The 144,179-nt window shown below is 37.4% G+C and overlaps 8 protein-coding genes and 1 long non-coding RNA gene across 13 annotated transcripts; 3 read left to right on the top strand and 6 right to left on the bottom strand.

The window, feature by feature from the left end:
- The first annotated feature begins 17,075 nt into the window (after positions 1-17,075).
- LOC113359339 lies at positions 17,076-18,437 on the top strand. Its single transcript, XM_026602991.1, has one exon. The coding sequence runs from the start codon at positions 17,076-17,078 to the stop codon at positions 18,435-18,437; it is 1,362 nt and encodes a 453-aa protein (XP_026458776.1).
- Positions 18,438-30,470: 12,033 nt separating this feature from the next.
- On the bottom strand, positions 30,471-31,746 carry LOC113361175. Its single transcript, XR_003364993.1, has 3 exons — positions 31,440-31,746; positions 31,210-31,361; positions 30,471-31,095 (listed from the first exon to the last, which is right to left on the bottom strand). It is a non-coding gene; the product is annotated as an uncharacterized LOC113361175 (long non-coding RNA).
- A 16,877-nt stretch (positions 31,747-48,623) lies between these two features.
- On the top strand, positions 48,624-50,128 carry LOC113361174 (peroxidase 9-like). The gene is made up of 3 exons (XM_026604509.1): positions 48,624-49,085; positions 49,189-49,380; positions 49,529-50,128. Exons 1-3 carry the CDS (start codon positions 48,999-49,001, stop codon positions 50,102-50,104), a joined length of 855 nt encoding a protein of 284 aa, XP_026460294.1. The 5' UTR covers positions 48,624-48,998; the 3' UTR covers positions 50,105-50,128.
- Positions 50,129-51,648: 1,520 nt separating this feature from the next.
- LOC113359338 (cyclin-dependent-like kinase 5) lies at positions 51,649-52,456 on the top strand. Its single transcript, XM_026602990.1, has 4 exons — positions 51,649-51,830; positions 51,939-51,966; positions 52,067-52,221; positions 52,402-52,456. Exons 1-4 carry the CDS (start codon positions 51,649-51,651, stop codon positions 52,454-52,456), a joined length of 420 nt encoding a protein of 139 aa, XP_026458775.1.
- A 2,578-nt stretch (positions 52,457-55,034) lies between these two features.
- On the bottom strand, positions 55,035-61,693 carry LOC113355958 (UPF0057 membrane protein At4g30660-like). Of its 5 annotated transcripts, none has more exons than XR_003362683.1 (5): positions 61,501-61,693; positions 59,665-61,406; positions 56,114-59,579; positions 55,679-55,806; positions 55,035-55,549 (listed from the first exon to the last, which is right to left on the bottom strand). XR_003362683.1 is itself a non-coding variant. In XM_026598946.1 (2 exons), exons 1-2 carry the CDS (start codon positions 61,588-61,590, stop codon positions 61,275-61,277), a joined length of 222 nt encoding a protein of 73 aa, XP_026454731.1. In that variant the 5' UTR covers positions 61,591-61,673; the 3' UTR covers positions 61,080-61,274. The 5 variants fall into 5 exon arrangements, 1 of the variants encoding a protein (XP_026454731.1); XR_003362682.1 differs by having other exon boundaries at positions 55,035-55,806; positions 56,114-56,321; positions 59,437-59,579; positions 61,501-61,662; XR_003362680.1 differs by having other exon boundaries at positions 55,035-55,806; positions 61,501-61,692.
- Positions 61,694-85,597: 23,904 nt separating this feature from the next.
- LOC113361172 (UPF0057 membrane protein At4g30660-like) lies at positions 85,598-86,142 on the bottom strand. The gene is made up of 2 exons (XM_026604508.1): positions 85,974-86,142; positions 85,598-85,881 (listed from the first exon to the last, which is right to left on the bottom strand). The coding sequence occupies exons 1-2, from the start codon at positions 86,055-86,057 to the stop codon at positions 85,747-85,749; spliced, it is 219 nt and encodes a 72-aa protein (XP_026460293.1). The 5' UTR covers positions 86,058-86,142; the 3' UTR covers positions 85,598-85,746.
- Positions 86,143-87,092: 950 nt separating this feature from the next.
- On the bottom strand, positions 87,093-95,896 carry LOC113355957 (SNARE-interacting protein KEULE-like). Its single transcript, XM_026598945.1, has 21 exons — positions 95,585-95,896; positions 95,344-95,402; positions 94,510-94,591; positions 93,926-94,004; positions 93,763-93,813; positions 93,591-93,687; positions 93,398-93,430; positions 92,665-92,793; positions 92,289-92,477; positions 92,123-92,206; positions 91,922-92,020; positions 91,772-91,842; positions 91,305-91,401; positions 90,720-90,845; positions 90,528-90,623; positions 89,233-89,352; positions 89,034-89,114; positions 88,695-88,909; positions 88,189-88,279; positions 88,027-88,116; positions 87,093-87,505 (listed from the first exon to the last, which is right to left on the bottom strand). The coding sequence occupies exons 1-21, from the start codon at positions 95,661-95,663 to the stop codon at positions 87,455-87,457; spliced, it is 2,019 nt and encodes a 672-aa protein (XP_026454730.1). The 5' UTR covers positions 95,664-95,896; the 3' UTR covers positions 87,093-87,454.
- A 1,415-nt stretch (positions 95,897-97,311) lies between these two features.
- On the bottom strand, positions 97,312-99,627 carry LOC113355955 (palmitoyl-acyl carrier protein thioesterase, chloroplastic-like). Its single transcript, XM_026598944.1, has 6 exons — positions 98,931-99,627; positions 98,696-98,829; positions 98,488-98,604; positions 98,192-98,381; positions 98,038-98,106; positions 97,312-97,905 (listed from the first exon to the last, which is right to left on the bottom strand). Exons 1-6 carry the CDS (start codon positions 99,426-99,428, stop codon positions 97,642-97,644), a joined length of 1,272 nt encoding a protein of 423 aa, XP_026454729.1. The 5' UTR covers positions 99,429-99,627; the 3' UTR covers positions 97,312-97,641.
- Positions 99,628-101,976: 2,349 nt separating this feature from the next.
- On the bottom strand, positions 101,977-103,540 carry LOC113359337 (palmitoyl-acyl carrier protein thioesterase, chloroplastic-like). The gene is made up of 6 exons (XM_026602989.1): positions 103,244-103,540; positions 103,002-103,135; positions 102,757-102,873; positions 102,515-102,677; positions 102,297-102,365; positions 101,977-102,180 (listed from the first exon to the last, which is right to left on the bottom strand). Exons 1-6 carry the CDS (start codon positions 103,538-103,540, stop codon positions 101,977-101,979), a joined length of 984 nt encoding a protein of 327 aa, XP_026458774.1.
- Between the last annotated feature and the right edge of the window lie 40,639 nt (positions 103,541-144,179).

Raw genomic sequence — 144,179 nt, 5'->3', positions numbered from 1 at the left:
ACCTTTTGTTTTGGAAGCCAGCGTCGTGCATAACTTTGGGATGTGTTAGGCGCGGCCAGGCTAGGCATGGTTTAGGCGTGGCCAAAACTAGGGTTTTAGCATAGTTTGGGCGCGACCAAAATTAGGCTTTTGGCGTTGGGCCAAAGGTTACCATGTGTCGGCTGGCGACATTGGACGGCTAAGATCTGCATCTCAGATGGAACGGTGGTCGTTGATTAGCGCAACCCTTCGTTTTGGCATCCAGCGTCGTACATGGCTTTGGCATGTGTTAGGCGCGTCCAGGCTAGACATGGTTTAAGCGCGGCCACAACTAGGATTTTGGCACAGTTTTGGCGCAGCATAAATTAGTGTTTTGGCGTTGGGCCAAAGGTTACCATGCGTCGTCTGGCGACCTTGGACGGCTAAGATCTGCATCTCAGATGAAAGGGTGGTCGTTGAGCGTTGCAACCCTTCATTTTGGCAACCGTGAAGGAAAGGCCGGCATGGTATGGTTGGCATGCCTTGGCGCGGAGACGTGGTTGGCATGGTTTGCCATTGGCACGGTGACGCGGCTGGCATGATTGGCATGCCTTCGCGCGGAGACGTGGCTGACATGGTTTGCCATTGGCACGGTGGTGCGGCTGGCATGGTTGGCATGCCTTGGCGCGGAGACGTGGCTGGCATGGTTTTCCATTGGCACGATGGTGCGGCTGGCATGGTTAGAATGCCTTGGCGCGGAGATGTGGCTGGCACGGTGACGCGGCTGGCATGGTTGGCATGCTTAGGCGCGGAGACGTGGCTGGCCTGGTTTGTCATTGGCACGGTGGTGCGTCTAGCATGGTTGGCATGCCTTGGCGCGGAGATGTGGCTGGCACGTGACGCGGCTGGCATGGTTGGCATGCCTTGGCGTGGAGACGTAGCTGGCATGGTTTTTCATTGGCACAGTGGTGAGGCTGGCATGGTTGGCATGCCTTGGCGCGGAGCCGTGGCTGGCATGGTTGGCATGCCTTGGCGCAGAGACGTGGCTGGCATGGTTGGCATTCCTTGGCGCGGAGACGTGGCTGGCATGGTTTGCATGCCTTGGCGCGGAGATTTAGCTGACATGGTTTTTCATTGGCACGGTGGTGCGGATGACATGGTTGGCATGCCTTGGCGCGGAGATTTGGCTGGCATGGTTTGCCATTGGCACGGTGTTGCGGATGGCATGGTTGGCACGTCTTGGCGCGGAGATGTGGCTGGCACGTCATGCCATTGGCACATGTGGTGTGGCTGGCATGGTTGGCATGCCTTGGCTTGGAGACGTGGCTGGCATGGTTAGCCATTGGCACGGTAGCATGAGAATTAGGATTTGGTATAGATGATGTCGGTCGATGCTAAGGGTTCTGCCTTGGAACATGACACATGTATAAAAAAAAGGTACCCTGGTAATTCTTACGTAGGCATGCTGATTGATTCAATAAATGCGTTAATGGTCATAGTGACGTCATGTCAGATGTACGGTTTTACGATTTTAACCCTAAGCTAAAAATCACCATAAACATTAAGTCCCATGCTTAGCTCGGAACAGGAGCATTGTTGCGAGGTAAGCATAAGATGGTGACAGGCGAGGATAAAATCGAGATGACAAGTCTTGAAAAGATGGTCAAAAAGACCCGGCTAACCTTTTTTGAGAGCTAAGGAGAGTTTGTGATTCTCGTGTTGGCGACTTTTGCTGATAGCTAGGTCGCGAAGCGGTAGAGATAGTAGCTGGTTGAGATGCATACTATCGGCTTAGATTGGTCACGCGTCATCTTGGCTAGGCTAGGGAATGCGGAGGTGCTGGCTTAGCGAGTTGTTGGCGTTGGTGCGGCTTGAGCGGAGCCGTTGGTCGGCTTGGAATGGGAGCCGCAGACATTGGTCGGCTTGGAATGGGAGCCACAGGAGTTGCGCGGCTTGGAGTGGAGCTAGCTTGAGTTCCTTGAAAGGATGACTACTGGCTTCAGTTACGTGGCAGGATGAAGACCGACTTCGAGAAGATAACAACTTGCTTCAGTTCCGTGGGATGGTGACCACTTGCTTCGGGAAGATAACAACTTGCTTTAGTTCCGCGGGAAGGTGACGACTGGATTCGGGAAGATAACAACTTGCTTCAGTTCCGTGGGAAGGTGACGACTTTGTCTAAATTAGGGTTTGACATGGAGAAACCCTAATTAGCGCCCTTTGATAGAATCGTTGTAGAATTCTCGTACGAACTTGGATTTTGACGGCCCGCCCCTCCATTTTATCGGAAAAAATTTCCTATCTCCCTACGCGGGAATATTTATGTTTTGAGCTCGTCTAGGAGGTGAAAATATCCCGACAGTGAAACTCAAGAAGAATTCAGGAGAGATGTTGCGGGCCCAAGGTAGCATAGTCGTGCCGAGTCATCTATTCCCGTTCATGGAGCAAGAAGGAATCTTTATTTTGTTCAAACTCTAGAAACTCCTTCCGTATGAAAAGAGGTATTGACATTCTTCTATTTTCTGTTGCTCGTCCGGATCCGTGCTTTCGTCTGCAGTATCTCTCCAGTGGATTCCAAAATTTACCAAACTCCATTGCATTCTTGGGATGGATGGATGTGGTTGCGTTGTCGGCCCATCCTTGATTTTAGGTTGTTCAGTGCCTGGACCTTCTGATCGCGATGAAAGTATGCTGTGGATGCTTGTATGGTCGAAATATTCTGGAGCCACTAGATGAAATAGATGAGTTGGGAGACGTTTTGTTACTGACGTGCTGCTATCAAGTCTTCAAGGACTTTGTTCCAAGAGACATCCTTCGAACCATCTTCTGAATCTTGGACTATCGTATGTAATGGGATGCTGTGAGCAGTCCCCAGTTATATTTCTGTTAGATCCGATGGCACGGACGAACATGTGAATATATCTCTGTGGCGTGCTTTTGGAGTCTTCGATGCACATGTACGGCTTCGTGTTGAGAAATTCATGCGTCTCGTAAAACTTCGACAGTGTTGATGTAGGAATCAGAAGTAACCTGGTTGAGGGGGTGGGGGGTGGGGGTGAAAGCGCCCCGTGCTAGTAGTCCCCATGTGTAGCCTACTTTCATTGCATCGCCTTGAATCCACGTCCATGGGATTTGATATAAGCTTACTGTACTCTTCTGGATGCGACGTTGGGATGCTCGGAATATCACATGGGTGAAATACTCTGGATAGTAAAGTTGTAAAAATGAGAGAGTTATTTTGTTTATCGTGGCTCCCTCTGCTTCTTCGGGAAAATGTTTCAGCCACATCTCTGGGGTTATCTCATGAATATTTGATGGTCATCGGGATGGACTGCGATGAGAAGTCCCCAGTCGCACTTTTCTTTAGTTTCTGAAGTTGTTTTTCTAAGAAGGCTTGGGATCCACCGCGGCCTCGCAAAGTGTTGTAGGCGTCTTCTAGACAGAGAGGTGATGATATTCTTACGCTGCACCCTTGAAGAGTAAATGACCTCGTTGTGACTATGACCTTTTGGTTGACCGTGTCTTCTAAGCTTTGACAGTGAAGGGATTCCGTGTAGATCCTCAGTCCCCAAATGTGGTTTACATGTTTCCATCTTTGTAGTGATCGTGCTTTGGTGAAGCTCTCGCTGGTATCAACAAACGAGCGGCACCGGTTCTTGGCAGCAGATGTGATCAGAAGAGACTACATTGTCATGGGAACAAAGTAGGCTGGATGCGTAAGCGAGCAAACTGTCCATGACCACGAGATTTGGCGGGAAGGAGGTGTTGAAGCGGCTTCGGTTCTTGGAGAGCACGTTGAAACTTATAGAGCAAATACTCTAAAGCTTCGTCTTCGGATCCTGGAGCATCTTATGGAGAAAACGCTGAAGCGGAACGGCTGCTGGAGCGAACGTTAAAGCGGAGCAGCTACTGAAGCGAACGTTAAAGCGGAGCAGCTACTGAAGCGAACGTTGAAGCAGAGTCGTTGCTGGAGGAGGTTGAAGCTGAGAGGCTGCGTCAATCAGTGTGCTGTAAAACTAGACATCCTTCAAGCGAACAGTAATTAGGAGTCCCCAATTTCATCTATCAATCGTGCTTTCCAAGAGAGGTTGGGGTTTGGGAACGACCTCTTGGCTGGAAACAGCTGCTTTCTTGATGCAGTGCGGTTGAGGGGTGCAAATATATCTTGACGTTGTTCCTTTGGGAAATATAGAATCTCACATAAATGTTTCATCATAGATTACACGATTTTGCGGGCGAAGTCCCCAGAAATCATGCATCTCCTGACAGGAAAAGAGTCTTTGTGAACTCAGGGGGGTTGCTGATTTTCTTTGGTTCGATTTTGGAGAAGTCGTTCCTGATCTTTACGTGTGATGAAATTAGATTGTTGATTCCCTTCTACTGGGCGTTCAAGAGCAATGCTGGAAGGATGCAAGATGCTGGCGCTGGGAAGATACAAGCTGTTAGCGTTGGAAAGATGCAAGTTGTTAGCGCTGGAAGGATGCAAGATGCTGGCGCTGGAAAGATGCAAGATGTTAGGGATGAATCGGCTTGGAATGGGAGCTGGCTTGGCGTGGACGCTGGATTGGCATGGATGCTGGCTCGGGTTTGATATGGCGCGGACTGTTGGCTTGGCACGGCGTTAGCTTGGCACGACACTGGCTTGGAGTGGCGCGGGCTTGTTCTTGCGGTCCCAGTTGCCTCTTTCCATACGTAGCCCAAATAGGAAATCATTTCCTTATTCAAATTCCAAAAGTGTTGTGCGTATGAAAGGGTTGGCTCTACTTTTTATCTCATATCTTTGTTCTCACGTCCTGATGTTAGCGGTAGCGCAGTAGTGATAAAGTGGGCAAGCATATTCCATCTATGTACTCCATCTTTTCTCTTTCAATTTGTTTTCTTGTTTTCTTGTTTTGGTGCAAACCCTATCCATAGGTATGCCTTTCATAAACTTGTAGAAATACTTCATCATAAACAATTCCTCTTCGAATATCACCGTAGTAACGTCGGCTACCTCATGAATAGTGAGGGGTAATCATTATTATGCAAAGTAGGCACGTACAGGTAGGTGACTGTTTTTTTTTTGAAAGGCAAACAAAGCGCCTGGTTTATGGTTTGATTTGAATTGATAGATAACCATTATCTATGAGGGTTTTGGATTATTCTTTTGGAGTGAATTGTTTTAGAAAGATGTTGTCTTGGTTACTATTGCAAGTGACGCAAACATCCCAGGAAAACCATGGAACCGCGAGCGTTGCGTGTCGGTGGAGAGCATGGGATGAAACATAACATGGCTATCGGTTTTATCATTCCCGTGAAAACTTCAAGTAGTAAACCATGTATTTTGTGTAGGAAAGACTTACTCGTTTTTTTTTTTTTTGGATCTCTTGACGAAAAATGAACCTTCCGGGTGTAAGTCCGAGTTTTGTGGGAAGCACCGCCGTGATTGTGGAAAGTCCCCAGTCGTCCATGAGTCACCTGATAACCGAGTCGTCGATCTCTGGGAGGATCGTTTGCTTCTACCATCTTGGAAGTCTCCAGTCACCTCTCGGCGTGCCATAACTGGCAACCGAGTCGCCTGGTATTGAAAGTCCCCAGTCACCTCTTGTCGTGTCGTGACTGGTAACTGAGTCGCCGATCCCTGAGCGGATCGTTTTCTTTTACCACTTTGATGTCTAGGTTGAAGTATGAGATTGGGAGTTGGAAATCGATATTGTAACCGAGAGATTAATCTCCCAATGTGGTCGCCAATTGTTTGAGGGTGAAAACGGTTTCTTCTAATTTCGGTAGTTTCGCGTGAGTGGGTGAGAAACGAGTCTAAATCCTAAACAATATACTGCAAGGGAGTACTTTAGATTCGAGAGATCAATCTGTACAAATCCGGCCTAAACCAAGAAATGACAGTTCCAGACTTTCTTCGGTCACAAAGAGGAGGAGAAGGGTTGGTTTTGGGGAGGGAAGCGAAGAGAGTGTTGAGACCAGAATAGTTGGTTATGGAAGAGTAGTTGTTTGACTTGTATCAGAAAGCGTAAGCTAACAGATGGGAAAGATAACAAATGTTTTCTGAGTGTTGTATGCTCCTGACCAAAACTTGTTGTTCGGTGGAAATAGGTAAGACCTATTTATCCAAGTCGAAGTGAAACGTACTATGGTCTCGTAAGAAATGGAAAACGGATGAGTAAATGGGAGGAGGTGGTAACCGGTAACGCCTGGAGTTGATGTTCCATAATGAAGGAAAGTGTTTCACCATTACTCCCCGTATTTACTAACCTCCTCATCCTTATGACACTGTCTTGTAACAGGCGTACTGTACACCGCACGCTTTAAATCTCCAAACCAATACCCAATGAGCATCCCCCAGTTTGTGTTTATGTCTCGAGTGTTTTTTTGGAAAACACGTAGCATGTTGATGTTGTTTGGAAAGTTGAGCTTGGGAGACTTGTCGGCTCGGTGGTGACCTTCGACGGTCGAGATTTTGCATCTTGAGTATATGGATAGGCGTTGATTATTGCAAAACTTCGTTTGGTAGCAAGCGACATGAAAGCGTGGCCGGCATGGCCAAGCTAGGATTTTGGCATAGTTTAGGCGCGGCCAAAAATTAGGGTTTTGGCATTGTTTGGGGGCGGCCAAAAATCAGGGCTTGGCGTCGGGCCAAAGGTTTCCATGCGTTAGCTGGAGATTTTGGACGGCTAAGATCTGTATCTTAGATGGAAGGGTGGTCGTTGATTATCGCAACCCCTCGTTTTGGCAGCCAGCGTCGTTCATGGATTTGGCATGTGTTAGGCGAGGCCAGGCTAGGCATGGTTTAGGCGCGGCCAAAACTAGGTTTTGGCATAGTTTGGGCGCGGCCAAAACTAGGGTTTTGGCATAGTTCGGGCGCGGCCAAAACTAGGGTTTTGGCGTTGGGCCAAAGATTACCATGCGTCGGCTGGCGATCTTGGACGGCTAAGATCTGCATCTCAGATGGAAGGGTGGTCGTTGATTATCACAACCTTTTGTTTTGGCATCCAGCGTCGTGCATGGATTTGGCATGTTTTAGGCGCGACCAAGCTAGGCGTGGTTTAGGCGCGGCCAAAACTAGGGTTTTGGCATAGTTTGGGCGCGACCAAAATTAGCGTTTTGGCGTTGGGCCAAAGGTTACCATGCGTCGGCTGGCGACCTTGGACGGCTAAGATCCGCATCTCAGATGGAAGGGTGGCCATTGATTATCGCAACCCTTCGTTTTGGCAGCCAGCGTCGTGCATGGCTTTGGCATGTGTTAGGCGCGGCCAAAACTAGGGTTTTGGCATAGTTTTGGCGCGACCAAAATTAGGGTTTTGGCGTTGGGCTAAAGGTTACCATGCGTCGGCAAACGACCTTGGACGACTAAGATCTGCATCTCAGATGGAAGGGTGGTCGTTGATTATCGCAACCCTTCGTTTTGGCAGCCAGCGTCGTGCATGGCTTTGGTATGTGTTAGGCGTGGCCAGGCTAGGCATGGTTTAGGCGCGACCAAAACTGGGGTTTTGGCACAGTTTGGGCGCTGCCAAAATTAGGGTTTTGACGTTGGGCCAAAGATTACAATGCATCGGCTGGCGACCTTGGACGACTAAGATCTGCATCTCAGATGGAAGGGTGGTCGTTGATCGTTGTAGCCCTTCGTTTTGGCCACCGTGAAGGAAAGGCCGGCATGTCATGGTTTGCCATTGGCACGGCGGTGCGGCTGACATGGTTGGCATGCCTTGGCGCGGAGACGTGGCTGGCATGGTTTGCCATTGGCACGGTGACGCGGCTATCATGGTTGGCATGCCTTGGCACGGAGACGTGGCTGGCATGGTTTGTCATTGGCACGGTGGTGCGGCTGGCATGGTTGGTATGCCTTGGCGCGGAGACGTGGCTGGCATGGTTTTCCATTGGCACGGTGACGCGGTTGTCATGGTTGGCATGCCTTGGCACGGAGACGTGGCTGGCATGGTTTGTCATTGGCACGGTGGTGCGGCTGGCATGGTTGGCATGCCTTGGCGCGGAGACGTGGCTGGCATGGTTTTCCATTGACACGGTGGTTCGGCTGGCATGGTTGGCATGCCTTGGCGTGGAGATATGGCTGGCACGGTGACGCGGCTGGCATGCCTTGGCGCGGAGACGTGGATGGCATGGTTTGCCATTGGCACGGTGGTGCAACTGGCATGGTTGGCATGCCTTGGCGCGGAGATGTGGTTGACACGGTGACGCGGATGGCATGGTTGGCATGCCTTGGCGCGGAGACGTGGATGGCATGGTTTGCCATTGGCACGGTGGTGCATCTGGCATGGTTGGCATGCCTTGGCGCGGAGACGTGGCTGGCATGGTTTGCCATTGGCATGGTAGCATGAGAATTAGGGTTTGGTATAAATGATGTCGGTCAATGATAAGGGTTCTGCCGTGGAACATGACACATGTATAAAAAAAAAAGGTACCCTGGTAGTTCTTACGTAGGCATGCTGATTGATTAAATAAATGCGCTAATGGTCATAGTGACATCATGTCAGATGTATTGTTTTACGATTTTAACTCTAAGCTAAAAACCCCCATCAGTACTTGGTAACGAAGCATTCAATATTCACCTTTAGATGAAAACCCCGATTCAACCAAGCTAATATCTTTCAACCGTTAGATCTAAATTAGCTTGTTACACACAAATGAAATGTACCCTCATTTATGTTTATGTAACCGTACCCAAACGTGTACACCATGTTGGCTCACAAATAGTTAACCGAAGTTAGCCATATGATTACTCTCATATCAACCTTTTTCATCTTAACCATAACTAGTTCAAATGACTCAAATGAAACTAGTTAAAGAGCCGTTCAATTGTTATATTCTCATAGAAGTATACAAGAACACAATTGAAGCAAAATCGATTTGATTCACTTGAATCAATACATGAACATTATAGCCACGGTTTGCAAAGATTGCATTCCTTAATTTATAAATGTTTAGGTTCATGTACAAAACCGATTTTAGAAAGTAACCAACTCAAGTATGCAAACAGGTACGCATACTTAAGTAGCCGACCGAGTTTGGTTATGCCAGCACGCGTACGGGTGTGCATACCAATCCACACTTCCAAACTCCAGCAGAAATTCACGGACATGAGACTTCCGCCAGTATGCATACGGGTACACATACTTGCCCAGACATCCAACAACCGCTAGTACGCATACGAGTATGCATACTTCAGGTTCCCGGTTTTGGACTTACACACAAATGTGATAACAAACTATGTTTATATCCAAACATGGTTACATGATTCTAAGCTCTTTATTTCAATCACTGAAACTTTCTTAGAGGATGATAATAGCCGTTTTCACACACTATTAACATCAAAGAAATTTTCAAGATATTGAAATAATCATTAACGAAACATTCCAAGACTACACCAAATGATTGTATCACATAAACCATGTAAGATATTACTCGGCAATTTTCACATGATATAAGATGAACTTGGTCGAAGCGAAAGCTTTCCAACACATATTTCAAGAAATATGTAAGCGAGATAAACTTAGCTCGAAATCTCAAATGTGTATATAGAAAACTATATCATAATACGACTTATGTCTCAATATAGGAGATAGAGTAGAAATACACTTTCCAAATGATAGAGTAGAAATATACTTATCATAATACGACCTATAGCGTCCTCATCTTTGCCACATGGAGCTTTCTGACGTGTGAGTTTGTAGACGCGGAATGTTGGGCGAATACAAACCCACACGTTAGAAAGCTCCATGTGGCAGAGATGAGGATGCTAAGGTGGGCATGTGGTCATACAAGACATGATAAAATCAGGAATGATTTTGCCCTTGGTAAGCTTGGGGTAGCACGAATGAAGGACATACTTTCACAACACCGGTTACGTTGGTTCGGGCATCTTCAACTAAGACCACCTGATGCACTAGTTCGTTTAGGACGCATCACACAGATAGAAGGTAGGATACAACATAAAGGACGACCAAAACTGACCTGGGATGAACTGATTAAACTGGATTTGAAGAACCGAGGCTTGGAGAGATAGTTGGTGCTTCACAGAACTGCTTGGAAAACAACGATCCATGTGAAAGAGGTACGTACACGAGGTACATGAGCTGTCCCTATTACTTTTGATTCTCTCTTTTTAGTAGGATTGTCTAAACAGGGAGCGTAGGACTGTCCAAAGGTAACATTATCCAACTGTGTTGAACGTTAAGGACGACGTTATCGATGCATCTGGCGTCTTGCCTTTCGGGGTGGATTAAGGTATGCCTGGATTTCTCCTTTGACTAGGGTCACACTCTTTCGGGGCTACACCTTCAGCATGCGAACATGTAAAACTATCCTTTGGTAGGTCAGAAAGTGTCCCTTGCCCTGCCTTCTGGACATGGATGAAGTGGGCATGCTGCTTTAACGGTCGCGAATTCGTAAAACCAACTAGAGCGGTGTGATCGCTCCCTGTCCATCACACACGACACGAAATGTGTTAACGATTACTCTTACCATTGGGTAAGTTGCGTCTAGGCCTGCAGGCAGCCGGTGTAAAAACTTCGCCAGCATCTCTGGAGATAAGACCGTTACGCGGTTTATATCCGTCCGACCTGGTACTTGCTACTGGAAAAGGGTTTTGGTTTTGGTTTTGGTTAGATGAGTTTCTGTCTCCATATACCTTTTGTCGATGAAGTTCCACAAGCTCCCCTTAGTAGTTCTTCGTCTTCAAATGATGAACGTCGTGAAGTCTAAGATAAACTACACAATCTATATCCTAGTTCGAGATTTCTATAAATAGGCTAGAAATCAAGACTTAAGATACAAGCATCCCCTTTAATTCCACATCCAAACACCCCACAACGATATAGAAATTAAGCACAAGTTCATTTAAGAACTATCCCCTATTTGATGTCATTACGAATAGAACAACATGAGTGACCTTTCTTTATGAAAAAGAATGATTTTTTCATACATTAAAAAATCACATGGATTTGTGTCCTGAAAATCAACTTAAAATAATCTCAATGGAAATTACGAAAAGAAAGATAGTTTTAACCGGTATGACTCAACATAAGAAAATCTTATGGAGTGTGTAACGCAGTAATAACACAAAAGTGTGATCACAAGTTGATCAATACTGCGATGATATTATCAAAGAGTTTGCTTTATTTTCAGTTTATAAAAAACATAAGACATTTAACTTCGGAGCATATATGAAATATCAGCTCAATTCACGAAAATCCCAAAGGCACATCTATTTCATAAGACTTCTGCAATAATCAAACCAATAATGATTACATACTGCAAGTTCATCTTCCAAAAACTCTAGAATTTAAATAAATAAATCTAAAAACATGCAAGATGAAGAAATAGCTTGTATAATCACAAATTTTGCTATACCAAACCCTAGTTATCCTTCAAAAGTAAGAATAAATTCTCACAAGAAGTTTTCTAGAAAAATAGAAAATAAACCATATTTTTCCAGACTCTTCATCCGTATTGAGACCCTTGAATTTGTCATCAACTGTATCCACGAGCTCTTCAGAGAAAATATCCTTATTGAGAAGTTCACGAACATGAGATTTCATGAGAACTAGGTCAACATAAACCTTTTTCAACTAGTTTTCAACATGTCTAAACCTTTTAGCATTTCAATAAGTTCTGGTTTTGCTTCCTCAAATTGATTAAGAAAATTATAAACTACACCAGAAGAGATCATCTCTTCCCGTTCAACATCTTAATGATCATATGCAAAATACCAACTCACATCAGAAGGTTATTTAGGTGAATCAACAACTTCGTCATCCACCAAAGTTCTCTTGTTTCCTCTTGTTTCAATACCATCACAATTAAGAGCTTTCTTCATGCTTTCGAGGATTCATGATATAGGAGAAATGCTTGGGTGCGCAACCTTAGATGAGAATTCAATCAAAAATTTAAGGTATATAAAGGAGTTTGTAAAGAGGTATTCTCTGGGATGGCTGTCGGTTCGTGACCTATCTAGTCATTAGGGTTTAGTCACAAACTTTCGAGGGTAATTAAAAAACAATTTCCAAAGAGCAGATAACAATTTCTCAATACTGCAATTTTCTTTATTTTCTAAGACAAATATTATTCTTTCAATATCAATGCACTCTTAGCTCAATAAACGTGAGTTTAGAGAACACGAGAATTGTTATTCATGTAAAGATTTTTATCAGAGAATGTTTTAAATTTTTGGAGCTTGGCTCAACAAGATTTTTTTAACTTCGAGTATGATTGAAATTATCATAGAGAATATGAAAAGGTTGCAATATGAAAAATATTGTAGCTCATCACATCTAACTACTACATGAGATAAATCATTCATCTGTTACACAGTAATCCTTATCTAGCAGGATTTTTATGGATAAGGTTCCAAAACTTGTGCTAGTTTGCACAAGGGTGAGACATATGCTCACGAGAGGAATTATACTGCAGTTTAATGTTTTTACCTCTTTCACTTGCTAAGAAAATCATTTTGGAACGAGAAAAATATATCACAGAATTTTCTTTCATCATAATAAGAGACACGATTAGAATCCTTACCTGAGATTGCTTGCCTCAAAGAGAATAACAGTTTATCAATGAGACCCTTATATCCTGTAATGATCAAATTCATGTTATCTTGTTGAATCGTTTTATCATCTTACTCAGGAGGCATCTGAGTATCCTTACGAACCCATATCTATGAAGGTTTCCCTGTGTTCTTCTTGACTCGGTTTTGCATACTACCTTTTTGACTTGTTCGAATATTCGTGGACCATGAAATACTGACAATCCTAGAAGCAGATATGCTTGAATGTGATTTATCCCCAAGAGGTTTTGACATCCGAGCATCAGTCACTCCTTTCAGAATTAAATCTAAGGTTCTTGAAGGAGACCAAACTGATAGTTTTCCAACCTCGACTTACACTTTCTTTGAACATGTTCTTTAGTATTGCAGTAATAACACACACTTTTTAAGTTTCATTGAAACCAGAATATGTAGTTTTATCATACTCGTCTTGTAAAGAACTTTTTCTCCTTGGAGATACAGTTTTTTCTTCGTCAGAGAATTATAACTGATCCCTACTATCAATGTAATAGGACTTTGTACTGTGAAAATTTCCATTGACTCATCCACGAACAACCGAATAGTCTTTTTACAACATGACCTAGAGACTCATGCGGGTTTATGATTGCTAGAAATATGTAACATTCTAATTTCATGTTTTTTTTCTTCATGTTGGCACTTAAATATTTTTATAGTTCTAATACCAAAATAAATTTCATTATAGGTTGTGATTGGATTTTAATAAACAGAGATTTAAATGGATGTTTAAAGTAGATTATCGGGATATTTAATGGTATTGGTTACTTTTTCCTTCTCAAGATAGTCAGCTCATTTACAATCCTCTGTAATGAACTAGGTATGTGTTGGTTTAGTTTATATGGTCGACTATTTTCAAGAATAAATGATGTTTTTTGGGTATATACTCAAATAAATAAAGGGGAAGGATCCGTTGACATGGTTATGACATAATGCTGACATTTTAGAGTCATTTTCTCTACCAAACCCAACTGACAATGAATTTGTAGCTAATTTTTTAATGACATGTTCTTCTTAGAAGTATCTACACTCCCACCAAAAATGAGAGCACTCCGAGATGTATAAGACCACCGTCACCATTTTGAATAGGAAAATTTATTGTTTAGTCATAAGCCCATAAGGTTATTTATAGTAGGGTCCAACCGGATTTTACCTTATCCTAGGGTCCAAAGTTCTTTGAAAACATGGAAATGACTAATATACCCTACTGTTTAAATACGTGTGAAATAACATACTTCTACCAAATGGGGATTTTATTTATATGGAGGTCCAAATTTAATTAAAAGATACAAAGGACCAAAAATTTGAGTACATATCTGCTACATTGTTTACAAATTTAAGTACATATATGCCACACTGCTTACAAATTTGAGTACATATGTGCTACACTGCTTACAAATCTGAGTACATATCTGCTATACTACTTACAAATCTGAGTATATATTTGTTGCACTGCTACGTATAGAGTATGTATCCGTTGGACATATTGAACCTGTAAATGTGACCAGAATATAACAATATTAAAATACAACGACAAAACTAGCATCTATTTCAGTATTTCACATACGTACTCATGGATCAAACTAAAATAAAGTGGCAAAACTATGAATAAAACAGAATCAAAAAAAGTTTTTATCAGTACGATATTTACGTACTGCGAATTCATAAACTAAAAACTCAATTGCATGTCAAGAAGTGATGAATCTATGAATATAACTGAATCAAAGCACATACTTTAGTAGTTCACATACGAACTCATGGATCAAACAAAAATTTTTTTGGCAAAACTCTGAATAAAACAGAATCAAAAGAAGTTTCAACCAGTACGACATATTTGTACTGCGAAATTCATGAACTAAAACTCAACTGCATATCAAGAAGAAGTGATGAATCCATAAAATCTAACCGAATCAAAGAACATATTTCAGTATTCCATATATGTACTCCTGGATCAAACCAAAAAAATAAGAGAAAACCTATAGATTCATAGTAAATACAAAAAGAAAACAGTACGTCATATATGTACTGATGGTTAATACACAAAATAAAACTGAAAAAAATAACCAAAAACCATAAAAATATCAGATCTACTAATGAAATAAACATAAAACATGATTTTTTATTCAGATCTGAACTTGTTTCATCAAAATCCATCAGTATATCATATACGTACCGATGATTAATATACAAAAGCAACTCAAAAGCATATCAAAAACAACCAAAATGAAACTAAAATCAGCTGCATGTGCAAACCAAGTAATGAATCTATAGAAAAACAGAATCAAAACACTTTTTTTCTTCAGTATTCCATATATATACTTCTAGAAAGAAGAAAAATATCCAAAACTATGAAAATAACAAAATTAAAGCATAACTTTTCAATACATCAAATATATAATGCTGATTCATAATCTAAATTTCAGCTGCATGTGAAAAACAAGTAACGAATCTATGAAAAAATAGAACCGAAACACTTTTATTTGAGTATTCCATATATGTACTTCTGGATCAAACAAGAAAAATCTCTAAAACTATAAAAAACAACAAAAATAGAGCAGTATATTTCAGTATACCAAATATGTACTGTTGATTCATAGTCTAAAAATTAGCTGCATGTGAAGAACAAGAGACGCATCATGAGATCGAACTACCAAAACCGCAAAAAGAAATAATTGAAAATATCATGAAATCGATCGATTTTTCATGATTCGGTTGAGAAACAAAATAAAAACAAAGAAGAACTAGAGAAAAGATTACATAACGTACCCGTAAAATCACGAAACATCTTCACAAACCCCAGGTCTAAATTTCATAAGCGGCAGCAGCATAGAAGAGGAGAGGGAGAGAGAGAGAGGGAGAGAGAAAACAGAATTGAGAAAAAAAGAAAATTGAGAAAAGCTGGCTTTTATTTCTGTTATATATAGTGAAGGCTATTTTGGAAAATTTTAAAATGCACGTAATAGGTTACACACGTGTGCAGGACCTGGGCTTAAAAATTTGGGTCCGTTTTTCTCTTTTCCTTTAATTATGGACCTCCAGTTACTGGGTTTTAGTGGATGGACGTGCCACTAACTAAGAACACTATAATAATACCTATAGGTAATTCCTATTTTTGAGTATCAACCGTTGAAATTAAAATTTGTGGATGGTGAAGTTTCTTATTGCGAAATACTCTCATTTTTTGTGGGAATGTACAGTTTTATACGAGGAACATGAAAACAAAAATCTTAACTTCAAATTCGTTGTCGATTTGAGTTTCGGTAGAAAAAATGACGCTAAATAAATATTATAAAAAAGCTAAATACAGTATTAAATTTGTTAACAGCAAGGGATAGATGATAGTAGAGGCTACTTATATAAAAAACTAATCACAAATAGTTCCTTTTCCACTGCTATCTAGTGAGAGAGACTTGTATTCTGAAAGCTAGTAAGAGAGACTTGTAACCATCCCAACGATTTAGTGAATTACTTTTTTTTTTGATCGATAATTTAGTGAATTACTTCTTCCATGAACGTAAATTTAAATACCGGACTACCTAAAATCTCTTGTGCGTGACATTTACTCCCTCCGTCCCACTCCTAAGTGACCTATTTGAAATTTGCACAATTTTTAAGGCAAATAGGAGAGAGAGAGATTTCTAATTGTATTTTACATATTTATCCTTAAAAAATATTCTAATACCCCTTCCCTCCAATCTCCAACTTTTCAATCACAACATCAAATTTCGTACAGAAAACAGAAACCCACCATATCCGTTTGGTCGGGTTTTCGTTCTCATTCGTTTGAGTTTGAAAAATTCTAAAAATCACTTTGATCAATTTAGTTTTTACAAAATCAAAAGTATACTGAACTTTCAAAAACAAGGTTCCAAAATCAAATTGAGATCTCTCTTCACTCAGGAGATTCAATCTGAGATCTCTCTTCACTCATAAACTTCAGGTGATTCATATGTATGCATGTACTCCATCTGAAAAATCAACAAGAAAAGTTCATCAAATCTCCACCTGGAGTAAATTTCAAATCTGAAAAATATCAAATCAAATTCTCAAAGCAGGAGTACTGTACAACAGGAAATCAATTTGAGATTCAAAATAAACAGAACTTCTAAGGTAAATCTCTAAATCTTTACCTCACTTTGAAATCATCTTATCCAATAGTTATAGAAACTGCAAGTGTATTAGAACTATTATGACAATCGATTACAGACTACAGTACATTGATTACATTGTAACCATGGAGCCAAGCCAATTGTTGTGGATTTTAGACTAAAAGCAACTGTCATGTGTGATTGCTCAGATATTTATTGTGGTTACTTTGAGAGATAATCCTAAAGGTTTAAATCAACTACATTATCGTTTAATCTTCAACTGTAAGCAGCTTCCGAAGTTTTCGAGAGATAATCCTAAAGGTTTAGACCAACTACACCCTTATTTTACATCAAAGATTTTTATGGTCAAACATCAGACTACTTGTCCAAGGTTGCATTCATAAACTAATGACCTCTAACTGAACTAATTGGCAATACCTTTTGAATTAATTAAGGTGATGGTGATAATCAAGGAGCTGGAGGAAATAGAGTTCATTACGAACAACGAAGAACTGGAGGAGTACATGATGAACAACGAGGAGATGGATGAGATTGATTTCATCACAAACAACGAAGAAATGGAGGAGTACCTGATGAACAACGAAGAGCTGGAGGAGATGGAGTTCAGTATGAACAACGAAGAGATGGAGGAGATGGATTTAAACCCTTGTTTTCCAGAAACAATCACACATGTAGGAGAATCAGATGTTCCAACCAGAAATAAAAAGAATCTCACAAATGAACAACGTCTAGATATTTTCCATTTCTTATTGAAGGAGAGTAAGAAGGGACGACCGCAAAAACGCTCAGTCCCAATGGCAGCGCAACTATTTTCAACATCAGAATCTACAGTAAAACGTATATGGAAACGAGGAAAAGATTGTGAAGCAAAGAAATTACCTTTTGACGTGTCTTCACGAAATCCAACCAGAGTTCGTCCTAAACCCAAGAAGGTTGATTTCAGCAAGATAATGGAAATACCATTGCGAAGACGCACCACCATAAGATCCATTGCCGAAGCTTTGAACATGCCCAAGTCAACTGTCCATAGATACGTCAAGAAAGGAGCGATTAAAAAACACACGAACGCAATAAAACCAGCCTTCACAGTGGACACGAAGAAAGCACGGTTAGAATTCTGTTTGGGAATGCTTGATCTTATCCCTTACAAGGATAATATGATGACCAAGCCCATGTATGATGTTATACACATAGATGAGAAGTGGTTTTTTATGACAAAAGCAACAGAGAATTACTACCTTCATCCGGAAGAAACCGAACCATATCGTACATGCCAAAGTAAAATATTCATTAAAAAGGTAATGTTTTTGGCAGCAGTAGCTCGTCCTAGATTTGATGAGTTCGGAAATGAAGTTTTTAATGGAAAGATAGGTATATTTCCTTTTGTAACAAAGGAGGCAGCAAAACGAACGAGCAAAAATCGTCCGGCTGGAACACTTGAAGATAAACCAATTGAATCTGTGAACAAAGACATTACAAGAGCTTGTTTGATTAACAAATTGTTACCAGCCATTCGGGAAAAGTGGCCAAACTACAATGGGGAAACTATATACATCCAACAAGATAATGCAAAACCACATGTTAAAGTGGATGATGAAGAATTTTTAAAAGAAGCGGCAAAAGAAGGTTTTGATATTAGATTGAGATTCCAACCTTCACAAAGTCCCGACATGAACGTTCTCGATCTTGGGTTTTTCAGGTCTATACAATCATTACAGCACAAAGAGGCGCCCACTACTGTTGGCGAACTTTTATCGGCTGTGGATAAACATTTAATGAATTATGGGCACAAACTCTGAATGATGTATTCCTCTCGTTGCAACTATGCATGGTAGAGGTTCTAAAGCTTCGTGGAGGAAACAATTATAAATTGCAGCATATAGGGAAAAAGAAACTTGCACGCATTGGTGAACTTCCTACTCAAATCGAAGTGGATAAGAATTTGGTGAAGGATGCAACTAATTACCTTTCATGTTTAAGACATTTCTGCAAGGATGAGAGTATTGCTGGCGAAATACATGGCAACAATATCATTATGTAGTTTCTGCAACAAGCCTTCCAGCTGCTAGCATACATTGTGTTGGAGACTTGGAGTAGAATGGTTCAGTCAAATTTTTCATGTGGAATTATCAAAACAGAAAAGAAAAACAAACATGCATACTGTATTATTCAGATTTTTGGACATACCAGGAACCCGGCATCTGTAACATATGTAGCCTTCTCATGGTACCCTGAAATTTCCTTGACCTATCAAACAAACTTAAATGCGAAAAAAAAAAACACTTCGTAATGCCAAATGCCATATACAGGCGATTGCTACTAGGGAGGGTGCTAACGGGTTTATTACCTGCTCCACGCGCGGGAGAGAAAGTATCACATAGTGCACGAACCGTAAATGCATTAATCAAGACTCCTTTCATCACATTCCTCCAATTCAGAAGGTGCAGAAATCCTGACAAAAGTGTTGTCCCTCTTTTGAGCAATATTTTCAGCAACTGGGTTTAAGCCACGAAGCGGATGAACAACTTTAGTGCCAGCATTACTTAACCAACACACAGATGCAACTAGTTAGAGTACACAAATTGTATTTACAGTATAAAGACACACATATAGTAGCATGTTCAACTCACAATCCCATATAAACACACAAATTGTATTTACAGTATATACCAAACCAACATTCTGGTAGTATTGGTTTCCTCCCTTTCCAGTAACTTTAGAGCTACATTAAGACAAGTCATGGAATCAGTAAGAATACAAATAAGTATCAAAGACAAACATAACCAAAATACAGAGTAAAAGATTTTAGTTCTTCTCACCATTGAGAAAACTTGAAGTTGCTTCAAATAAGCCTTCTCTGTATCTATAGATCAAAAAATAAAAACCCAATTAAAACCATTAGTGGATACGGACAATCTACAAACTTAAGAATCAATAGCTTCAATCAGGAAACAAATGAAAACCCAATTAAAATCATTAGTGAATACAGAGGATATATAAACTTAAAAATCAAGAGCTTCAATTAGGAATCAGTTGAAGTAAACCGGAAACCAATTCAGGAAAAACAATACTTAAATCAAAACTATTACAAAAAAAATCAAGAGCTTAAATTTACCCTAAAAAAATTACATTTCTGAGATTGAAGATGACGAGACGGATGAGCCAAATAATTATCCAAAAGGGTAGTCACCCAATCACTAATCCAGAGATAGGGTTTGCTATATCATGGATTTCTTTCAAGCAGCAACAGCAACAACCTCTGTGAAGTAAAACCAACAAGACTATTCAGATCTGATATCAACTAAGAGAAGATGAAATAAATTCAGAAAAAGAGCAGAAGAAAATTTAGCTTCACCTCAATTAGGGAAGAGGTTTCATGGTGGAGATTTTCTTCCTAGTCAGTGAAGAGAAAATACAGTACAAGTTTTTCTTCGGAGAGAGTATTTCATAAAAGAGAAAATACAAATCGTATTTACAGAATAAAGACACACAGATGCAACTAGTTAGAAACAACATTGGATGTCAAAAATGTTACCTCATCAAGATGAATCTGAGTCACCTTGCTGCTGCATCTATTAGAAAATCTAAATACCCTTTTTCACCTTTCTTTTCCATCACTCTGTTAAACCATTTCTTCTCCATCTTTCTCTGCATAATCTTCGATTTCTATTGTATCCAGATTCGTAATCCAGATAGTTTTCTCTTTTCTTCTTCTTTTTAAACTTCGATTATATCGACCCTTTTCGAATCAAATAAAGGTTCACAAAATCATCAGACCACCAAACAAAAAGGGAAAAAAAAAACAACAAAAACCCAAGATCGTAAAAGACGCACCTTTGGAGTTAAGATCATTCCTTTGAGCTTGTAATCGATTTAGGTAACTAGTTTGCTGTTTTGGTCATAGTATCTCTTCAAACCTTCACCAAAAATGCAGATATATCAGATTCAGCTTCAACTTTGGAAGATCTATTCATAAAATCAGAAACCCACACAGAATAGGTTGAGTAATCTTTTTATCAGATTCAAATAAAACTGAAGATGAGAAGATGAAGATGAGAAGATGAAGATGAGAAAGGTGATGGCGGTCATCGTGGTAGAAAAAAGATTTTGTTTCATGGTGACGGTGGTGGTGGAGATACAACCGATGAAATGGAGAGTGAGAGTAAGGAGAAATGGAGACCGAGAGAGAGACGCGTGGAAAAATGCGTGAGATTTTGTGAGAAGGTTATTTTTGGAAATTTGTCCCATTTATTTGCAATAGGTCACTTAACAGTGGGACAAAATTAAAAATCAAATAGGTCACTTAGGAATGGGACGGAGGGAGTATTATCTATAACTCCATCCACTTGATGAAGAATCATCGTGAGCCATATGGAGCCAAAACAGGCTTTTGGCCATAGCAGATAGCAATGAACCACCAGGTCCACCACATTCTTATCCCATTTATTCATTTTTTTCCTCACTCTTAAACCTTTCTTCTTCTTCTTCTATCTTAAATCTCTTTGAATTTCGAAATGCATTGACGTTTTTCAGATATTACGTGTGGCCGCTGACTGCCGAGAATGCGATAACGATTATACACTAACGGTGCCCTTCTAGCTAAATATAAAATGCTAGAAACGGGTGATGTTAACTGTTAAGTGCGGTTAGGCTGGCGACTGAAACTGTGTCGTGGAACATAGTGATGTTGCCAAGGAAGAAGACTGTTACACTTGCATAAGTTTACCCTTTGATACCTACTAGCAAGGTAAAGGTTTTGCCCATGATTTGGGAGTTGGAACTGGAAGCGGAATTGTGGCAAATGAGACTATTACTCGTAGGTTTTTGTTTCTTCTTCTTCGAGAAATAACAAATGAATCGAATTTCTTCAAAATTTTGTGCGTGCAGAGGATCACTCTTTAGAACAAATCCATCTACAAGATGGTCATCAAAAACCATATCTTCTTCCTCATTAATCTCGAAAAATCCATCCTATTCAAACCTAATAATCTCATCATATCGCAAGTTATACGATGAGTTGGTGGAAGAGCTTATTTGTGATGTTCATTGTGAAGTGTTCGTTGCTCTGGACAACATAGAATCACGTAAAGTACCTCCTCGTGATGCTGCCAAGATCCCGGCGGAAACATTTAATGGCTTAATGAAAATTTTGGGTCTTGACGATGTGAGCCCTTATCCGACTCACCTATTCAAATTTGCATCAGAGATATTTCGTTTGAGAGAGAACGTTTTTTTTTACTTCAAAGGGCAAATTTTATTAAAAATAGTTCAAGTCACTAAAGTATTGACAAGAAACAAGAGAAGGGATCAGTGAAAAACTGCCTCCCAGTTATAAATAAGAGTTGAAAGAGAAAGATTATGGAAAATATCTGTGTTTAAAGCCCAAGTAAAACACAAACACTTAACTGTAATAACCAGTTGCTTAGTATTTCTAGAATGGTTGTTGTACATCCTATTGTTGCGCTCTTTCCATAAAGTCCACCAGATTGCAAAGGGCAGCATGCCCCAGAATTGCTTTATCCTATTAGAATTCTTCTTCACTCCCCACTCCCATAGATTCATTTTCACATTACCAGAAAGTATCCAATTAACTCCAAAACTTCTAATGAAATAAGACCAGATTGCAGTTGCAGTTTTGCAGTGGAGAAAAAGATGCTCAATTGTTTATATGTGTTGATCACACATTAAACAATAATCATTCTGAACTAGACCAGCCCTCAAAAGAGTATCAAGTGTTGGAGCCCTGTTATAGCAAAGAGTCCACACAAAAAAGGAAACTTTCAATGGCACTTTTGAGTTCCATAATTGCTTATCAGGAAATCTCAACAGACCTCCATCCTCTGGTGCTGAATAAGCAGAAGCCACTGAAAAAGTATCACCATATCTCCAGGATCTAATATCATCATCCACATTTACTGGTGGCTCACCAATTAATTGTAAAAGATTAGCTACATCTAAAATTTCCTGCTCATTTAAATTTCTTGAAAACTTGAAATCCCAAGAACCATCTGCAGTAACCAAATCCTTCACCATAACTAGTTTAGCTTTTGAGATTTTAAACAAATTAGGAAATAGATTCCTAAGAGACCTATCACCCAGCCACAAATCTTCCCAGAACTGAATTGAGATACCATTCTTTACTGAGATAAGTGAACCAATTCTAACAAAATCTCTAGCTTTGAGAATACATGCCCAAAGACTATGACACATAGCCTTATTAGAATGATTAGGAAACAAAGCCTCTACATCTCCTCCAAATTTTTGATTAATAATCCTCCTCCACAGAGCTATTTTTTCAGAGCCATACCTCCATATCCATTTGGCATGTAAATCTTTATTAATAAGCTGAAACTTTTTAATTCCCACACCTCCTCTACATTTAGGTAGATTTACCTTTATCCAGGAAACTCAACTCTTCTTCTTCACAGAGTTATTTGATCCCCATAAAAATATTTTCATGATTTTCAATCCAGAGATCAATTCAAAAGCCTACAGAATATGCTTTAAATTTTGAACTTGAGAAACATCGTCTTTCAAGAAAACCACAAGATCATCAGCAAATTGTAAGTGACTTATTGTAATACCCTGTTGAGAAACCTTGAATCCAGTGATTAAGCCATCAGTAGCAGCTTTTTTGAACATGAGAGAAAGTATTTCGGCTACAAGGATAAACAAGAAAGGAGAAATTGGATCTCCTTGTCTGATCCCTTTTTGACTTCTAAATAAATTTGTTGCTTCTCCCTTCAATAAAACTGCAAATCTAGGGGTGGAAATGCACCATTTTATCCAACTTCTCCACTTCATCCCAAAACCAAATCTTGCAAGAGTAATATCAATACAATTCCAATTGAGGTTGTCAAAAGCTTTTTCAAAATCAACCTTACACAAAAGACCAATTTCCTGCAATCTCAATTTAGAATCAATAAGCTCAGAAGCTATTAGAATTCCATCTTAAATTTGTCTACCATGCATAAAAGCTCCCTGCAAGTCAGAAATTATAGAAGGAAGAACCAATTTCATTCTCTCTGCAAGTAGTTTAGATATGATCTTGTAAACACTGCCAATTAAACTTATTGGCCTGAAATTATGAAGTGAGACAACACCCTTACACTTTGGAATCAAAGTAATGTTGGTGCAATTTATCCTCCAATCCAACACACTAGTATTTTCAAATTCTTTTACCACTTTCATCAAATTAACTTTAATCACCTCCCAAGCACATTTGTAAAATTCCATAGTGAACCCATCTGGCCCAAGGCTTTTATTATTCCCAAAATGATCCACCACCTTCTTAACTTCATCTTCTGAAAAAGGAATATCCAAATGCATACTTTCTACCTCAGAAATATTTGGCACATCAAGGTTATCAAAACCAGGCCAATATTTATGAATTTCAGTGAATAAAGAAGAGTAAAAAGTCTTAGTTTCATCAACAATTTTCTTTTTATCAAAACAAAGAGCTCCATCAATCTTCAAACAATTTATACTATTATGCTTGTACTTGAAATTAGCTATCTGATGTAAGTAAGCAGAATTCTTTTCCCCATCTTTAGCCCATTTCTCCTTAGCTCTTTGAGCAATTCTTCTAGCTAAATTTAGAGAAAGAGAAGCATGTTATAATTTTGCTTGTTCTCTTTCAACTATCTCCTCATCAGACAAAACAACTACTTCTTCCCAGTTATCAATTACATCAATAACAAGCTCTAAGTTGTCAATTTGAGATTGAAAATTACCAAAAGTGTCTCTTTGCCAATTCTTTATAAAGAATTTTAGACCCTGTAATTTCTTGGCAAAAACGAAACTTGGTTTCCCAAAAAAAGACAAATTATCCCATCAAACTTTTAAAATTTTGAGAAAATCTGGATGAAGAAGAATAAAGTTTTCTAATCTGAAGGGAGATTTTGGCTTGTCTTCAAAATTGCAGTACAAAATAATATGAGCATGATCTGATATAGGCCTTTGTAGCCTGACTTGCATAGGAGAATGACAGTGATTTAAGAAATTAGGACACAAAAGAAATCTGTCTAACCTGATCAAAATTGGGGGTTGTTGATAATTTGTCCAGGTGAATCTTACACCAGCCATAGGAAGATCAACTAAAGAGAATTTGTTAACAAAAGCTTTGAAAGAGTTCCTACTCCACCTTGGATATTTTTCTCATCTGGATGCAAGATAGCATTAAAATCACCACCAATTAGCCATGGCTCATCAAACAACAATCTAATATCCTTAAGCTCCTGCCAAAATTGCCTATAATGTCCCGAGTCTGAAGCTCCATAAACTGAAGTGAAAACCCAAGAAAAATCATCGGTCACATTTTTAAATTTAATTGAAACTGAGAAGGCTCCACTTAGATAATCTTCTAGTACCAAAACCCCTTCCTTCCACATGACCATAATACCACCAGAAACCCCTTCTGAGGCTAGAAAAATGTAGCTACACCTGTTACTTCCCCATAAGGATCTGATTAAAGCATCATCAACAATTTCAGTTTTTGATTCTTGAATGGTGCAAATTGTAGGATTATTCTTTGCAATTAATTGCATTAATTTTTGGGTCTTGACCCAAACCCCTAATGTTCCAGCTTAGGATTTTGTGATCCATTAAGCACTAACAATGTCCCGAGAAGCAATAGGATTAAAAACTCCATCCAATTCCATATTTTCCAAGTTCTGGTTGCAATTGACCGCCTCTATCATTTCATCTTTGTCAATTACTGTCGCAGCTTCAACTCCTTGTTCAGCCGTATCATACTGACCTAACCCATCATCATCTTCTTCCAAAGGAATCTCCATGTCAATTGAGATATTAGCATCTCTATTTACTAGCTCTTCATCTCACTTGCCTTCGGATGTTGGATTGAGATACCCAAATATTTATTAAAATCCATCTGTTTCTCAAAAGCTGTATCATTTTCACATTCTTTCTGTTTCTCACTATTAAGAATGAAAGTCTGTGAATCAACAACACTTTTGTTTAATGGTTTTAGAACTTGATGGACGAGATTAAAAGATTCCACTTGGTTTAACGGCTGTGATAAAATTGAATCTTGCATTTGAATTCTTAACGGCTCTATACTAGGACCGATAGATGATGAGGAATTCAAATTTGAAAATGACGGTGTAGAAATCAACGGTTCAGAAGAAATTGGATCATGGGCAGGAGTTCCACCCTTATCCGGTGTAGAGAAAGCGTTGCTTATGCGAAGGTACGTCATTTTCTGATAACTTCCATTTATTTTTGATATTACATACAATATTGGGCCGGAAGAGTTACTTGATCGTAAGAGTCCTTTTCTATGTAGCATTATGAGAAAACTCCGGTATCTTGGCATCAGTATGAGGACGCGTGTTATGAAGCTCATATGAAGGAGGTGTGGAAGCATGAATTAGAAGATGAGGGATGCAGTTCTGAATCTCTGCAGCCAGTTGCTCTGGATCAGATTGGATGATGATGCTTCTGCAGTTGTTGCTGAAAATCTGGCAGACAATACCAATCAGGTTAATTAGTACTGTTAGTCCACTATTGTTTCTTTCACTTCCTGTGCATCTTCTGTTTCGTGCGCCATAAGCGTTAATCAGGTTAATTAATTAGTCTATGTTGTAAAAGGCGAGCTAGGGCGCACTAGTCGTAGACAAAAAAGCGCTCTAGGCGCTAAACTGTGAACAATTATTTTTTCTTTTTCCTGGGCGCTAGGCGAGGCGATGAGTTTGGCGCCTCGTCTCACCTAGCGCCTTTTACAACATAGCTTATTCATACAACTAAGTCCCCCTTTTTTTAGTGCATTGTCTTAATCCGTGTTGCAAAATTACTGTAATTTCTCTTATCTACCTTTGTGTTTCTGTGTTTTCTTGCCATATCTATTTTGTGGTTCACCTTAGGCATGTATACTCATAATCATCCAAACAGTATATGTAGATCACAACTTTCTTTTCTTCCCCCTCTAGACTTGAACGACAGCTTTCTCCGACCTTTGATGACGTTTACGCGACTGGTTTTAGTCTTCCAAAGACAGTATTCTGGATTAGAGAACACATTGTCTGTCCTCTATTTCCTCGACTTAGATGTGCTTCCTCCCCACAGCCATTTTCTGTTTAGCAATTGAAAGTACACAGTCACATGTAGATAGAGCCAAAGCAGGCTCTTTGCCAACTAGAGTTGCACAATGGGGCACATGTACAAATCAGCTGACTGACATAGTCCAGGCGATTGTTATCTCATGAGTAGAACATAGGCTCATATTTTGCAAGAAATAGCACGGCTTTCGATGCGTATAGCATACCTTCCCTTTCCACATAGATTCATAGAATTAGAACTGTTAGACGTCATAGGCAGCAACATGGGATTTGATTTGATTTTAAGAAGCATTTATCTCCATTTCCAGAACTGCCATCAAATCCGGACCAGTGTGAGCATATTCATTTGAAAGGGAAGCATTCTTCATTGTACCTCAATGGTCAGATCTTTACCAACAATTGAAAACACTTCCCATACGACTTATGTCGTCAGTATAAGCTTCTCTTTCCTCAATTTGTTGGTCCCTGACGCCATACTTGGCATGAGCACAGGTTTTGTGATAGGTTGTGCTTGAGTAGCACATGTCCATTCCAAGTTTTCTTAATAAATCTTCTGCCAGTGATTTCCTCCTGGTGTTCCAGAAACCTCAAATTGCAGAAGTTCTATTATAACGATTTTCTTTTATCAATTTACATTCACGTCGAAGCCTTAAGAGATTCGGATTCCTCAGTTTTCTTTCGAATTACAAGGAAATTGTTGTTTTTTTTTTTAATCGAATAAAGTGCAATTCTGGGGTTGTTTCTGGTGGGATCATGATCAATGGTGTTGCAATTGTTACACATTGATCATGCGCCAGCTTGGTGCCGTAGTGAAGACCATAAAGACACTTATTGGAATTTCCACTGACATGACTATTTTTTGAAGCAAATGAAATGAGGGTTTTCTTGCATGTGAAATTGTGAACAGCTCGACATAATTCTGATCCACTTTTCTTTTTTTTTTTGGTCGGTACTAATAAGAGAATTTTAGTGTTATATTTTCAGTTTTGCAAGCTGTGATATGGATAGGTTTCGGTTTCCTCTCTTATATCGCAGCATTGGCGTTTTTCAGATGTTACATGGGGCTGACTGCTGAGAATGAGAAACATTAGACACTAATAGGCACCTTTTATCTTACTATAATAAAAAAAAGGTCGACTTTCGACCGTCGCCCATTTTGGTGAAGCTTTCTGTGGTATTACCCATATACCCTCAAAGGTCAATTACATATTTATACAACAGTTCTATAGAAAGGATATTTCGGTAAGATGCATACACCGAGGTTCTGATATCGAACTCCCGTAAACGCAAATTCCATTACCCTTTTTCTATTCACTCACTCTTCTTCGATTTTTCTCGGAACATAAACCAAACCAGCGGATGGCGAATTTTCGTTTCCTTACTGTTCTTCGTTTCCTCTCCAATATCTGAATCTGTGTTTTGATTTTCAATCTATTATGAACAAAAACGGCGCACAACAAAGACTTAGGGTTTCTGATGTTTAATTTTCAATTTTTCCTCTCTCACAATTAGGGATTTTTGATTCATCCATATATAAAAAATGGTGGATTCCGATGAAGAAGATGACTCCAACAAACTTGGGCGAACTCTCTCAAGTAAGTATCAGCATTCATTATGGTTTCTCTTTCATTTTCGGTCGTTTTTTTTTTTTGCCAATTTCCAAAATTAAGGATAATATGCGTTTTCTTCCATGGATAATCTCCTCATAAGTTCTAACACCCATTTAAGAAAGGTTAGAGACCGGAATTACAAAACCTGGAATTTCAGTGGCACACCATCTTTGGCAGTAGTCACTTTCACATCAAGTTTGTGAATCTATTGTATGTTAGTAAGCAACGAATCAATTATAAAGTGTTTTAGTTTATATCTAAAGCTGAAATACCCTTGATTAGTTTGTTAGGAGTAACCCCAAGTTTGTGAATCTCACCACTTCATAATTGTCAGGTCCTTTCAAGTTTGTGAATCTGAGTTACAATTGCTAGAATAATTTTTTTAAGGAATTTGAGTTATGATGTTTGAAGCAGTACTCCACGGTGTTTTCTAGGATACTGGTCGTTAGAAATGCAGACATACAGCAATGAAGTTGAACTAAAAAAAAATGCTAGACTGTAAGATGGGTAACGTGGGAATGATGATTCATAAATTTGATTAAAAATTCATTAGAGGCACAATACTTGGACACCACATAAAATTTGTGTCTCAGAAATAGAGGAAGTAGCACTGAACAGCTTCAATACTTGATGGTTTAAGGAATCTCATTTTTCCTTATTAACATTTTTTTTCTTCCTCGGGTTTAAGAAAGAAATGCAACCATTTTTGGCCTTTTTAAAATAACTGAAGGTATGGTCTCGGAGTAATAGTATGCCGCAGATTAAATTTGATTTATTCCCGTCTTGATTACATATAGGTAGATACTACATAGGCTCAAATTTGATTTATTTATCCACTAAATCTAGGTCCATCAGAAGCCTGTTCTGTATTCATTTTCTTACGGAAAAGCCAGGATTACATAAAACAGAAACTTAGTCTTCTTTCTGGAATTGACACCTTAAGATACTACCCCTCCAAAATGATACCTTCATTCGCATAAGAAAAGAAACAACACAAAGTGACAATCTTTTAACAGAAACTGAACATAGAATTAGACTTAATTACCCACTATGAGGAGTTGGGAATTCTCTATTTGGATTTCTGCAATTAATTTGGTTTTAAATTTGCTTTTTCATTATGGGAGTCATTTACTTATCAAGATCATATTCATAGATTGATTGATCTTGATCAGTATTATTTGAATTGTTTTGTTGGTGGTATTGAATGGTGCAGAACGTCATATTTTCACTAATTAGCTACTGCTTGGTTCTAACACTGTTCTGCGCATTTTCCCTGTTAAATGTTTGCATAATCCTAATCAGCTGAAAACATTTTCTTGCTATAGGAGTTTACTGTCTCGGTGCATCTAATTATAACTTTGCTTGATGATTTTTTCCTTATGCAGCAAACAAACAATCTACTGGCAAAGCACTATTACTATTTCACAAGAATATGAGCTGGCTTAACTGAAATGAACATGGAAGATTCAAAATACATCAACATGGTTACAGTGTCACTAAGTCAACTACATCACTTGGCCAAATATCATAGCTAGAGAAACATGAATACAATAAAGATGTGGATCGGCACAAATGAGTAAAGTAAGAAACCTCAAATCAAAACAACTGCTTCCAAGTTAAAATACTTCAAGTTGCAAATTTAATTAAATCATTTTCTACGAACTCGGCACATTTCTTGGCAGCAGACTACACTAACGTCATGAATCTAGAAATCTTGAATTTAACATAACAACTGGACATGTATTCATTGCAAGATTAAGTAAGCAAACAGTTCCTCCTACTTCGATTTTGATAGAGAATTATTGCATATTTTTCAAGATTGCAAGATTAATTTTTTCCGCCTTGGTGTTTTAGTTTGTTACTCCTTATATTTTGTAACGTAAAAACAATTCGGCAGGTGCATCGCACGTGCGTATTTACTAGTTGGAAATGGGTGGTGTGTTTGTTCCCTGGCAAGGTCAGGACTCCTCATGGAATCAGTTGCGTGTTTCCTGACCAAAAAGCAAATGACTTGGGGTTTTATGAATTTTACTAGTTCCACAACTATTACTACAAATACTTGCACATCAAATTTTCTCTTCTAAAGCAGCCCAAGGCAACAAAGGGCAATATACGCTATCAAAAATGTTACTCCAAAATAACAAGACCTTGAACATATCCAACTGCTTATATTCATATTAGCATCCGAGAACACAAGAAGTTTTGAAGAGTTAAATAGAGACTGGGAAAACCGAATTAGACCAACTACATAATAGATCAGCAGCATAAGTAAAACTGTAAACACCAATTTAGAGCAACTAGTTTAAATCAGAGAACCAAATCCAACATTCTTCGACTTACCAAGCATATATGCTCTTCTTTTAACAGATCTTACTAGTGGCCAGGTGCAAGCGGTGGCGGAATACCTCGAATTGGACTTGACAACGGATTTGGCTCGCGATAACTGCTTTCTATCTTCCTTAACAGACTTCTTTCCTTCTAGTTTAGCAGGCTTCTCGGCAACTCCAGCGATTTCAGTAGTAGTCACAGATGAACAACAGCATATGCAAGTGATGACAAAATTAGACTGCTTGACAACGGGTTTGGCCTTTCCTTGTTTTTTAACAGACTTGTTGACATCTGCAGCGATCTGACGAGTAATCTCGATTATGATCTCGCAAGTATCATTCACAATATATCCCTTGCTTGAGTCGTGAAGTTGACTAAGAGGCAAAAACTTCAAATAACCCCATCCTCTGTCTACAGCGGTTGATACAAATTGTTGTCCCCCGCTGCAAAACCAACATATCAAAGATCAAGACTGCTGGTAGAAAAATCATACAATACTAGAACAAACAAAGCATTTTTCTCAAGAAAAAAGCATCAGATAGAGGATTAATTATTACCAACTGTCTTTGTGTTTGCGGGATTTGTTTGGCTAGTAATTGCAAACTTGTACTATACATTCACCGGAAAATTGGCAGAGTCCTCACAGCAAAGATACAATGATAAGTGATCAAACACTTGCCCGCTTCCCATGGGATAAATCTTTACCTTCCTGTTGAAAAGAGATAGCAAGAGATGATGAGTAGGTGAGGGACAACAAGAATATAGAAACAAATTGAACTAATAGTACCATTTAGCACCGGAAGCACTGAAAACATCAGACTCATGTTTGTTGTTCAAGTACAACTGAGAAAAGTTGTCGATCTTCCAAACGTATCTGACTGAAGAAGCCATTGATTGCTGCTAGCTTTCAGTAAACTATCTTGAACAATTGACCAAGGGAGCCAAATGAGATAAAAATTCCAAAGTTTTATAGACGCATCATGCATATAATAGTGGGTGATAGCTGGCACTGCCCTACCTCCTCCTTATTGTAGTAATACTACAAGGCCAAGAAAACTCCTCCTTAAGGATAATATCGCAGCTAGTGTAAGCAAAATTTGGCAAATGAAAAGAAGAGTGCAGAGACATTAAAGAGGTAAAAACAAAATTGATTCTTAAAAAAGGCTACCTAGCTAATACAAGTGGGTTATTAGGGATATGCTAGTTTTGATGTGGGGGGTAAATATAGATGCATGGTTGAATTTGGTGATAGTAACTTCAAACTGAATGCCATATAAGACACTAAGTAAAATAATGGAGTTTACAGGTATATAAAAATGGAACACTTCAGTAGACAGGAAACTTCCTAATGTCTACAAATGGAGTTTTTATTATGACTTTCAAAAGAGAAAAACACCATGACTCTATGAGGTAAGCCAGACTATGATAAAAATGTGAAAACAAAAGAAATGTTCACACCTATCGAGTTAGCTTTCACCAACTATTGTTTTTTCATTTAGCGGACTATTAAATGAATTTAGTGCTGAAGCGATTATCAAATTTCATTTAAATGTGCATGGTTAAAGTCATGCAATAAATACAAAGCAAGTACTACAAATTTCAGTAACTATATGTATATATACTTTGTTCTGATATACTAGCATTCATGCTAACAATCTCTGCTCAGTATCATGTATGTAAATTTTTACTCATAGAGTTTGGTTGATTCTTTTCTACACTTAGCATGTACATGTCGCCACTAATGATACACTAGAAAAGAAGACCATGACAAGATGTCAAAACAGAAACAGATAACACTATCGAGATTTTCATTTTCGCCACAAATTCTTTCTTAGAGATTTCATCTGGACTAAGTACCTCTCTTTTCAATGAATTTTCTCTTGACCAATCAAAAAAAAAAAGAAAGGCAATGCACTAACACATCGAAATAGAAGACAGGTAATTAGTCCGGATGTCTTTGCCACCACATAGCTAACTGTTAAACTCGGCGGCTAACCTTATTTTTTTTTTCTTTTTAGGTACTGGCATAAATAAAAAGTTGGTCCAATTCAAATACATAATTTTGGCAACCCCTTGAAGATTTACTCTAACAATGCTATTAGATTACTATAGAAAAGCCACAACCTGTTTCTCTGCATACGATTTCTCCAGCCAGGTTCCTGATTAAATTTCGATATCATAAGAAAGATAGTATATATTTCGATGCAGCAGATTTCTATTTAGATAATTTCCAGTGCACCCAGCCTAGACAACATTTATTTGATGCAATTAGCAATGTTAAACGAGCTAAGTAATCAAGTATTTTTAACAGAAAACTATGTCAGGTTGACCTCTAAACGAAAAACATTCCCCATAACTTCACCTAATGTGATAACTACAACTTCAAGGTTCTCCCTGTACTAAAAGTTCAAATTGTGACTGCAGAGCAAACTGGTGATGATTTTACCTACCCGTTCTCTTTCGATAGACCTGCTAATGACAAATTGGAAAGTACGCCAGCTAGGTATTTCTGCAGTTAAAGAGAACAAGAGAAACAAATAAGTTAATAAACAATTTATACGAGTAAAACTAGTAAAAGGGGAAGTTGCACCTTCAGCTCTGAATCTTCCAATGGTACAGAGCCTTTAAAGTTCCATAGTGTGAGTGGAGAAACTTAAGTGGTTTCGGAACCGAAGTCATTGAACTAGTCGTGGTACGAATTTCCTGCCTTACAACACAAAAGAAAAAGTACAATTGAGCTTCAAGTTGCACAATTAGACATGATAGTTCGGAATCGGACTTCAACATCTTTTTTAGCAGAACAAAAGGATCATCTAATATTTAGTCACTTTAAAAAGTGCACAAGTAGCAGAAAACACTTAAGAAATGCAGTTGTACATCGGAATGATCAGAGTATTATTAGATATGGCTAAGCACTAGAGCCATTTAAATCTACCAATAGAATGCTGATTATGTTGGGGTATTCAACTAGAATGCTCGTTAGCACTGAAACAATATGAGACAATTAGAATATACACATATTGCCTGAGCCATATTCAAACATTATATTTAAGGAATATCAAATTTATTGCTGCATAAATTAAATAAACAATCAGTACTGACATTGGGATAGCTGCCAGAATAAAAACAATAATAAAATGAAAATCATGTAAATTCAAAAGCAATGTGATCAGAATATCAAATACTCTTCATGTTGCCATTTTTGGTTCCTTCTAAACATGTGCAGAAAGGCTCTCCGTGTAACCAGAAATACGGTAAGTAGAGTCGGGCGTTAACATTGGCAAGATTCCAGTGATGTCAAACTCCTGAAAAGTCTTCATATGCCAATGGTAACAATAGAGGAAGACTTCATCTCTTTCTGGTTCTATATCCTTCGGCACGAGGATTATCAAGTTACTCCCGGTAATTGATAAAAAATCATACCTCTCATTCCGAGAAAGGACTAGAAGTCAACAGTATAGTCTCTTCGATCCAATGACCACTAGTACTATCCAAGTTCCCCTCATCAGCAACCAACTGCCAAAGCTAATTGCGTCCGTTCTTATCCTCTTTATGACAGTGATGCATCCATTCACTTCAATCAGATCATAATCGTTCATTTCATCAGTGATGCATCCATTCACTTCAATCAGATCATAATCGTTCATTTCATCTTTAACGAAGAAATCCTGCGGAATAGGAAGTTCAACAACCTCCTCACTTCCGACATTAAATGCCACTATAGATTTTGCTGCATTCATCCAATATATAGAACCATTGTGATATACGCCGTCTTTTTCTACCATACATGTTCGCATGTCCCTCAAATCTTTTTCTTTCTATGAAAACTGTCCACCTACACTGGCTATTGTCAAGACATGGCATACTGTATATTCTGCCACGTAATGATCATCACCATCTTCATCATCCATTTCAACTTCGGTTACATCTCCTATACATATCACTTTATATTCTTTATTAATTTCATCAAAACCAAACCTATAATGGGGCCGTACATTAACCATGGTCTCTTTCTCGTCTCCTTTACCGTAGAAATATCCAGATTTTTTGAATGGGGGTACGATCCATGGTGTCATCTCTCTAGTACTGAGATTGTATATGCAGATTTTTCCTTGATAATCATATATGTTGGATTAACTTCAACATCACTAATAAGTTGGTTAGGACAAGATTAGGAAATTGATGTAATCCTAAGGGAATTAAAAGTCATCCAATTCTAAGAAAAGGAAAAACATGTAATAAGTTAATATGACTAGGAAAAGGAATTCATATTTCTATATATATATGATCACCAAAATTGTAGTTGATCATATGAGCAAGATTAGAGCTTGTGTTTAATTTTGAGAGATTTTCTAAACATCAATAAAGAGAGTTGTCTTTATATAAGCTAAATTTCATCTTGCAGTTGCCATTAATATAAACATGTTAAACCATTCATGGAACTTGAACTCTATATTTTCAACAAATGAGACTGTTTCACTATCTCCAGACAAACTTGCCGTGAAAAAACGTACCTTTTTCTCACCTTGAATGGTGATGCAAATGCATGGCCTTGGTTTGGAGTTTGAGCCGTGAAAAGCAACGAAGTTCGTCTTCAATCTTTGAGAGCCAATCTTTAGAAACGCTTTTGAATCGAAGAATGGATTTCACGGGAAGTCTCCTTAATATATCTTCAATCGAATCAGCATCGATTCTCTTTGTTCTTTTATAACTCCTCGTTATCTTGTAATTAATTTTAAACCTCTTTCTCAAAAAATATTTGTGAGCTTGATTCATCATCTTTTTTTTCTCTGTTATTTCAATGGAGCGATTTTTTTTTTCTTTTGATGATAAACAAAAACTGGATTCGCGGGAGATAGTGGAAAAGAAAATAATGCCGATGGAAACTATATACAGTATATATTTTGAACGCAGTACTTATTTTTGGCAACTGAAGTACACCGAAATTCTTGCCACTATGGCTAACCGTACAGGATATTTTTTCCCCGTTTCTATTAATAAGGATATCTTTCCGCGGATACTTTGAAAATTTTGAATTATTAACCTCGTGGTCATTTAGGGTTCGTTACTCGGTTAGGGTTCGTTACTCTTTCTATAACCAAGCTAGCTAAGTCTCAGAACCGGAAACAAAGTAAATGGCAGGAGCCAAAATCTACAAATTTGTGGCTCCGGATGTTCTATCCCAAAAATCCTCTACACCTCTGTGCCTGCCAACAAATAGATGCCATGTGTTCGATTCTAGCGAGTTGTGCGCCAAGCTGTCCTTTCCGCAGTCTTCTCAGCCTTGAGCCTCAACTTGCTCAATTGCTTTTTAGGTTCATATACTTGAGTGTATCTTCTCCTCAAGTTCCTAGTTGGTGTCAGCCCGAAAGTCTTCCGGAAAGGCAGTACTTGTGTCCAAGTTAAAGTCTCAAACCCAGCATCAGGATGACAATCCTGTCATAAAAAATCAATCGCAATATTTTTGAGAAGCGACTTGAAAACCCAATATCCAGAAGCGCACTACAAAGCCAAGTCGTTTGTTGGAAAATTTAGGGTATGGAATCGAAACATCAATGGCTTGAAGTCGCGTAATCGCTTTCCTTAAAACGTTATTTGCTCCCACACACTAAGAATTTGTTGCAGGATCCAATGCAAACCGTTTCCCAGGATATAATCAAGCCTTTGTGTGATCGGCGATCAACAACAATCAACGAATCACCCTTGAACTCTAAATTGACATTGTACTACTCGTTTAAGAAAGAGGGAGAAGAGAATTTTCCGTGCTCTTCAAGTGTTACTTGAACTCCTTTTATAGATAATAAAGAGACACAGACACGTCTCTTTGAAACCTATTCGAGAAGGCGCCAATTGATATAGCCAGTTACTGTATGGACATGTCTCTTAGGCAGTTAGGCACCACTATACCCATTCCCGTTGGACATGTCTATTCAGATCCAAACTGGAATATCCATAACGAACTTGTGTCTTTCTTTTCCCTTGTCTCTTCCGGGTTACATTTAACCAAAACATATATTTAATCTATACTCAATTTGAATATTGATCAAATATTCAACAATCCGACACTAGATTAAATATACAAGTCAAACGAGTAATGTGATGATTCCATGCATACACAAAGGTGTCACGAAGATTAAACTTTTGCTTAGTGTAAACGTTTCAAAGTTATGTCGAAGTTGATGGTGGCCTTGGATTTAAACCTCTACTCCTATGTGATGCAAGCGGAAACACCACACACATAAAATCATTGATACCTTTAATGAGTTCGATTTTTGCTTAGCACTATTATGGCCTTGCGCTTGCCTGGTTTCATGAGCAATCCCAAGAGAACCTCACTTTTATGAGAAGCAACACCATTTTTATGCTCACATATGTGAAATTCTTCCAGTTTTCTCGTTATTTTGAAAACTTGTTCACAAAGAACTGGACTTCATTAAGACTACTATATTAACCTCTATTCATAACGGAACATATTAACACCCATTTTCACAATTGGGATTCAAAATTTAAGTGTTGAAACTAATCACTTATCGGAAACTTGTTTTTACCCATTAAACCAACGAACTAGTCATTTCCTAGTGGTTGGTGTTAGAAAACGAATAATAAAAAATAATTTTTTAAAGTTTTAATAAAAATTATAATTTATTGTTTTCTTTTGTGAATGAAACTTATTAGTCCCACATTGTGGATTTTCCAATTTTTAGTAGTTTTAAGAAACTATATAAACCTTTTAGTCCCACATCGGGGAGTTATTCTTCTTAAATTGTATTTGTCAATTATATAAACAAATTCACTACTTTTGTAAAATTTATGGGAAAGGGGTTGCTCTATATTTAGAGGGACCCCTAAGGGAAAAAATATTTTATATTGTTTCTCAAGTGTTCGAGATTTTCCTTTATGGTTTTTTTCGAAGTTGCCAAGCTCAAGTTAAGCATCTACTACATATGCTAGTAGTAGGTGTAGTAAGGTGTTTTATCCTGGAGATATCCGTCCTGTGAGGGCTATAGCATCACTCTTGAGTGTAGCCGGGTGCTAATGTCTTAAGGGAAACGTGTTGAACACGTGACTCGCTCTGTTTTTCCAAAATTTTGCCTTGTTGCTGTTGCGGAGATATGGAGAGCTCGTCCGTTTCATCAAATCGATCACTTCCATTATAAAGGAGCTAAGTATCAATAACTTTTGCTTATTTGATTTTTCCTTGTTTTTCATTATTGCACCCAACAATCTTAAGACATTAGAAATTTGTAATAATCGAAAATGGTTGGTTGGTGAATCATGGATGTTAATTTTGGAGTGAAAAACAAAAACGAATTTTTGGTCAGCTGTAGAGTTTCGAGTTTATCTCTTAACCTAGAAGGAATTTAGATGAACCCTTTTGACACAACGTAGTAGACATCATGATAGTTACCCACGTAAAATTTCAGAATTTTTGAAGTCGTAAAAGTATTTGTTTTTGATATTTTACAAAACAGAGAAACGTTTCTGAAAAATTCTGACGGGCAGAATTTTGTTGTTAACTAAAGTAGTTTTTATGGAGTAACCATGAGTTTTTTGATATGGTGGTTCAAACGAAGTTTATAAATATAGATATTATCTTCAAAACTCATATTTTATCTGAACTAAGGTTTGTGAGATGTGGTGTATTAGGTGATTGGGAAATTACCGTGTCCGTGGTCAGAGTATAAACGAAGTTTGTGACATGAAATTGAAAAGGAACATGGCTACCAGGCGCATGTGGCTGAACACAAGTCTTCCAAAGCTGACAAATGCGAGAACATCAAACACAACTCTAAGCGTAGTCTTCATAAGAAAGGTATGTTTCGTAAAACTGAATCTGGCATTACTTTAATTAAGGGTGATTGCTATGTTTGTAAAATTCCTGGCCATACAGAAGTAAAGTGTAGACAACATAAAACCTTAATAAGTAGAAAGTTAATGCTAATTAAGTTGAAACAAATTAGAACGAGTTCATTGACATGATTTCGGAAGTTATTTTAATAATAATAACCAATGTGAGAGACTGGTGGGTGGACTCTGGAGCCACTAAGTATGTTTGTTGAAACAGAGACCTGTTCACCTCTTATCAGAGGATAAGGGATGTCGAGAAACTCTATATGAGTAACTCATCTGCGACAGAGGTTGCATAAAAAGGAAAGGTCGAGCATAAGCTCATATCTGTAATATTCTCACACTGAATGAAGTTTTCATGTTCCGAGCATATGAAAGAATTTTGTATCTTGTTCTCTTGAAGATGGTAAAAGATTGAAGATCTTAATTAAATGTGGAAAACTTGTTATAACTAAGGGCATTGATTTTTTAGGAAACAATTATAGGACTTAGGGTCTATATAAGTTTAAAGGAAAATCTGATGAAGTGAACATAGTTGATTCTTATGCTTTCTTTTGTGTGTCTTTGAATTTTTTGCATGGTAGACTTGGAACCGTAAAATTATATAAGTCAATGCATAAACTGCCTAGCATAGGCTACATACCCAAATTTAGTTTGGATCTTGAACACAAAAGTGAAATGAATATGCTATAAAATCTTTTAGCACAAATGTTCAGAGTAATTCTAAGCCCTTAGAATTAATTCAGTTAGGCCTAGTTGACATGAGTTCAACCCAAAACCACTATGGTAAAATATGGTTTATAACTTTCATGGATGATTGTACGAGGTACTATCTTGTATACTTTCTTAGGGATAAGGATGATGCCTTAGAAGCCTTAAGATGTATAAACTTTAAGTTCAAAACCAATTAGAAGCCTTGAACATAACAACTGTATCCTTAAGAAGATGATAATTGTCATGTTGATTAGTTCAGGATTACCTGCGGGCTTGTGGGGGGAGGTAGTCCTCTTAACTAGTATATCCTGAATATAGTACCCTTACGGATAATATGAAACTCCATATGATTTATGGAAAGGAAGATGACCTTCTTATGAATGCGTCAAAGTGTGGGGGTGTTTGACTAAGATTGTCATTCCTCTTCCTAAAAGAACTAGATATAAACCAAAAATGATTGATTGTGTCTTCGTATAGGGTATGCTGAGTATACTTCTACATATAGATTTTTGGTTGTTTGTTCTGATTTTTCATACTTTGGTGTGATTTTTCTGACTTTGTTGTGAATACTATTACATAATCTAGGGATGCTGAGTTCTTTGAACATGTTTATTCTTAAACTTGTACCTCATTAGAGATGTGTTGTTGATCCCATAGATTTATTTTCAAATAGTCAGAACTTATCTTAAAGGAAGATGAAGTTAAGGTTGAGCCTAAGAGAAGTAAAACAATTAGACTTGAGACTTCTTATGAAGCCGACTTCATAACATACCTAGCTTAGTCTAATCCCTGGACTTGTAAAGAAGCCTTGATATCTACTGAAACCCTATTCTGGTAAGAAGCTTCATTTAGTGAAATGGACTCAGTCCGTCGGAACCTGATTTGGGAGGTTTCTAGTTTACCTCCAGAGAGTAAGACCATGAGATGTAAATGAGTCTTTAAGAGGAAACATTAGGTATATGGAACTGTGGAAAAATATTAGGCTAAGTTGGTAGCTAAATGCTATAAACTAAAAGAAGGTGTATATTTCCTTGATTCTTATTCACATGTGACGAGATTTACTTCCGTTAAGATGCTAATTGTTATTGCTGTCATAAACATATTAGAGATACATCAAATGGATGTTAAGACAACTTTTCTAAAATTTTGAATTAGATAAAGAAATTTACATATACCGACCTGAGGACTTTGTAGTGAAAGGTTATGATGACAAAGTTTGTAAGTTAAACAAAATTTTGTATGGTTTATAAAATAAGCACGTAAACAGTGACATGGAAAATTTGATCATGTGATAATGTGTAGTGGATTTAAGTTAATGAATCTGGTAAATATATTTACAAGTAACTTGTTAAGGATGCATGTGTGATTGTATGCTTGTATGTTGATGATATGCTTATACTTGATACAAACATAGATGTGATTAATTCCACTAAAAACATGCGCTGAATGAGAACGTTGACTTGAAATACTTAGGCCCTGTTGATGTAATCTTAGGGATGAGGATTAGAAAATAATCTAACATATGTAGTCTTAGTAATTCTCATTATGTTGAATTTGTGCTTAAGAGATGCAATCAATGTGATTGTAAGCCTGCTTGTACTCCGTACGATTATTCTTGTAGACTCAAGAAAAAAAGGGGGTAATGGAGTATCTTAACTTGGATACTCAAGAGTTATAGGATGTCTGATGAATTTAATGAACTGTAAGAGTCCAGACATTGCCTATATTGTGAGTAAGTTAAGTAGATATAATTGTAGTCCAGAGCAATAGCATTCAGATGCACTGAGTAGAGTATTATGGTACCTAAAATACTCTATTACGTTTTATTTGATTTATGAAAGGTATCTTACTATCCTTGAGGGACTTTGTGATGTAAACTGGATAGTTGACTCAGATGAGTCTAAGTATACGACTGGATATGTTTCACTCTAGCATGAGGGTTTGTTTTTGGAAGATTTACAAACAAACATATATTGCTCAATTCATTATGGAATCTGAGAGTATTGAGTTAGATAAAGCACGAGAGGGGGCCGAGTGCCTAAGATGCTTTTTAGAAGACATTCCTCTCTGGCATAGGCCTGTGCCAGCTATATCTATACATTGTGTTATCCAAGCTATAATAGCTAAAGATGAAAATAACTAATCTCAATCGGTGTTATTTCCATTGATTGGATAAAGTCCAAGGAGAATATCGCGCAACCTTTGACGAAAGGTTTATCCCAAGAGATAGTTAGAAATGCATCGAGGGAAAGGGGCTTAAGGTCATAAATTAAACTTTCCGTGAAGGATACTCAACCTTGTTGACTGGAGATCCCAAGATCAAGGTTTCGAATGAGACAACTAATTTGTGGTGGGTAAAGGTAAACACTATCAGAGAATTTTATTCTCTGTCCCTTCCCTATGGTGTAGACATGATAATGTGACTGCATGTGAAGGATGACGGTGTAACAGTAACACTATTTATGGAAACTCACCTATCTGAATGAGGAAGTGGGCCGCTTCCTATGAGAATATGAGCTTTGATTCTCTAGAGCATTCTGCGAAACAGGATATGTCCGGGGTCAAATTGGACAAAACGGCACGAGCTTGGCAGCAACCTTGGAGATATCACCTGTGGTTGTTATCGCGAATTACATCAAATGCTAGTAGTTCAAGACATAGTTCACTGTCTCTAGCAAGTAATTCCGGTAATATCTCACTAAGCAAAGGTTCAAGACCTCATGGACACCTCTGCCTAAAATGGTATTTCCTGCGTTTTTTATGTGATTTTCGTTTTGATGGTTTTGGTATTACTGGAACTTAGGACCTAAAGGTCACTAAGGGTTCACTAGTTCATGCTTTTTCACTTTGGTGAAAGATACCTATAGTCTCACCATGTGAGAACCAAAGATGAAAGCTCTCAATACTATTATGATTTGTGCAATCCATAGTATGACCCTGGGGTCAACACACTTTTGTGTGAGGGAGAGGACGCAGAAATGACTAGTATGATTTCAACACTTGCACGATTAATCTGTTTGGATCGTGAGATTGGGATGTTGATTTACCAAGATCTATCTGTGTTTTCATGTTTTATTGAGTTTTCATTCATCTGGGGGATTGTTGGAAAACGATTAATAAAAAATAATTTTTTAAAGTTTTAATAAAAATTATAATTTATTGTTTTCTTTTGTGAATGAAACTTATTAGTCACACATTGTGGATTTTCCAATTTTTAGTAGTTTTAAGAAACTATATAAACCTTTTAGTCCCACATCGGGGAGTTTTTCTTCTTAAGTTGTATTTGTCAATTTTATAAACAAATCCACTACTTTTGTAAAATCTATGGGAAAGGGGTTGCTTTATATTTAGAGGGACCCCTAAGGGAAAAAAATATTTTATATTGTTTTCTCAAGTGTTCGAGATTTTCCTTTATGGTTTTTTTCGGAGTTGTCAAGCTCAAGTTGAGCATCTACTACATATGCTAGTAGTAGGTGTAGTAGGGTGTTTTATCCTGGAGATATCCGTCCTGTGAGGGCTATAGCATCACTCTTGAGTGTAGCCGGGAGCTAATGTCTTAAGGGCAACGTGTTGAACACGTGACTCACTCTGTTTTTCCAAAATTTTGCCTTGTTGCTGTTGCGGAGCTCGTCCGTTTCATCAAATCGATCACTTCCATTACAAAGGAGCTAAGTATCAATAACTTTTACTTATTTGATTTGTCGGATTACCATTACCGATGATTCAATATCACGGAGGTTTAAATCTATTTACCGTGAATTCACTATGGATTCTTTCAAATGCAAATCCTACAGAAAGGGCTTGCCAAACTAAACTTCAACCCTTCGAAAAGGTTTTGGCAAACTATATTTAAGTACTTACAAAAAGGTCTTTCACCAAACTAGATTGGCCTCATCTATTAGATTGAAAGTCTAATGGTAGCCACGTCACAATACTATGACCTCTTTCATAGTTTTATACAGTTTCAATTCAAGAGTCTTGGATTCCAAAAATCCTGTAAAGTCTAGTGGTTGCACTTTAATCCGTATACATTCTTATGCACAGATCCTACTTAGTGCTTAAAATGCACCACTGTACCACTGACTTTCACATTTCTTTTCTTCTCATAAAGACGACCACAATTTATTTTAAGCTCACACTCCCTTCAGACTTGATAAAGGAAACTGGAGAACTCAAAACAAAACCCCCACAGTTTCATTACTTCATGAAAATGAAAATTATCAAATGGAGATTGTAATCACGACATGGAGATAAAACAAACCAACACCAAACTTTACCATTTGCAAAGCTATTCTTAGAAAGCAAACAAATCTAGTAAAGTAAGTCTTCCATGGTCCGACGTATTATACTCAAATCTGAACAGTACATCTCCAAATGAAAACAATTCTTTTCTTTTTTTTAACTAGAAGGGGTCAATTCTTATAATACACTCCAATATTTCCAAACAATTCCTTTGATCAACTGGTCAAGGTCTCTTGGAGTCTCTAACCCCCACATTTAGAGATATTATAAACTGTACAGTCCAAGTACTGTCAATTCTTGTCTTCTCCCCCATATTTCATGACATTCTCTTATGTTATGAAACTACCATTACCACTGGTATGTAGCACAATTTAAATTGCGCTTGTACAGAAAAGGGAAATACAGATATTCTCACATACACTTACTAGTTACTAGTGACACATGGAATTTATCTCACTTGCTATCCAACTTCAACATTTTGAGTAGTCTCTGGGCAATTTGGCACTTTTATACCCACTACTAAGAAGCGTCTTTTCACTTCATCCATCAGCAACAGCAAGCAAGATATTCAAACCATAACGGCACTAACCAATGCTCCAGCATAGTTAAATTAGAGTATACTTGATTTTTCAATTCCAGTGATCATACAAAACGATCGAGCCGGTCAGGAAGGAGTCGCACAAGGGCACTCTCAATATTTCTCCCCTCCTTGTTCTCTGGCGTTAATTTTCTCTGAACATACAAAAGAGATTAATCAATAAAGACTTTCTTGAGTAATAAAAATACTCAACAAAAGGGAATAAAAGAGTTTAAAGAAGAAGAAAATAATTTTCAGAAAACTCCCAATATTCGCTCCTGTTTCGTGCACATCCAGACATGTATTTAAATCACCACCAAACAAAATACCAGTAACTGATTTGATTTCTACAACAGTCTGTTTGTAAAACTTTAGATCCCCAGAAACAACCGTAAGTTTCTCCTCTTAGCGCCACCAGAGAAAATATTTATAAAACCCAAATTCTGTCGTGTGTTTCTCGAGACTAAACATCTCCCTTTCATACAATGACTTTTGATTCGCTTCAATATTTTGACTTCTCTGAATCCATAAAAAATCAATCGCAATATTTCTGAGAAGCGGCTTGAAAACCCAATATCCAGAAGCGCACTACAAAGCCAAGTCGTTTCTGATTCCATTGTTAGAAAAACAGATAACGTTTTAAGATTGTTGGAAAATTTAAGGTATGGAATCGAAACATGAATGGCTTCCTTAAAACGTTATTTGCTCCCTTAAACCTTTATTTGCTCCCACTCACTAAGAGTTTGTTGCAGGATCCAATGCAAACCGTTTCCCAGGATATAATCAAGCCTTTGCGTGATCGGCGATCAACAACAATCAACGAATCACCCTTGAACTCTAAATTGACATTGTACTACTCGTTTAAGAAAGAGGGAGAAGAGAATTTTCCGTGCTCTTCAAGTGTTACTTGAACTCCTTCTATAGATAATAAAGAGACACAGACACGTCTCTTTGAAACCTATTCGAGAAGGCGCCAATTGATATAGCCAGTTACTGTATGGACATGTCTCTTAGAGCAACTGCAATGGACGAGTAAACCCAAATTTTCAGTCGAGTGGGCTGGCGTAGTGGGACGGACCATCGATCAAAATTTGATCAAAGAGTAAAATCCAGACCAAATTTGGTCTGCGATCAAGACCAAATCCAAATATAGTCGGGCGTTGATATAATCTCCGCTACACATCGGGCGTTGATATAATCTCCGCCATTCATCGGGCGTTGATATAATGTACGCTACACAAGGGGCGTTGATATAATGTACGCCTGAAACGGGGCGTTGATATAATGTACGCCCGATGGGGCGTTGGTAAAGGTGGTCGCGCGAAATGGGGCGTTCATATACTTAACGCCCCACTCTAATTTCTATTTCACAATTTTTGATTTCTGCATGGGGCGGGCTTTATACCTCCGCCCCATTAATTCTTTTTTTTTTTTTTTTTGTTTCTGAAGCGTAGACTATACCAACGCCCCACTCGGGCGTTATCTTTACCAACGCCCCACTCGGACGTTATCTTTACCAACGCCTGATCCCAGGCGTAATGTTTATCAACGCGCCACCAAATATACTCTTTTCCCACTACGCCACATGACGGACTAAACCCAAATTTGGTCTTTTTTTTTAGTCTTTGATCTTTGGTTATACTCACACCACTGTGGACGCTCTTAGGCAGTTAGGCACCACTATACCCATTCCCGTTGGACATGTCTATTCAGATCCAAACTGGAATATCCATAACGAACTTGTGTCTTTCTTTTCCCTTGTCTCTTCCGGGTTACATTTAACCAAAACATATATTTAATCTATACTCAATTTGAATATTGATCAAATATTCAACACAATTTGTGTTCAAGGAAATATTGAGTGACTGTATAAATTGATCATTGACTCATTTTTGGAGCAGGTAATAACAAACAAACAAATAAATATCAATCCCCCCGTTGAAATTATGTGTTGTTCATATAGATTAGGAAACGGAAAATGGGTCATTTGTCCAAATATTTTTAAAACATGGTTCAAATGGACGAGTAAAAATTAGTATGGGTGAAATGGACACCAAAAAATAGCAAGGATGAAACTGGATTCATCCTGACTTAAACTTAAAAAATATTAAGGATGGAATTGGATGCATCCTGATGTAAATTAAAAATGAAAAAAGTATTTGAAATGGATAGGATGAAATTGTTTACATCCTGGCTATTTTTACATTTTTGTCCATTTAAACAGTATCAAAATCTAAATATTTTTTTCACCCAGAAATTGTTGATTTTGATCTTTTTAACCAATTTTGTGATTAGAAAACGGAGTTGTACATGAATTTGGAATGTACAAAAATACCGCTACACCCATTATTTTGATCTCGGATACTCGGTTCGAAAGTTTACGTGACAAGACCAACGGAGTTTTCTGCCCAAAAGTCAGCTTACTTTTGTATGAAATTGTAACGCGAGTTTGGTACTGCCATGCCTTAATAAAGCTCAAAATAAGTCAGTGTTAATCTCAGCATGCATTTAGCTAATTAATTCTTTGACATAACTATGTATGAAGTTGGTACAATAATTCAGAGACTTTCTAGCAAGCGAGGCCTCTGCGATTTCGTTGAAAGAGGCCAGGGCCTGTAATCCCGATAGTTATCTGCTCTGCTCGAACCATTGGATAGGTTTGGCCAACCACCATACTAGACTCAAAAGTTCACGTGCACATAATTTTAAGAGATAACATGTGAGCAAACAAACAAATGAAATTGTGGCAAAAAATTCAATTGATTTGCTAGACATTTAGCTGAAATGAATGAAATAGCTGAAGTGGCAAATCCACTCTATCACCCTATATGCATGCTTTAAAAAGAAAAGGACCCTGTTGGCTAACCGTGGGAAACAAAATAATGCCGATGGAAACTATATACTGTATTTATTTTCAATGCACTGTTTATTTTCGGAAACTGAAAAATACACCGAGTTTTTCGCCACTATGGCTAACCGTACAGGATTTTAAATTTTATTTCCCAGTCAAACAAAGATACGTATCTTTCCTTCCGCATATTTGTGTAAAAAAATTTGAACTGTTAACTCAAGCATAAAAATCGGAAATGAAGTAAATGGGAGGAGCCAAAATTTTCAAATTTGTTACTTAAAAAGAGAAACTTGACTGAAGCAAGAATTTCTAGCTACACGAGCTGTCGTTTGAGCTCATATATACGATACCTAGGATGAGGATCTTGCCTTTATCTTCTCCTCAAGTTCCTAGATGGTGTCAAGCGTGACTCCATCCAACCTCAGATGAAAGTCAGTACTTGTGTCCACTGTCCAGGTTGAAGTCTCAAAACGTTTAAGAGCATCTGGATGACCATCTTCTCAATTTTGTCACAAGATGGATAAGGCTTAAATTGAGCAAGTGCAATAACGCCACACTTGATCTTGCGTGGAATCATATATACCACGCGCGGATGGTCCTCTTAGCACGAGCCCTTCATGTTCTGACGAACAAGCCCACCAGAATGACATATCTTAGCACGAGCCCTTCTATGGGTGCACAAATTTGGGCTCGGGCCAAGAACAGAATTTATACTTGGGAGAGAGTTAGTAGATCGTGCAGTGACCATTGCCAATTTGTCTCCAAGGAAATATTGAGTGACTGTATATGTTAATCAGAGATCACATGCATGCATATTGACTCATTCTTGGAGCAGGTAATAACAAACAAAACAAATATCAACCCCGCGTTGAAATTTGCACACCAAAACATTCAGTGGAAAAATCAGCACTTTCCATTCATAGAGAAGTGAGTGACTAGGGAGACAGAACATAAAACCTAATGGTGAAATTATTGCATGCTGATTAGACTAATTATACACAAAAGTAGGATAAGTAGATCATGATTAAAAGTTTTAAAACAATATGATTCATAACAAAATTTACACCCACCCCAATTTAAAGTAGTAGGTGATCAACAAGTTGATAATGTCAAACATGATGTCAAGATCACATGCATTTACTCACTACTCTCTGGCTAAGAAGAAGATATTCGTAAAACCCGACGGCTATAAATACAAGCAAAAACTAAACAACTCTCTATCAATATCATCACCACTAAGAAGTAGTACTACATTAGCTTTGAGAAACAATGGCTTTTCTAAAACCTTGTTGTGGTTTCATGTTTATCATCCTCTTCTCTTCTTATGTTATTACCCTTTTCTGTAGCTGATCGCCCTAGTTTATTCTTGTTGGAAATTTTGGGTTAAACAAGAGGATGAAAACAGAAACAAAAAATGGTGTACCCCTGACTTTAAGGCTCTTTCGATTCTTTTAGACAATAATTCGACCTTTCCCAATAAATTTGGCGAGTACAAACGGTCTCTCGAATTATGCCTTCAGGATTCAATGAAGCCCTAACACCGTAATCGAATTCAAGGATTGTACTTCCTTGACCCGACCAAAAAACACACTGTATAAGGTTCTGATGATGCTTTTTAGAGTAGAAGAAAACAGTTTTTTTTTTTTTTGATGTATTGGAATGGGAGAACATCTTCGCTACTTATAGTGATATTCATGCCTGTTGGTAGTGTCGTTTCATCACCAACAGACGCTTCCAAAAGCCATTAATGGTGGCTTATGGGAAGAGACGCGTCTGTTCAATTTTGAATGGAAACTTCTAGGTTTTAAAAAGTAAAACCAGAAAAAAAAATCCACGAGACGCTGTCTCGGACTCTGCTAGGGGGTGTTGCCCCCTAGACCCCCACACCCTGACCGGTCAGGTCGATCACTGTATAACTCTGCATAGTGGCAAACCTTAGAAACGTTGAAAATATCCAACAATTCTCTAAGTTCCCTTCTTACTGGGGTGGTGGTGGTGGTGATAGTAATGAAGGAAATGGTGGTTACGGCAGTGGTGGTGATTATAATGGAGGATATTCTAGTCTTTTCCCTGGATTTTATGAAAATTCATGTCCTCAAGTTGATGACATTGTCATGTCAGTCCTGGAACAAGCCATTTCTAGACAGCCTACAACCGCTGCCGCTTTGCTTAGGCTTCAATTTCATGACTGCTTCGTTCAGGTACAATTTTGCTTAACATTATGCGCTCATTATTTAACCGTACATCTGTAGACTTGTGTATACGTCGACTAACTAAATTAGTTTGCAATGTTGTTTCTTTCAGGGTTGTGATGCATCAATTTTACTAGACGATAGCTCTACGATAGCTAGTGAGAAGCGTTCCAACGCGAACAGGAATTTCATACGAGGATTCGAAGTTATCTACGAAATCAAAGCTAAGTTGGAACAAGCGTGCCCTCAAATTGTTTCTTGTGCTGATATTGTTGCACTTGCTGCAAGAGGCTCAGTTGTACTAGTAAGTGACACATGTATAGAATTTTCAACCAATATTACCAATTTATACATGCAAATATATATATATATATATATATATATATATATATATATATATATTTATTTAATTAATTGCTTAATAATATTCTGTGATATTATGGATGCAACAGAGTGGTAGACCTAACTGGGAGGTTCCATTAGGAAGAAGAGATTCAAGAACAGCAAGCCTCAGTGCCTCAAACAACAACATTCCCCCACCAAACTTAACTCTTCAGAACCTTATTGCACTCTTCAATCGCCAATGTCTTGGTGAAGTAGACCTTGTTGCACTCTCAGGGAGTCACACTATTGGGGTCGCAAGATGTGTGAGTTTCAAGCAAAGGCTATACAACCAAAATGGAAACAACCAACCTGATGAAACCTTAGAGATTAACTACTTCAATAACTTGAAATCAGTATGTCCTAGATCAGGAGGTGATAACATTATATCTCCGTTGGATTACAGCTCTCCTACCAAATTTGACAATGGTTACTTCCAATTGATAATGTTGGGAAAGGGGCTTTTGAATTCAGATCAAGTGTTGCTGACACAAAACACAAGAACCATGGAGTTGGTACAAAGTTACGCTGAAGATGCAAGTTTGTTCTTTGAGGATTTTGCAAGATCCATGGTGAAAATGGGAAACATTAGTCCTCTTACTGGCTACAATGGAGAAGTTCGAAAGAACTGTCGTGCCATTAACTAAATAATGTAAACTGGTCTGCTTGAAATTTAGATGCGTTCGATTATTTATTTCTGGTATTAATATGGCGTTGGGTGTTTTGGTGTCTGTTAAACTTTTAGCATGAATTACAAAACTAGTGACAAAACTCCTAGGTGAACAAACTAGTGATAAGAAAAAATCGGTTATATTATTTCTACCAAATAAAAACCGTTTCAAATAAAACTGGGACAAAAATCCCAAGTCAAATGATAATGAACAAATTTAACTTTTTTTATTTTAAAAAAACCCAAATGTACCCTTTTATCTTTTCTTCTTCTTCTTCTCTGATTTCTTCTTTCTTCCGTCTCCTTCTCCCACTACCTTCATCACCAGCAGCAACAATGGATCTCCACGAGAAGAACGATGCTGATTCAAGAGATGAAGAATTCGAGAGACGTTTTCTCTCAATCATTAGTTCATTCATTTCCCTAAAACTGAGAAAAGAAAGAGAAAGCAGCAGCCGCTGCTGTTAAATCCGAGAGACCAGATCGAGACGCTGATTGAGAAATTGAGAAGGAAATAAGATTTGAGATGATGTTCATAGAGCGTAGAGAGGAAGAATCATCAAAAAACTGTTGCTAGAATTTATTGAGATCGAGAAACAATGAAGAAATTAGGGTTTATGTTCTGATGCTGAGCTGTGGCTGCATTTGATTCAAGAATACAGATAAAGACAGATGGAGAGTTGGGTTTGGTGCTGTTTAAGAAGACCTGTTGCTGTTAATCTCAGAGATGAAGAAGAAATTGATGAAATCAGGGTTTCGATTTGAATCTCCAAAAGAAGAACAGGAAGGGAATTGGGTCTGTCGATAAGAGCATAATCAAACAAGAAATTGGTGATGTTAATCTCAGAAGACCTGTTGGGTTTGGTGAACAAGTTGTTGCTGGTTGGCCTTCTTGGCTTAGTGTTGTTGCTCATGAAGCTATTCATGGTTGGATTCCTCTTCGTGCTGAAAGTTTCGAGAAATTGGAAAAGGTAAGGGTTTTTTCTTCTTCTTTTGTTATTTTGCTACGATTTTTTATTGTTCTTGAATTGCTCATTTCTGGTCTAATTTGTGTCGTTATACATCGGAATGTTGAAGTGGATTAGTACGTCGACAAGGTATTTTTGTATTTGTTCATGTGCTGCAATTATTTGAATACTGCAATTTTCTGACTGTATCTTTAGATTGGACAAGGTACATACAACAGTGTTTTCCAAGCACGAGAGCTTGCAACTGGGAGGATGCTTGCCTTAAAGAAAGTTCGGTTCGATAACTTTGAGCCAGAAAGTGTGAGATTTATGTCGCGGGAAATAATGATTCTCCGCAAACTGGAGGGACTAATTACTTCTAGACTGTCAACTAATGTATATCTTGTTTTCGAGTACACGGAACATGATATTGCTGGTTTATCATCTTGTCCTGACATCAAGTTCAGTGAATCACAGGTTCGTATATATGGAACTCTGGATGTGTTTTCTAGTATTCGGGAATTACCAATGTTAAAGGGTTTGATTTGTTCATGTTGTGTAGGTTAAATGATATATGCATCAACTACTATCTGGCCTTGAACACTGTCATTCAAGAGGTATAATGCACAAAGATATCAAGGGATCCAACCTTCTTGTTAGTGATGATGGAGCTCTGAAGATAACTGATTTTGGCCTGGAAAATTTTGTTAGTGTCGGGCACATTCAACCATTAACTAGTCCAGTTGTTACTTTATGGTATCGGCCTCCTGAACTTTTTCTTGGATCCACCAGTTATGGGCAATCTGTTGATCTATGGAGTGTTGGTTGTTTATTCTGTTGATATGCTGTGTGTTTGACTCAAAGGGTTCAGGTTGCTGATGTGGTTGATTGGGTCTGTGGTGTTGAATACCAACTCGCATATGGAAGGAAATGGAGTATGATAGGAGCAGTTGTTGTTGCTTAAATGAAAGGGTTGCAGGAAGTGGTTTTAGGCTGATCTCGGAAGCCGAGGAAGGACAGAATTTGCTGGAGAAGGCAGTAAAGAAGTGCAGCAGAAGTTACAGGAAAGTATGAGAGGCAGTGCTGCTGTTGTTGCAACAGAAGTGCAATGCAGGGAAAGAGGTTCAGGTGATGGCAGTGATTGCAGGTCAGCTGAATGAGTTGGTGTTGCTGCAATGTAGAGAAGGAATGAAGCTGGTGATATGCTGTTGTTGTAGAGAATGTGCAAGAAGTCGAGCTGAATTTGCAGAGAAGCTTATGTTGTAAGCAGTGATAATGGCAATTACATCATTGGTCTGTGATTGGGGTTTTGTCGCATACTGTTCAGGCCAGAGTATAAGGAGAAACGAGGGTTTCCGCTACAGATTAGTGAAATTCAGTGAAAGAGCTGGACATGGGAAGAGTTAAGAGCTCTCTGAGCTGAGATGCAAGATGGATGGTTTGATTTGGGTTCAGCTGATTAAAGGAAGGGTCAACAAGGGAGTAGATGCATGTGCAGTGACTGGTGCAGGTGGTGTTAGCTCAAGTGCAGGATTGTGCAGTTGCAGCATTGGTGGTGACTGAGCTAGCCGTGTTACAGGTGGTTGTGGTCATGATAACTAGATAAAGATGGTGATGTGTTGGGGTTGCTTGCAATTGAGTTTTTGAGTACAAGACTGAGCCATGAAAGAAGAAAACAAGGTCGTGTGCTGGTGGAATTGTAAACAAAAGAGCAAGGCAGGGAAGCTAATATGATGCTGGTGGAATTTTTGCTGGTGTCTGAGCATCAAGGAAGCAGTATTGTTGTTACCGAGCTGCTGTAACGCAGCAAGACTCTGCAATGTAATGAAGGTGTTGCAGGTAAGAATTGATGGTGCTGATGAGTTCGTGCTGAAGAGAATGGAAGATTGCGATTGCGGATGTTGCACCTAGAAGACAGAGAAGTTGGTTTGTTGGTGGCAATGGATTGAAGAGGATATGGAGCAATAGTGCACATTTGCACCTGAACTGAAGGGAGATGCCGCTATTGCCGAGAGAAAATGAAGTTGCAGGAACTGAAATGGCAGCTGTTAGTGTGATGAAACCAATTATGGTTTCATCTTATTTATGATGAAATCAAAATCGATTTCATCGTATTTCAACGATGTATTTCTATCCATGAACATGTATAATACCTCTTATAATTCTTCTTGCAGGTGAATTCTCACGAAATCAAGATGAAACCAAAATCGGTTTCATCGTATTTATGATGAAACCAAAATCGGTTTCATCATATTTATGATGAAACCCAAATTGGTTTCATCTAATTTTTTGGGTGGTGGTGGGGGGTCGTGGTGCGGCGGGTGTTGGCGGTGGTGCTGACTGGTAGCGGTGGTGATGCAATTGCTCAGTATCGGTGGCGGCGGTAGTCGGAGATGGCGGTGGTGGTGGTCAGAGGTGGCGAAGGCGGCGGTTGTCGGCGGTGGTGGTGGTGGGGGACGACGGAGGTGGTCGACGGTGGTGGTGGCGGAGGTGGTCGGCGGTGGTGGTTGGCGGCGGTGGTGCAATGGTAGTTGGCGGCAGTGGTGGCTGCGGCGGCGGTTGACGGCAGCGACCGCGGTGGTGGTCGGCGGTGGCGCTGTTGCTGGTGGTTTGTTGTTGGTGGTGGTGATAGTATATTTAAAATTGGGGTTGATTTTTGTTTTTGTTGGGGTGATTTAAATACTAGAAGGGTAGTTTAGACAGTTTATGATATTTGGGGTTTTGTATCAGTTTTGTTAGTTTTGTTTGGATGGGTTTTTTGTGATGGGTTAACCCGCGGACGGCATGAATTATAATGAAATAAATTTGGGTTGATTGCTACTTCTTGCTGTTGAGTGAGCATTACGTGTCAAAATTAGAGCGTTTTAAATCATCGCAAAGAATGATCCAACGGTCAGAATCGATTCAATTTCAAGATTTGCTGTATCTTTAAACAACTAAACTAACAGAACTCGAAATTTTCAGTTTTTCTTGATTCTTGTTTTCCCTTGATTCTTCTTCACTTATAAATACACAGATGAATGAATCACAAACCCATTCGTTCAACCTTTCTGACCCAAAACGAAAACACTACACTGAAGAAGAAGAAGAAACAAAATGTTTCAGTCGATGAATGTGTTTCATCAAACAACACGACCCAAGTTGTTGTATTCCCCTTCTTCTTGCCATGGAAGAAAAATTCTATTCTTAGTTATAGTAGTACAACTCATTATCTTCTATTCTTAATCTCTGGGTTCTTCTTTTTTCATGAATTCTTAGTTGGTTTTGCTCATTTGATACCTACGTACAGGGAATTCAATTCCAAGTTCTTGCACTTTCTTCAACATTCTGCTAGTAAATCCGTTCTTGTTTCTCCTGCAACAAAGTGAGTTCATCATCTTAATTCTATTCAGAATTCGTTCTTTGGGTTCTTGATGAATCTTGTTATACTGTTCTTAGGAAATTTAGTTCAGTACTATGTGCATTGCCGAGAGAGAATGAAGAATTCTCATCTGACAATGAAAAAGAAGCAATAATTCAAGAACATGAAGAACATCGGGCTTCGGTATCATCAGATAATGGAGAGTATGTGATCAGAGAAGCCAAAGACAAAGTAGAGTTTTGGGTACGTAATTTTGAAATCTTGCTCTTAATTTGTGTTTCTGAAATAAGATTTTGAAGGTGGTTTTAAGTTGGGTTTTTTGAGTAGGCATCAGCATGGCTGAAAGCAGGACTTTACGAAAATCGATCACACGACCGGTTTGTATTACATATCTGACAACTAAATTTCATTTTATCCAAACAGGAAATTTTAGATTTTGAGTTCATGAAAAAAAGTATCGTTTATTCGGTTTCCGATTTTAGGCCTATTGTCGAGATTATAATCATGGCATTTTCTGTCATTACACAGATACATTGATAGCTACAAAAGGCAACGCGCCGAGCAGGTAAAACTACACTTACACTACTGAAAATTAGTCACATGAGAATGGTGCTGCTTATTGGCATACTGTTAATGCAGGAGTTGGATACAATAGAAAGGCGATATTCGACGCGTTATTTAGAACCATTCATGTGCATTGTTGCTGTAAGAAACGAAGGCAAGAATGTGCACATGTTTAAAAATGTCATTGGAACTCAGGATTTTCGTGTCAAGTACCAGTTACAGTGGGAGACTTATCCTGATCAGGTGCATTATACTTGGATAATTTTCTAATTTCAGTTGGCAATTTGATGTTGAGAATCACCTAAGATTTGAATTCCTTGACTCCTCAGGAACTCTGGAAGTTTGTGAATGCATCTAGCACCTTCAGACAAAGAGGATTACAGAAACATGGCACAATCTCAAATGTAGCTGTTGCTGAAAGTGCACGTCGACAAGGTGTTGGAAGCAGCATGCTGAAGTTTGCAATTGAAACTGCAAAAGAACACAGTGAGACCATCCCAGTCGTTTGACTGCTTAATTTCTCTTCCAGTGATCCAAATCGGACGGTTACCTGCAAGGAGGAAAACTAACGCTCTTGAATTTTATGTGTCAGGTATAAAGTAGGTATTTGTACTTGTCCATCGGGATAACAAACCAGCACTGGCACTATATAGAAAGATGGGATTTGAGGTAATAATACTTTTACTGATCTGTTTGTCATTCAGTTTCTGATGTTTCTACGTTTGATCAATAACAATCTGGTCCTGACATGAAAAATTCTCCTTTCAGATACTTGCAGAGGAGACTCCTCATCTGGAAGAACATAACCTATACTTGTGCAGCATAAATCTGCAGTTAGATTCAACTCATTCTTCAAAACTAACTAAGGTTTCGTGCGGAATTTTGTAAAGTTTTGAAAATAGTAGTCAATGAGAGCTAGCATCAGAAAAATAGTACGTGTCGTTCATTATGAAGTTCATATAAACAAGTGTGACTAAGATTCAAATAAAGAATATCAGTGGAGATTGTTAGTTGTTACTCAACATTGATTCTGCATTCAACGTGTCATTATCTGTTGTTTGAGACATAAACATGGAAACTAAATTTTAAAGCAAACTAAACCGATCTGTCTTACCAAGAATGAGATGTTGGCTCCTCCTCCCCATCTGTTGAGACTATGGTTCCCATCCCTGCTATTTCTGCTTCTACCAATTCATTGCTTAACTTCCTTCTATAGTTCCTGCTCCTGCACCCTAGGGAGCCATTCTTAGCTCCTCCTAGTGGATGTTAAGTACCTGCTATGGTCAATGACCACCCTATGACCACAATGGGCGAGGCTGGTGCTTTTGAACCCCAATAATACAATAACAAGTTTCAAATTTCACTGATTAACTCAATTTGCATTTAGAGAAACGAAGTATTTTCCAGAACATTCAAGGCGAGAAAATGAATGCCGTTTGTTTGTTAACTAAGAATCCAAGTTCCTGCACCCAGCAACTATATAAACTCAATCGCTGGTGTTACAGTCCTTGACCTTTTTCCACTTGGTAATGTCATGATAAAAGACTTCTAGAATTATGCGAACGACAACTCAAATTTCATCCCTAGCCTAGGTGCATGCTACCGCAGAACAAAAGCCACACCTTGAGTTTTGTGATGGACGTTGGAGCACAGCGGTTGGAATCTTGATGCAGGAAACTTCACTGTTTCTAGTTGAGACTCTCAAACCAATCTAACCAAACTGAAACCTATTCCTTACATATAAATCGTTCACTTTTCCAGATTTGATTATAACCCATCATTGCAAGGTATCATCTGTCAGTAATAGGAAACCGACAGTTTTCAGATTTTACTACTCATGGGTGGGACCTTACCCTAATTTCCCCAGTTCAGATTTTACTACTCCAGTAACTAACAATTACCTGAAATCTAACATTGCTCTATAATTTTGAATTCGCCATCTTGAAATGCAGATTTCCAACTTGGAATATCTTTGAAATCAAGAACAAATGGGCCTTTAGATGGATCATCAGACAAACTAGCAGGTACAGGGAACTAGTGTTGCTGATGCAGAAAAATCTTCTACATCACTTGTTTGCATCTCCATTTCTAGAGTTTAGGATTCCCCACCTTTTGTAAGTAGCTCTGGGTTTTTTGGGTTTTATTGGGACAAGATTTCTCTTACACTGTATGCTGTTTCAATTATTACTCTTTCCTACCCCAGAAACCTCTTTGCCCTGTCCTAGTTTCATTTTGGAGCACTGCCAGTCATGGTTTACGGTGTCGTGACTGTTGACAGTTAAGGAACCTGAACCAAAGTTTCTCACTGACAGCACCGACACTACATCATGGAGACCTGGTGACTCTTTTACTGTTGTTAGCTGTTATTACAACAAGAAGGAACTTCGAGAGGACTTGAAAAACGAAAATTCCAGGCAGTACTAGTATGTGTCAGCGTTTCCTACAGAGTTGAGTTCTTGTAACTTGACAACTTGAAAAGATCAGGAAAAAGAGCACAAAGAGGCTGCTCTATAAAGCTCATTCAGGTTCAAAATTAGACATTCACAGAATGCATCATTTTCCAAAATTAGAATGTCATCATCATGTGCAACAGAGAAAGGATGAGCGACTACTCCGCCTGGGAATTCAATATGGAATGAACAAACTACCAATTATAAATTATCCCCAAATCGACTATCTAGTGACTCTCAAAACCAAATAGTGGATGCTCTAGTAGCAGTACAGAAACCTTCCAATTTCAAGAATTTTCCCTGCCATTGCATTAAACCTCTTATTTGCGAGAAATTGGCATATTCAAAACTGTATCAATATTCAATTCAAGTAGACATTGACATAGAGAAAAGCAAACAAGCCAAGCAAGATGGATTATTTAGATATAAACTTAACCACCAATGCGCTCTAGATTGCATAACAAAAGAAAACTAAATTTTGGATACACTGGATTTGTTAACATATTCCAAGTTGAAAAGAGTTCTGAAATTGATTAAATTAGCCTCCCTTCCTGAGAACCACACCAAACTAAAATCCTAGTACTTGGATTCATAGAATGCTGACAACAGGATATAGGCCTCAATAATGCCTAGTACTATATTTTCCAAGGGTTCTTAAATTACTTACATATTCCAAGGGTTCTTAAATTAGGCAATAACATCACACACTTATAAATAAACCAGCAAGTTCGTAGTTCATCCAGTCTTTATAATGGCAGAAACTTAGACAAATCAAGCCATTATATTTATATGAGCCCATAACAACATATACAGTACACAAATGGAGAGTCTATCAAAATGGTGTTTCAGAAAATTAAAAAGCATTCTCATCATATTTCTGAATAATAAAACTGGTTGAATCCAACACCAAACACAACATCCGTGAATAACAAACTAAACTTACCACCAGTATCAACATCAATCACTATGGCGATTCATATGAAATTTGGCATCATTTCCCCAGGATTTGCTTACTAATTTGCTGCAGTCTAGAATGGATGTAGCTGATAAGCGAGTACAAGTATCTAATATGATCTCTATGGAATCCCCTAGTCGAGGAGAAAAGATTTGCAGCTAGGGTTTTAAGGAGAAAGAAGGGGGTTTGGGGTTTGGTTGACTGTTGAGTGGACTACAGAGTGTTTGGAAAGTAAATTCGTTCTTTTTGTTTGATGATTCCTGGGATTTATCAGTTTATTTTACAGTTTGTTTTTCGGGATTCATCCTGGGTAGATAAACCAGGAGAAAATTCTAGATACACCGGAAAAAATCCCAAAGAATAATCTGATATTCTCAGACCGTGGTCATGGTAAAATAAAATCCAGGTCGTCCAGTAACATTTTCTAGCAAGGCTATTTGCACTTGGGTCGTGCTTAAACTTACTTATAAGGTGAAATTCACATTGAGGCCTATGAAATCAATGTTTAAGCGCAATTGTTCAGAGACTTTTTAGGGAGTTTAGAGACTTTTTAAACTCTTCCACGACTAACAGGGATTTTGAGAGACTTACTCAAATACCCCCATGACTAACGGATAAAAATTGAATTGATGTTCACCGCATGCAGAACCAACATGTTGCAGGTAAGAGGTTATTCCCTTAAATATATTCAACATATTGAATAACCAGGGAAAGCGAGATGTGATGATGTTGCAGTGGTAGTGTTCGAGAGAAAGAAATTGACGGTGGTGGCGATGAAGGGTTAATATGTGATTATTTGTAAATACTAGGAAAATGAAGGGTGTAATAGTAAATTTGTTTAATGATTATATTTTATATAAATTTTTTAATAATTTCTTTAGTAGAAGTCAAGATTTAAGACGGTCACCGAAGGTCAACGTTATTTCCAAGTACCAAATCCTAAGTTGGACAAATCTTAGACCAAATACTAACTCTGGACAAAATATAAGTACCAAAAACTAAATAATCCAAAAAAAGATTGAGGATTTATACCAAGTGTCTTGTTGTTTTGGGATCAGTTTGATTAGTAATTGTGAGAATGTAGTCCAGGTTCACCGGAAATTTGGCGGAGTCTTGACGAGAGAGATACACTGATAAACACTTTCCCCGATCCCTTAGGATAAATCAGTCCCTTCCTATTGAAAAAGTATTAGCAAGAAACAGTGAGGGTTAATCAAAAACAAGAAGACAAACTAAATATACATATTGAAAACATCTTACCACTTAGCACCAGCAGCACTGAAAACATCAGAGTAAAGGTAGGCTGAGTTGTTCGAGTACAACTTAGAAAAGTTGTCGATCTTCCAGATGAATTTGACTGTCGATGGAAGTTCAACTATTTTAGTTCCCATTGGCAGCTGCTAGATTTTTAACCCTTCGAGAAAAAAATAAATCTGCAATCGACTAGAGATCAGCCTCCAGAGTTAAGCAAAGCTTAACTATATTGACTGAAAGTTGAATGAATAAAATACTTATGAGAACTAAGTATTTATAGGGAGAACTAAGTATTTATAGGGACGTCATATACAGTCTAGTCCTGAACAAATACTGAAACATAAACAATATCATACTGGAAAAAATCTCGGTAACCTGCTGTGATCAGTAAATTGGAGTCCGGATTGATGTTGGTATCCCAACAGCATTTAGATCCTAGACTTTCGTGTTTTTCTACGAGGAATCTAAAACCTTTGAAAACAAGACCGGTTATATGAGGAATAATACTTAGGTGGGCGAATGATATGGCCCGTGCACATTATGCCAATGGTCGTGTAGTCCGGATTCTATCATTTCTATTTGTAACATGGAAAAAAAAATCTCCTTCAGGTAAATTTACTGCAGAATCATGTCACAGATTGTCCGTCAAACTCAGACTCGGCTCACAGATGATTTTACTTCAGGTAGGCTAGACAAGAATAGTCATTGAATATTGAGGAAAGAACTCTGCAGGAATGACATAAGAAATTGACTATTTGTTAAGCTTGACAGAGCAAAGTTTCAAAGTCTCTCCTAAACAACATCACCGATATTGTGACCAAAATTCACATCTGCTAAAACAAGTAGTAGGAGGCATCAAACTAAGAGGCCTTTAGATACAATTACAGGACCCATATATGGATATGCATATACATGAACTAAAGGTCGATGATATAACACAAACATGTAATGTAGCTAAAGCAGCAGAACAGATGACCTCGCTAGCAGCATTTTGGAGAGAAGAAAAAAAAAAGGCTTCCGTCATTCACTTGGATTCAACTAAACTGATGTTTTATAATCTTTCTTTCTAACATGAGACTGTATAGCTACACTCCTTCCAACTGTTTTCTTCGACAAACACATTCATCTAAATTTTGTAATTGTTTCATCGATATGGGTAGAGGTGGACTGTACATTCATCTCAACGTTGATCTAGATTAAGCTACCAAAATTTGTGTATCTCTTGTTTCAGATTCAGAATTGGAAGTTCTGAACAGCTCATTCTACAAAACTCTATTAACAGCCACAATGGATATCAAACAAACTAAAACATTAAACTAAAAATCTATAGATCTCGTCTACTACCTTAATCCGTTCTTCTAAGTTAATTAGTGAATGATTTGCAATACAAGAAACACAATCATCAAAAAAGAATTCTTAAAAAACCTAATTAATCATAAAATTTCCCCAAATTGACCATAGATTAGGTCATCAGATCACAATAACCAATCATACACAAAATTATTAAGATCATAAAAAGCGAAGATTATAGATCAAATTAAGCATGATATTCACCAATCTCCGTAAGTTTTATACATAAAATCTCCATTTAAAAATTACACCAGAATGGAATTTGATTAAGCATTAATAGGGCGCCAGTAATCATCAGGGTAGGGTTCACGATTGACAGCAACTATGACATAGACGGCATAGATTATACCTGGAACATAACCTAGAAATGTCAACAACAAACAGATCAAGAATTCCACCTGCAATTAACAAAAAAACCGTTAGAAAATCAAAACGATGATGATCTTATTTGATTTTGAAAATAAGAAAAGAGGGGAAAGGGGTTTTGCTTACACTGCAACAACCATGTCTGAAACAGACACCAAGAGGAGGAAGAAGAATTGCTAGAAGAATCTCACAACAGATCTCTGCACCACTTGGCATCGTAGCGGATGATGATGAAGATGATCAAGTAGCGGCCCTAGAGAGGAAGATGTAATCAAAGTTGGATATAATAGTCATAAGGGATTCATATATATATAGCCTTCGAGATGAAGGAAAATCCAGCTAAGTTTTGGTGGTGTACGCCGTACGCGTGTATAACCACTGTCAACACAATTGCTGAAAATTGGCCTAGGCCGTTCGGGTTTGGACCGTTTGGTAAGGTCGATAGTCACGTCAAGAAAAATTATGCAGGCACTTTTGGGATACAAAAATATACCGTAAAAAAAAAAAAAAAAAAAAACTACCTCAATTGGGATACAAAAATTCTAAATATACCAGGAGAAAACCTACATCAGGACTATGTAGACATACAAAAAAAAATTGGTGGATCTTATGATATTCTTTCGGCATACGATTTTTAGGATGTCCACAGAAACAGTTCTTCTAGAATGATTCTATCGAATAAGTGTTTGAGTTTTGCTTGTTAGATATTCCGGCATATATACCATTTAGTTCCAAGTGTAGTTCATAGATTGTAGGAAAATCAAATCAAATATATTAATCCAAATTCCATACAACTAAGGCCAACGAAAACGGGTCACTTATATTTTGTGTTCACAAATTTCTAAGTAAGACGCAAGTTACGTCTATAAAGCTGTCAAAATCCGTCTAGAAAAATCCCATCAAAACAAAAGATCCAGAAGAATACCAAGTTACCCAAACTGTCTAAACTGCCTTTTCATCTGATTCAGCGTAAATAACTGAGTAAATCACCCCACCACATTTATTGGGTTACAACGTTTATCTTCATTTGTAATGGTATTTCCTAAAACCATTAAAAATCAAAAATATCCTATCTACAAAATTATTTTCCTATCTTCGATTTTCTATTCTTCTCCTGAAACCTCAGATATCTCGAATATTACTTCCCAAACCTATTTTTCCGAGCTCAATAATTAAAATCAAACCATAAATTGAAACCAATTTCTGACTTAAACCAAAATAGTTTGAAAAAATAAATAAATCAAAACCTGGTTAAGATGGTGAAGAAAAATGTTGAACCAGAGAAAAAGAAAGATGAAAAGCTTAAGAAAATAGTTATAAATCCTCCAAAAGTTAAACCAAAACAAATAATTATGTTGCATGTTCTTCGCAATTTATGTGTGGTTGAAACAACATGCATCAATGATTTTTTGTTCATATTGAAACGAAATTTTAGTTTCTCCATTTTTTTTTCGATTATAGGATCACTATCAAGTAATGCGGAGTTAATGTATATGTGTATTTTACTTTATTATAGTAAAGAATTATAATACAGAAATCAAAGTAAAAGACACACCAAGATTTTGTTAACGAGGAAACCGCGAATGCAGAAAAACCCCGGGACCTAGTCCAGTTTTGAATACTCTCAGAATTAATCCTTTATACAAAATCTAATACCAACTTCGTATAGTTGAGACCAAGCAGACTCCCGGAGCTACTTAGTTCCCTCGGTATCCCTGCGCCTCGACTTATAGAGTCACGCACGTGAATAACAAGTCCTTTGGATCGTATTCCAAACAACAAAGGAATAATCTGTTTGGTAACCAATCTAATCAATCTTGATACATGATTTAGATGAGTCGTACCAAAATTTTGTTATGCAAAAGCAAAATATATATGCAATATAAACATGCTTTTCTTAAACAGGAAAACGATTAACTAACAAATTCGTAACTTCAAATTTCTCAGCCTCTTCTCCCCAGAAAGATATATCATTAAGCGCGAGTTCAAATGAGAACTCTCCCCCAGTGTGTTGTCATCCTCTCGGAACAAAAGAACAACAACAAAATAAGCCTTTACCAAAAAAAGGTTGAATCGGTTTTAACTAATATGTGCCAATAGCAAAAGTTGAAAACCTGAAACACATATGTTATGCTAAACAAAACTCATATAAACACAATTTGATTCAATATATTGTGGTTTTCCACATATGACTTTCAATCGGAATACCTTATGATCGTTTGATAAAGCCTACCAACATGGGCTATAACTTAATCCCACTAAATCAAAAAGAAACACAAATCATAAGGGTTACATTCATATGAGATCGAATATTAAGGTTAATGAAACCAACATGCACTTATCTCATATATCTAGAGTATTCATATGTATACTTTAGTTTATAGAACATAAACAAACATTAGTATATGTGACTTACATATAAGCTACACCGTCACAACTTTCTTATGATTTTGATATAGAAATCACGAAGATATGATCCAAAGATGGGTTATGCTCAAAAGTCACTAACCATAAGGAAATGAGCCAATATATGAGACTGAAACACAATGATTTATCTCATAAAATCAAATGCAATACACCATAAATATTCAACAGAAAATAAAGTATTGCAACTACCTCAATCTTGGAGGAATTTGAATTACAAAAATAACACAAAAAGAATGAGGTCATTCCGAGTTCGGACGAAGAAGTTATGGGCAAAACAGTTTTACACTCCTTTCGTAAGGACTAGGTAGGGACCGATCATACCAAGTCACATGTATAGGTTGTGACCAATCCATGGGATTGGGTTTTGACGGATCCTAACACGAGTTCATGCACAAAACTGTTTTAGGCATAACTTTTGCATACGATGTCCGAATTGATTGATTTATGGATCGTTTTAACCGTATGAACAAGAGATACACATATATGACCTGTAGATATCAACACTATGAACTAAAAATTACCGTTTTTACCAAAATATCAAATATAGATAGAGAAGGTATGAGTCTTGAAGAGAAAAATCTCCCTGAAGATGTTAATTGGTCATATAATAACCGAGAGGTCATGTGCTCGGTTTTCATGTGCTTCCTCACATTTCAAAAGATTGAGAACAAAGGTGACCAGTCACATTCTAACACAACTAGGTTGTGTTGAGTTGATCCTTGTCTTGTCTTGTTCGTAACGAGTGACTAAGACAGAATCATCATTCTTGACCTCTTGCTTGGTTTGTTTTCTCTTGATCCATCTTTTGTTTTTCTTCTTAGAATTGTGATGAAGAGTGTCAATATCACAACATTCATTCGTACAAGAGACTTTAGATAACAAGATGTCTTTCCTTAGTAGTTTAAGAAGACTCTCGAAAATATCGTTATCAACATTTATCACTTGCGTGTCATTCTTGTGATTAACTTTTCGTCCTTCTTTGGCCATGGAGGACTTCGAGACCCATTTGTAGATGGGTTTCGCAACAACGGCTTTCTGCTTCATACCATTAGGATCGTTGCCCTTTTGGATATTTTGTGAAACGAACTTTCTCCAATTTGGAACATCGGACCTTGTCTTCGCATTTACAAAGTCATCTCTCTTTCTATATTCGGGTATTTTATGAGATAACCTTGTCGAGCGATAAGCAAACATTGAACTATCATTATAATAATTCTTTTGCCTAAACTTAGGACAATAACGATCTGAGACCTTTCGGGGAGCAAATTTATCCAATTCGTTTGACATAAAAGAAAGTGCGTCCTGCATATTGCGAACTTTGCATCCCCATTGCAAGTGTCCATTATTACCACAATAATAACAATGCTTAGTAACATACAAAGCCTGAGTTTTAATGCTACCTTTTTGTGGATCCTCTTGCATTGGAGTCATCTCTCTTATTTCTTTACAAGAAATAAAAGCATCTTTGACAGCATTTGAAGTCTTTGATTGAGAATAATTTGAAGCTTTAACAAATTTTATCTCATCGTTATCGTTGGAAAAAATTGATTCCTTATAATATCCCAATCTTCGTGTATCACCATGAAATCTTCTCGCTTATAATAATGATGATAAATTGTTAGTGCTATCATTGGACCTTTTCAAGTACAAAGTTTCTTCTTCCAACATCTTGATTTTATCAGCACCAACTAGATTAGCCTCAAGGCGTTTTTCTCGTGAGAGATATTCACCTTCTTTCTCTTCTAAACTCTTTTGTTGAGAGTTAATCCTTGCATCAGATTCAGGAAGTTTCTTTTCCAACAAAAGAACCTTTTCAAGAGAAGCATCACCCTCTTTCTCTAATAATTCCATTTGAGAGAGACAACAATTGCTTTGTCTTCAAGACCCTGTATTTGTTGACAAGCAACTTCCCTCAAATTTTCTTGATCTTGACGAAGCCTTTTACATTCAGAAGTTATTGGTTTCAACTCATTCTGACATTTCTCTAATAGCTCGGTAGAGTCATTTAGTTTTCTCTCAATAACCGTGGTTCAATAACCTCTTGTGATACGTTAACTGAGTCTTTCTTTAGTTTTCGCTATTGCCTAGCTCTACTTTGACTCATGTCTTATAGGTTATATAGCACCAAACACAGATTGTTATATCTTTTCGTGTTTCTCGGCTCTGATACCAATTGAAAAGACGAGGGTACCCAAATAAAACATAATCTTTTAGTTTTAACCTATAAGTACTCTACCGAATGTGATCGTCTATGGACAGAGTCGAGATAATACGACAATTCGGTTCACACTTCGTGTGGTTGTCTATGGATACGAGATCGAGATAATACAACAACAAGATAACTTGTTTGATTGATAATGGATACAAGATCGATACAATACTAAAACAAAGTGTGTTACTTAATAATAGGTTCGGTGATAACCAAACTCTATAGGATCACTATCAAGTAATGCGGAGTTAAAGTATATGTTTATTTTACTTTCTTGTAATAAACAATTATAATGCGGAAATCAAAGTAAAAGACACAACGAGATTTTGTTAACGAGGAAACCGCAAATGTAGAAAAACCCTGGGACCTAGTCCAGTTTTAAATACACTCAGAATTAAGCCACCTTGACAAGGATTTTTCTTTTCGCTTTATTTCCATAACTTTTCACGTGGGGGCACATAATTTAGCCACCTTACACAAGGATTGTTATTTTTATTTTCGAATAAGAAAGAACTTTATTCATGTAACAACATTTACAAGAGGTAAAAATTAAGTACATAAATAAAATTTAAAGAGAGATGGAGAAAGAAATAAAGAAAGAGAGGAAGAAAAAAAAAGCATAAGAAAACTAAGGGACGAAAATCTAATCCCAATTTTTAATACAATGATCCAGATGCAAACAATTATTCGGTTGAACCATTTTAACCCACGAAATAATCTGAGACTTGACGTTGGTAGTTGGTACTGACTTCTCAATTAGTTCTGACTTTTAGTTTGAAAGTACATTTTTTCCCCAAAATCCTTGTATGATTGTGGCGGGTACAAAATATCATAGAGCAATTCCAATCTTATTAGAACTAATAGGAGCCATATCTTAAAAAAGCTCTAAGATAGAGTTAGGGAAATAAAAGCGACGCGTTACAAAAATTATTCCGGCCCAAATTTGAGAAGAGTAGTCCCATTACAGAAGTAAATGAGAAGAGGATTCTGAAGTGTTACCACGAAGAAAGAAACTGTTGTTATAATCGTATCCCCAATTGATGAGTTTATCGACCGTCACAATTCTATCCAATGATACAAGCCAAGCGAAGAAGCAAATCTCGGCGCGGATCTTTGATTTCCAAATAGTAGCGGAAGAAAACTTTGATATGGTAAAATACTAATATATCATATTTTGCCACTCATGTTGGTCTTTTTATTTTTATATCAATAAAAAAAATTGGCATTGATGTATTCCCCGATTTAAACATCATCCAATAATTTTACCACAATACTACTGTGGCATCGATCACCCATCAACTTTGTCTCTCATAATGGAAAGATTGGTAATTTATGAATTTGTTAAAAAGAATTCTTTTTTTTAAGGAAAAAGACAATTCCTGATAATTTCATTAATGTAAAATTTTGGTTACACGATGAGTTACATCATAAATAAATTGAAATGAAACAACTAGTACTAACATTACAGATTTCAAAACTTAAAAGGAAAATCCGAAATTATACTCTACATTCCATCGACGAAATTGATATCTTTCTAATGGTTATAATTTTAAACCATTTTGATTCCTGATCTTTAGAATCTTGATCATCAACATCGTATATATTATATGCTTCCATAATAGAGAAGTAATAATCCCAATTTGACATCATCGCGATCGATATTTTTATTAATTTTCGAAGTAGGTCATCGTCTTTCATAACGTATTTAATAACAATGCAGCATCACCACCGAAAAAAAACATTATAACTATCATATAAGAAATCTGAATGGCATTGAGACATCATCAGATCATAAAAAAAAAATTAATTCTCAAAATTGTTGAACAACAATCTTTAGTGGCCGGAACGTGCACCCTGGTTTTAGAGGGGTGCATAAATTTGGACGCGATAAAATTACATGTTGAATGTACACATACGTTGAAAAGTCAATTAATAATATGATTTCAGGTGAATTTTCTTTGTTGTGGTTAAAAACTGAACAAAGCTCTTTTCTTAGAGCTTCTGGCCCCACCGGAATATATTTCAGCCAATAGAATCATCCGGATAAATTGGTCTTTTTTTTTTTTTTTTTGAATATTTGATGTCCACCGAGCTTGCGTCTCAATCATCTATCAAAACCCCCTGCTACTACCCACTAAACACTAATCACCGATCTCTGCTACTACACACTGAACCTTAATCACTAATCACCGATCTCTGCTACTACACAGTGAACCTTAATCACCGATAGTGAAACACAGCCATCTATATCAAGAAATCAAGCACGTTACAACCGAAACCAAGTGGCTGGTGCATAAACCCTCTTTCTAAACCCTAAACTTAGTTTCGTCGCCATTTTCTCTGCTCTCCTGTTGATTAGATTTCTTTTATGTCACATGTGATGATATGCGGATGGATGTACGTTATGGATCTGTTTAGGATAATCGAAAGTGCATCATTGGTCTTTCAGTCTTCTTACGATATACAGTAGGTTAATCCGATTAGGGTTTTTACAGTAAAACAAATCACATTATGGAAAGAGAAAAGAGAAATCAATATAAGTTCTTCTTGGAAAGGAGGACTCCTGGAGGTATAAATTATGATTACAATCTAGGGTTTTCTTCGTACTTACTTTGATTATGTAGTTCTTTTTATCATCTTTTTTGGGTATTTTCTGAGAAGAAATGGGTAATCTATTGTTTGGAAACTGTGTGTTTCAAGTTAAGAATTGATCCTATGATTTGGTAAGAATATTCAGATTATGTTTGGTTTGTGCTTTTTTTTAGAGCTCCAGAGGGTGTTAGATAAATTTATTAGAGAGACGGGGAGGGAGGGACACAGGTTACAAGCACAAGACAAAAAACTCATTGTGGGGATTGAGAAAAGCCCTAAGCAAGAGCAGATGGTATGTTTTGTGGGGATTCAGAAAGGCCATAAGCAAGGAAAGATGGTAGGTTTTTCTTCAATTTTAAGTTTGTATTACTTATTGAATCGTGTTATGAAAAGACTTTCAAGTTTTAATTATGTGTCAAGTAATATGCGAATTTCAACATTATGTGATATGTATAGCTTAGTTTCATATTGTTTTTGAAGTTTTAATTACTTATTGAATCGTGTTCTAAATAAAGTTTCAAGTTTCACTTGATCTGATTTGCATAAAATTTCCATCTGTAAATTTCAACATTATATGATTACCACAGTAGTTTTGGTACTGTTTTTAAAGTTAGCTATTACATTATATGATTACCACAATAGTTTTGGTATTGTTTTTATATTTTTGACATTATATGATTACCACAATAGTTTTGGTACTGTTTTTAAAGTTAGCTAGCTATTACATTCCTTTGAAGAGGGTAGCGATTATAGCATGTTGCACATAAAGATTACCAAATAGATAGAAGCATCGTAAGGTTAAATTTTTGGGTATGGCAACTTATAAGTACAAAGACAACCCATGCTTAAATAACCCATTGATCTTTTCTAAAGAGTTCAGCTGCTTCAATTGCAGTTTTTGAGCATATACAAAGTCGTGTTGTTTTTTTACATTCTTTCTCTTTTACTACAGATAAATGACAACCTTTTTTTAGATGGAACTGGGTTCCATTTGAAATAGATTACGGTCTCATATGGGTGATGCTCTACACAGATTGTAGAAGAAGGACCTGACTGTGAATGAACCGCATCGGGTTAGTGCATCGGGTTAGTTTGATTAAAACATGATAAAACCCAAACTTCAGCAACTTCATTCTTTTCCGTTTAATATTCTTCCCTCATTTTTCCTTCAATATAACTGCCATTAAGCTATTTAGAGATTTCACTTTGTTCCACTTAATCAATTATGGATGAGTATTGAATGTTTATAAATTTATTGCAAGTAAGCAAGTCCAGAAAGCACGCCAATAATAACGATGCTGAAAACGGGATAGTGGTAGAAATAAAGAACTGGGAGAGAAAAAAGATCAGGGGGTCGAGTAGGGTAGGAAATGGTGACGAAGCTGAAGCTACAGTAGAGAACGGAGAGAGCGACAATGGTGAATAAACGTTCAATGTGGTTTGATATTTTATTGCTTTTAGTTTACCCATCGCAATTATCTGACTTCGATTTTATATATTGTTGTACACCGATAGTTGATTTGTATCTCAAACTCCAATTTGATAGGAGAGCTACATCCGTGAGTTTTGAGTTTTTATTTGACCTTTTAGTGTATATGAATGCTTTCTTTCCGCAACGTGGGGCTATTTGATGTCGCACTTGAAGTTTTTGCACAATTTTAACGAGTTATCAATGTGGTATGGCTCCAAGTCGGTCACAAGAAAGACTTTCATGATGGAAATATCACAAATATCATTTTCTCTTTTGGAGTTGGTGGAATGCAGGTGACCTGTTGCAGTGAAATCATACGTACCTTTATGCTTTTTGTGTCATTCAATCTTATTTTGTACTGATTAATTTTCTCTTTTTATCAACCACCAGTACACTATATATGTTAAACGTTTTCGCGCTCAAGAAATTATTTTGATTACAATGGATATGTGGGTTAGTAGTCTACAGGACAACCAGTCGGAGTCCTCACAAAATATAAATTTAAATCCCATAACTTCTCACAGACTTAAATATTAGATTTTGTTATTTTTAATTTTATTAATTTGCCTGACTTACGTATTTTTTTTACAATTTTATTGATTTTCCACTTTTTAGTTTATTCTTTCGAAATTTGAATTCCATAAAATCACTGTCTCCAAAATATAGTAATCTCTACAAAAAAAAAAATGTGCCCGTGTTAATATTATCATTCTTAGCAATTTCACATTTTGATTGTCTATATCTCCTGTTTCATACTTCTCCGGATTTTGAATCCCTAAAAATTCACTAGCACCAAAATATGTTTTTCTCTACAAAATATCTAGATTCGTGCAACTCACGGGCGCAAAACCTAGTGACTATTGAAAAACAGTGAAATGCGTACTAGTTTCTAACACCGACTCCCATATAAGTTATTGATTGTGGTTGCACCAACAACACAACTGTCTCCATTTTAAACTGACGTGCATACCAGTACGCCACAGTTTAACTTTTTTATTCATACGTTGGAGCCATGCAGGTTCTAACCTCCGTGAACAACCAAGTTTCCTTACCCTTTGACCGTCGGTTGGTGCTTTCTCTTTCTTTCTTTCTTTTCTCGGTTACTTATTCAGTATATACATTTCCTACTCTTGGAAATCCACCTCCCCAATATTTTTGGTTTGTATTGCATACGAAGGATGTCACATATAGGATGGTACTTGGCTTTTAGAATGATACCACGTATGGATTTCGGGTTCTTTTCCATCCAAGTTTTGCAATTTTTGCAAAATAAATTTCAAGCCCTAATGATAAATTGAATTTTCTTTTCCGTTTTTTATTCTTACTACTCTCGACTTTTCTCCACCAAAAATCTCTCTAATTCTTGTAAGTTTATTCTAATTTTTTACATGAATTTTAAAACAATTCATTTGATACACTCCTATGGATGTTATTCCAACACTAGTTTGATTTTTACTTTTTCAGCTTAATAATTTATTACACATTTTGCTAACAAAAAGTTTAAAGCATCTGGTTTTTGATCCGTTGGTGAACAGTGGGGAACCTAAGTATCTACACCTAGAATTTGTCAGATTCCTTCTTTATTTCTGAAAAAGCAGGGGTATAACAACCACGCCCAATAATCCGTTCGGAAATATGTATAGACTAACTCCAATATAATTCCGAGAGCACCAACTTAAAAGCGAGATCAATCAAGAGATATATCAAAGAGCTTAATCTCAATTTCTCAATACCATCTTCAATCGAACAAGTAGAAATCTGTGAGCCTGATTGATATGAGAAATAACTTGGACGGTATCAAAGACCAACGCCCAAGTGCCAATCAATTCCTATCCAACAATCAAGGTTGGATTTACCAATTGATTGAACTACGCACAACCTGTGATATTTCAATTATATAAAAAATATAATGCGGAAAAGAAATAACACAGACACCAGAAATTTTGTTAACGAGGAAACCGAAAATGCAGAAAAACCCCGGGACCTAATCCGGATTGAACACCACACTGTATTAAACCGCTACAGACACTAGCCTACTACAAGTTAAATTCGGACTGGAATGTAGTTGAACCCTAACCAAGTCTCACACTGATTAAGGTACAATAGCGTTCCTTACGCCTCTAGAACCATGCTGGATTCTGTGCACTTGATTCCCTTAGCTGATTCCACCCAAAACTAAGAGTTGCTACGACCCAAAGTCGTAGACTTATAAACAAACCTATCTCCCACAGATATGTCTATTCTGATAGATAAACTGTCTCCCACAGAAGTACCTATGAATTTTTTTCCGTCTTATGATAAATCAATGTGAACAGGAACCAATTGATACTCTGGTCTTATACTCCCGAATAGCATCCTAGAAATTTCAATCACCTCACAATAACTTAACTATATGGTGCTAGAAAAAGTTACTGTGGAATCACAAAGTCTGAGACGAAGAACTTTGTGACAACTTTTTATATCTTACCTATCGGTGATAAATCTCGAGAAAATCTTAAAGAAGATAGTTGTAGCTCCCCCTAATCTAGCAGCTGAGTAATCCAAGAGTTTAACTAAATAACGAGGCACTAAGAATCTAAAATATGTACTTAAGCATTCAATTAAGATATGTGTTACAAAACTTAACCCAAAACTAACCCGCTCTGAAACATATACATACAAGAAGTCCTCTTAAATGATACATATACAATACTCATTTGGTTTACAAACACAATATGAAATATAATAAACATAATAGAAGTTAACCAACTAACGAAAACAACCCTCGAAGCTTTCGATGCGCAACTCTGATCCGTCTCTGAAAACTGAAGGTGGAAAAGGGTGAGCACAGAGTTCCCAGTATGAATAACATTTAACTTTCAAGTAATCATTGGAATGATTTGGAAAAACAATGAATATATCGGATGTCGACCAATTCCTTACACATCCCATATTATACATTGATAATGAAGTCTATTGGATGTCGACCAATTCCTTACACATCCAATAACAAATCATGTTTTTCCCAAAACACTAAATGGCATCCAAAATACAGAAACAAACAATCGTGGTATATAGAACTAACTCCTTCGACAAAATAATGTATTATTGGATGTCGACCAATTCCTTACACATCTAATTGTATACATTGACAATGAAATATATTGGATGTCGACCAATTCCTTACACATCCAATATTATGCATTGATGTCGACCAATTCCTTACACATCAATGTTAGTGTCGACCAGTTCCTTACACAACAAAATGAAGGAGCGTATTCTATATACTTTCGGAATTTAAAGAAAACAATGCATAATCAGATATGCATGAATTTTTTAAACATAAACTTTTGTAAAAGAAAACAACAACGGTTTCAAAAGAGTTAAAAGTATTCCCACCTCTTTTGATGACAAGCCACGCCTACCTCGAGATCCACGATCGACTGGTTCATCCTTTGAATCGATCGTGGTTAAATAGACTAACTGTTAATCACACAAGAAGTCTAAGAAGCTAGCCAAAAGGCTCACACAAGAATCATACAAGTCTTTCTAATGATTCTAGTCATATTTAAGGTTCTACATCTTTTATTTATCTATCTTTAGCATAACTAAGATTTACTAATTGAATTGGGTTGGTTCTATAGTCTATTAGATAAGTCTTGTGCATATCTACAACTTTGTAGAAGAAGCCAAAGGTTAATTCGGACCATAAGTGGTACAAACACTAATTAAGATTGATGCCCCTAAGCCCAACCCATGGGCCTGATCTGGCACGGCCCACTACACAAGACCTGACCCAACTGGGTCAATCTAACAGTCCCTGACGGTCAAAGGGTCAACTAACAGTCCACGTCAAGTCAAAGCCCAGGGTAAAAAAAGTCAAAGACTAAATCGGTCAACTGAGTCGAGACTGGTCCACTGAGTCAAATCGGATCAACTCAGTTAGATACCCTGAGTCAGCTAGGTATAAAAACAGTCAGATAACCTGACTGGGATGTCTAACAAGCCTAATTCCCAAGAACCTAAGTTTATACAATCATTATACATTTCATTCATTCAAAGAAAACTTCAAGATTAATACACAAATACGACTGCAATTTAAGCCTATCTGCAATTGCAGTAGCAAGCCTCCAGTGGAGATATAATCTATTTCCTACAATCATCAATATAGTTACAATCTTTCACTAGAGAGGTTCAACTCAACACCCTTATCTAACCTTCATCCCTACAACATAGCCACATAACATCTCATTCAATTTCTTTAGTCATAACTTTTAACTCTTCCCTGCAACTGATATAAATCAATTAACATTACCAGAATCTATGTTCCTGCAATACAGCTCAACCGCAACACAATCTGGCCCAATTCAGTTAAACTCTTCTTCTTTCTTTTCAGTTATAACTGCCCAGTTCAACAACATCAACACATAACCAAATATCAATATCTATTATCTTCAATCCACACAACCCCAACAATAACATCCACTCAACCAGACCAACCCATAACATATTCTCCAGTTCACTACCATCTCGATTCAATAAAACCATTACCTTTCCTCTACAACAAACCTTTCCTTGTATTCAACAACATTCCAGTAGCTACCACATCAACAACAATACTCAAATCGATCCCACAACCAATTCGGTTCACAACACCTGCAATCTCCATCAAGCACAAGTCCTCTTAAACGGAAACACAATACTCAACTGATATTCAAACCCCAATTCATTCATACCACCACCAGTAAACAACACCACAATCAATCCATCCAAAATAACTTCAATTCAACATACACATAATAGTTACCTAAATGTCAGTTTCATTATACTTTCGTTAACAACTCATAACTCATCTCCAACTTAGATATATTCACAGAACCTCAACAATTATAACCATTCAAATCAAAATACTAAAATTCAGATAATTTAGAGGCTTACAAAACTTAACCATCATCCTCTAGCCTTTTGGTTACACCATCATCCTCTAGCCTTTTGGTTACAAAACTTAACCCAAAACTAACCCGCTATGAAACATATATATACAAGAAGTCCTCTCAAATGATACATATACAATAGTCATTTGGTTTACCGATACAATATGAAATATAATAAACATAATAGAAGTTAACCAACTAACGAAAACAACCCTCGAAGCTTTCGCTGCGCAACTCTGATCTGTCTCTGAAAACTGAAGGTGGAAAAGGGTGAGCACAGAGTGCCCATTAGGAATAACATTTAAATTTCAAGTAATCATTGGAATGATTTGGAAAAACAATGAATATATCGGGTGTCGACCAATTCCTTACACATCCCATATTATACATTGATAATGAAGTCTATTGGATGTCGACCAATTCCTTACACATCCAATAACAAATCATGTTTTTCCCAAAACACTAAATGGCATCCAAAATACAGAAACAAACAATCGTGGTATATAGAACTAACTCCTTCGACAAAACAATGTATTATTGGATGTCGACCAATTCCTTACACATCCAATTGTATACATTGACAATGAAATATATTGGATGTCGACCAATTCCTTACACATCCAATATTATGCATTGATGTCGTCCAATTACTTACACATCAATGTTGGTGTCGACCAATTCCTTACACACCAAAATGAAGGAGCGTATTCTATATACTTTCGAAATTTAAAGAAAACAATGCATAATCAGATAATTGTGAATTTGTTAAACATAAAATTTTGTAAAAGAAAACAAAAATGGTTTCAAAAGAGTTAAAAGTATTACCACCTCTTTTGATGACAAGCCACGCCTACCTCGAGATCCACGATCCACTGGTTCATCCTTTGAATCGATCGTTGTTAAATATACTAACTGTTAATCACACAAAAAGTCTAAGAAGCTAGCCAAAAGGCTCACACAAGAATCATACAAATCTTTCTAATGATTATAGTCCCATTTAAGGTTATACATCTTTTATTTATCTATCTTTAGGATATCTAAGGTTTACTAATTGAAATGGATTGGTTCTATAGTCTATTAGATAAGTCTTGTGCATATCAACAACTTTGTAGAAGAAGCCAAAGGTTAATTCGGACCATAAGTGGTCCAAACACTAATTAAGATTGATGCCCCTAAGGCCAATCCCATGGGCCTAATCGGGAATGGCCCACTACAAAAGACCTGACCCAACTGGGTCAATCTAACGGTCACTGACGGTCAAGGGGTCAACTAACAGTCCACGTAAAGTCAAATTCCAGGATCAATGGTCAAATAAGTCAAAGACTAAATCGGTCAACTGAGCCGAGACTGGTACACTGAGTCAAATCGGATCAACTCCGTTAGATACCCTGAGTCAGCTAGGTATAAAAACAGTCAAATAATCTGACTGGGATGTCTAACAAGCCTAATACCCAAGAACCTAAGTTTATACAATCATTATACATTTTATTCATTCAAAACAAACTTCAAGATTAATACACAAATACAACTGCAATTTAATCCTATCTGCAATTGCAGTAGCAAGCCTCCAGTGGAGCTATAAGCTATTCCCTACAATCATCAATGTAGTTATAATCTTTCACTAGAGAGGTTCAACTCAAGACCCTCATCTAACCTTCATCCCTACAACATAGCCACATAACATCTCATTCAATTTATTTTGTCATAACTTTTAACTCTTCCCTTCAACTGATATAAATCAATTAACATTACCAGAATCTATGTTCCTGCAATACATCTCAACCGCAACACAATCTGGCACAATTCAGTTCAACTCTTCTTCTTTCTTTTCAGTTATAACTGCCCAGTTCAACAACATCAACACACAACCAAATATCAATATCTATTATCTTCAATCCACACAACCCCAACAATAACATCCACTCAACCAGACCAACCCATAACATATTCTCCAGTTCACTACCATCTCGATTCAATAAAACCATTACCTTTCCTATACAACAAACCTTTCCTTGTATTCAATAACATTCCAGTATCTACCACATCAACAGCAATACTCAAATCGATCCCACAACCAATTCGGTTCACAACACCTGCAATCTCCATCAAGCACAAGTCCTCTTAAACAGAAACAAATTACTCAACTAATATTCAAACCCATCATTCATACCACCACCAGTAATCAACACCACAATCAATCCATCCAAAATAACTTCAATTCAACATACACATAATAGTTACCTAAATGTCAGTTTCATTATACTTTCATTAACAACTCATAACTCATATCCAACTTAGATATATTCACAGAACCTCAACAATTATAACCATTCAAATCAAAATACTAAAATTCAGATAATTTAGAGGCTTACCCATAACACTAGCATCCTATGATTAATACTTCACCACTTACTTTAATTGGAACCCTAGAATTAACGTTCTAGACCTGAAGTTCATCACCTTCACCAGTTTCATCAATTGAAACTCAGTTCCCCCTGTAACTCCACTTTAATCCACATAACCGCCGAATACCCAAGTCTAACCATCCTCTAGGATCACCAATTTCATCTTCAAATTATTCTTTGAATTTTATTCTATAAACCCTAACTTCTTTGATTCATCGTTAAAAAAGCTTCACTTCATCGATTTAACAACAACCCATCTCTTCTTCATCCCTCAACGTCTCGATTCACTTCTCAATCTTCTATCAAAACCCTAATTCAGATCATAATCATCTTTTCTTCCTCTCTAGAACCAAATCAACTCCTAGATCCATCACTTCATCTTTGATTTATCAAGTAACATACTTTCTATGACTTAATCATGAAACTTCAACTCAATTCTTTGGAATAAAAAGTCGACAGAGAAGAAGAAAAAAATAGCAGAGAAAGAAGAACGAAGAAGAAGAAAGAAGAAGAAGAAGAAAGAAGAAGAAATAATACGATCTTTATCTTCTCAATTGAGATAAGATGACCAAAATGCTAAAGGAAACCGAGAAATGGGTAAGGGGAAGCCAGGCGGTTAAAATTAAAATGACGATTCTGCGCTTCATAATAATCTGATGATATCTTCTTTGTCCGGTGTCCGAATGACACGTTCGAGTAGTCCATTTTGCGTAAATTTTCGAGATCTATTCAACGGTACTAGCTTCGTATCTAGATCGTTGTTAGATTGATTTCTAATAATTAACGTTCGAGTTATACTAATCGAGTAATTAGCGGCTAAGACGTCTCTTAACTAGTCTAATAGCGTTGACGAGCTCGAGGGTCTTTACAATAGTACTCAAAACGATAGAACAAGTAAGATCAGAACACGCAACTACTGAGAAAATAGTTGGGTCTGGCTTCACGAATCCCAAATGAAGTCCTCAAGTCGTTAAACTAATGGGGTTTTTGAAAAACCTAGGTTAAAGGAGAATCGACTCTAGTTGCAACAAGGACACAGGAAACTGTCGGGATTAGGTTTTCCAGTTGCTAAAGTTTTCCCTTATATAGTCTTTCAAATCAGGGTTTGCTTATAGTCAAAGCTAAGATAGCTTAGTAAAAAAGCATTCAATATTCAGTGTTAGATGGACTCCTGATTTAAGATTCAACTAAGTTTGCTTTAGAATAAAGAAATCGATCTCCACCATTACATGGTCTTAGATTGTTACACACAAATGAAATATACCTTCATTTAGATATAGGTAACCGTACCTAAACATGTATATTGAGTTGGCTCAATAACAGTTAACCGAAGTTAGCCGTATGTACACTTTTGTATTAACCATATTCATAAACACTTCTAGATCAAATATGATGATCAATCAATCATGAAAGATAATCAAATGAATCTAATTGTGTTTCAAATAGAGTTGTTCAATTGTTCACTATCTCATAGAAATATATATGAACCAATTGAAACAAAATCGGATAGAAATCGTAATTGTACAAAGTACTCACACAAGTATAAATTCATGAACATTAAGCCACGGTTTGCAAAGATTGCCTTAATTCATAAATATTTAGTTCATGAGTACGAGAATCATACTTAATCGATTTTAGAACTTAAACCACTGTGTTCGCAAACCAGGTATGCAAACAACAGCTCCGGACCTTGGCCTTGTCCGGCCGTTCGTAAACCAGGTATGCAAACAGCCGTCCCGGACCCAACTCATATAGAATCGCTTGCATACTATGTAGGAAAACAAGGTTCCCGGACCTTTACAGGTAAAACCATTCGCATACTAGGTACGCTAACAAGGTTCCCGGACCTTAATCATATTAATAGAGTTCTCATACTAGGTATGCATACCGTTTTGTATCCAGACATGGTTGAATCTCCTAAACTCCCATTTAAATCATTGAAACATCCTTAGAAGACGACAATATATGTCTCACACAAGCTGTCAGCTTTAAGTATTTTCAAGTGATCGAATGATCAATACAAAACTTTCCAAGTCGACATCAAATGATTGTCTCACACAAATCATGTAAGATGTTTCAAGGCAACTTTCACATGATCATCTTTTGACTTGATATTTAGTTTCCAACAAATAAATTGTTTCCAACTAAACTCGTCAGGAATAATGATGAACATTGTTAAAGCAAAAAGCTTCCAACACATATTTCAAGAAATAGATAAACGATCTCGAAATATCAAATGTGTATAATGTAAAAGTATATATAGCTATACGACTTAGTCTCATTAGGAGATAGAATAAAATAGACTTCTGAGTGATAGATAACTTTTATTCTCCACATACCTTTTGTTGATGAAGTTCATCCAAGCTCTCCTCAGTAGATCTTCGTCTTCAATCGATGAACGCCTTCAAGTCTAAAGCTCAACTACACATTATATCCTAATCCTAGACATAGCTATAAGTAGGCTAGAAATCAAGACTATAGTTTTGATTAACTAAACTTGACAAACAAGCTTGATATGCAAAGCTTGCGAGTTCGACCGAGCAGTGCTTTAACAAGTTCCATGGGGGTTTTGGAACTAAAGAAAACTCCTGATTATTAAGGTTGATTAATTGATCAAATGCTATACCGAATTCACTAAAAAGAATGACAAAATTATGACTAGTTATTTCCATTAACTTCACAAAAAATAAACAATCACCGCAAAAAGTAAATGATTATCAAAAGGAGTATGGGGAACAACTTTTATACTTTTCAACAATCCCTTTTCTTCGACATTTAGTAAATTCCTACACAAGGCTTCCATGAAAAATAGAAAAAGGTAAGGAGATAATCGATATCCCCGTCTAAAACCCCTAGCGTGTATGAGAAAATCATTAGGAGATCCATTTATGAACACAACTAAAATTGTTGTTGATATACATTCTTTAATTAGTTTACTTCATTTTTCATTAAGCCTAATTTAGTCATGATTAGAATTAGAAAAGTCCACTCGACTCTGTCGAAAGCTTCGATATTTTGGCTCAACAATGTCTTTTTAGTTTTACTATTTCTCATTTTATGAATCACTACGTGTGCTATGACAATATTAGTTGCAATTTTTCTTTCAGGATTGAAGGCAGACTGGTATTGGGAGATTATTTTTTCAAGTAAATGTTTCACTCTACTTGCAATTATTTTAGATATAACTTTGCATGTGGTATTTGTCAAAGTAATATGTCTGAACTCACTAGGAGTTGTTGGATTCAGAGTCTTACGCATCAGGGAAATGATTGCAACATCTATTTCCTTGGAAACATACCCATATTCAAAGAATTTTTGGACCATATTCAACAAATCAGGTCCTATATGGTTTCTCGATTCTGTTGAATTTTTTTTTTGGTGGAGAAGCATATGGGGATGGACTCTTATAAGGTTCCACTGAATATGTTTTTATTTCACTCAAGCAAGGTATTTTACGTAACGTATTATTATATTCCTCGTCAATTCATTTTCGATCAAATTAATCATGTGTTTGGTCTATGGTAGGTTTCACGATAGTGACTTCCATGACTGGTTGAATACTTGGTTTAATATCCCAAATAGATACTTAAGTGCAATAGGATGACTTTGAATTCTATTCAATAATAACTTGGCATGTTTGGGAAGCAAGACATAACCTGGTATTTAGTAAACCAAACCAGAATAATGCAAAAATAATAAAAGTGACACAGTTAGATACATAAACAAATATATAAAAAAATATACGCCCCAAATTAAAACATCATACAAAATCTTTATTATAATCCTATGAAAGATAAATTTAAAAAAACTAAAAATAACCAAACAAAACCATCCCTAGAAAAAGCTTATATGGGAATACAGGTTAACATAGCTATCTCTGTGTCAGATCCCATTATAATTGTTGGAATTGTCTTAACTTTAAAAACCTTTGCAGAGGGAAATGAAGGGAAGAGAAAACCACAAGAAAAGATCTAGAAAAAAAAAGGAACAAAGGCCGCTTTCAGATGGGAAGATGGACAACTCAATAGAGTGGATTGAACATTATTTTCAAATGTGATTCAGAAGCTATTCTAATGCTACTTATTACTTATAGGAATGCACTCTAAAGCTCCAGAAAAAAGATACTTTATAAGTGAGGATTTTAAGATTCAACCTAATAGTTACATAAACTTTAAAGTAAATGACTTCGTTTAAGAATAGATGCGATATTATTGGTATCTCACATTTCATCATTCATGTAAACATACACTGGAATAATGAAAATCTAACAATAACAGTCTGAACTTTCAATTTGCTAGAAATACTTGTAATAAACACTGATCTCTAGTATCTACCTCAGCGGGGGCGCTGAAATCCTTTTAACATATGCATTAAGATAGAAACGAATTACAAACAGCAGTTAGGGACTCCTTCCTATACAAAGAATTCAGAAAGGGAGGAAAGGAGTCCCAGAGACTATTAATACTATCTAATCTAGCACGACGGGAAAGACGATCAGATATACGATTGTACAGATGCTTAGCATACACAGATTTAAAAGAAAAGACTTGGATAAAAGACACCGACACTTTTCAAGTGGATCGTTGTTCCGCCATTCAATATTAGAACTGACTCCATTAACAAAATGAACCAACTGGAGACAGTCACTGACAAAAGCAACTTTGGAGAGATTCATCTCTTCTACCCAAGAGATGGTCAAAATTAGTGTAGTGGCTTCAACACCCACCGCATCTGAAGTCAAACCAAAATCAACTCTCCCGCTTCTTACATTTCCTGCACAGTCACACCATATAACACCCAAACCCATATTAAAATCTTTAAAAGAACCATCAACGAACATGATATGATCCACTTCAGAGGTGGAGATTTTAATATCATTATAAATAGCAGAAGAACCACAATAAGGAGCAGAGATATAAGAGTTAATAAGACTCTTAGTATTGAGAATAACTCGAGGCATGTCAACTGAATATTCCTGAACATAACATCACATCTTAACTTCCAGATACTCCACATCACAATAGAACCAATAGAGGGCCGGGAGACTTTATAAGGAGAGTCAGGAAGATCAGAACTATGCCAGTAGAGAAATAAGTCATCAATCCAATCAATTTCAGAAGGGATTAAGAGATTCAACGAGAGACTGAACCAAATATGAGCAGTAATAGGGCAATCTATAAAAATGTGCTTCACAGTTTCTTCATTACTGCGACAAAGGGGACACAAAGTATCTACATCCTGATTATACATCTGAATCAAGGTATTCACAGGGAGCATATAAGCAAAAAATTTCCACATAAAAAACTTTATCTTCGGCAAACAATCAATACCCCAAACTTTCTTCCAAAAAACAGAATCCTCATAAGAAATAATATCATTCACAAATATTTTATAAGCTGATTAAATTGTAAACTTTCTATTCTTGGTATGAGCCCACATTAAAGTATCATTATGACTGAGATTTAATCTAATTGTTTTAATTCTAGTAACAATATCTTGAGAGAACAAAATAGAGAGCAGGTTAAGATTCCAGGAATTAGTATGAGGGTCTAAGAGATCCTTGAAAAAAGTAAAATCAGAACAATCAGGGTGAGTAGATAAAGGTGGATCATTCATACCAGGAATCCACACTGCATTCCAAATATTTGTGGAAGCCCCATTACAAATTTTAATAATAGAGTTAGCCTTGATAAACCTTAAGCCAATAATAATACCTTTCCATATCCAAGAAGAAGAGTCAGCAGCCTTATCTATCTCCAGCAAGTTTTGGTTGGGGAAATATTTATCTTTAAGGAAGGATGATAGAAGTAAATTAGGATTTTTCAAAATTCTCCAACCAAGCTTAGCTATGAAAACTCTATTAGTAGCATATGAATTTCTAATACCTAGACCTCCAACCCATTTTACCTAAATCCCTCCAAGAATGAAAATAAGCAGCATGCTTTGGGTTTCTTTTAGACCACCAAAATGTTCTCCGAATGGCATTTATTTTGGAGGTAACTGTCTTAGGAAGGGGAAAACAAGCCATATGATAGGTAGCCAAAGAAGATAAAACATGCTTAGTGACAACAGTTTTACCAGCAACATTGAGATTAGTCTTCTTAGTTGAATTCAGTCTAGAATAAAAGCTATCAATAAGAAAGTTGAAAGACTTAGTTTTATCTTTGTCAATAAACAGGGGAGTCCCTAAATATTTTTCAGAGTTACTGAGAAACTTCATTTTAAGAGTTTTAGACAAAATTTTGATATGCTTGTGATGCATTTTTCACTAGTAATGAAACCCGACTTTTCAAAATTAATCACATGACCTGAGGCTTTAGCAAAGATATTAATGATCTTAATGATGTTTCTAGCATAGGTTACCGAGGTTATAGCAAACAACATACAATCATCAGCAAAAAATAAATGCGAGATCAAAGGACTGTTTTTCTTAAATTTGAAACCCTGAATTAAATTATGCTCCCCAGCTTTCAAAAGCAACTGAGACAGAACATTCATGCACGAAATAAAGATATAGGGAGAAAGACAATCACCTTGTCTAATACCGCGAGAAGGAAGAAAAGTCATACCCGGCGAGCCATTAACTAACACAGAATAAGAGACTGAACTAATACACTGATGTATCATTTGACACCAGTCATCCGAGAAGCCCAGTTTTTTGAACACAGCTAGGATGAAGGACCACTCTAATCTATCGAAAGCTTTTGAAAGGTCAAGCTTAATAGCAATGCGACCATTCTTTGTTTTTTTCTTTTTCTTTTTAAAAGCATGAAGAATTTCATGAGTAATTACTATATTATCATGAATCTGCCTGATAGCAACAAAGGCAGACTGGAAAGGAGAGATAAGGGAATCTAAAATAGGTTTCAAACGATTGGTTAAAATTTTAGAAATAACTTTGTACACAGAGTTAGATAAGCTAATATGTCTGAAATCATGAGGGGTGGAGGCATTCTTGATCTTATGAATTAAAGTTATAAAAGTACAATTTATCTGTTTAAGAAGATGTTTAGATTCGAAGATATTATGAACATGAGAGATTATTTCATTTCTAACAGTGTCCTAGTTATCTTTATAGAAATCAGTCGGAAAACCATCAGGTCCCGGTGAACTCCAAGGCGCTAATGAATATAGCGTATCTTCAATTTTCTTTATCGATGGAATAGCAATTAAAAAAGCATTTAATTCATCAGAGATAATTGGAGTAACAAACTTAAGGGATTCCTCAATATCTATATTACTAGGGTTGGAAGAAGTGAAAAATTTTCTGAAATGCTTAGTGAGGAAATCGGAAACTTGTTCCCGGTTCTCCTCGTTTAAATACTACCGGTTTTCCTCATTTAAATATATTCAAGATTTAAATGTGATGCAACAATCCACATCCCCCGGTAGTGCTTGATTTGAATAAAAGGAGATGGGTCCGTGTACTACGGCCCAACACATGATGCATGTGCCATATAGTGAGGCTCCTCCCATGTCCTACCGACTTTCGCTCCCCATATACATCATTATCTCCATCTCCATGAGCTGCTAGCTGCTTATTAAAATATCTTAAATGGATTAAAAATGAGCGCACCAATATTATTGGTGTATGACTTAAACTCCCCCACGCCTTGCATAAAGTCAAATTCGAGAAATGCCATATATACCGATATCATCAATAGGATTCCCATTTCATAGTCACTGCTGGCTAAATCCAGAGGTGTTAATATTTTGCCGCACCAGAATTTACCGATCAAGAGAATTTTGGTGGTATATAAAAATCGGCACGGTCGACATAGTACCATCTTCCTTTCTGTACTATGTTTCCACGAGTCACTTTCAAAAACAAGGCTCTTTACGGTGTGTTTGGATGGGGAAGCAGAAGTCATGAGTCCAGGTATTTTGCTTGACAAAAGAATCGACTTTTCTGTTTTTAGAAGTCGTTTTGAAATTCCACACCCAAACTGACTTCTTGCTTTTTGAATTCTAGAAATCAAAAAACTCTGAATACTCGTTACCAAGAAAAGAAAAAAAAGAAAATCTCACGATATATTTGGTGCTTGCGAGTTTTCGAACAGGTCACTGGTGTCATCACTGCCCATGACACATTATATTTGACTAGTTCTTCAGTTTAGTTTGTTCCCACGATAAATTAGTTACTTAGGTCTAAAATGTTGATTGATCCATGTTTATAGCTAAAAATAATAAACAAATATACAAATAATTGGTTCAACTCAAACATAATATTTATTGATGATCTCAAGTTAAATTTAAGAACAACACATCACACTGCAAAGTGAAAATTAAAAATTAAAATCAATAAAATTACGCAGATCAGACCAAATGGGATCACGAAGAAAGATTCAGAAGAAACTACGCATCATTGATAGGGCGGTGAAGTTCACCACCAAGTTCACTGCGATCTTGAATGGCAATGACGTAAATAGCGTACACGATTCCAGGGATGTAACCCAAAATTGTTAGCAGTATGCAGATGATGAATTCCATCTGAAAAAACCACAAATCAATCAAAATAAATTAATTAAAATTTTAAAATCAAGAAACAAAATTTAGAAAGAAAAAAATGGTTAAATTCTTACACTGCAACAACCGGTCTTGAAGCAAACTCCCAAAGGAGGAAGCAAGATTGCTATCAGGATATCACAACAAGTTGCTACACCCATTTTTAATGAAGAAAAGGATTGATTTGATGAAATTGAAGAAGAAGGAGATGATGTAGAATGGAGTGTTAAATTATTGAAATGTAATGAGCCTGTTTATATAGAGAGAGTAATGTAAAGGTTGGAAAAATTAAAATAAAGTAAGAAAATAAAAAATGCCAGCAAATTCTTGATATTTTTTTTGGTGGGCCAGTGATGGATCTCATTTCCTGGATAGGATATCCGTGGTGGCCTGCTCGTTTGAAGTTTTGAAAATGAGCAACCACAAGCTCTCGAGGACTCTACAAGGAATATATTTTGCTCGCCCATTTCAGCATTTGTTTTTTTTGAACCAGTAAAAAGTTTAATGTCGACGAGTTTCAAATTCATCACAGATATTAGTTACCACAATAATTTATTACCGTATAATAGTGATATAGGTGTATTTCAGCATTTTTGATCCAATAACATCACATTCCGTATTGTGTTCAAATTATTGGTGTTTTTTCTCTTATTCATATGGTCTCCCGCTCTCTTTAGAACCCAGAAGGATATAGAAGTAGCCAAGTAAGAGCTACAGAACAAATCTAGGATTGCATTTGGATTTTGGTGTAGACTTGCATATTTTCAAGCGTTTCCTACTCGTATTTAAATCACTAATTCTGGTTTCTATACTGATATATACCTTCCACTTTGTTGATTCTTATCCTATATTTGAACCTTTTTTTCTTTCTTTCTAATTTTTATGGCAAAATATTTTATTTGAAGCTTTTGGGTACACCAACCAAAGAGATGATGTCTCATCGTGCAAAACGTGGTGTAGGGTCTGTTGAAAAAATTACGTGCAACATAGAACTTTAATCATACCGGCGAATATCTCTAATATTCCAATACTCTATAAAATTTACAAAAATCAGTAAACCTTCTGCATTTTCAATCCCAATTCACTGGGCATAATGTAGGTAGATTCGGCAGTTGGCAACAGCGATAAGGTCAACAGTGTTGGGGTGGGTATGCAGACTAGTCTGCGGCTGCTGTGTTATTTTTGCCAGAAGTACAGGAGAGGAGTAACATTTCTGTAATTTTTCATTTCACCCATCGTTACGTAACTATCTATATACACGTACAATGTGAGAAAGTTTCAGTAGTTTTTTACATACATACTGCTGCAAAAATGAAAGCTGAGATATGGTGTGAGAAGGAACTAGACATAAGAAAGTTCTGGCAGAAGAGACCTCCCCATTCTTCTGCTTTCAAATCGTATACTTCCAGCACAGCTGCGTCTCTTCGGCTCCAAACGCTCCAGTTAGTTTCAGCAAGATGTTTCACAAACAGAAAAGAAAAAAGAAATAATGACATTTCTTTCTTATGGACCTACAATTAAACATGAGAAGGGTTCACATCCGAAAACATCAGCTTCATTAAATGTGCAGATCATCGACTGAAAGTTCCTTTGTGAGCATCTTCATTTTCTGCAACACAAGGAAACCCCAAAGTATCAGTATCAAAAGAAAAAAAAATTCCGACTCATGTTTGTACAGAATATGGCCAGTCTCTATTTGTAACTTTTCTACAGTTTTATGTTTTTATACTTAGAAAAGTAGACCATTCTCAGTAAAACCTGCCTATTTCGGATCAAAGGTAAAAGGTGCACCATAAAACATATGTAGTCAAATATGATTTCAGTGACAAAGTTTAAAAGAATGTGATTCAGTGAGAATGTTTTCATAACCATGGAATTGCAACTGTTAACAGTATATCCAATTTTTTATTTTGAATTGATTAAACATTTCTGATGTTTCTGCGTCTGTAACCATAAGGAACATGGTTTCATTATGACAGGACGTCCAGAAATTCTCTTTTTACCCACAGCTACTCTTAAGGACACAAACCAACTGGATTGTGATATGAGCAGTTATAAAAGCTATATTTTCAAATTCAGCCGCCTCCATTTATGATATAGAAAAGCAGCAAAAACATAAACAGTAGTTACCGTGATAAATTCTGGAGGATCATCAAGACTAGATGAACCAAGGACAACTTCCCTCTTCAATTTTGCGGTAAGCTTATGGCAAACCCGTAGCTGAAAAAGAACCACCATCTAATAAAAACCAGAAGCACACCATCTAAAGCATATGACAGAACTTTGTCTTACCTCTGATCGAGTAGCTCCACCAATGATAAAGACGAAAATACGTTGACCCATCCTTTTAAAATCGCTAGATGCATGCCGTAACACTGAGTCACTAAAAATACAACAGAAGAGCAAATGTTAAGTACAACTTGAAATTAAAGATTGATCGAGTGCAATCATATAACAACCAAAGAAGATAAAAAAAATTATGCATGTGGTTTCTAGGAAAACTTCTAATGTTGCAGGCTTCAGATACTCAAAGGCGGAAAACAATGACAAATTTCCTTCCCTTCTTAGAGAAACAAAGGCATACTTGGAGGTCAAGCTGTGATGAAAAAACATTCGAGACACACATACAAAAATGAAACTGTAAAACTGATTTCAGGAATCATGTTCGTAAACTTGGAGGTCAAGCTGTGATGTAGAACATCAATGACCTGTGGCATTCAACCAGGACAGTATCTGAACAAATGTAAATAACACATGATGATAACAGATTATTTGAAGGGTAATAAAATCATGAGTACCTTGAATACCCATCATCAGAACCCCGAGGTCGAGCCCATGTGGCAGTCCGCCTTGATCTCATAGAATGAGCTGCTGCAACAGGAGCTTGACTTGTCCTTGCTGATGCACTTGGGAGGGACCTATTTGATGTTATTGTTGTAGAAGGATTAGGTTCGTTCATACATGCATATTCATTCTTTGGTAGTTCGCCTTTGCTAACCTTCTCAATCAGTTCCTGAAAAATGGCAAAATGACGGAACCATAAGAATTACTACTGGCTCATACATAGTGTTCACATGTCTTTCCTAGGAGAAACTTACTACACAACATCAGGTTTTACCAACTTCTACTCAATATACCTCTATCACAGGGTAAAATCGTGAGAGTGCCCAAGTTTCTTCTTCCTCCCCCGTTCGGTCTTTTCTAGCTGCATGTTTCCTCTATAAATAACAAAAGAAAGTGAATAAAGTTACTAGAAACAGGGTCTTGAACTGACCAAACAGGAAGAAAACCAATTTCTACATAGCTTTATAGCTTCCCAGTACATCAAAGTTTTACCTTCTGAGCATCAAACTTCAGCGAGAATCCAGCAAGTGAATTTTTTTTGTTATCAGAAGCTCCCTCAAATAATTTCAAATTGTTTACAGCATTCATGTCGTCAGGGGATATCTTTGCCAACTGTAAGAGTATAAATAGTAAGCATTTCAAATTTATAATTGCGGAATCAGATTTAGTTTCGCCAAGAAGAAAGAGTACTCTGGCCTACTTCTGAAAAAGTAAAAAAGAAATGAAGGAATGGAAGCATGTTGTGCGCAAGAATAGTGAAAATTACAAGAATAAATTCTTGAAAAGGGGGGAGTGTGTACACACTAAAAAAAAAGGTATAAAAGTTTCTACACTAACAATCAAATACACGGGGAACGGGTTGTACCGCCACTGTCCCCAAGTGTCAAGGGCTTCGAGGAGCAATGTTTGATATGATGTATGACGGGATAACTCCGATCAAAACTAACTTAGGAAGGCAATGTTATAGACAAATCTTGCATATGAAGAGACTGACCCTAAACCTAAAAGTTGTGGAGAGCAAATGTGGGCTATGGCGTATGATGGGATAACCTTAATCAAAATTAAATTAGGAAGGGAATGATATAGCATATAAAGAGACTGAACCTAAATCTAAAAGTTGTAAAGAATAACAAGGAATGAACTCCATAAACAACAATTTGAGAGCCAGAAAAGGACGAATCAAGACCTAAATTTTTACATTGATTATTTCAAAGGTCGAGCTATTGTTTAAGAGGGCCATATATGCCGGATAAAATACAGATCTAAACAACCCAGTGTGAAGAAAAATGTAACGAACAGCCTTAGACTTATCGATACGCCAGAACTATATCATAGAAATATCAAAAAATTGACACTAACCATGCATGATGCAAGTAATATTCTTTAGATAAGATGATCATAAGCGAAAATGAAAAGCAACTAGATAAACTACCAACAATCATGAAATGAACTATCGTTTTTAATGACGTTCTTTGAGATGAACTAATTCAAAAGTGAGGAGAGGAACGCCTGTAAAACTGAGATTCTCAAGAATGAGATTAAATTAACGATAACATATTCGAGTAGCTTTCAATGACCAAATTTAAGGCAGCTTACTTATGGGATTGAGGCAAAGGCAAGATAAAACTGTGAGACTGAGAGTATATCGACCTTTAAACTTTTACATCCCAGTGGTGCATATATTGAAAAAAAACAGCTTCTAACCTCATCGTTATGATTCTGAGGTACCATATCTAATTTTGGAGTCATAGATTAGTAGTCGCTTAAGGAGTTAAAAAGCAACCTACCTGCATCAACTTGGTACCTTTGTCACCCTCAAACTTCTCAGGATAGACACACGCATATATCATCATCAAACGCAACTTATTTTCAGGAGATGCATCCTGCATAAGATAGGGAAATTAACCTGATCAAAATGAAAAGGTAATTACTTTTTCCTGAGTTTCAAACATATATCCAATTCCAAATTTCCAAGTTACCTGCTTTAATCGTAGAAAGTTGATAAGTTCCTTTGAGCCAGCATCTCCAAAAACAAGATCCTGCTCCAGTTGGCCAAGATCTCGCAGCCCCAACTCCCTAATAAGCCTATTAATTTTTCCCGCAATCTACAATAGAGTAGAATCATTACCCAGTGATTAGTATCAAATCAGTACACATCCTGTATAACTGTACTACAGACTGCTTTATCAGATTGGATTAGTTAGTTTTACTTATGAATCTAGCCTATGACGGTCATCTACCATCCTCTAGGTTAAGCAGCTGTTATGGAGAGCATTAAAACAATTTACAGCGTAAGAGAATCATAGTCATTTTTAACTCAGCCTTGACGAGCTAGCTGCTAGGTAAGCAAATATGGCAGCTCTATCCCAAATTCTGGATCATTTAATTGCAATATAATTATATCACCAGATGAAGTAATAAACCAAAAATAGAGCACGTTATATGCACTGCAAGCAGCAGCAGCAGGGACACATTACACTCTATTAGGAGTGCACTTGAAATTCTGAACCCAGCTAAAGATGCTGCATATAACCATAAAAAGATTTATTACTCAGGAAACTAACCTCTACATGGAGGGAGAGCTTATCCATTTGTTCATTATACTGTGGTAGGGCTTGGACCATCTTTTGTAAATCTCGAGTTGACAGTTCACCGCCATCTCTGTAAAAAGAGACATGGAATCGGGATAATAAACACATGAACTGAAAAGACATCATTCTAATACACATTCAGAAAAATTCTGGACTAAGGATCCCACATCTTTCCATGAAAGCCAATCAACTATAAACGCACCAACCGTAAGACTTAAATTTCGAATACTATTCTTTTTACACATGTTTTATTGAAGTTAGAGTGACCCTATACCAACTTATGATCATACAGTTAATACAACTATGTTAGATACATCCAGAAAAGATATAAGGAACACATTATGTATATTTCCAAACATTGCCATCATCTTAATTTACTACATTGATGAAATTGAAATGACTCAATGCTCATTGAATAACAGAAACCGCATACAACAAACCTTGATTGAAATTGCGCAGCTTTATTTTTTGAAACAAAATTTGTCATCTTCTCATGCAATCTTTCGCTAGCCTGTAATACATGTACAAGGATCAAAATATAATCTCCCCAACTTCCTGCAGACATACAAAATCTAAGAGATCAGACATACATCTGCAATATGTGCATGGCGTAGCTCCAGCCACACAGGATCGTGGTCCTCCAAAAGAACTTCCTTCTTCTCAGGTTCACCACCTGACTTGCTTGGAACCTAACAGCATATTAGTAATGTATCAGAATATGAAATGTAAAATCAAAATTGCATGTAACAATAATAGCGGGATTACTGGAGTAAGAATTAATTGCGACATACCTCGTGAACATATTTATTCCCATCCAAGTTTAATAAGTCATGGCACATGGCATCATAAGTCCATTCATGAATTACTGGGGCAATCTGAAGGTGTCAAGCCATATATTAGTAAGAAAAACTAAATTGAGCATAAGCATTCTCTTTCAAAAAAAGAAACATCACTTACATGGTCTACAGATCTGTCCAAGATTAGCAACTCGCACGTTTCTGACTGGGGAAAGTGAGGTATGCTGCTTTTGTATTTTGTAATACAGTTCCACACAGAGGCGGCAAGCTTTGTAGGAATTAAATCTCGAAATGTCGTCTCTGTGGAATCGTCAACCTTCGCAGCACGGTAACGAACATATGGAAGCTCCTGAAGAACGTCAATGAACAACAAATTGAAGATAATTAAGTACTAGATTCGTAGGATAGTTAGTTATGACAGTCATAAACATTGCTCCATATTTGTTTCTGGTACATAAATTGATTGTGGATGTTACAGAAGTCCAACATGAAGACTTATTGAAGGTAATCAATGTACAAAACTTTTAAATCCGTACTCTTAGTGAAGCAAATACTGTAGCAATCCGAGTAGCCATCACATCCAAACAAGCCTCATGTTGGCGAGTGTTCTGCATGTTTTCCCCATACAACTCCTCAAGTGCTCTCTCATTATCAGTGACAAATCCCTACAAGATTAATCACAAAAAAGAACAGTTACAAAAAATGAATAACCATTAGCAGCTCCTGCCCAATATATATTACATGAGACAATCTTCTGTTATAGGTCCTTGGGTAAGTTAAATTCATTTTATTTATATCCTCCCTGCATTTTGAAACAACTGAAACCGGCATGCAGATGTCAGACATATTCATGCTTTAAATTTCGATCAAATTCTAGAATCCCCCAATACTAATGTACGTGAAAGAAGTAGGATTGGAGGCATTCCATCCATTTTTTAAAGTCTATTCCTCTCAATGCTTTCGTTCACCATTATTGGATCGAAGAAGTTATGAACTTTGTTATCTGTACCTCACTTGGATATACCATATAGGGACGTCCACCCACGAGATATGGTATGCCAAGAAACTTTCCATACAAAGGCATATCTAACATCATCTAAGGTTTTTATTGACGGTATAACACCGATTCTATTCTCCATAAAAATATTAATGCTAAGAAGTAAGGCAATGGAGACCTTCAAAAAATAAGGATTCATGGAAATCTATCACCCTCAAGTAACTCACTTTCACACAGGATGTTTAGTATTAAATTTTTCTGTCAATAAATACCTGGCTATCCATTGCGAAGTACTCTAGATTCATCTGCAAGGTAAACCAAAATGGAAATAAATCAGTACATAATATAAACTCTATATCTGGTTAGCAAGCTGAATACAGCATCTAACTACCAACAGAAAAAAATAAACATCCAAGATCCATGTCTCCAAAAGCATAAGAAGATGAGCATAATAAGAAACTTGACCTCTCTCAATGCACCAATACGAGGCAAAACACTTGTATCGTTCTTGATAAGATTAACCAATTCCTTTGGAATTGGCGAACTGAAGAAGACATACGCCCTGAAACAAATCACTACAATATTAATTACTAACGCCAAAATAAAACAAGAGTTTCTAGATACGTCTTTCACGTACTTCTTGTACAATGGCACCCTTCCTGACATGTCAGACAAAAACATGACAACACTGCACAATGCAAGAAACAAGAGTCAGAATCAAACTTGTCAAACCCTAAAGATCATTTAGGTAATCCAAATGCATCGACGAGGAAATAGAAGAATGAGGGAAACAAAATTACTTCTCTCTTAAAGGCTGTATGAAATATATCGCATCCATGGAGGGTAATGGCTGCCTTCGCCTGTATAGATCTTCCACCACTGCAATAAACATTGAAGAGTAGTTAACACTAGGGAACTCAAAACAGTAAAATTCTTAAATCACTACTACACCCAACAGAGATCCCCTCGGCAGACAGAATTAAGACCAGGAACAATTTCCTAAGAATTTGACTACTTTAACAAATTTGACTACTAGAATATATATAACCTAGAAGATTCAGTATGTACTTTGCATCAACTGCATATCAGAACTACCAAGCGAGACCAAATTACAAAAGTGCCAGGTTCGTTTAGTCGTTCACAAATCAAACAAGATCGTTCACAGCTGTCTAGCTTTGGATTGTATTTTTTTTTTTTGTTGCTAAGTTTGGATTGTAAAATAAGCTCAAGAGGCTTATAAATATTGACATCCACAGCATTTCAGAAACACATACAAAAAAATTGACATCCAACGACAAATGCCATGATCACACAAAACATGACATATAGCACAGAGAAACATCAAACTACATCAGGATTTGGGAAATGCATCCATGTTGCTTACATGACACTCCTTCGTCTGTAATGTCTGCCATCTTGCAAGAGCAAGACATGACTTTAACTGTAACTTTGTCCATGATGAGAACCTGCATAATCAGTTAAATTGACAGAATAAGCCCCACTGAATAGTGGACAAAGGTCTGTGAAAATCACAAAGTAAAGAACCAAAAGACCAAATCAAATTTGACAGTGTAAAGATGTATTCCAAGAAGGAGAAACGGTATCAAATCTTAAATGCTAGTCTAGAAAAGTTACAACAAGAAGGAAGCAACAAACGTAGCACAACTGCCAGGAATTTTAAAATGACTAATTTCAAATCAAAATGTTTGTCACATTACTTCCAACACACATTGTTTAGTACAAATCCAACTCAAGTTACAGTAGATTATGACTGACTTCAACTATAATAGATTATGGTTTGCATGCCAGACTAATACAGAAACTTGCATTTTTACTTTTGATGCTTGGTCAATTACCCAATTAATATACTATTTAAAGTTCAGCACACAAGGAAAACATTTAATATCAACCTTGGTAGGATAATAAATAAAGTGTCTGTATCTCCTAAACGCTACAATGCCATGTCTCACATTTTTCAACCAGAAATCAAATTCTGCCTAGTAAATGTTTTGTTGGAAAACCATTATGCACCAAAATTCGCATCTTCTAATAAACTTTTGAGTTACCATACAACTGCAAATTGTGCTGGACATAAGAAACATGGCGAATTTGAATGTTATAGACAGCATGCTAATAATTGGCGAGAAGCCAAAGGAGATTCACACACAGCACATAAAAACAGCAACTAGAATGTTGAAAGCATGTTAAAAAAGAATACCTTCCATGTTGATTTTGAATCACCTGTTTTGGCCGAACGAAGCATTTCCTGCAGCAAACCTGTAAACAAAGAAACCATCAATGGACATTTCATGATCATCATAGATTCATCATAAGAAATGTCCTACACTTCAAAAAAAAAAACTCTAAAAAATTCACAAAAATGAAATTTTGCCTATTGTCGTGAAATTCAAGGTAAATAAAAATTGACAAAAATGAAATGAGATGGTAAAAATACTCACGATCACGGCTAATTTGCCGGAAGGTTTTATATTCAGAGGAGGAGGCATGAGAAGACGAATCAGAATCCGACATAGACATTGTTTGAAAAACTCTTGATTTGATCAAAGTTGTGTCACACTACTCAATCATTGATTGATTTTGAAGCGGAAAAGATGAAAGAAACCGTGGAAATGAAGATTCAAAAGGCCGGAGAAATGATTTCAGAGCCGTGGTTTTGATGAAATTTCGGAATGGAGAAGAACGAGTCTCTTTGCTCTATTTTTCTCTCATTTTTTCTGTGTAATTTCCAGAATTTATATGTGTTGAATTGAATTCCCAAATTTGAATCCCGTAATTTCATTTCATTTTTGTCTATTTAGATATTGGTCCTTCCGAGTCTTTGACCGAGATCCTTGTAGTGGGAATCAAGTCATGGCTCGTGATAATCCAAGATGCTACCCAAATATGACAAATTTAGGTGCCAATTTATAAGGCCGGTCGGGCCTCTTGTTGCTGGGTACCTTTTAAAATTGAATTTGATGGGAACAGGTGATAAATCCCTTGTTGGCAGGTCAGTTAGTCCCCAAAAAAGAAAATGACTGGTCGGATACCGATGGTGGCCGTGTCAGATCAGCGGCTCGATGGATTTAGCCTGGGCAGCTGTTCCGGATCGGACATCATCGGTCGGGCGGGATGTACATGGTGGGAATGCATTGGGAAGCGGATTAGTGCGGAGATTGCAAGCGAGATGGAAAGCCGAATTGGCGGTATAGTTGGTTGAGCGAAGAGTGTTCCCCTTGACAACAAGGGCGCTGAGGCGGTCTGGCCACGCCGGCGCGACATCAAATGTCTGCAGCACTCACGGTCTAAACGGTGCGGATTAGCTCTCCCCAAAATCACCCAACCCGTTGCGCATTAAGGGAACAAAGGATAATCTTCACCTGGAAACAGGTGATAAAAGACCGGCCAATACCCAGTGGTGTACGCTTTCATGTGTGTGCATGTTTTACAGAATGCAAATGATATTTTTAGTCTTGTATTATTTCATCAAATATTGTTATCCTTTATATATTAACCTGTGTATGGATGCATAGATCGACGAAAAACCCGAATTAGTGTTCAAAATTGTGTGGACGCGGTTTGAAAACGGGATCACGCTTGGATCGAGTGGAGTTTTGATCAGTGTTTAGTCATTTATATAAAATTTAATAAGTAAAACATACAAGGAAAAGAAAAGACTTTTATGTATATCAATGCAGTTTTTGCTGAAATGTCATTGCTAACTTGTCATCTTTGACAGGCTCAAGTGAACCAGGAAGTCTATTTTGGAAGCTGTTTCGTACACTAAAGGGACTCCAGGTGTAATCTACAACTACACAAGGACAAGATAAATATTACTCCAACTATATTATGGTCAAGTAATTAGACCGTTGTACTACTTTTCCAAATCAGGTCCTCCCTTGACCATTCCTAGCCTAATTAACTGAAAAGATATCAAAGATTATGGCCGTTCTTTTTTCTAGCAAAAAAAAAAAAATTTGTGGATGTCAAACCAACCTAGAGTCTAGATCCTCTGCAACCAGTGCTGTTTCTGATGGATCGGATTCAGTCACCTACCATCCGAATAAAGAAACAAGTTTGAGGGATGCCATGAACATAATCAAAGAATCTCAACAAAAGTAAACAAAAGTCAGCTTCAAAAATAAAATAAAATTACAGCACCGGATTAAGATTCAGTAACTCTCAAGCTTCTACAAGATCTCATTTTCTTAGATTTTACCCCTTATGATCCATGGCATTCAGACTCGGTTAGAAGGGTTCATATTATAAATGTTTATCTATCCGAATTTTAAAAGAAAATATATCATTAACAGCGAATACGAGGATTATTACACAGCAGTAGAAATATAGGCCTGCCCATCTACAATGGTAAAGAGTGTAAAAAGCAGTTGAGCATGCAAGCAGTAGTAGTATATGTTTTTACAAATGCAGTTGAGCATACAATCAATCACTCAAAGATAAACCAGCAAGATAATATAATATGAGAAGATGCAGATGCAGATGCATTTCATATTAACTACTCGGCTGATATCTGACCAATATTTGCAATGTTGTTGAAACCCTTGGGCCTCCACTTGGTTCTGCCCCTCATAACCTCATGTCCATTGTTTTCAAGTTGAAGCATGTGGTCGCATTCAATAATACTACCTGCTTCTATGGAGGAGCTACCACCAACTACTGCAGTCAAGGACTTGAGCACATTTCCTACCCCACATTCCCTCCTAAACGCCAGATCCATGTTGTACAGCTCGTGGCTCTCTAAGATCGACGGAGGTGCATTCTGCAGCGAAGCATCCATTCGTACAAGCAAAATTACTAAGAGTGTGTAGTATAGGGATCACAATGATTTATATGAGTATGCATTGAGTTTCAAGAAGATATAAGAGGATATATAGTTGCTTTAATTGTGTACCTCAAGAATCCATCCAATGTATCTGGAAAAGTTGACATGTTGGTGCACATCTAAGTCACTCAAACGTGTCTGCAAATATTGTTTGATATTAGCCGATCTTATTTTGTAAAATGGACCATTCTGATATTCATAACCAAACTAAGAGCTAACTTACAGTTAAACCAGCTTGGACAAAATCAGCTGTATTGTCATGAAGCTTTGACAGCTTCCTGCCCTCCGGGAAACGGTGATTTGCAAAGTAAGATCCCAATTCACCCATGACTTGAAAAGGTTCCAGTTCACCTCTAACTTCCTCTGGGATTTTAGACAATTTTCTTGTTTTTTTATTCATCAAAATCCACACGCTGCATCACCATGGTAAATAGTACTCAGAAAACTATTGAATGTTGATTTTCAGGCATGCCAATTAAGAACAACAAAAATATGTCAGGAAATGCTTAGTATTGTTACCTGGTAGCTTTCGCAAGAATTTGGCCCGTATTGGCGTCACGAAGAAGCCAATGGTTTGCTAGACCATTCTTTTCAGATGCGCTAGTAAACCAGGTATCTATTTGAACTACATCTCCCCTGCAGCCAGATACCAAAAATGATCATCCTCGAACGGTATTTGTCAACAGACTTGATATGGTGAATAACAAGTATGCAAGAACTCGCTTACCAAGAAGGATATTGATCCACAATAACTTGCATCTTCGCAACAACCCATATTAGATTTCTTCTAGTCATTTCTGGAGTTGAAGCAAATCCATCACCTAGCAGACCAGCACCCCTAACATGGTTAGCAACTGTTTCCTGCAAATGATCAAACCAACGACATTAAAAGCATATAATATTAACTTGCATATATAACTAGTATTCCTAAGAGGAAAATCAGACACGAGAGATATATACACCTGCAAGTGATTTATCAACGTTCCTATAGTTGCCGTCCGATGAGGGCCTATCTCATACGATCTAATCGAGAAGTTTTGCCGAAACACATAACCACCCTGAACTAATTTCCCTTGGCTAAATGAATTAACAAGCATATCATGCTGGCTTCTTAGCTTTGAAAGTGGCCATTGTATATCTGTTGCTAAAAAAAGACCCATAATGGCTTTCAGAAGCATGTTCCATTCGGGCAAATCACTATTAATGTACGTCTCCTCCTCTTCCTCCTTGGTAGTTTCAGTTGTTTTAGTACTGTAATTGTTGAGTATGCTTCCATTGATGTTCTTTTCAGGTGCTTGGGCCTTCACTTTAACCCTCAACCCTCTACAACACGGTTTCGTATTTGATTTCATGCCAAGAGAAGTGACACTGTCTGATCCTCCGCTGATCTTTGTCACCAATGTTGCTGTTGTTGTTTGTGAGCAATTCGCAGGAGCCGCAATGGTGCTGGTGGCAGCCATGATTTACAAAAAGAGTTTAGCAACAGCACTCAATCCCAGTCACATAAAAATGCACATATATATGCACGTATGGATGATGGGGAAACTTCAAACCACAACTGTCAACAATGAGAATCATACAAGATGAATGAAAATAACATAGAACAAACTTAAGGAAAATGAAACTTTAGTTACTTAGAAAGATCAAACAGCTCGTATAAGTTCATTTCTATTGATTTGTAAACACTTGTTTAAGCAACGTTTCTTATAATGGCACTGAAAAAGTCATTTGGGCACTGAAAAGGTCATTTGTCAGTGCATTTAGGTCTATCTAGCGGTTTTGGATTATTGATGGCACAAACCTACTTTCATTACCGCGTATTTTGACTTTTTTCCCCTCCCTCTATTCAAAGTTTCACCCGTATATATCTACATAGATATACTTCTCATTCATTTAGCATGTATCATCTGATTATACTGAGATCAGATATTCGAATCAGCATGCATGCAAGTGATTCAGATGATGGCTTGTAATTTTTCATATATAACAGGTTTAACAGCAAATAACAGTTAAATTAAATATAACCAATGAGTTAACTATAAATTTGACAGGTTTTGTCTGTCTTTAATTTATGCTAGGTACGGGTAAGATATGGTTAGCATTATTTGGTGGTTGAATTTAAGGATCCACCAACTTTATGCAGAACACCTTATCCCCCGCTATAAAATATGAATTTGCAAATCATTGATCGAACCCGTAGGGTTTGTTAGCCAAGAAGTGGTTGTGAGGAATTAACCACGTCGAGATTGAATTGAATCAGTTAGTTGAGATAATTAAAAGCAGTGATTGAGTAGTTAACTAATTAATTCGACTCATTTTGGCCGGCTGCACGAAACTGCATGGGGTAGTGAGCAGGCCAGCTAGGGATATCATAAACACTTTGAGGAGTCCAGTAAGATGGATAAAATTAGAAGGCAAATATATATTTTAGTTTTGGGTATGCCCTTGATCACCCATAGGTCCAAAGTGGCAAGTTTGTTCTTGCAGGGTGTTTGGATTTATTCTGGAGAATTACTTTTTAAGTTAACCAAGTCGAACAACTAGAAATTAGTGCAGCGATAATGATTTTTAAAAGTGAAATTGGCTTTTGTTTTCGGTATCCAGGTATACTTGTTTTTTTTTAATCGGTGTAGGTTTAGGGGCTAGAGCAGCGAACTGCTCTCCCAATTCCCAAGCCAGAGTTCTCATCTTACCGAATGCATGGCTTGTTTTGTGGTTCCCAAGAAAATAAAAGAAACACTAAATGCTCTAAATGAACCTTTATTGGTGGGATAGACAAGACTAATGAGTTGTGTCCGAAATATCGGAATCCTTGTGCCTACCCATAGGGAGAGGGTGTTTGGGCATTAAAGACTACTCTAAATAGTAAATTCAATGAAAATGATATCTATAAAGTTAATTCATAATTCAAATCACTGGCGGGGTGTAGTGATTCACCCAAAATGCTACCCAAAATCCTTTCCATAAAAATTCATTATCTTACTCTTAACTCAGAACTAGCGAGGTGTTTTTTTGCTGACTCGACGTCTGAATCTGATTCCGCAATTGGATCGGCGTCAGTCAGATGTTAGATCGTATATTATTTAGTTTGAGCCAGATTTGATCCGTGACCCATTTGAGTCAGGGAATAAAATGTCCCTGACTCATGGACTATAAGATCAGATATAATTCAAAAAAACAAAAATATTGGGTCGCATGATTTCAGTCGGATCCAAAAAAACAAAAAAAATATATATAAAACATGATGTAAGACTGGTAGCTTTTGGTTACGGAACAGTAACGGAAAGATTCAGCTAAAGGGATGGATCTAATAAAAGATATTGCCTCTTGGTTGATGGGATCAACAACTAAAAGTAATAATACCTAAAAGACCAGATCTCCTCCAATCCTAAACTGCAATCCAAATTATCCTAGAATCAAATATTTCAGGCCCTCCCACAATCTAACTGCAAATGAAGGAATCAAAACATTTTCTTGACAAGTCTCCAATCCACATAATAGTAAATGATTTAATTTCGGGCTTTGTCAGTACTGATTATAGTTGTGTCTCAAGGAGTCAAATTCTTGGATTTGAGATGCCACTTGTCCCTTTCTTTGTTCTGTTTCTCTGTATTTTTGACCAGTTAGAGAGGCATGTATAGGTTGTAGTTAATCGAGTTTCACCTACTTTATGAAATCAAAATTTATGTTATTATGTACACTTGTTTCCCAGTATGACCTGCAAATAAATTAATAACTGTACTAGGAAGCAGTTACAGATTCAGTATATGTAATGCAGCTCAAATGTGTTGGATGATGAGTTTCAGGCACAAGTATATAGATCAGGATCCATTACACTGCTCACAAAATGTACCATTTGGAAAGAAAAATAGCAAAGATACCAAATTGTAAAAACCTAAAGGATTGCCTAATCTTTAGTGCCTATGCTGTTAAGATTCGTATTTAATTTTATTAAATTGAAAGACATCCTATCTTGAATTAGACTACATTATATGTTGACCACATTGTTCACTTCAGCCTCCATTTGGTTCTTCCCCTCATAACCTCAATGCCGTTCTCAAGTTGAAGCATGTGTTGACATTCAGCGTTACCATCAGTTTCAACAGTAACTGTTGTCAGAGACTTAAGCTCGTCACCTTCTCCACATTCCCTCCTAAACTCCATAGCCAAATCGAAAAGCTCGTGATTTTTCAAGATTAGCATTGGAGCATTCTGCAAAAAGCAACAATCTGCACTATAAGCAAGGTAGTACAAAAGACTCTATTAAGATACCAATGAGAAAAGAAGAACAAGATATGCAAATATCTGCCTATGAGTTGTTTTGCTACCTCGAGAATCCATCCAATGTATTTGGCGAAATTCACGTGGTTGTTTAAATCTAAGTCACTCCACCATGCCTGCATATTTTAATTTAGTTATAAAATAGGTCAACTGGACGGAGGTAGTATTAATATTCGATCTCAGTAAAAGAGTGCCAATGTGATTGAAGTCAGGAAATGTGATAGAAGAGAAATCTTGATTAATCAACTAAATTGAGCTATCTTACAGTTAATCCAGTCTGGACAAAATCAGCTGTGTTGTCTCGAAGCTTTGAGAGTTTAATGTCCTCGGAGATGCAATAATCCATAGTAATAGGCGCCATTTCACCTCTAACTTCCTCTGGAAATTTAGACACTTTTCTTGTTTCTTTATTCATCATAATCCACACACTGCATTAAGATTAATTTTAAAGCAGGCCAAAAATTATGGGGTAAACAGTAGTTATAAACAGAATCGTGTCATAATCACCTGTTAGCTTGAGCTAGAGTTTCACCAGTATTGGCATCACGAAGAATCCAGTGGTTTGCGATACCATTCTTTACAGATGCACCACCAAACCAACTTTCTATTTGAACTACATCACCCCTGCAACCAAATACAATTAACTTAAAAGGCGATGAATAACATTACAGACTTATACTAGTATATATCTATCAGAAAATGCATCTTAATGAAACTGATAAAGCGGAGAAAAATGGCACGAACTGGGTTACCAAGAAGGATATCGATCCACGAGAACATGCATTTTAGCAACAACCCATATTAGATTTCTTCTGGTCATCTCTAGAGTCGAACCAAATCCATCGTCCAGCAGCCCAGCATCCTTAATATGGTCAACAGTTGTATCCTGCATCCAAATGAATGATATTTAACATCTTAACTTGCATAACCAGTAATGTCCATATTAAGAAAAGAGATATATTTATGCATTTAAGTGTGCAGTATTTATTCTTGCCTGTAAATGATTTAACAATGCTCCCATAGTTGCCATCCGATTAGCGCCAATCTCATACGATTTAACTGTGAAGTTTTGCCGGTAAACGTAGCCATTCATATTCTTTTCAGGTGCTTGAACCACCTTCACTTTAACCCTCAACCCTCTAGAACACGGTTTTGTATTCGGTTTCATGCCAAGAAAAATCACATTGTCCGATCCTCCTCCACTAATCTTTGTCAAGAATGTTGTTGTCGATAATAGACAACTCGCATGAGAGGATGCTGATGAGGCCGCAATGGTACTAGCGGCAAGCATGGTTCGAGCCACAACTGTCAACAATGATAATCATACATTTCTAAGAACAGACGAAGGAAAATGAAATGCAGAAAATTACAGAGAGTTAAGGAAAATGGAATGGTACGTACGTTGATCAAACAGCTCGTATGAGTTTAGTTCTAGAGATCATCATTCATGCATACTTGCTTAGATTAGGCTTCTTATAATGACACTGAAAAGGTCATTTATTTACGTCTATCCAGCGGTTTTGGTCTATTGATGGCACAAACCTACTTTTCTTACTTCCTCCTCCCTACATCCAAATTTTTTCGCTTCCACATAATCACTTCAATGCTTCCGGATTATATATACTGAGATCAGTGTTTCGAATTTCCGATGCTTGATAAATCATGTCATAGCCATGCATATAGGTGATGGAGATCACCACTAAATATGTGTAGTTTTTTTGTTTTTTTACTCGGTCACCACAAAATATTTGGTCAATTACAACAAGTAACATTGTTCAAGGGTCTAAATTTAATTAGTTAAGGATCAAACTATAAACCAAGTTTAATAAATTCGACAGATTTTTGTCCTGTCTTTAATTTATACTAGGTATTCGGGTACAATATGGATAGCCTTTTTTGGTGATGCAAATAAATCGAGGACAGATACTTGTACCAGACACAAGAGACAGGAAAAATTCTGACAGAAGCAGACAAGACGAATGAATAAGGGGCACGCGAGAGCTATAATCAGCTAAGGACTAGCCCCTCAAGGTGCGACGAGACCGCCAAACAGAACTCTCACCTAGTCCTTTAGGCTAAGTCTTATGCGCTAGATTGGATTAGCAGATATGTGTTGCAATTAAAAAAAAGTGTTGTCTATTTGTTAATATTAGTTCTCTCTCCTACTAGTTGCTCGCATGTGAACTAGTAGCTAGATAGTTACGCTGAATGATTCAGCGCTGAAAAAACTACCTTTTCGCGGAACTAAACAGCGCCAGCAAGATTATTCCAAGCATCTACGCTGAATGATACAGCGGCAGATGATGAGTACCAAATAATGTATATATTTATCCCTTTTTGTTGGCATTTAACTCATCTTTTGTGCATTAATTCTACATTTTATCCCATATTCTGTATTTTCATTGTTTTCAAGAATAAATATTTTTCTTACTTAATTCTATATTTTTAGGTAATAAATAAAGTCTGGATGACTTGCGGAGCGGAAAAGAGCTAAAGAGTGGTGAAAAGCCGGAAGAAATTACGTAAGGAAGCCGCAAAGAATGGTGCGCACAAGACCAAAAGGCTAGAAGTGGGCTTGAAGAGGAAGAATTGTTCTTAAAGAAGATATGGGCCTGGCATACCCAAGGCCCAAAACCCTCACCCAAACCCATTTTCTATATCCAAGCCCGTCTCGGATTTCAGCCGTCAGATCGAAGCATTTCAGCATCCTACGGTCGCTCATATGCCTGTGCATCAAATCCCGATGATTCCGCTAAACACTACAACACCTAACCTAATCTCGCACCGTAGACTTCGTTGTATTTTACATCCTACGGTCGCTACAAGCTGCTTCTTCCTTATCCGTCCGATCCACCTACCATCTCCATATCCAGTGGCTTCAGCTCGTGGTACACACATCTTGATACACCCGCCTAACACACTAATACTCGAACCCTATGACCTAGCCAAACAGCTCCCTACCCTAACCCATATCGACCTCCACCTTCGTCTTCCTCTCCCCCTCTCTGCAACAGAAACACCCATTCCACCACCATCACCTCCACCTGCTACTTCCATCATCCATCACTCCTGTCACCACCATCACCTCCACCATCTCCATCATTACCCGACACGACCCATCCCCCTAATTCGAAGCGCTTTAACCTCTCTCACCAACTGACCTAGGTGAGGGTTGATAAAACACCTCAAATTAGGGAGCAATTGTAGCAATTGGGAGCAGGAGAAGAACCGAGAGAGGCAGAGAAGACATGGGGCGACGTCAATTCAAACAGCTCCCTATCCGTCCGATCCACCTACCATCTCCATATCCAGTGGCTTCAGCTCGTGGTACACACATCTTGATACACCCGCCTAACACACTAATACTCGAACCCTATGACCTAGCCAAACAGCTCCCTACCCTAACCCATATCGACCTCCACCTTCGTCTTCCTCTCCCCCTCTCTGCAACAGAAACACCCATTCCACCACCATCACCTCCACCTGCTACTTCCATCATCCATCACTCCTGTCACCACCATCCCCTCCACCATCTCCATCATTACCCGACACGACCCATCCCCCTAATTCGAAGCGCTTTAACCTCTCTCACCAACTGACCTAGGTGAGGGTTGATAAAACACCTCAAATTAGGGAGCAATTGTAGCAATTGGGAGCAGGAGAAGAACCGAGAGAGGCAGAGAAGACATGGGGCGACGTCAATTCAAAGTTTTGGTGAGTAAATTTTGATTTCTATTTCACAACAGAAAACCCTAATTTTACAAATTGAAGATTTTTTGGGAATTGTTGATTGTAACTAGAAATAGCAGAGTGGGTGAAGATAATTGAGTAAAATCAGAGCTGTTAGGTGAGTCAATTTTGTATTTTCACCAAACCCTAATTGGACTGATGTGGTCCTGATTTTTGGGGATTTTGTTTAGTGATATAAATAGGGGGTGATGAAGAGGGGTAGAGGGGGATGATCTCTGGACTAGCCAGAAAAACATTTGTTCTGTTTTATGTCACAATTTCAATTTCAGTTACTGCATGACAGTTGATAGTGAATGTTATATGATGTTTTGATTTTTATCTTCAATGTTGAGAATGTTGTTTCATTTATCATATATTATGAATGTTATTGTTGTTATCATGTGTAGTATGAGCTAATTAGCAACAAGCTAAGGCTTTGATGAAGCCTTGGTGCACTGTCAAATGGTAAATTGCTAGGATAGGATGCCATATGCTTGTTTTTCTTGTGCATTGGGAAGAAAGCAGTGCTATGATTGCTTGTGATTGATTGTGCTGTCAAAAGACAGTCAATACTAGGGGTATTTCTGTTAGCAAGCTGTTTTTTTTCTTTCCTTTCTATTGTATGCATAGGACTCAACTCAACCTAGGAATATGCTATTTGATTAGGACACAAGGTGGAATCTAAGCCTTAGCTTAGCCACAATTTCTTTCTTCAGTCATTTACAATTCCTGCTCTGCTTTTATTCACTGCTTAGTTACATTCCTTTACTTTTTTTCTTAGTTCTTGCATTTTGAAGCCTATTGTGCACTGAAGTCAGTGCACAAACTCACCTCTGCCCTTGGCTTCCAAGCCTTGGTTCTTAGCTGTTTTCTTTGCTGCTTTGCTTTACCTTGCTGCTTTGGTTCTTTACTTCTGCCACTTTGTATGTCATATTACTTTGTCTTGCTCACTGTCTCCATTGTTAGCTTAGGTTTCTCTTATAGTGCTCCCACTCCCTGTGGACTTTCCCCTGCTTTCCTTCTATTCTATAAACTTGGCCTTGTATACTTGCAAGTTCTGTGTGTTTTCCATTGGCACACCAAGTTTTTGGCGCCGCTGCCGGGGAGTGGTGTTGCCACTGCTGAGTTCCATTAGCATCTCTGCCTTGCAATCATTGCAGGCCTGCTTCACTATCATTGCAACCCTCTGCTTGCAATCATTGCAGCAGATCATTGCATACTTGCCTGCAATCATTGCTTTCAATGATTGCACTGTGATCATTGCAGGGTTGGCCTGACTATCTTTGCACTCTGTGATCATTGCAGGTACCACCTTGGCTGTGCTGCTGCTGCTGGTGCCTTCTCTGCCAAGCTGTGCTGTGTTGCTGCTCCTGCCAAAGGTGCTGGTGCTGGGCTTGAACCAACTGAGCTGGGCTTGCAACTTCTGCTCCTGGGCTTGCCTTTTCTGCTGGGCTTCGCTGCAGATTCTGCTGGGCCTGTGCTGCTGGGCTCTGTTCCAACCTTTGTTGCTGGGCTTGAGCGTGAGCTTCTTAGGACGATCCTAAAGCCCAACTGGGCTGTGCAACTAAAAGGGGACTAAAAGCCTATTTTTGGGCTTCCCTCCAAAAACCAAGTAAGCCTAACCCATGAGTTAACCCACTTGGGCCTCATTTAAATTCAAATTCGGGCTTGTAATAATTAATTTAATTATTTATTTGGGATTGTAATAATTTTTATTTATTTTCTTTTTCTTTTTTTTTTTATATTTGGGACTGTAATTATTTTTTTGTTTTTTTTATTTTTCTTTTATTTTTCTTTTTCTTTTATGGGCTTGTCTTAATTATTATTATTGTTTTTATTTTCTTTTATGAGTTGTGCTAATTTATGCTAGGTTTAGTTCAAAAAATTTTCCAAAGCCCAATTTTAAACCAAAAACAAAATTCCTTATTAAAACCAAAACCCATTCAAAACCAAATCTTCGTAACCCTTGTGGGCCAAATTGTTTCCGATTGCTCTGTCTGACCAACATGTTAGTTAAGGTACCTACTAGGACATGATTGTGACCTACAGAGACCAGACAAACAGACTTGTTAGAATTAACCCAGACGAACCTATCGAAATTCTAAGTTCTGAGGGAGACAGTCCAGATCAACCAGAAACAATGGGAGAACCCCGTACCCTCAAGGATTATATGTACCCAACTAGAGCCAGTCAACCTTCTTGTATTGTGCTGCCCGAGGCTAATGGCCATTATGAGCTGAAATCAAGCACAATACAGATGCTTCCCATTTTTAGAAGTGTTGAGAATGAAAACCCATACCACCACGTGAGAGAATTCGAGGAAATTTGTGGAACTCTGCGTTTCACTCAAATGTCCGACGAAACCCTGAAGTTAAGGCTTTTTCCTTTCTCCCTGAAAGATAAGGCAAAGGCCTGGATCTATGCTTTACAGCCTCAATCCATCATGACATGGGATGACCTCATAAAGGAGTTTTTCAAAAAGTTTTTCCCGAACCACAAGACTGCGACAATTCGTCAAAGTCTGAATAGCTTTGTGCAATTAGAGGGTGAGACCTTAGCTAGATACCTGGAGAGATTCAATGAATTATTGCTCCAATGTCCCCATCATGGTTTTGAAAAATGGAGACTTGTGCAAATTTTGTATGAAGGTCTAGATGTGTCCACCCGAACAACGGTTGAGTCGATGTGTAATGGTCTATTCGTAGATAAAACTGCTGACGCGTCTTGGGACTTCTTGATTGAAGTAGCTGAAAAGACGCAACAGTGGGAATCCATCCGTGAAACCAGAAAGACTACATCCGAAGCAAAGGCTTTTAGGATTGAAGCGGATTTTGAGGGAAGAGCAAACATGGCATCAATAGTTAGGAGATTAGAAGAGTTAGAACTACATAAAAATTCAAAACCTTCCACCACTACTCTCCGAGAACATGTCGCTTCATCTGTTTGTGCTGCTTGTAACGACCCCAACCATCAATTCCAAAATTGTCCCGATTTGCTTGCAGTCCAGGAATCTAGGCTTGAACAGGCACATGCCATGTTTCAAAAACCAGAGCATAACCCTTATTCACAGACCTACAATCCAGGATGGAGAAACCACCCTAACTTTTCATGGTCAAAAGGACCCACTCAGGGAGGACCAACTCAACCCAATCAGAGCTATCAAAACAATCAGGGATATCAGAACAATCAAGGTTATCAACACCCGAGAAACCCTCAACAACAATCAAACTCTCAACAACAATCATATCCTCAACACAATACCGACAAGAGATTATCCACCCTAGAGGAAATGTTCCAGAGTTTGATGCAAAGTCAGAAAAATCTAGATCAAAAGATGGATCAAATGTGTGAGAGAGAAAAGGGTAAACTTCCGAGCCAACCCCAACAAAATCCAAAGAGGATATTTCAAACAGGCACAACATCCTGCACTGAAACCTCACCCGATCAAGTCCATGCCATTACCACCCTCCGAAGTGGTAAAGTCTCGAGAACACGTGGGCGAACCTAATGAATCTGATACAAATTCCACGCTGTCTCCACAACCCCAGAAAACCAAAGAACCTGAGCAAGTTGGAAAGCTGACAATTCTACTGCTGTGAATGTCCCTTTGCCAACTCATTCTCCTGTTGCCCCATTTCCTCAAAGATTGATCTATCAACAGAAAAGTACCCATTATAATGAGATGTTAGATCTGTTCAAGAGAGTCAACATCAACATTCCTTTTCTTGAAGCAATCAAGCAAATCCCTGCTTATGCCAAATTCCTCAAAGACTTGTGTACTCAAAAGCGCAAGCTCAATGTGCAAAAACGTGCTTTCTTAGCTGAGCAGGTGAGTTCCATCATTCTGAACAAAACTCCACCCAAGTTTAGGGATCCAGGATGTCCAACAATTTCTTGCACTATAGGAGAACACACGGTCAATAAAGCGTTATTAGACCTAGGTGCAAGTGTTAACCTACTGCCATATTCTGTTTATGAGCAGTTAGGTCTTGGGGAGTTGAAACCAACATCTATCACTCTACAACTGGCAGACCGATCTGTCAAGATTCCTCGTGGAGTGGTCGAAGACGTTTTGATCAAGGTTGACAAATTCTATTTTCCCGTAGACTTCATTGTCTTAGACACTCAACCTGTACAAAACCCAGACTGTCACATTCCTGTCATCTTAGGACGTCCTTTCTTGGCTACGTCCAACATCATTAATTGTCGTAATGGAGTGTTGAAACTGTCTTTTGGTAACATGACGGTAGAATTGAATGTGTTCGATATTAGTCAACAACCTGTGAATCTTGATGATGATGATGTGCATGAAGTTAATATGATTGAAGGATTAATGCAAGATTCGTTGACTAACATTCTATCCGTCGACCCCTTTCAAGCATGTATGGAGAACTTTAACCCAGATTCCTATGATGATGCATACTGTAGTGACGTCCTATCTCTGCTCGAATCTGTACCTCAAATGGAATCACTGAAAGGAAATATGAAGTGGAACCACCCTTACTCTCTGATTCCAAGCTTATTCCATCCATTGTTGAGCCACCCAAGCTTGAATTGAAAACATTGCCTAGTACGTTGAAGTACGCATTCCTAGGTTCTTCTGATACTTTACCCGTCATTATTTCATCATGTTTAGACACGGAACAGGAAAGTAAGCTTTTAGAAGTACTTAAGGAACACAAAGAGGCCTTAGGATGGACCATCTCAGATCTCAAAGGAATTAGTCCCACCATTTGCATGCACCACATTAACCTTGAAGAGAATGCCAAACCATCTAGGGAAATGCAAAGGAGACTTAATCCTAACATGAGAGATGTAGTCAAAGGAGAGATCCTGAAACTACTTGATGCGGGTATCATATACCCAATTCCCGATAGCAAATGGGTTAGTCCCATTCAAGTTGTGCCTAAGAAGTCAGGCATTACTGTAGTTCAGAACGACAAGAATGAATTAGTCCCTACTCGTACAACCACAGGATGGCGAGTATGCATCGACTACAGGAAGTTGAACACAGTAACAAGGAAGGATCACTTCCCGCTCCCTTTCATTGACCAAATGCTAGAACGTGTGTCTGGACACAGTCACTACTGTTTTCTAGATGGCTTTTCCGGTTATAACCAAATTCACATTGCTCCAGAAGATCAGGAAAAAACTACATTCACGTGTCCATTTGGGACGTTTGCTTATAGACGTATGCCCTTCGGGTTGTGTAATGCACCTGCTACTTTTCAGCGTTGCATGATGAGCATTTTTTCTGACATGATAGATAGTTTTCTCGAGATCTTTATGGATGATTTCTCTGTTTTTGGTTCCTCGTTTGACGAATGTTTGAAGCATCTTGCCCTCGTGATATCCAGATGTAAAGAAAAGAACCTTGTTCTAAATTGGGAAAAATGCCATTTTATGGTGAATTCAGGAATAGTTCTAGGACACATCATCTCAGAAAAAGGAATTGAAGTGGATAAAGCTAAAGTTGACCTCATTCAACATCTACCACAACCGCTCTGTGAAGGAGATCAGATCATTTCTAGGTCATGCTGGTTTTTACCGGCGATTCATCAAAGATTTCAGCAAAATCTCCAGACCTCTGTGCAGTCTTCTCTCCAAAGATGTTGCCTTCAATTTCGATGCTGCTTGTGTGAAGGCATGGGAGGAATTAAAAACCCTTCTCACCACCGCTCCTATAGTCCGACCACCCGATTGGAAGCTTCCGTTCGAACTTATGTGTGATGCCTCTGATTATGCTGTTGGTGCTGTTTTAGGACAGCGAGTTGATAGACTACCATATGTGATATACTATGCTAGCAAAACCCTTAATGATGCCCAACTCAATTATTCAACTACCGAGAAGGAATTGCTTGCCGTCGTTTTCGCATTAGACAAGTTTAGATCTTATCTGATAGGGTCTAAGATCATCATATACACAGACCATGCGGCTTTGAAGTATCTTCTTTCCAAGAAGGATGCTAAAGCTCGCCTTATTCGATGGATACTCTTATTACAGGAATTCGATCTCGAAATCCGTGATAAGAAAGGTTGTGAGAATGTGGTTGCTGATCATTTGTCTAGATTAACTTTAGAGTCTATTGATGAATTTGAGCTGATTAGAGAATCATTCCCAGATGAACAGCTGATGTCTATCTCAGACCTTCCTTGGTTTGCTGATATTGTTAACTACCTCGCTACAGGTAGGATGCCCTCACGTTGGTCGAGACAAGACCGCTCTAAATTCTGGCTGAAGTTAAACATTTCCTTTGGGATGACCCATATTTGTTTAAGTACTGCCCAGACCAAATCATTAGGAGATGTGTCCCCAACACTGAACAGAAAGATGTGATATCTTTCTGTCATGACCAAGCATGTGGAGGCCATTTCAGTGCCAAGAAACCGCTGCAAAGATCTTGCAGTGTGGATTCTATTGGCCATCATTGTTCAAGGATTGCCATGATTATTGTGTTGCTTGTGAACGCTGTCAAAAGCTAGGAAGCATTTCGAGGAGAAACATGATGCCATTGAACCCCATTTTGATTGTGGAGATTTTTGATGTTTGGGGGATAGACTTCATGGGTCCATTTCCCATGTCTGACAGCAAGTTGTACATCCTAGTCGCAGTTGATTACGTTTCTAAGTGGGTAGAAGCCATAGCAACCAGAACAAATGACCACAAGGTGGTACTTTCATTTCTAAAGGAAAACATATTTTCACGTTTTGGTACCCCTAGAGCTATCATCAGTGACGGCGGTTCACATTTTCGTAACAAGTACTTTGAGTCTTTAGTACGCAAGTATGGCATAACTAACTCACAAGGTTGCTACTCCGTACCACCCTCAGACTAGTGGACAAGTGGAAGTTTCTAATAGGGAAATTAAGCACATTCTGAGAAGACGGTTAACCCGTCCAGGAAAGATTGGTCATTGAGATTGAATGATGCTTTGTGGGCCTATAGAACAGCTTATAAGACACCAATTGGCATGTCCCCCTATCGTCTAGTGTATGGAAAGCCGTGCCATCTACCTGTGGAATTAGAACATCGTGCCTACTGGGCAATCAAAGAGCTGAACTTTCTCTGGACGAAGCTGGAATTCAAAGGAAACTTCAACTCAACGAGTTGGAAGAATTGAGAAATGAGGCTTATGACAGTGCCAAGTTATAGCAGAAGATGAAGATGTTTCATGACAAGCGTATTCTACGCAAATCCTTCACTCCTGGTCAGAAAGTCTTGCTGTATGACTCCCGATTACATCTTTTTCCAGGAAAACTGCGTTCCAGATGGAAGGGTCCGTACCTAGTACGCACAGTTTTTCCTCATGGAGCTGTAGAGCTGGAGGATGTCTCCAACAAGAACGTTTTCAAAGTCAACGGGCAGAGATTAAAGCCATTCCTTGAGCCATTTCCACCCGACATTGAAACAACCAACCTGGAGGACCCAGTCTATGTGGACTAAACTGGTCCACTCTTTCCCTAAATAACCAAAATTTTTCGTTTTCCCATCAAAACCAAATGTTTCCCAACAAAACCAAATTTTTCCCAAAAAGTCCAATCCCATTAAAAACCAAATTTTCTTGTAGATAATGTGTTAGTTAAATTTCCTTTTGTATATATTTTGTGCTCATCCATTGTGACTCCTAATATGATGGATTTTTGCCTTGAAAACGGAGTTTTAATCGAGCTGCCGTACAATCGGGTATTCTCTCTCCTTTTACTCTACTCAGCATGTTCCTCTTCATATATTGTTTTATAATTCTTTCCATATTTTGAAACATTGAGGACAATGTTTAGTTTAGGTTTGGGGGTATAGAGTAGATACCACGATAATATGCCATAATTGAAAACGAACTCCTTCTTCTTTTGAAAAAATTGAAAAATTCCAAAAAAAATTAAAAAAAAAAAAAAAAAATTAAAAAAAAAAATAAAAATGGAGCTCATTTACCTTGAAATGTTGACTCTTGTGCAAATATGTAATTATTAGGAGTCTTAGTCTAGATATTTAGGCACCCTGATTCTAGCACAATTCACATAGTGATAAGAAATTTGCACGCGCACGATCTACCAATACATGTATGGCCTCGATCTTCAAGGTGTTTGATAGGAAGTTACGATTGCCAATCACTTTAGAATACTGAACGAAACTTGACTAGCTTGTTCTTTGGTTGGTTGGGATAGAAGGTGGAGGTTACATTAAGAAAGACAACCATCGAATTTAACTGGGTGCATCAAAAAGGGCTACCTCTTGCAAAGTGTCATGTAATCTTTTGTTTCCTTTTGTTATGTATCAAAAGTTTGTTTATTAAAAAAAAAAAAAAAAAAAAAAAAAAAAAAAAAAAAAAAAAAAAAAAAAAAAATATATATCAGAAAAAAAAAAAAATCAAGTATTTATCAATTCCATCTCTCTTGTTCCAAAAATAAAAGAGAGTAGTCAATGTAAATAAGTAGTCATTTTGTTGTTTCATTGTAATAAGCAAGGAGGGTGTATGCCATTGATGTACAACGCGAGTAATTGTGAAATACCTCCAACTCATTCACAATTCTCGTAAAGTCCGGACAGCTAGCTAGATTTCGACCTTGGTTCTTAGCCTGAGAAACTATCTCTTGGTGATTAGTAGTCATAACTTCAGATCTTTCTTTACACATGTGTAGATACACTTTACACTCTTATCACATGTCTTTTTTGTTATCAGTGCTAGGATTGTGCCTTGATAGCTAGATTGACATCTCCATTTTGCTGTGAGCTTAAACTGACTTGCACATGTCACATTTGATGGAATCTGAGCTTATATTTTGACCTAGAACTTTGTAGGTACGTTCTAAGCAAACCTTCACGAGACTTCAACTCGTCCACTAGGGACACTTAGTGGTTTAAAAGGCTTAGTGCATACGCTAAATGCATTCGAGAGACCAGCGACAGTGGTATAGGTAGGATTTCCTTAGTTTTGTTTTACTTGAGGACAAGTAAAATTCAGGTTTGGGGGTATTTGATGAGTGCCAAATATTGTATATATTTATCCCTTTTTGTTGGCATTTAACTCATCTTTTGTGCATTAATTCTACATTTTATCCCATATTCTGTATTTTCATTGTTTTCAAGAATAAATATTTTTCTTACTTAATTTTATTTTTAGGTAATAAATAAAGTTGGATGAATTGCGGAGCGGAAAAGAGAAGAGTGAAAAGCCGGAAATTACAAGGAAGCCGCAAGAATGGTGCGCACAAGACCAAAAGCTAGAATGGGCTCAAGAGGAAGAATTGTTCTTAAAGAAGATATGGGCCTGGCATACCCAAGGCCCAAAACCCTCACCCAAACCCATTTTCTATATCCAAGCCCGTCTCGGATTTCAGCCGTCAGATCGAAGCATTTCAGCATCCTACGGTCGCTCCTATGCCTGTGCATCAAATCCCGATGATTCCGCTAAACACTACAACACCTAACCTAATCTCGCACCGTAGACTTCGTTGTATTTTACATCCTACGGTCGCTACAAGCTGCTTCTTCCTTATCCGTCCGATCCACCTACCATCTCCATATCCAGCGGCTTCAGCTCGTGGTACACACATCTTGATACACCCGCCTAACACACTAATACTCGAACCCTATGACCTAGCCAAACAGCTCCCTACCCTAACCCATATCGACCTCAACCTTCGTCTTCCTCTCCCCCTCTCTGCAACAGAAACACCCATTCTACCACCATCACCTCCACCTGCTACTTCCATCATCCATCACTCCTGTCACCACCATCACCTCCACCATCTCCATCATTACCCGACACGACCCATCCCCCTAATTCGAAGCGCTTTAACCTCTCTCACCAACTGACCTAGGTGAGGGTTGATAAAACACCTCAAATTAGGGAGCAATTGTAGCAATTGGGAGCAGGAGAAGAACCGAGAGAGGCAGAGAAGACATGGGGCGACGTCAATTCAAAGTTTTGGTGAGTAAATTTTGATTTCTATTTCACAACAGAAAACCCTAATTTTACAAATTGAAGATTTTTTGGGAATTGTTGATTGTAACTAGAAATAGCAGAGTGGGTGAAGATAATTGAGTAAAATCAGAGCTGTTAGGTGAGTCAATTTTGTATTTTCACCAAACCCTAATTGGACTGATGTGGTCCTGATTTTTGGGGATTTTGTTTAGTGATATAAATAGGGGGTGATGAAGAGGGGTAGAGGGGGATGATCTCTGGACTAGCCAGAAAAACATTTGTTCTGTTTTATGTCACAATTTCAATTTCAGTTACTGCATGACAGTTGATAGTGAATGTTATATGATGTTTTGATTTTTATCTTCAATGTTGAGAATGTTGTTTCATTTATCATATATTATGAATGTTATTGTTGTTATCATGTGTAGTATGAGCTAATTAGCAACAAGCTAAGGCTTTGATGAAGCCTTGGTGCACTGTCAAATGGTAAATTGCTAGGATAGGATGCCATATGCTTGTTTTTCTTGTGCATTGGGAAGAAAGCAGTGCTATGATTGCTTGTGATTGATTGTGTTGTCAAAAGACAGTCAATACTAGGGGTATTTCTGTTAGCAAGCTGTTTTTTTTCTTTCCTTTCTATTGTATGCATAGGACTCAACTCAACCTAGGAATATGCTATTTGATTAGGACACAAGGTGGAATCTAAGCCTTAGCTTAGCCACAATTTCTTTCTTCAGTCATTTACAATTCCTGCTCTGCTTTTATTCACTGCTTAGTTACATTCCTTTACTGTTTTTCTTAGTTCTTGCATTTTGAAGCCTATTGTGCACTGAAGTCAGTGCACAAACTCACCTCTGCCCTTGGCTTCCAAGCCTTGGTTCTTAGCTGTTTTCTTTGCTGCTTTGCTTTACCTTGCTGCTTTGGTTCTTTACTTCTGCCACTTTGTATGCCATATTACTTTGTCTTGCTCACTGTCTCCATTGTTAGCTTAGGTTTCTCTTATAGTGCTCCCACTCCCTGTGGACTTTCCCCTGCTTTCCTTTTATTCTATAAACTTGGCCTTGTATACTTGCAAGTTCTGTGTGTTTTCCATTGGCACACCAGCAGACGATAGCGCTGATTGGAAACAAGCCACACAGTAGCGCTATACCATTCAGCGCTTGACCTATTTTTTTTACTGTTTTCTCCATCAGTAGTTCGGTAATTAAATTTTGAACTATTTCATTCTTTGTTTTCTCACACTCCTGTTACACCACCAGGCGACTATGTTTTCAAATATTGAATTTTGAAAAGTTTGACAATTTGTTCCAACGGTTGTTTGTTTCAAAATTTTAAAATTTGCCAAACTAAGAAATTCCTTTTTTACATTTCAAAACAATGTTACAATGTTTTTTGAAATCAATCACAAAAATAAAAATAAAAATCAATTACACTTTATCATTTTCATCATAATCATGTAATTTTGATACAAATTCATACAAATTTACCTACAAACGGATCATACAAATTATCATTCATCTTCATCAAAAATAATCAAAATTTCATTATTTTTTTTCATCACAAATAATCAAATTAATCCCCAAAAACAAATTTCATCACAAAAATTCAAATTAAATCATACAATACTAAACATATCATTTAAATCATCTAAATAACAAATACTGATAGACGCATTTATGTGTCTATTATATCTCAATTGTATATAGTGTTAGTGCTAGATTCTATACTTATTTGGTTATTTTATTTACTTGTAGGTGTTTTTAGAAGAATAAGGTTTTGCGGCGAAATTGGCTGAAAATGCAGCGTTTGGACCTCCGTTGATAGAGTACCGGAAGCACCTCAGGAATACCCCGGAGGAACCCCGAAAAAGTGCGGAAAATGTCCCAGAAAACTCACTATACGGACCCTCGATTTTGGATAAGGGTTAACCTAACTACTAAGGGGTGACCCATTTCCAGGCAGCTGCTAAAGGGACACCGGAGATGGATAGGGGGCATCTCTTCTTCACATTTCAAACTTAAGATTTTGGCGGGAAAGGACTTTGCAGCGGAACTGATATTAGGGTTAGATTTTATGGACGAATTAGAAGTAGATTCAATTGCTGGATTTGTTACGAATGGGCTAAAATTAACTAAACAGGCCTGGTGAGGTTGCTGGACGGTATCAAATTTGGCTAGGAGCCGAGTTTGGAAGTAAACAGGACGTTGAGTTATTATCAGCTTTTCTGGAGAAAATAATCAAGGAAGTTACGTGTGAAAGTGCAGTCAATATTCTCCTAATATTCGTACACATCAATATGGAAAGTTAAGAGTAACTCAGCGCGTAAGGAAGAGAAAAAATAGCAGATATTCGTGACCTGTAGTTGAAGAGAAGACCGAGACTTGAGGGAAAGGAAAAAGGGAGATAAACTCAGATTTAATCGAGTTATTTGGACCCTGTTGTGTATATAAAGGCTGGTGGGAAGTGATAGAAAAGTTTATCAAGAGGTTTGGGGTCGAGCAGAGACCAGAAAGAGGCTAAAGGAGCGAAGAACGGGAGCTGCAGGAAGGAGGAGTTCTGCTGCTGATGCTGCCATTAAAGAGCACGAAGAACAGACTCCATAAGACAGTCGTTTATCAACAGTGACAACGACTTGATTTTGTGGGTCTTAAAACAACAGCGTCAACAGCAGCAGTGAGGTATCGTTATTTACAGCAGTGGTGTTTTATCGTTCTTCTCTGGACGCTTAAAGAGGGTCGTAGTTTCACTGTATTATATTTTTCACTCTTTTAATCATATTTTGAGCATCAAATATTTATTTTTAGAACATGATTATTATGAGTAGCTAAACCCCATTACTGGGATGATGGAGGAAACCATTCTTTATGCATGAGTAATTTTATTTAATTCTTTTATGACTATTTGCACTATTATGAGTTGTTTTATGATTTTTCTTTATTATTTGTGATTTTATCTGATGATGTATGCTTAGTCTAGGAACTCTTGATGCATCATGCTTATAATTTACATCTAATACTTTACAAAATATATTTTTGGCAAAGAAAAGAGTCGATATTTGTTATCATTATAAGCTATAATTGTCTAGAATTAATAGTCGATTCGCATGAGTATAAGAATTGGTGGAATCCTGAGTCCTAGTATCTCTTGATCCTGTGACAAATTGTGTATATATTTTTGTTTTAAAAATCTTTTCAAGTCCGAGTAATGAACTCTTATTTACCGCACGAAAAATACCACAACAAAATGGCGCCGCCGACGCGGACTTGTTTATAGATTTGTTTTTAGGTTTTTTTTTTTTTTTTTTACTATTATTTGTTCCTTTTTACGTTTCTTTTTGTGTCTTTGATTTACATGTTCGAAGTGGAATACTAAGGACTTGGGAACAAAAAAGCTTAAAGCTAAAAGAGAAAAAAAAAAGACATAATCTTTTTAGGATTTTTTTTTATTATTTTTTTTTTTTTGTATATAGCTTTTATTTTATTTTTTTAGAATTTGTAAATAGGCTTTATTTTTCATAATTTTTGTAATTTTTGGACTTTTTGTTTGGACTTTACTCTGGACTTTGGACAATTTATTTTAATTTTAAACCCTACGGAAGGGTATCCTTAAATACAAACTGTTTGCAGGGAAGGACGACGATTACAATATCGTCTCGGCCCCTCGGGTTCGTACATGACATAGGAGTCGTGGCCCGAGTCGACTTCAACGGTTCATCCCCCGTCTGGTACGGGAGGTAAGTCCAATCGAAACACTCGCGAATCTCCTGCAAGGGGGTTACTGTATTCCTTAAGGTGATAATTGTTTGAGGACGAACCGGACTGTTTTTATATTCCTAGTAAAGGGAAAGGCCTGGCATAAACAAGATAAGGGTTCGGATTTCATCACCGCTCCCTTCTTGCCCGCCTTAGAAAACGAAACCTAAAGCGAACCTAAGCCTAAAATTTGGACTAGAAAGAGACCTATAGGGTATCGAGCTTAACAGGACAATCATTCGAAAAATATTGGTTACTCTTTTAAGCACACCTCGAAGTTCTTGACGGTTTCTGTGAGTTGAATGCGTGACTGTGCCGCATTGGATCGGTGAGGCCTTGGGTATCAAAGCTCCACTGAGCTTCCCTCGCCTCAATTCAACTTACTTTGACTCGGATTGATTCCAGAGGGGTTTGCTTAAATTGTAACGAATTCCCTTTCGAAAGATAGAAGCTGGTCTAGAAACAATCTAAGTGGAGCCATCATGCTTTTTGTTTGCTAGATTTTATAGGTTTGATTTGGTCGAGTCAGCCTTGTTTGTGATTGTGTAGAATTCCCTTGCATTTAAGAATGTCGAGCTGGTATGATAGAAGCCAATACAATGAATATCGACCTGAATTTGAATATGGACATCATCAGTTTTATTACCATGGTGGGAATAGTGGTTTGGAACGCCAAACTTTTCAAGGTTATGGTTCATACCATGGTGAGCCCAATCACTATCCTCACAACCATCAGTCATACGAGAAAAATTCTGCTAATTCCTCTTTACTTGAGTCGACACGTAAGTTAGCTGAGACAACACGTAAGTTCGCTGAAATGAATAACTTAGTTATGGACGAAAATAATGCAATGAGTGAACTTTCTTTACCTGATTTCCTAGATTACGTCAGGAATTCATGTGAGTCGGCCCAAAAGCTTTTGTTAGAGACCCAGAATAGAACTTCTCTAAAAGATCTAAATTTCCAAAATAGTGTTTCCAATTTTACCTTTGATGTAAATAGTGAATATTTGCCTAATCTAGAGGACGAGGTTAGAATAAAAGACACTACTTATTTAGATAAGGTTCAATCATCTTCGTACTATGATGATGAGGATAGCAGTAATGAAGAATCTGAAATATGTAGGCATAGTGATCAGGAGTCTAGTAATCCAATTGAGCTGTATAGTGATTATATTATTTCTAGTTCAAATCCAAATAATTTTTATGATTATTCACCTATTCAAAAGGACAAGGATTTGACTAGGGATACCACCGTTTTAAACGATGTAGTTTTTCCTTTTGATTACGAATCCGATAGTGGTTTAGAGGAACGGGTTCATTTCGAAAATACTGTTTTAGAGTCTAGCGACTTAGAAACAATAGTCTTGGAAGAAGAAGATAGACCCGTAGAGATGAGTAAAGATGCACTACCTGATAATAACTTAGAAGAATCTCTTGAATATTTTAAGGACTCTGAAGATACGGAAATTCAAGAAATAATTAGAGGTCTATCTAGAGACACTGAAAACTCTAAGTTTGGGGGTGATTATCACTTTCCTAGTGCCTTACCTTTAACTCTCAGAAAGTCCACACACTTAGGACTTGATATCTCTGCCTCGACCATTTTGCAAGATTACCTTCATACTCGTTTTCCCGAACCTAATGATGTCCTGAAAAAAGTTCAGTCGTTAGAAACCCATCCTCTGGTTGATGTGGTTTTCCCAGGCTATGATACCCAGATTGACTTTGTTTTCCCACCAAATAGTTTTCTTCCAATTGTGGGAACGTATAAATTTCGAATGTGTCACTTATTAAGTTCTGAGACTAAGCCTAAGTACTTTAGGAAATTAGAATCGACACATTTGCTTCAGAATGACCACTACTCTGACTGTGGTCAACTATGTAAGTCATACCTAATTGACTTAGAGGATCCTAAATTATTTAGGTTATTTTGTGATTCCAGGTTCTTATCCGAGTTTTTCCAGACTCTAGGACCTAATAATTTGGATCCTACCTATGAGGAAATGCATCCGAGGAAAATAGTCTATTTAGACCCCTTCATAGAACCTGAACCTGAACCCGAAATTAGCGATAGTTATCCAGAAACTAGGTAAGGGCATGCTAGTCTTGTACATTTTCTTGGTTCACTGCAGTTTCCTTTTGTCAGCTCTTTTTGGTTTTAAAGACCCACAGTTATTCCGGCTACTGCTATACGGTTCGAGTTGACTAAACCTTTTCTATGTCTGGCTGAAGACTTTAAACTTAGCACTTCTTGGGAGGTAACCCAATCTCATGCAAAACGGTAATATCTTTCCTTAACTCTTTTGCTTCAAATGGTAACAGTTTATCCTTGTTCGTGCTTTTAATTTTATCTTTAGAACATTGAGGACAATGTTAGATTTAAGTTTGGGGTATGGGAGAAACTTTTTAGTTGCAGTATGAATAAATAAACTCCAGAGCCTAGAAATTTATGCGTATTTAGGATGGCACTAACCAATCTAAGTGGATGGAAGCATTTTGGTTGTAGGAGTTGAGGAACCAATCTGAATAGATGGAAACATCTAAAGAGTCTATTCATAAAAGCACAAAGCTCAGGTGTTAGAAATAACATGATAGTTTCACCATATCTCGTTGAGTCCTTTTCACTTCTATTTTTATTTTATTTTGTTTTTAAACCATGTTTCTCTAAGTGATAGGTGGGTCCCACGATTCAAGTTGTTACCAATGCTAGGGTGAATTAGAGTGATTGAGATACCATGGAAAAAAAAAGAGAAGTTGAAAAATGATGAAGAAAAAAAAAAAAAAAAGAAAAAGTAAGGTTATGAAAAAAAAAGTAAGGTTAAGAAAAAAAAAAAATTTGAGACCAGACCATTCGACCAAAAGGAAAATTCAATAAAGTCGACCATTGGTACCCTTGTATATGCCAGTTGTGTTGACCTAGAGTTAGGTTATCGATCACTGGTACCCTTGTATATGCCAGTGTGTTGATATTAGTCAGACTAGTATCTCAATCCATTAGGATAGGTTCATTTTGGCGGAGGCCTTCAGACAGATATGGGAAACGCCGTTCACTTAGTAAACATCAAAACCATCTATGTTTTTCTATATCCATCTTCTTGATCTATCCATGTGATTAGTTTTGACTCCGAATATGATGTCCATAGTGCAACTATCTGAGTAGAGCTCTGTCACTTTATATGAATTTTAGTATGCTTGAGTGCAAACTCGTGTACAGCAATTGGAATTTCGCATCAGGGTACTTCTTCCTGTAGTCAATAAGTATGCCAACCAAGGAGATTCTTTAGTGCCTTCCAAGGTTCGTTGTAGATAGCTAGGGTCTGGAGTACTAAGGTTTTGTGGGTATATCTCTAGTAAGCCCTCCCGAGACTATAACTCGACCACTAGGGACACCTAGGGGTTTAAAGGCTTATTGCATACGCTAAATGCAATCGACGATGCCTGCGACAGTAAGTTAGGATTTTTTTTTGTAGTTTTGATTTGCTCGGGACTAGCAAATAATAAGTTTGGGGGTATTTGATAGACGCATTTATGTGTCTATTATGTCTTAATTGTATATAGTGTTAGTGCTAGATTCTATACTTATTTGGTTATTTTATTTATTTGTAGGTGTTTCTAGAAGAATAAGGTTTTGCGGCGAAATTGGCTGAAAATGCGGCGTTTGGACCTCCGTTGATAGAGTACCGGAAGAACCTCAGGAATACCCCGGAGGAACCCCGAAAAAGTGCGGAAAATGTCCCAGAAAACTCACTATACGGACCCTCGATTTTGGATAAGGGGTAACCTAATTACTAAGGGGTGACCCATTTCCAGGCAGCTGCTAAAGGGACACCGGAGATGGATAGGGGGCATCTCTTCTTCACATTTCAAACTCAGGATTTTGGCGGGAAAGGACTTTGCAGCGGAACTGATATTAGGGTTCGATTTTATGGACGAATTAGAAGTAGATTCAATTGCTGGATTTGTTACGAATGGGCTATAATTAACTAACACAGGCCTGGTGAGGTTGCTAGACGGTATCAAATTTGGCTAGGAGCCGAGTTTGGAAGTAAACATGACGTTGAGTTATTATCGGCTTTTCTGGAGAAAATAATCAAGGAAGTTACGTGTGAAAGTGCAGTAAATATTCTCCTAATATTCGTACACATCAATATGGAAAGTTAAGAGTAACTCAGCGCGTAAGGAAGAGGAAAAATAGCAGATATTCGTGACCTGTAGTTGAAGAGAAGACCGAGACTTGAGGGAAAGGAAAAAGGGAGATAAACTCAGATTTAATCGAGTTATTTGGACCCTGTTGTGTATATAAAGGCTGGTGGGAAGTGATAGAAAAGTTTATCAAGAGGTTTGGGGTCGAGCAGAGACCAGAGAGAGGCTAAAGGAGCGAAGAACGGGAGCTGCAGGAAGGAGGAGTTCTGCTGCTGATGCTGCCATTAAAGAGCACGAAGAACAGACTCCATAAGACAGTCGTTTATCAACAGTGACAACGACTTGCTTTTGTGGGTCTTAAAACAACAGCGTCAACAGCAGCAGTGAGGTATCGTTATTTACAGCAGTGGTGTTTTATCATTCTTCTCTGGACGCTTAAAGAGGGTTGTAGTTTCACTGTATTATATTTTTCACTCTTTTAATCATATTTTGAGCATCAAATATTTATTTTTAGAACATGATTATTATGAGTAGCTAAACCCCATTACTGGGATGATGGAGGAAACCATTCTTTATGCATGAGTAATTCTATTTAATTCTTTTATGACTATTTGCACTATTATGAGTTGTTTTATGATTTTTCTTTATTATTTGTGATTTTATCTGATGATGTATGCTTAGTCTAGGAACTCTTGATGCATCATGCTTATAATTTACATCTAATACTTTACAAAATATATTTTTGGCAAAGAAAAGAGTCGATATTTGTTATCATTATAAGCTATAATTGTCTAGAATTAATAGTTGATTCGCATGAGTATAAGAATTGGTGGAATCCTGAGTCCTAGTATCTCTTGATCCTGTGACAAATTGTGTATATATTTTTGTTTTAAAAATCTTTTCAAGTCCGAGTAACGAACTCTTATTTACTGCACGAAAAATACCACAACAAATACCAATCATCAATTTCATCAAAAAAATCATGATAATCGAAAAAAATAAATTCAAAAACCTAAAATTTCAAAATCTTGCCCAAATCGATTTCGTGGACGGATTCGTTCCAAAAAAATCTCAAATGATTCTAACCGTGTTGATGTTGAAACCCACGGTGCGATTTGAGAAGAAAATCTCTGGAACCAATTCTATAATACATGTATTTTCGGAAGCTTTGGATGCGGATGAAAGAAAATGGGGAAGAGAAAAGAAGATCGAGCTTCTGTTAGTTTAAGTCTATTTATTTGGCGATGAACGGTTCAGCGCCAGGAGATGAATGATTCAGCGCTTTGACCAAATTGACTGGTCAAGCGCTGATTAGTGCAGCGAAAAGCAGAAAACGTTGAATGGTTCAGCGCTTGGCACTGTTTTGTGCAGCGACTAGCATGCTAGATTAGCACTCCCATAAGACTTAGGTGGTTGTGCTAGCTGACGTGGACTTAGGTGGTTGTGCTAGCTGATGTGGATTTCCAATCTAGTTGATGGATTAACACACCATAAGACTTGGCCTTAAAGAAGTTGAATCTCGGTCCAGCGCCAGGCGATGAATGATTCAGCGCTTTGACCAAATTGACTGGTCAAGTGCTGATTAGTGCAGCGAAAAGCAGAAAACGCTGAATGGTTCAAAGCTTGACACTGTTTTGTTCAGCGACTAGCATGCTAGATTAGCACTCCCATAAGACTTAGGTGGTTGTGCTAGCTGACGTGGACTTAGGTGGTTGTGCTAGCTGATGTGGATTGCCAATCTAGTTGATAGATTAACACACCATAAGACTTGGATTTAAAGAAGTTGAATATCGGTCCAGCGCCCTGGGTAAATATGCAAGCCACTTGATCCAGAGTGGGAGATGTGGGCTATGCGTAAAATTTTGTTTTGAACTAGCTAGACTGCATAAGCACAAAATGATAAAAGCGCTTCATCTTACTATGAAAGTAGTAGATCAGATTATTATTATTATTATTTAGACGAAGGCCTTCAACAAGGCTAATGATCCCCCTCAACAACTGGAAGAGCCATATTGGAGGCACAGACCAGTACATAATATACTTATGTTTTTCTACTCATTAGGATAGCTCATGAGCCACATAATTACATAATCTAGGTTGAAAAGAAAAGATACAAGCTTCTAGCTTTGAAGAAAATAACATATGTCTCTTGAACCCAAAGAAGTCTTTAAACTGGCGGAATTAAGAGATTTCTTCTAATTGATCCACTCTCCTCTCTAAGATAGTATTACGAGAATACTATTAGTCGGCTATACCAGTTACATCAAAGATGAAGATTTTCTGGCTCAGGATAAGTTTGTAAGAAGAAAAAACTTTACTATTTATAGACCAAGGTACATAGTTTGTACACCAAGGAATTTCCATGCCCGAAGATTTTCTAAAAATATGCAATAAAGCATCTAAATTCGGTTTTACGAATTCTAACCAATATCCAACTGTACAATCGAATTGTCCACGGACAACTCAATATTAGATAACACTTAACTAATATATAGTTCCAATGATATGTTTTGTTTGCTGGCAAAACAAAACATATTAACTTCGAAAATCTCAAAAATATTCTCTACTATTTTCACCTGGCGTATCAAGGAACATCTTTGAACAATTAAGAAATAAGATCTCAACATATGTTCAAATTACTCATTATATCGACATCTTGAACTTTCCTATTTTGCAAGCCGAATTTCCAAATCATATAATTCCTAAAGTATATGTGACTTATAGAAATCGGTTTTCCCTATTAGATCGGTTCTACCACGATACCTAAATCAAGTTAGGATCGGTTCTATCTTGACTCTCAAAATAGGTAGGGATAGGTTCTACCTTGACTCCCAACATAAGCTAGGATCGGTTCTACCTTGATTCCCTATATAATTTATGTAGCGCCCCATAAGCTAGCAGCTGACTAATCCAATTAGATTGACTAAATAAAGAGGCACTATGAATTTAATTCAAATACTTAAACATTCAATTAAGAAATATGCATCAAAACTTATCCCAAAACTAACCCCGCTCAAAATATATATACATGAACTTCTCTCAAATGATACATATACAATAGTCAATTGGTTTACAGATACAATAAACAACATAATAAACATAGTAGACGTTAACTAATTAACGGAGTCAACACTTGTGGCTTTCGCTGCGCAACTCTGATCTGTCTCTGAAAACTGAAAGTGGGAATAATTAACATTTAACTTCTAAATAATCATAAACAAGATTAAGAAAAACAATAATGTTTTCTCAGACATTAAGTAGTGACCAAGTCACTGAGATATACAAACACGAATACGGACAAGCTCTTTCTTCAAACAATGTATACTATGGTTGTGCAATTCCGAACTCGCAAATCCACACCTAATCGTAAATATGGATGTCGACAATTCCGAACTCGCAAACTGTCGACCAATATATCATAAAAGCTCTAGGTATAAATGTGAAAGAACTCACAGATGTAAACAAACATGTATATGGACAAACTCCTTCTTCAAACAATGTATACTATGGTTGTGCAATTCCGAACTCGCAAATCCACACCTAATCGTAAATATGGATGTCGACAATTCCTAACTCCTAAACTGTCGACCAATATATCCTAAAAGCTCTAGGTATAAATGTGAAGGAGCGTATCCTATATACCACACGTGGAAATTCTTATTTCCCATAACAATTCATATTGACCGCAACACATACAGGTCCCTTCCAAACCATGGAAAGATTAACAGAATCAACAGAATTATCGTAAAACAAGTTAAACAATGCATAAAACGCACAAACAGAAATACATGAGTTTGTTAAACATAAACTTTTGTAAAGGAAAACAATAATGGTTGCCAAAGAGTCAAATGTATTCCCACCTCTTTTGATGACAAGCCACGCCTACCTCGAGATCCACGATCCACTGGTTCATCCTTTGAATCGATCGTTGTTAAATAGACTAACTGTTAATCACACAAGAATTCTAAGATTCTAGCCAAAATGGCTCACACAAGTATTATACAAGTCTAACTAATGGTTCTAAGCCCATTTAGGACTTCACACCTTTTCATTCTTTTTCTTTAGCATAGCTAAGGTTTACTAATTCAATTGGGTTGATTCTATAGTCCATTGTCTAAGTCTTAACAACTTTGTAGAAGGAAACAAAGTCTAAATCAGACCATAAGGGTCCAATTCATCATAATAGGAAAAATAGGCTTAAGCCCAAGCCCATGTCTACCAAACTAGCCCAATAATCTAAGGCATGGTCAATCTGGTCAACTAGCAGTCACTAACGGTCGAACTAACGATCAAACTTAACGGTCGACGGATCTCTAACAGTCAACGTCCAGTCAAAGGTCAATGTCCAGGTCAAATGGTCAACTCGGTCAAAGAAGACCACTCATTCAAGGTTCACTGAGTTAAACCGATTCAAGACTGGTTAACAGATTAACTCAACTCAGTCATACACCTAACTAGATAGAAAACGCAAGGCATGAACCATTGTTCAAACCAAACACAATTGCAACATCATTTCCTCACTAATCTAGTTTCAAACGTGCATTTTAGTTCAACCTCAAAATACTCTTCCTTAACATAGTTACTCAAATTCCATATCTACAACATCATCATCATAATATATTCATTCAAAACAAAGATTCATAACCCAATCGCAAAACTAAACTCAGTTTACCTGCAAAATGCAGCTTTCGCTAAACCCTTTGCTATGACAGCATAACAGCCAACTCATCCTATATATCTTCACAACACAAACCAACTCCTAGAGTTCTACAAAAACCACAACTACTTCAACTGAGTTCAGCTCAATACATTATAACCTCTTCCTTATCCTCAATTACATTCTCACCTGCAATTACCATTTCAGTTCACAGCCAAGTCAACTCAAAACAATTTCAACTCTGAACTTGAACAAACCTGCACCACTTTCAACTTCAGTTGTGCAGTACAACCCCAACTAAGACCACCAACTATCAACACCACAAGAAGATTATACTTACATTCAATTCTATACAAAACACCAGCTCAATTACAATTACAGCTCCTCCAACATCTTCTACATAACTGCCATTGCTACTTCATAACTTCAATTACATCATCACCTCCCTGCAATCTAACTCCATCCCAGTTCAATAGAATCAGCACCAAACTCATGAACTGCAATCCATACCATTAGCACTACCAACATTAATCATACCATTCACTAGAAATACACCATTTATCACCAGTTCTTATTTTAAGGAGAACATCATCAACTCCTTCTTTATTTCACCCCACCAGACTGTAATCTTTACAACCCCAACAACCAACAACAAGAACCTAAACATCCATCCACAACATCAATCTCTACTGACCATATCTGTCTCAAACTTATATCAATTACTTAACATATATGTTCAACAATAAATCAAATAACTTTACTAATTAGCTCAGAGAAACATTTATCTCAATTGGTTTCATTCCAGCAAATTGAGATCAACTCCTCTTTCTTGCTTGACTCGATTCAACAAGCCATCTTAAGACAACACAACCCATTCATTCTATCCCCTGAATTTCAACCACACTTCCATTCCAACCCATTACCACCTGTAATTCAACTTCTCTTTCACATTCCAGTTCATGCATAACCTAATTCATTCACCTAAATCTCAACTTCATAAAACCCATCTCCTGTAACTCTCAATTCCTAAATCACCCACATAAGAGAATTCCCGGTAACTCAAATAACAACCAACTCATTCCATATCCAACTCAGACCCCAATTCAATTGTCAAAATTACTTCAAAACATTAACAGTTCAACACCCTTAATTCTTAATCTGAATATCTCAATTACATGAACCTCAATTCCAATTCAGGGAAGAACATGAGGAACCCTAATTTCCTCTGAAATCAAAATTAAATCCACACAAACATTTCTACTTCATACCTGATTAAAACCCATCACTAGTTACTCCATTAAATACTCAAATTCGCACAATTTGATCTTCAATTCAAAAGAACCCTAGTTAATCAAATCTGAATTACCTTTTCATGTTGAGTCTTAATCAACCATTCAAATCGAAACCACCACCATCAACCAAGGTTCTCAACTGAATCATCGTCTTCTCTTTATTTCCTCATCTCCAAAACAAAACCTAATTCTCGATTTACAGCAGCAACTCAAGCCTCTTCTTCCCGTGCTCCAAAAACCGTGACATTAACACCTACTTCTTCTATTCAACGACTACAAGCTTCGTATGAATTATTCTCGAGAGAAGCTCAATCCTTTGAAAATGAGATCGACAGAGGAACAGAGAGGAAGAACAAAGAAGAAGAAGAAATAGAATGATCCTTCTCTCGATAGGTTTCTAGAGATAAGACCAAGGAAAACACTAAGGTACCCACGATATCTGATAAGGGGAGGCAAGACAGTTTGTCTACAAAATGACCAATATGTCCTTCACACTCAATCGATGACAACTTCTTCGTCCGGTGTCCGAATGACACGTTCGCGCAGTCCATTCTGCATAACTTCTCGAGTTCTATCTAACAGTACTAGTTTGGTATCTAAATATAATTTCTAATAATTAACATTCGAGTTACACTAATCGAGTAATTATCAGCTAATTCGTCTCTTAATTATTGCTAGACCAGTCAAATACCGTTGATGAGCTTGAGGGTCTTTACATTCTCCTCACCTTATAAATTTTTGTCCTCGAAAATCAAACCATCCTTCTGGTCTCCAAAAACTCCCCACCTTAAAGAATAATCCACTCTTTACTAAGCGCAAACAACATAAAACAAAACACAAACCTATATGGATTTCTACTACTACGATTTGCGGCTCTAGGTTCAAATATACTAATTTCTATTTCATAAGATAATTGTCTCTAATTACAAGGGAGATTCCCTACGAATCTTTATAATTGAGTTTGTAATTATCGGTTTTCTAAAAGAACTAAATTATACTTCTATGATCAGTCATCTCTGAATGCAGTTGCCCTGTCAAGGTTGGCCAAGACCAACAATGCCTTCCTACGAACAAAGAAAACACAACCTTCACTATTCCCCAGTGCTGGATTAACTAATTACTACCTCCGTCCCACTATTAAGTGACCTACTGGTAGGCTTTGGGATATGTATAAAATAAGAGCCAAGACAGCCTACAGTGATACCTGCAAGTGCACAGGGTCAGTTGTAGAAATGTATGTGCAAGAACAGGGTCATTCCACAGGGACTAGGGTGTGAGTTGAAGTTTCCTAAGCTAATTCTCTGAGCAGTGAACTAATGAAGCAAAGAGTGACAGTGGCAAATGACAGTTACAATGGCAATGAGCCAAAGGCAGTGAAGTATAGAATGAAGGTACTAGGGTCTTTGAATCTACTTCTTGATCCTAAGCTAAGGCAGCATCTAATCGAATCATGTCTTGTTTCATCTCAGGAAATACTATAATGGGTGATTTATCAACTAATTTTACTAGCATACCCCTAGCATCAGCTGTCTTTCTACAGCCCAGCTGATCACAGGTTTACTTGCACAACCAATTAATCTATCAACTCTAAGGCATTTGGGCACAATCCTTCTAATGTACTGAATTTTTAACCATTATCACTCACTTACCCCTAACATCAGCTGTCTTTCTACAGCACAACTGATCACAGGATTACTTGTTCAAATGGCTACTAGCAGTCCTAACTCATTTTTAGCACTACAAGAACAATGACATGATTACTAACTATCTTAACATACAATCAAGAGTTTCATCTAAACCCTAGCACATGATACTTAAAACATGCTGGAGATGATTAATAGCTGAAATTGAAATAATATTGAGTACAAAACATGAACTGAAAACAACTTGGAAGCACTGGCTATTCCATACCCCTTGGGTGAAGCTCTGGCTAGCCCAGGCATGACTTCTAACACACACCCATCATCCCTATTTATACAACAATCCAAAATTAGGGTTAACACCCTTTTCCCCAAAACAGTGAAATTAGGGTTTGGTGAAAATCAAAATTAAATCAAAATAATCCTACCTAATGTCACTGAATCTACTCAATAACACTCACCCATGCCTCTATTTCTAGTTGTAATCATCAATTCCTAAGAATCCCCAATTTGTAAAATTAAGGTTTCCTGTTGAGAAATAGGAAACGAAATTACTCACCTAACAGCTCTGATTTCTTCCCAATAGTCTCGACCCATGCTTCCTCAACGTCTTCTGCTCCTTCCCATGCTTCAATTACATCCATCTCATCAACTTATTTCACCAACTCCACAGCTAGGGATTAGAGGTGTGAAAATGGGTGAAATTAGTCGTTGAGAGGGATATAGGACGTGATATAGGGGATGGGTTTAGTTGGTAGGAGCCATGATGGCTTTGGTGGTGGATATGGTGGTGGCAGAAGGAGCAGGTGGTGGTGATGGCGACAGCGTCGCTGTGCAGAGAAGGGAGGAGAAGAAGATGGGTTCGATATTTTTGGAGTAGGGGGTGTTTGGTTGGGTTAATAGATTTGGGTTCTTGGGTGTTGAGAAGGCTCATCAAGTCTTGATGTTTGGATGGTGAAAGGCGTAGGATGAAAATATGAAAGAATGATCCAACGACTCGATGGAAATGGATATGAAGCGACCTTTGGATCTGGGATACATCAAAACTGACGGTCTGAGATGGAGTTAGGTGCTATAGTGTTAGACAGGAACATAAAAACTCGATGCACTCTGATAGAGCGACCGTTGGATGATGGAATGGATTCAATCTGACGGTGAAGGAGAGAAAAGGGTTTGGGTATTGATTTTATGCTTAGAAAATGGGTTTGGGCTTAAACAATCTTGAGCCCACTTCTTCTTTAAGAACAATTTCTTCCTTTGTGAGCCCATTTTCATCCTTGAGTCTTCCATACCGCATTCTGCACTTCTTTTCCTCTAGAGTTTCCGCCGGCTTTCTCCGTGTCTTTGCACTTTTCGCTCCGCAACTCATCTAGTCTTTATTTATTACCTAAAAATGCAAAATTAATTAATAAAAATATTTATTCTTGAAAACAATGAAAATACAGAATATGGGGATAAAATGTAGAATTAATGCACAAAAGATGAGTTAAATGCCAAGAAAAATATATAAAAAAATGCACTTTTTAGCACTCATCAAATACCCCCAAACCTGAATTTTACTTGTCCTCAAGTAAAGCAAAACTAAGGAAATCCTACCTATACCACTGTCGCTGGTCTCTCGAATGCATTTAGCATATGCACTAAGCCTTTTAAACCACTAAGTGTCCCTAGTGGACGAGTGAAGTCTCGTGAAGGTTTACTTAGAACGTACCTACAAAGTTCTAGGACAAAATATAAGCTCAGATTCCATCAAATGTGACATGTGCAAGACAGTAGAAGCTCACAGCAAAATGGAGATGTCAATCTAGCTATCTAAGGCACAATCCTAGCACTGATAACAACTAAAGACACGTGATAAGAGTGTAAAGTGTATCTACACATGTTTCTAGAATGACCTGAAGTTATGACTACTAATCACCAAGAGATAGTTTTTAGGCTAAGAACCGAATTCTAAGCCAAGCTAGCTGTCCGACTTTAAGAGAATTGTGAATGTTCACCCAATGAGTTGGTGATATTTCAGTTTACCCGCGTTATACATCGATGGATGCACCCTCCTTGCTTATTACAAGACTATTTACAACAAAAAGATGACTCTTTACATGACTCTTATTTACATTGATTACTCTCTTTTATTTTTGGAACAAGAGAGAACTATTGTCTTTAACATGACAAAACATGGAATAAATACTTGATTTTTTTTTATTTTTATTTTTTTTGTAAGAAATAACTTTGATCTTTACAACATAGTGACACTTTTGATACATTAACAAAAAGAAAAACATAATTACATGACTCTTAGCAAGAGGTGGCCCTTATCGAATGCATCCGGTCAAATTCTATGGTTGCTTTTCTTAACGTATCCTCCAACTTCTATCCCATCCAACCAAAGAACAAGCTAGTCAAGTCTCATTCAGTATTCTAAAGTGATTGGCAATCTAACTTCCTATCAAACACCTTGAAGATCGAGGCTATACATGTATTGGTAGATCGTGCGCGTGCAAGTTTCTTATCACATGTAAATTGTGCTAGAATCAGGGGTGCCTAAATATCTAGACTAAGAATCCTAATAAAAATACATATTTGCACAAGAGTCAACATTCCAAGGTATATGAGCTCTATTTTTATGTTTTTATCATTTTTCTAATTTTTTATTTTGATTTTTTTCATTTTTTTCAAAAAGGAAGAGTTCAAATTTTTCAATATAGCATGTTATCGGGATATCTACTCTATACTCCCAAACCTAAACTAAACATTGTCCTCAATGTTTCAAAATATGAACAAAATTATAATACAACATATGAAGAGGATCATGTTGAGTAGAGAAAAAGGAAAGAGAATACCCGATTTCGGCGAAAGTAATATTAGAACTCCGTTATTCAAGGCAAGAATCCAACATATGTCAGCCGAGATCATATTGGATTAGCAAAATATATACAAAAGGAACAAAAGGGTTTTAAGAAATTTTATCTACTGGATTATATACAAAAAATTCACCATACACTAACAATCTAAAGAGTTGAGGATCAACCCAAAAGACAAAGTGTAGAGGTTTCAACAGCTTCACACAAATATAACAGGAAATAAACGCAAGTGAAACTGTGAAACAAAATGAGCTACCCCCGAACCTGGATTTTTCAACGGATAAAATTTTGGAAACAAAATCTCGCAGTTTTGGGGGTTCATCATGTACAAGGTCTAACTCAAAGTGAACTGTGCTAGGGACGGGCAAACATGCTAATTCCAACTGTGGCTCCTCAAAGATATTATACTTAGATGCAAAATAGTCCAAAAGGACTTGGGAAGCACACAGTTCCAAACCTAGATTAGGGACTCTCAGAAAAGTCGGTTTGACAATATGGGTACAAACCAAATCTAGGTTGGGTGGAAGGCCATCAGATTGTGACTTATGTAGGATGATAGGCACATCATTACTAATCACATCAACATCTCCTAAGTCTTCTACACGTGTCACAACATGCTCACAATCATCAAACAAATTGGCCAGATCACAATCAGAGTCATCAACATCATCAACAAATTTATTCTCATGCATCGGCAAATCAGGAGAAATATCACAATGTGACCTAGGTAGAGAATCAGACACATCAAATATATTTTCATGCATATTAGCATTAGTGTCTACGGAAGATTCAACTATTCCTATGTCATGCTCATCTTCACAGAATAATTGTACGAATCCCATGTCAATATCAAAATCATATGAATTACAATGAGTATTAGAAAGAACAACATTCATGAAGGTCGAGGGCGAGAAGCCATATGTTTTTGAACCAACAGGTTCCACAATATTTTCATGTTCTTCTAACATATCATCATAATCATCATCATGGTAGCATGCATATTGGTCCTCATTAACAGTGGTGGTGTCATTAGTCAATTCATGTTCCTCTAAATTAGGTTCATATTCAACATCATTTACAAGAATGGGACTAGACACTTCATTAGGGACAACATACATTTCCTCATGAATTTCCTCCTTTTGTAGGTGAAGCAAAATCTGATCTAAACATGCCTGAATTCGTGATGTAGATCTATCAAAGTTTTGCTCACTGAGTCTGAAAGCTTCTGTGGTGGAGTCTAAATTCATGGGAGTACAAAATTCTTCATGTTCAAATTGTGGTGAATGGTACATGTGTGCATGGTCATTAGGGTTTACAAAATATTGATCGCAACCCTCAAAGGATTGATTATGGTCCCAATGACTATCATTCTCACAATTTATGGGCATTTCATACCTTGGATTTTCTCTAGATTGCCTAAAATTATGCAAAATATGACAATTCTCAACAGGGTGGTCTAAACTACCACATGCGGGATATGCATAGATTTCAGGTTGCCTAAGAAAATTAGATGTGACAGATTCCTCATGTGATTGCATTTCTAAAGCTGCGATTCGAGCTTCTAATTGATCGATCAGTGATGATTGTGTGAGTGAGGCACTAGCAAAATGTTCATTTTCACGTTGTGATGAATGATGCATGTGTGAATAGTTATTAGGGTTCATGTATTGAGGCTCGGGACTTTGAAAATGTCCATAATAATTCCTATAACTATTGACATCATGGTCTATGGGAGGTTCATAACGTGGAGTATGTCCATACGCAAGTTCTCTAAGGGATTTGTTGTATTCCCCAACTGTAGACCAAGATCTAGACATGATTTGGCTCAAAAGCTAAGTAACTATGTTACAAAGCCCAAAATTTGGTTTTTAATGGGTTTGGATTTTTGGGAAAAATTTGGTTTTTATGGGTAACATTTGGTTTTGTCGGGTTTGAAAAAGAAATTTGGTTTTTAATGGGTTTTAGAAAATTTTTGGTTTTTTTAAAGGGAGCAAAGCCCACATTGATGGAGGATGCACGGCCCAGCTGAGAAGTTTGGACGAAGCCCAACTAACGAGTTGAAATCAGTAAGACGAGGCCCAGCTGCAAGTTTTTTTATTGTTGGGCTCTCAGTTAGACAAAGATCGAGGCCCTAGCTGTTGGGTTTGGGAGTTGTTTTAAAACTTTGAGTTTTGTAGGCCCACTGTTGGTGAAGCCCAAAATTTGTTTTTAAAACTAAGCACAGCCTTGTTTTTGAAATTTAGTTTTGGCCCATTTTTGTCTTGCAGGTTCAGTTAAACTTGTTTAGGTTGTTTGTTGGGTTTTTGAAACCCAAAATTTTGATAGGGACAATCCCACAGTTAAGCTCAAATACAAACCCAAAAGTTAACTTAAATTACAAGCCCAACAAAAAAAATGAAAAAAAAATTATTACAAGCCCACAAATTAAAAATGGAAGCCCACATGTCGGGTTCTCTTAATGGGTTTAGGCTTACTTGCTTAAGCACCGCCCAGCTGCTCAGTTTGGTTGCAAAAGCCCAGTTGGGCTTTGGATCATCCTAAGCTTTTGTCTTTGTTGAGGCCCAGTTGGGATTGGCTCAACTTGTTAAGCTTGGCAGCAACTTCAGCAGGCCTAGTTGGGCTTGTGATTTTCTCCTCAGCAGCACAGTAGCACCAGCAACAGCAGGGCTACACAGCACTCAGCAACAGCAACATGCAGCAGCACAGCAGCAGCAGCACAGCAGCAGTCTTGGCTGCAGCACAGGCTGGCAGCAGCAACAGGAACAGGGAACAGCAACAGGAGTACAGCAGCAACAGCACCAGGCAGCCAGCAACAGCAGGAGCCACAACATCTCAGGTTGGCAGCAGCACCAAGGGTTGAGCACAGGTAAAGCAGCAACAGGTCTTGGCAAGCAACAGGTCAGTTGGAGAAGGCACCTGTTACTCAACAGAGTTATCAGTTAAGAGAAAGCTACAAAGAACAGGAAAATTACACTAGATGCTACACTAAATGCTCATGCAGGAATGCAATGCAAAGATGAATATGCAAGTTATGATGCAGAAATGTAAGCAAGAAAACAACTTCAACACAGCACCAGTCCCCGGCAGCGGCGCCAAAAACTTGGTAGGCTTTGGGATATGTATAAAATAAGAGCAAAGACAGCCTACAGTGATACCTTCAAGTGCACAGGGTCAGTTGTAGCAATGTATGTGCAAGAACAGGGTCATTCCACAGGGACTAGGGTGTGAGTTGAAGTTTCCTAAGCTAATTCTCTGAGCAGTGAACTAATGAAGCAAAGAGTGACAGTGGCAAATGACAGTTACAATGGCAATGAGCCAAAGGCAGTGAAGTATAGAATGAAGGTACTAGGGTCTTTGAATCTACTTCTTGATCCTAAGCTAAGGCAGCATCTAATCGAATCATGTCTTGTTTCATCTCAGGAAATACTATAATGGGTGATTTATCAACTAATTTTACTAGCATACCCCTAGCATCAGCTGTCTTTATACAGCACAGGTGATCACAGGTTTACTTGCACAACCAATTAATCTATCAACTCTAAGGCATTTGGGCACAATCCTTCTAATGTACTGAATTTTTAACCATTATCACTCACTTACCCCTAGCATCAGCTGTCTTTCTACAGCACAACTGATCACAGGCTTACTTGTTCAAATGGCTACTAGCAGTCCTAACTCATTTTTAACACTACAAGAACAATGACATGATTACTAACTATCTTAACATACAATCAAGAGTTTCATCTAAACCCTAGCACATGATACTTAAAACATGTTGGAAATGATTAATAGCTGAAATTGAAATAATATTGACTTCAAAACATGAACTGAAAACAACTTGGAAGCACTGGCTATTCCAGGCCCCTTGGGTGAAGCTCTGGCTAGCCCAGGCATGACTTCTAACACACACCCATCATCCCTATTTATACAACAATCCAAAATTAGGGTTAACACCCTTTTCCCCAAAACAGTGAAATTAGGGTTTGGTGAAAATCAAAATTAAATCAAAATAATCCTACCTAATGTCACTGAATCTACTCAATAACACTCACCCATGCCTCTATTTCTAGTTGTAATCATCAATTCCTAAGAATCCCCAATTTGTAAAATTAGGGTTTCCTGTTGAGAAATAGGAAACGAAATTACTCACCTAACATCTCTGATTTCTTCCCAATAGTCTCGACCCATGCTTCCTCAACGTCTTCTGCTCCTTCCCATGCTTCAATTACATCCATCTCATCAACTTATTTCACCAACTCCACATCTAGGGATTAGAGGTGTGAAAATGGGTGAAATTAGTCGTTGAGAGGGATATAGGACGTGATATAGGGGATGGGTTTAGTTGGTAGGAGCCATGATGGCTTTGGTGGTGGATGTGGTGGTGGCAGAAGGAGCAGGTGGTGGTGATGGCGACAGCGTCACTGTGTAGAGAAGGGAGGAGAAGAAGATGGGTTCGATATTTTTGGAGTAGGGGGTGTTTGGTTGGGTTAATAGATTTGGGTTCTTGGGTGTTGAGAAGGCTCATCAAGTCTTGATGTTTGGATGGTGAAATGCGTAGGATGAAAAGATGAAAGAATGATCCAACGGCTCGATGGAAATGGATATGAAGCGACCTTTGGATCTGGGATACATCAAAACTGACGGTCTGAGATGGAGTTAGGTGCTATAGTGTTAGACAGGAACATAAAAACTCGATGCACTCTGATAGAGCGACCGTTGGATGATGGAATGGATTCAATCTGACGGTGAAGGAGAGAAACGGGTTTGGGTATTGATTTTAGGCTTAGAAAATGGGTTTGGGCTTAAACAATCTTGAGCCCACTTCTTCTTTAAGAACAATTTCTTCCTTTGTGAGCCCATTTTCATCCTTGAGTCTTCCATACCGCATTCTGCACTTCTTTTCCTCTAGAGTTTCCGCCGGCTTTCTCCGTGTCTTTGCACTTTTCGCTCCGCAACTCATCTAGTCTTTATTTATTACCTAAAAATGCAAAATTAATTAAAAAAAATATTTATTCTTGAAAACAATGAAAATACAGAATATGGGATAAAATGTAGAATTAATGCACAAAAGATGAGTTAAATGCCAAGAAAAATATATAAAAAAATGCACTTTTTAGAATTCATTATTCTTAAGTCAATTAATCCAGATGATACACTAAGCCTTAATCTTCTAATTATAAATCTTCATTTACGTAAAGATTGTTATAATAGATTTTATTTATTGATATTGGATCCGTATTCAATATATATCTTGTTAAATACCGCCGTTGGTAATTTAATATAATTCAAATTTTGAGTCTGCATAAAATTTTAATATGTCTTAATAGTTTTTAGATTTTTCTATCAAAGTGAAGTATCTTATTAATATACGAATTTATTTTCTTTTAGTTCTAACATTACACTAAGCGTCAGAATTCTATTATTACTATTTCATGTATATTTGTTCAATTTTAAAGGTTTACTGGATCATTTTGTTAGACTAAAGATAATTCCGATACAAGAATTCTAACAAGTGTCTTTTTATTTTACAAATTTTAAGTATTATCTTAACCGTCTAGTTCGAATACAAAACAGATATTCCTAATTTGTCCTTTGTTTAATTTATAAAACTTGACAATATGTAAGTGTTAACAATTTTCTGTAGCGATTTAATCTTAATCATTATTTTTCTTTATCGTTAAATACCCCCATTGACATTTTAGTTAAGTTAAACTCAATATGATACTAATTGATAAAAGCTAACTACTTTATTAAAATTATTATTACTTTGATTATCATATGTAATTACTATTATAATATTTTTTTTATTAACACGGATGGTCGAACTATTGTTCTAACTACTCTTACAAATATTATTGAGTCCCAAAAATATTATTAACATTTATGTGATTATAAATTATTGACCTTACGTATAAGTCAAGGTGCTTAACAAGTTTATATGTGACTTCCAAGTTTTATAAATAATATTAATCTCACTATTTTTTTAGTATTGTATTGTGTACCTGTTCATACTATTTAGATTAATTATTCTCAAATCCATATCAGCTAAATCTATTGGTGTACTCTACAATTTTTACTTCATTACAAACAAAAAAATCAATCAATAAAATAATTCTTTCAATTGTAGATAGTTTTTAGTGATTAAGATTTATCTCACAACCCAACCCAGTTCTAAACTAATCTAGTTCACTAACTGGCACTGGCTAATCCTATTATCACCCATATAAGATCTAATAGTGAGCTCTGATACCAACACTGTAGCGCCCCCTAAGCTAGCATCTGACTAATCCAATTAGATTGACTAAATAAAGAGGCACTACGAATCTAATTCAAATACTTAAACATTCAATTAAGAAATCTGCATCAAAGCTTATCCCAAAACTAACCCCGCTCAAAATATATATACATGAACTTCTCTCAAATGATATGTATACAATAGTCAAGTTAACTAATTAACAGAGTCAACACTTGTGGCTTTCCCTGCGTAACTCTGATCTGTCTCTGAAAACTGAAAGTGGGAATAATTAACATTTAACTTCTAAGTAATCATAAACAAGATTAAGAAAAACAATAATGTTTTCTCAGACATTAAGTAGTGACCAAGTCACTGAGATACACAAACACGAATACGGACAAGCTCTTTCTTCAAACAATGTATACTAAGGTTGTGCAATTCCGAACTCGCAAATCCACACCTAATCGTAAATATGGATGTCGACAATTCCGAACTCGCAAACTGTAGACCAATATATCATAAAAGCTCTAGGTATAAATGTGAAAGAGCTCACAGAAGTAAAAAAAACATGTATATGGACAAACTCCTTATTCAAACAATGTATACTATGGTTTTGCAATTCCGAACTCGCAAATCCACACCTAATCGTAAATATGGATGTCGACAATTCCTAACTCCTAAACTGTCGACCAATATATCCTAAAAGCTCTAGGTATAAATGTGAAGGAGAGTATCCTATATACCACACGTGAAAATTCTTATTTCCCATAACAATTCATATTGACCGCAACACATACAGGTCCCTTCCAAACTATGGAAAGATTAACAGAATCAACAGAATTATCGTAAAACAAGTTAAACAATGCATAGAACGCATAAACAGAAATACATGAGTTTGTTAAACATAAACTTTTGTAAAGGAAAACAATAATGGTTGCCAAAAAGTCAAATGTATTCCCACCTCTTTTGATGACAAGCCACGCCTACCTCGAGATCCACGATCCACTGGTTCATCCTTTGAATCGATCGTTGTTAAATAGACTAACTGTTAATCACACAAGAATTCTAAAATTCTAGCCAAAATTGCTCACACAAGTATTATACAAGTCTAACTAATGATTCTAAGCCCATTTAGAACTTCACACCTTTTCATTTTTTGTCTTTAGCATAGCTAAGGTTTACTAATTCAATTGGGTTGATTCTATAGTCCATTGTCTAAGTCCTATGAACATCTACAACTTTATAGAAGGAAACAAAGTCTAAATCAGACCATAAGGGTCCAATTCATCATAATAGGAAAAATGGGCTTAAGCCCAAGCCCATGTATACCAAACTGGCCCAATAATCTAAGGCATGGTCAATCTGGTCAACTAGCAGTCACTAACGGACGAACTGACGGTCAAACTTAACGGTCAACGGATCTCTAACAGTCAATGTCTAGTCAAAGGTCAATGTCCAAGTCAAATGGTCAACTCGGTCAAAGAAGACAACTCAGTCAAGGTTCACTGAGTCAAACCGATTCAAGACTGGTTAACAAATTAACTCAACTCAGTCAGACACCTAACTAGATAGAAAACGCAAGGCATGAACCATTGCTCAGACCAAACACAATTGCAACATCATTTCCTCATTAATCTAGTTTCAAACGTGCATTTTAGTTCAACCTCAAAATACTCTTCCTTAACATAGTTACTCAAATTCCATATCTACAACTTCATCATAATACATTCATTCAAAACAAAGATTCATAACCCAATCGCAAAACTAAACTCAGTTTACCTGCAAAATGCAGCATTCGCTAAACCCTTTGCTATGACAGCATAACAGCCAACTCATCCTATATATCTTCACAACACAAACCAACTCCTAGAGTTCTACACAAACCACAACTACTTCAACTGAGTTCAGCTCAATACATCATAACATCTTCCTTATCCTCAATTACATTCTCACCTGCAATTACCATTTCAGTTCACAGCCAAGTCAACTCAAAACAATTTCAACTCTGAACTTGGACAAACCTGCACCACTTTCAACTTCAGTTGTGCAGTACAACCCCAACTAAGACCACCAACTATCAACACCACAAGAAGATTATACTTACATTCAATTCTATACAGAACACCATCTCAATTAGAATTACAGCTCCTCCAACATCTTCTACATCACTGCCATTGCTACTTCATAACTTCAATTACATCATCACCTCCCCTGCAATCTAACTCCATCTCAGTTCAATAGAATCATCACCAAACTCATGAACTGCAATCCATACCATTAGCACTACCAACATTAATCATACTATTCACTAGAAATACACCATTTATCACCAGTTCTTGTTTTAAGGAAACATCATCAACTCCTTCTTTATTTCACCCCACCAGACTGTAATCTTTACAACCCCAACAACCAGCAACAAGAACCTAAACATCCATCCACAACATCAATCTCTACTGGCCATATCTGTCTCAAACTTATATCAATTACTTAACAACGAACCGAATAACTTTACTAATTATCTTAGAGAAACATTATCTCAATTGGTTTCATTCCAGCAAATTGAGATCAACTCCCATTTCTTGCTTGACTCGATTCAACAGGCCATCTTAAGACAACACAACCCATTCATTCTATCCCTTGAATTTCAACCACACTTCCATTCCAACCCATTACCACCTGTAATTCAACTTCTCTTTCATATTACAGTTCATGCATAACCTAATTCATTCACCTAAATCTCAACTTCATAAAACCCATCTCCTGTAACTCTCAATTCCTAAATCACCCACATAAGAGAATTCCCAGTAACTCAAATAACAACCAACTCATTCCTTGGTCTTATCTCTAGCCAAACCAAAACCGAAACCAATACTATTGGTTTCTAAAAATCTAAACCAAACCAATCCATTAACCATTGGTTCGGTTTCCAAATGGTTCCAGTTGGTTTCGGTTTGTCCCAGTGGTTTTTGGTTAACCAATAATTATGTCAAACCAAAAAAAAATACACAAATTTACAGATAAAAAAATCGTAGTTGCCGATAGTATTGGTTTACACAAATATACAGACAAAAAAAGAAAAATCAAGAATAGTTAAAGCTTACTCTAATTCTAGAGATCAAAAGAAGATATATAATATATCTTAATTTAGATATTGACAAATAAAAGAGAAGGAAGACGGGAAGAAAAAAGTCGAGTAGCAGCAGCTGTAGTTGGGGGTGGAGAAGGGATGCGGCTGAGAGAAAGAGGGAGAATATCATAATGAAATATTAGATTTAGGGTTTCTATTTATCCTCTAAATCAATGGGTAGAATCTAATACTTTTAAATCGACGGTAAAAACTAAGTTTAAAAATTAATCGGTTCCCAAATGGTTTTTGGTTCGGTTTTCAGGTCAAACCAAAACCAAACCAGTAATGTCGGTTTTTCAACTTCTTTTACCAAACCAATCCAAATCTAAATGGTTTGGTTCAGTTTCTTTCTTATTGGTCTGGTTCGGTCGGTTTCCAACGGTTAACCGACACCATGTTCAGCCCTAGGTACCCACCATATCTGATAAGTGGAGGCTAGATGGTTTGTCTACAAAATGACCAATCTATCCTTCACACTCAACCGATGACAACTTCGTCGTCCGATGTCCGAATGACACGTTCGCGCAGTCCATTTTGCATAACTTCTCGAGTTCTATTTAACAGTACTA

The sequence above is a fragment of the Papaver somniferum genome, chromosome 3 (assembly GCF_003573695.1).
Source record: "Papaver somniferum cultivar HN1 chromosome 3, ASM357369v1, whole genome shotgun sequence".
Classification (NCBI taxonomy): Eukaryota; Viridiplantae; Streptophyta; class Magnoliopsida; order Ranunculales; family Papaveraceae; genus Papaver; species Papaver somniferum.
This window is presented reverse-complemented; position numbering and strand designations above follow the sequence as displayed.

Coding starts and splice junctions, on each gene's coding strand:
- LOC113359337 (XM_026602989.1), bottom strand. CDS start 103,540: ATGCTTGCCGCTAGTACCATTGCGGCCTCATCAGCATCCTCTCATGCG. Junction 102,366..102,514: donor TTGTCCAGACTGGATTAACT/GTAAGATAGCTC, acceptor TAAAATATGCAG/GCATGGTGGAGTGACTTAGA. Junction 102,181..102,296: donor ACATTGGATGGATTCTCGAG/GTAGCAAAACAA, acceptor TGCTTTTTGCAG/AATGCTCCAATGCTAATCTT.
- LOC113361174 (XM_026604509.1), top strand. CDS start 48,999: ATGTCAGTCCTGGAACAAGCCATTTCTAGACAGCCTACAACCGCTGCC. Junction 49,086..49,188: donor TTCATGACTGCTTCGTTCAG/GTACAATTTTGC, acceptor TGTTTCTTTCAG/GGTTGTGATGCATCAATTTT. Junction 49,381..49,528: donor CAAGAGGCTCAGTTGTACTA/GTAAGTGACACA, acceptor TGGATGCAACAG/AGTGGTAGACCTAACTGGGA.
- LOC113361172 (XM_026604508.1), bottom strand. CDS start 86,057: ATGGGTGTAGCAACTTGTTGTGATATCCTGATAGCAATCTTGCTTCCT. Junction 85,882..85,973: donor TCAAGACCGGTTGTTGCAGT/GTAAGAATTTAA, acceptor TGGTTTTTTCAG/ATGGAATTCATCATCTGCAT.
- LOC113355955 (XM_026598944.1), bottom strand. CDS start 99,428: ATGGCTGCCACCAGCACCATTGCGGCTCCTGCGAATTGCTCACAAACA. Junction 98,830..98,930: donor CGTTGATAAATCACTTGCAG/GTGTATATATCT, acceptor GATCATTTGCAG/GAAACAGTTGCTAACCATGT. Junction 98,107..98,191: donor TTGTCCAAGCTGGTTTAACT/GTAAGTTAGCTC, acceptor CAATATTTGCAG/ACACGTTTGAGTGACTTAGA.
- LOC113359339 (XM_026602991.1), top strand. CDS start 17,076: ATGGTGATAATCAAGGAGCTGGAGGAAATAGAGTTCATTACGAACAAC.
- LOC113355958 (XM_026598946.1), bottom strand. CDS start 61,590: ATGCCAAGTGGTGCAGAGATCTGTTGTGAGATTCTTCTAGCAATTCTT. Junction 61,407..61,500: donor TCAGACATGGTTGTTGCAGT/GTAAGCAAAACC, acceptor TGTTAATTGCAG/GTGGAATTCTTGATCTGTTT.
- LOC113355957 (XM_026598945.1), bottom strand. CDS start 95,663: ATGTCTATGTCGGATTCTGATTCGTCTTCTCATGCCTCCTCCTCTGAA. Junction 94,592..95,343: donor ATTCAAAATCAACATGGAAG/GTATTCTTTTTT, acceptor CTGATTATGCAG/GTTCTCATCATGGACAAAGT. Junction 94,005..94,509: donor TACAGACGAAGGAGTGTCAT/GTAAGCAACATG, acceptor TGTTTATTGCAG/TGGTGGAAGATCTATACAGG.
- LOC113359338 (XM_026602990.1), top strand. CDS start 51,649: ATGCATCAACTACTATCTGGCCTTGAACACTGTCATTCAAGAGGTATA. Junction 51,831..51,938: donor AGTCCAGTTGTTACTTTATG/GTATCGGCCTCC, acceptor TTTGACTCAAAG/GGTTCAGGTTGCTGATGTGG. Junction 52,222..52,401: donor GGTGATGGCAGTGATTGCAG/GTCAGCTGAATG, acceptor CATACTGTTCAG/GCCAGAGTATAAGGAGAAAC.